Genomic DNA, 130,038 nt, shown 5'->3' with positions numbered 1-130,038 from the left:
TCCCGTCATAATGGGAAGAGACTTGTAAAGTTTTCTCGTATTCAAATTAAAAATTGCAGGTGAAGTCAACCTTGGTGGGACATGCCTGTATGCACTTGTAGCACTCACAGGGCAGAATCAGGAAAATGGCAGTCTCAAGTTCAGCTTGGCTATAAGATGAGTTTTATGGCATCTTGGAATGCATATCTAAACCTGTCTGAAAATAGATGAATGCAACATGTTAAATTGATTGCAATTACCCATTGCACCTAAAATATCTTTATAGTCTGACCAGTGAAAACTTGATGACTTTTATGTACTACTGGGACAAGATCGATCTCCAAATGTATTTAGATTCTAGCTTGTCTCAGTTCAGAACATCTACAAAGTCCTTTTGAGAGCTATGACTTTCCTGGTCTCAGGGAGTAGAAGGGGCCGTTACACCCTGTTATACCAGATGGGAGGGGATAGAAATTCTTACATCTATTTCTCCTAAAGCCCAAGGAACCTTAGCAGCCTAAAAGAGAACAGAGAACTTCAACCAGAAGTGCTTACTAACAGCTATTGGGGACAAGACTATTTTTCCAGAGATTAGACAGAGGTGGGAAGAGACGGTAGGGTCATAGGGGGAGGGAATGCTATGACTTCATATTAATCTGCAGCCCTGGTATGCACAGTTTAACCAAAGATAATTTTACTTTGCTATTTAGTCTTGGCCCCTAATCGTCAGGCTGGGTGTCCCTTCTTCCTGTGGGATAATATGTGACCTCGAGCACACTATATTTCTATGCATATTTTTTTGTAAACTCAGCAACATCTAATAAAAGGAAATGGAAATCAATGTCGATAAGGCATCTGTTGTTAGTCAGGTAACTTGTAAACAGTATATCATTAAGTCCTGGTAACCTGCTTTTGTGGTTTTGAATAAGTATGTTTATTGAATATATAGGAAGCAAAAAAGTAAAAGGATTAATTGCACGTAGTTGATAGACAGAAGCAGCAGATAGAGAGCAAAACCTTAAAACCTAAGTTTACAATGCCCAGCAGGGACAACTGGAGGAAGCTGACTAACAGAGCAACAGGTTGGAGAAATGGCTTAAGAACACTTCTTAAGTGTTCAGTCCTGAGGACCAGAGTTCAGATCCAGCACCCACATCTGGTGACACAAAAACATCTGTAAATTCAGTTCCAAGGGACCCTATGCTCTCTTCTGGCCTCCGGGGCACCTCCAAATACATGTGTGCATACACTCACACAAACACATATATGTACACACATAATAACACACACACGCACACACACACACATATGCACCAAAGTAACAACATATATAAAAGTAACAAAATTGGTAGTGTTTACAATCATGCAGCAGAAACTGATCAGGGGGCACTGAAGCAGTCAGCTGGAGTTCCTGATTATAATCTTCTCCTCCAGGAACTGGAGCCCTGGCTTCTCCTTCCTACTGCAGATACTTTTACCATGGTGTGAACGATAGTGATGTTGGTTGGAAGCAGTTTATCTTTTAGCTGTTGCTATTGATGCACTGGGATCAATAGTCTAGCATACTTGTTTCTGTTTTGTTTTTTGCTCTCCTTGTTATGGAGCTAGTGAGTCAGCCTGACTCAGGACAGGGAGTTTTGGGAGAAGAAAAGGGAGGGCCTTCTCACTCCCCAAGTCTGCTTTCAGAACACTTGAAATAGCACATGACAGTTTGCTGATGTAATTTATATTACATCTACATAAGGTTGTATACACACCCCCTCCAAAAGCTGTTAGTTCAATTTGAGCTGGTTAACAATCTAAGCTGGAATCAACTGGGGTCCTTCTGCTGTGCGCAGTTATCTGACACCTGACAGAGAGGCTCGGCTGCAGAAGACGGACTGGTTGCTAATGGCGATACCAGTGGATTTTCCTCCAAACAATATTTCATCTTCTAGTAGGTTACTGTGAACTTGTTCTCATGGAGATGACAGGATTCTGGAAGAAAGAAGGAAAACGACTCCTCAAACCATTTCCTGTCTATACACTAAACTAAATGCACTTTCATACTACAGCTTTGTGTGAGCCATGGGAGACAAGCCCAGTCTAGATTCAGACTTTGGGGTTCAGATCTTCTTTTTAAGTGGGAGCATCAGTACATCGCTAGTAGGTCAGCGAATGACTCGGCTCAGTGGGTAAAGTGTTAGCCGCTTGTGCGTTAACTCTGGCATTTGGATTGGTAGCACCCATGCAAAAAGCTGAATGGCATCCTAGTGCCGTGAAGGTGGAGTGTGTGTAAGAGAAAGCCTGTCACCCTTTAGAACGGAGGGGGGAATGGCTCAGGGTCCTACCTCTCCAGAGACCCCCTCTCAGAGGAGGAACTATTGACAGGAGAGGGCTTCTGGGGGAGGGAGAATCCATTTCTTTACGAGCATCAATGCAGGAGGTATTAGAAAAAACAGCAGCCATCTGGCTGCCTGCTCTAAGTTCCCCGCACTAAGTTCCCGCACTAATGGTGGCACCCGCAGTGCAAAGACTGCTGGCTCCCGGTTCTGGCACCGCGTTGACAGAATTTAGCATTACTGGCCAGCTACCTTGGCCCGGCCGGATGTCCTCATCTCAACAGGCTCTCTGGCGGGGGCCATGCTAGCCCCACTCCACGATTGTCTACCCCATAGTCAGCCGCCACAACACCCAACCACCAAGTAAATCAAAACTCTAGATGCTTAAAGATTAGCCAAACAGATTTATATATCAGCAGATACTCAATACACAAGATGCTCACACTATTAGAATGATTACCTTAATTACCTAACCTTGATATGAATAACTACCCGAGACGGCTAAAGACACGAGGGTAACATCCGAGGCCATCTTGCTTTCTCTCCTTTCCTTCTCTTCCTCTCCATCCTCCTCTCTCTCCCTCTCCCCCAAACTTTTCTGCTCCACCTCCCTTCTACTGCCCAATCACCAGCTTTAGCCTTTATTTTACAAATTAAGGTGGGCAGAAGGATGATATTTTCTAGTTCCATCCAGTTGCCTAAGAATTTCATAAATGCATTGTTTTTAATATCTGAGTAAATATTCCATTATGTAAATGTACCACATTTTCTGAATCCATTCCTCTGTTGAAGGACACCTGGGTTCTTTCCAGCTTCTGGTTATTTATTATAAATAAGGCTGCTATGAACATAGTGGAGCATATGTCCTTGTTATATGTCAGAACATCTTCTGGGTATATGCCCAGGAGTGGTATAGCTGGGTCCTCAGGTAATGCTATGTCCAATTTTCTGAGGAACCACCAGACTGATTTCCAGAGTGGTTCTACCAGTTTGCAATCCCACCAGCAATGGAGGAGTGTTCCTCTTTCTCCACATTCTCACCAGCATCTGCTATCGCCTGAGTTTTTTATCTTAGCCATTCTGACTGATGTGAGGTGGAATCTCAGGGTTGTTTTCATTTGCTTTGCATTTCCCTGATGACTGAGGATGTTGAGCATTTCTTAAGGTGTTTCTCAGCCATTCCAGTTTCCTCAGTTGAGAATTCTTTGTTTAGCTTTGTACCCCATTTTTTAACAGGAATATTTGTTTGTCTGGAGTCTAATTTCTTGAGTTCTTTGTATACATTGGATATTAGCCCTCTATCAGATGTAAGATTGGTAAAGATCTTTTCCCAATCTGTTGGTTGCCATTTTGTCCTATTGACAGTGTCCTTTGCCTTACAGAAGCTTTGCAATTTTATGAGATTTCATTTGTCAATTCTTGATCATAGAGCATAAGCCATTGGTGTTCTGTTCAGGAACATTTCCCCTGTGCCCAAGTATTCAAGGTTCTTCCCCACCTTCTCTTCTATTAGTTTCAGTGTATCTGGTTTTATGTGAAGGTCCTTTATCCACTTGGACTTAAGCTTTGTACAAGGGGATAAGAATGGATTAATTTGCATTCTTCTACATGCTGACCTCCAGTTGAACCAGCACCATTTATTGAAAATGCTGTTCTTTTCCACTGGACAGTTTTAGCTCCCTTGTCAAAGGTCAAGTGACCATTGGTGTGTGGGTTCATTTCTGGTTCTTCAATTCTATTCCATTGATCTTCCTGCCTGTCTCTGTACAAATATCATGCAGTTTTTATCACTATTGTTCTGTAGTACAGCTTGAGGTCAGGGATGGTGATTCCCCCAGAAGTTCTTTTACTGTTGAGAATAGTTCTCACTATCCTGGGTGTTTTTTTGTTATTCCAAATGAATCTGCAGGATGGAACTAGAAAATATCATCCTGCGTGAGGTAACCCAATCACAAAAGAATACACATGGTATTCACTCACTGATAAGTGGATACTAGCCCCAAAATTCACAATACCCAAGATACAATTCACAGACTACATGAAGCTCACAAAGAAGAAAGACCAAAGTGTGGATGCCTTGGTCCTACTTAGAAGAAGTAACAAAATACTCATGGGAGCAAATATGGAGACAAAGTGTGAGACAGAAACTGAAGGAGGGGCCGTCTGGAGACTGTTCCACTTGGGTATCCATCCTATGTGCAGTCATCAAAGGCAGATGCTGATGTGAATGCCAGGAAGTGCATGGTGACAGGAGCCTGATATAGCTGTCTCCTTAGAGGTCTGCCAGAGCCTGACATACACAAAGGCAGATGCTCACAGCTAACCATTGAACTGATCATGGGTTTCCCAATGGAGGAGTTAGAGAGAAGACTGAAGGAGCTGAAAGGGTTTTCAGCCCCACTGGGAGAGCAACAATACCAATCAACCAGAGCTCCCAGGGTCTAAACCACCAGCCTGGGAGCACACAGGGAAGGACCCACGGCTCCAGCTGTATATGTAGGGGAGGATGGCCCTGTTAGGCATAGGTGGGAGAGGAGGTCCTTGGTCCCATGAAGGCTGGATGTCCCAGTGTGGGGTAATTCGAGGGCAGGGAGGTGGCAGTGGGTGGGTGGGGGCACATCATCATAGAAGCAGGAGGAGGGGGTGCGATGGGGGTTTCTGGTTGTGGGGGGATGGGGAAAGGGGCTAACATCTGAAATGTAAATAAAATATCTAATAAAGAAGAAGGAAAAAAAAAGATGGGTAGAAGGTTCACAAGAAGTCACCTGTATACTGATTCACTCCTCATCTATAGCCCCTCCCAAGGAAGTGGAATTAGCATCAAAATACAAGACCTGGGCTATCCACAACAGAACATGGATCCTAGTAGGTCATTTCACCCTCCAGTGGACGGTCTTCCATCCATGAATATATAGGCAGCACAAATTGGACCCAATAGTGGAGGAATGGCTTGGAATTGAAGGGGTTTTCGGAAGTGGGGTTAGAGGAACATAGGCAGGCAGGTAAATTGAAGGATGGTGGCTTCTTGATCACAGAAGACACTGTGAGGGGAAATGGAAGCAAGGGTGGGTATCTAAGCAGGGCCAACTTGGGAGAGAGGAGGACTCAGTGGCCTTTATGAAACACACCATCGAGTTTTCATTGAGCATTGAGCAAATTCTCAGGCTTAGAGCTCTTCCCATCCTTTAAGAATGAAATATTGGACTCTAAGATTCAAACCAGGGGACAGGCTCCCACAGAAACACTCACGGACAGGGGACTCGATGCAATAACAAGAGGTTTATTGATTGATAACAAGTGCACTGGGGTTCCCTTGCACGCAGGCAAGAGGAACCCTGAGCTAAAGCTAAGAGCAGTTTTTATACAGTTTAAGAGGTGGACTAGGGAAACAGTGACTAAACACAATATGATTGGCAGAACAGTGTGACTTTTAAACTGATTGGTCTTTGGGGAATGGGGTGTCAAGGACCTACCTTGTATGTAAGTGGCAAGGGTTGGTCTGTCCTGTGGAATGTGTCTACATGCTCTGGGCCTTCCCCACCCGAAGGTGGGTTCCCTTCCCTGTGGTTGAGGAATCTTTTTTTTTTTTTATCTTTTTTTAAATATATATATATATTTTTTTATTAGATCTTTCATTTACACTTCAGATGCCATCCTCTTTCCCCATTCCCCCCCCCTTAGAAAACCCCTATCCCATGCCCCCTTTTCCTTTTTGCATTTATACATTTTTTAAAAAAATGTTAATCATAGGCTTTATAAGTTTGGTATTGTTCAATCAGAGGTGTAATCCACTACCCAACCTAGATATATCTACTATCTTTGACTGGTGGAGATTCATGAACATCTGCTTCCCTGTCTCCCCCCTCTATCTCTCTTTCATCACCTAGCTTCTCCTCTCCTTCTTCTTCTCCTCTTCTTACTCCTTTTCTTCCTCTCAGTACTCCTCCCACCTTAGCTCCTCCTACACATCACCCTTCTTGTTAAAAGGAAACTTTTCTCTCAAAATACAATTAGAGCATAATTATGCCTATTTGTACCAGTGAGGTACAAGATAGTACTAATACCCAGTACATCCTTTTGTTGACCTACCAGCACCTCTGTCATCTCTCCTAACTAAAACATTTAGTTCTGAACCTGACTTTAGGATGAATGTCAGCTGACGACCATACACTCAGATCTTTTCTCTCAAGGTAAATAGCTATAAGTTTTCAACCCCGTCAGAAATCCAGAATGACTGAGTTGACTATAATTGTGGGAAGCGCAAAGCATAGCTTCTAAAACTTAGCCAATTTATAGAGACCTCTGAACACCTGGACACTCGCTCTACTTCAAAACGTTGGAGCTGGCCCAGGATCATCTGACAGACCTTAGTGCTGCAGAATTATTAAGGGCTGATTACTCTGTCTAGGCAGATATAATCAGTCGACTATTCTGCAAGCGTGTTCTTTTCTGGACAGTAATTTGTCTGTAGAAGGAAAGTGGCAATTCTTGCCTAGTGGCTGTCTCACCGCAACTGGAGTAATTCCAAGGATGCTCAATTTCTTCTTAGAATTTAACATAGGAAGCTGTCCGGAGCAGACAGGTCTCTAATGAAAATGAACATTAATACTGAAATGTTTGTCATGTCAATTCTAAGGATTTCTGATGTTTTGAAAACCAGCTATCCATGTAAGGTAATCTGGACTGTTGCCTGTTAACTCCACTCAGCTATTTCTAAATAAAACATAGAGAACACCCTTATAATAAACTCCAAGTCATGAATTTGCTATAGTCCCTTAACTCACAGGCTGACCATCTCAAATCAGTTAAAAAAGTTGAAGAAGGACTGGGTCTAAGCTTTGTATTCCTAAGTGTGTTATACTGGTACAATGCCTATGAGAGTAACAATATTCATCTCACTCTTATATCACTAAGAAGCTCATGCCAATGAAAACCTTAAAATTTGTAAACAAAGTAAATTGGTGCCATTTAAGAATTTATATCTTCATCTTGATATTAATTATACAGATTTCTACTAATAGGTTATGGCTATGCAATAAACCCTAGCTAATCCTCTCTATTCCGACAAAACCACTACTTTTCCCTAGAGAGACAGCCCAACATTTACCACCTTAGTCCCCATGCCCAGGGAATAGGGCCACTGACTCATCATTAGCTTCTTCAAGCTGATTATGGGCGTTGAGATATTAGAAGAGGAGTGGGGGGGGGAGAGCAAATTGACAATCCTCTGATGCTGTGTCTTCGCTGCCTCCAGAAGGAATTCACGGACCTCAGAGGTTTGAGCAGGTCTGCCCAGCTTGCTTGTTGAGTAGATACACCAAGGCTGATCATTCTGCAATATACAATTCTCAAAACAAATTTTAGTATCAAGATAGTTTTTTTTTTTTTAGAAGAGGGCTGACATTTTATTAAGAATGTTGGTTCTAACCGCTTTTCTATTTTTCCCCTCTTTTATTGGATATAATATTTACATTTCAAATTTTATCCCCTTACCATATTTCCCCCACCACCCAGGAACCCCTTATCCCATCCCCCCTCCTCCTGCCTCTATGAAGGTGTTTACCCACCTACCTCCAGCCTCCCTCCCCACCCTCAGATCCCCCCCCCTCAGTGCTCAGCCTTCAGGGTACTAATTATCTTGTCTCCCACCTATGCCCAACAGGGCCATCCTCCCCTACATATACAGCTGGAGTCATGTGTCTCTCCCTATGTGCTCCTAGGCTGGTGGTTTAGACCCTGGGGAGCTCTGGCTGGTTGGTATTGTTGCTCTCCTCACGGGGCCACCAGCCCTTAAGGTTCCTTCTATTTACTCTCTAACTCCTCCATTGGGAACTTTGATCAGATTAATGGATAGCTGTGGGTATCTGTCTCTGGGTATGTCCGACTCTGAGAGACCTCTAAGGAGACAGCCTTGTCCGGCTGCTGTCAGCTTTCCCATCCTGACATCCCTATCAGCGTCTATTTTTGGTGACTGCCTATGGAATGAATACCCAGACGCAATGGTCTCCCTACAACCCCCCCTTCAGATTCTGTCCCACACTTTGTCTCCATATTTGCTCCCTTGGTTATTTAGTTACTCCTCCTAAGAAAGACCTAGGCATCCTCACTTGTTCTTTCTTCTTCATGAGCTTCGTGTCGTCTGGTAGTTGAATCTTTGTTGTTTCAAACTTTTGGGCTAATCTCCACTTATCAGTGAGTAAATACCATGTGTGTTCTTTTGTGATTGGGTTACCTCACTCAGGATGATATTTTCTAGATCCATCCATTTACTTAAGAATTTCTCGAATTCATTATTTTTAATAGCTGAGTAATATTCCATTGTGTAAATGTACCACATTTTTTGTATCCATTCCTCTGTTGAAGGGCATCTGGGTTCTTTCCAGCTTCTGGCTATTATAAATAGGGCTGCTATGAACATAGTGGAGCATATGTCTTTGTTATTTGTTGGGGCATTTTCTGGGTATATACCCAGAAGTGGTATAGCTGGGTCCTCAGGTAGTGCTATGTCCAGTTTTCTGAGGAACCACCAGACTGACTTCCAAAGTGGTTGTACCAGCTTGCAACCCCACCAACAATGCAGGAGTGTTCCTCTTTCTTCACATCCTCGCCAGCATCTACTATCACCTGAGTTTTTGATCTTAGCCATTCTGACTGGTGTGAGGTGGTATCTCAGTGTTGTTTTGATTTGCATTTCCCTGATGACTAAGGATGTTGAGCATTTCTTAAGGTGCTTCTCGGCCATTCAAGTTTCCTCAGTTGAGAATTCTTTGTTTAGCTCTGTACCCCATTTTTTAATGGGGTTATTTTGTTGTTTGGTGTCTAATTTCTTGAGTTCTTTGTAAATATTCGATATTAGCCCCCTATCAGATGTAGGATTGGTAATGATCTTTTCCCAATCTGTTGGTTGCCGTTTTGTCCTGTTGACAGTGTCCTTTGCCTTACAGAAGCTTTGCAATTTGATGAGGTCCCATTTGTCGATTCTTGATCTTAGAGCGTAAGCCATTGGTGTTCTGTTCAGGAACTTTTCCCCTGTGCCTAGGTATTCGAGGGTCTTCCCCAACTTCTCTTCTAATATTTTCAGTGTACCTGGCTTTATGTGAAGGTCCTTTATCCACTTGGAGTTGAGCTTTGTGCAAGGGGATAAGAATGGATTAATTTGTATTCTTCTACATGTTGACCTCCAGTTGAGCCAGCACCACTTGTTGAAAATGCTGTCCTTTTTCCACTGGATGAATTTAGCTCCCTTGTCGAATATCAAGTGACCATAGGTATGCGGGTTCATTTCTGGGTCTTCAATTCTGTTCCATTGATCGTCCTTTCTGTCTCTGTACCAATACCAAGCAGTTTTTATCACTACTGCTCTGTAGTACAGTTTGAGGTCCGGAATGGTGATTCCCCCAGAGGTTCTTTTATTGTTGAGAATAGTTCTCGCTATCCTAGGTTTTTTGTTATTCCAAATGAATTTGTAAATTGCTCTTTCTATCTCTATGAAGAATTGATTTGGAATTTTGATGGGTATTGCATTGAATCTATAGATTGCTTTTGGCAGGATAGCCATTTTTACTAAATTAATCCTGCCAATCCAGGAGCATGGGAGATCTTTCCATCTTCTGAGATCTTCTTCAATTTCTTTCTTCAGAGACTTGAAGTTCTTGTCATACAGATCTTTCACTTGCTTTGTTAGATTCACTCCAAGATAATTTATTTTATTAGTGGCTATTGTGAAGGGTGTCATTTCCCTGATTTCTTTCTCTGCCTGTTTATCCTTTGAGTAGAGGAAGGCTACTGATTTGTTTGAGTTGATTTTATATCCAGCCACATTGCTAAAGTTGTTTATCAGGTTTAGGAGTTCTCTGGTGGAAGTTTTAGGTTCACTTAAGTATACTATCATATCATCTGCAAATAGTGAAATTTTGACTTCTTCCTTTCCTATCTGTATCCCTTTGACTTCCTTTTGTTGTCTAATTGCTCTAGCTAAGACTTCCAGTACTATATTGAATAGGTAAGGTGAGAGTGGGCAGCCTTGCCTAGTCCCTGATCTTAGTGGGATTGCTTCAAGTTTCTCTCCATTTAGTTTGATGTTGGCTACTGGCTTGCTGTATATTGCTTTTACTATGTTTAGATATGGGCCTTGTATTCCTGATCTTTCCAAGACTTTTAACATGAAGGGATGTTGAATTTTGTCAAATGCTTTCTCAGCATCTAGTGAGATGACCATGTGGTTTTTCTCTTTGAGTTTATTTATGTAGTGGATTACATTGCTGGATTTCCGAATATTGAACCATCCCTGCATTCCTGGGAGAAAGCCTACTTGATCTTGATGGATAATTGTTTTGATGTGTTGTTGGATTCGGTTTGCGAGAATTTTATTGAGTATTTTTGCATCAATATTCATAAGAGAGATTGGTCTGTAGTTCTCTTTCTTTGTTGGGTCTTTCTGTGGTTTAGGTATGAGTGTAATGGTAGCTTCATAGAATGAATTGGGTAGTGTTCCTTCTGTTTCTATTCGATGGAATAACTTGAAGAGGATTGGTATTAGGTCTTCCTTGAAGGTCTGAAAGAATTCTGCACTGAAACCATCTGGCCCCGGACAGTTTTTGGTGGGAAGATTTTTAATGACTGTGTCTATTTCTTTAGGCGTTATGGGACTGTTTAGGTGGTTTATCTGCTCCTCGTTTAACTTTGGTACCTGGTATCTATCTAGAAAATTGTCCATTTCCTCCAGATTTTCCAATTTTGTTGAGTATAGGCCTTTGTAGTAGGATCTGATAATTTTTTTAATTTCCTCTGTTTCTGTTGTTATGTCTCCCTTTTCAGTTCTGATTTTATTAATTTGAATGCTGTCTCTGCGCCCTTTGGTTAGTCTGGCTAAGGGTTTGTCTATCTTGTTGATTTTCTCAAAGAACCAGCTCCTGGTTTTGTTGATATTTTGTATAGTTCTTTTTGTTTCGACTTGGTTGATTTCAGCCCTGAGTTTGATTATTTCCTGCCGTCTACTCCTCTTGGGTATACTAGCTTCTTTTTGTTCTAATGCTTTCAGGTTTGCTGTCAAGTTGTTGATATATGCTCTTTCCACTTTCTTTTTGTGAGCACTTAGAGCTATGATTTTTCCTCTTAGTACTGCTTTCAATGAGTCCCACATGTTTTGATATGATGTGTCCTCATTTTCATTTAAATCTAAAAAGTCTTTAATTTCTTTTTTAATTTCTTCCTTGACCAAGTTATCATTGAGTAGAGCATTGTTCAGTTGTCAAGTGTTTGTCGGTTTTCTGATGTTTTTGTCCATGTCAAAGACAAGTCTTAATCCATGGTGGTCTGATAAGGTACTGGGGATTATTTCAATCTTTTTGTATCTGTTGAGGCCTGTTTTGTGACCAATTATATGGTCTATTTTCGAGAAGGTACCATGAGGTGCTGAGAAGAAGGTATATTCTTTTGTTTTAGGATGAAATGTTCTATAGATGTCAGTTAAGTCCAATTGGTTCATAACTTCTGTTAGTTTCATTGTGTCTCGATTTAGTTTCTGTTTCCATGATCTGTCCATAGCTGAGAGTGGGGTGTTGAAATCTCCCATTATTATTGTGTAGGGTGCAATGTATGCTTTAAGTTTTAGTAAAGTGTCTTTTATGTATGTGGGTGCCCTTACATTTGGGGCATAGATGTTGAGAATTGCAAGTTCCTCTTGGTACATTTTTCCTTTCATGAATATGAAGTGTCCTTCTTTATCTTTTTTGATTACTTCTGGTTGAAAACTGATTTTATTTGATATTAGAATCGCTACTCCAGCTTGTTTCTTGGGACCATTTGCTTGGAAGATTGTTTTCCAACCTTTTACTCTGAGGTAGTGTCTGTCCTTTCCACAGAGGTGCGTTTCCTGAATGCAGCAAAATGTTGGGTCCTGTTTATGTATCCAGTCTGATAGTCTATGTCTTTTTACTGGAGAATTGAGTCCATTGATATTAAGAGATATTAAGGAAAAATGAGTGTTGTTTCCTGTTATTTTTGTTATTGGCATTGGAGATATGTTTGTGTAGCTACCTTCTTTTACGGTTTTTGGAAGATTACTTTCCTGCTTTTTCTAGGTTGTGGTTTCCCTCCTTGTGATGGAGTTTTCCACCAATTATCCTTTGAAGTGCTGGGTTTGTGTTGAGATACTGTGTAAATTTGGATTTGTCATGGAATATTTTGGTTTCTCCATCAATAATGATTGACAGTTTTGCTGGGTATAGTAGTCTGGGCTGACATTTATGTTCTTTTAGGGTCTGTATGATATCGGTCCAGGATCTTCTGGCTTTTATGGTCTCTGGTGAGAAGTCTGATGTAATTCTTATAGGTCTGCCTTTATATGTTACTTTGCCTTTTTCCCTTACTGCTTTTAGTATTTTTTCTTTGTTTTGTACATTTGATGTTTTGACTATTATGTGGCGGGAAGTATTTCTTTTCTGGTCTAAACTATTTGGAGTTCTGTAGGCTTCTTGTATATTTATGGACATCTCTTTCTTTAGGTTAGGAAAGTTTTCCTCTATAATTTTGTTGAGGATATTTACTGGTCCTTTAAGTTGAGAGTCTTCCCCCTCATCTATTCCTATTATCCTTAGGTTTGGCCTTCTCATTGTGTCTTGGATTTCTTGTACATTTTGGGTTAGTAGCTTTTTGTATTTTGCATTTTCTTTGACAGTTGTGTCAATGTTTTCCATGGTATCTTCTGCACATGAGATTCTCTCTTCCATCTCTTGTATTCTGTTGGTAATACTTGTGTCTATGACTCTTGATTGTTTTTTTAAGTTTTCTATCTCCAGGGTGTTCTCCCTTTGTGATTTCTTTATTGTTTCTACTTCCATTTTTAGATCCTGCATGGTTTTGTTTAATTCCTTCTCCTGTTTGGTTGCATTTTCTTGCAGTTCCTTAAGGGATTTTTGTGTTTCCTCTCTAAGGGTTTCTATCTGTTCTTTGAGAGTGTTATTTATGTCTTTCTTAAAGTCCTCTATCATCATCATGAGAAGTGATTTTAATTCTGAATCCTGCTTTTCTGGTGTGATGGGGTGTTCAGGGCTTGCTATGATGGGGGAACTGGGTTCTGATGTTGCCATGTAACTTTGATTTCTGTTGCTTACGTTCTTGCGTCTGCCTTTTGCCATCTGGTTAATTCTAGTGCTACCTGTACTTCTGTCTCTGATTGAAGCCTGTCTTTCCAGTTGTCTTGCTTGTGTTTGGTCTTCTAGGAGTCCAGATGTGTTTGTGATTTTTTCCAGCTGCCCTGATTACAGTGGTATCTCTAGGATCCCTCCGGATATGGTGCCTCCTATGTAGCAGTCCAGCTAGATGTCTGCTGTTCTGGGTGCAGTGTCTCCTCTTGGATATCTCAGGGTATGTTGTCTGACACTCTGAGTTCAGTTGTTCCTCTGTGGCTCTGGGTTGAGAGGACCTTCCAGTATGTCTCAGGCGGTGACCGGGGTCCACACAACTGCAGACCTGGTAGAGGTCTGGTCCGGGACTCAGACCCGGGAGATGGGCAGAAAAGGGGTGCTATCCGGCAGAGGCACGGGGGAAGGGGGGCGGGGAGGGGTATCTGCTGGGTTCTGAGCACTCAGGGCGCCCAGCTATGAGCTCAGGGTAGTATGTGGGTTTTCCTACCTAAAGCTGGTTGTGGGATCTGTGGATCCCCCTGAATATGTCTGGCGGAATCCGGGGTGCACTCACCCGCAGGCCTCAGACCAGAGGAGGGGCGAGCAGCAGAAGGAGCGTGCTAGCGCTGGCTATGGGTTTTATGGATCCCCCAGAATGTGTCTGGCGGATTCCTGGGTGCACTCACCCGCAGGCCTCAGACTGGAGGAGGGGTGAGCGGTGGAAGGGGCGTGCTAGCACTGGCTATGGGTTCTATGGATCCCCCAGAATGTGTCTGGGGGACTCCGGGGTGCACTCACCCACAGGCCTCAGACTGGAGGAGGGGCGAGCGGCGGAAGGGGCGTGCTAGCGCTGGCTATGGGTTCTGTGAATCCCCCAGAATGTGTCTGGGGGACTCCTGGGTGCACTCCGTGGTTGAGGAATCTTAATCAGCCTCTCTCTTCCTCCTCCGAAAGTGTCCTTTGACTAAGAAATGTGCTCCTCCCGGGATGTGTCCTGGGACAGTTAATTTTTAAGTTTAACTGAAACCTGAGATTCTTAAGTTTAAACTGAGACCTGAAATTTCTACAGAAACAGTTATTTTTACTTTCCTGCGGCTTGCTCTTCTATCTCTCCATATATTCAATCCATTGTTTAAGGAAACAAATTCAGAAAATCTCCAGGCAGCAACAAGCACCCTTGTTAGAAAGGGGTGATGACAGTTAGATCTGGAAAGGGAAAGAGTGCCAAGAAAATATGCTGAAAATACAGTGTGTGCCTGTAGAAACAAGGGGGCATGCTGGCTGTTCCTGGTTGTCAATTTAATTATATTTGGAATCGACTACAATCTAAAAGTAGAGGACATACCTGTGATCTACATCTTGAGGTTGGAAGACACAGGCTTCTGACCTGGATCTTGACATGGGATGACTTGCTTTTGATCCAGATCTTGAGTCATAGTGGCTATGAAAATCTTAGGCCTAAGCAAGGTATTACAAGCCTTTAATCCCAGGAGACTGAGTAAGCAGATCTCTGAGTTCACGGCCAGCCTGAGACAGAGCAAGTTCCAAATCCAGGCATGGTGGTTCACACCTTTAATCTGAGCTACACCTTCTGCTGGAGGCCTATTTTTATAAGGACATTGGAAGAAGGAAGACTCACTTTTCTTCACCTGCCTGCACTTTCCAGCACATCTGTTGGGACCTACTTCTTTAGGATTCCAGCTTATACAGAAGACCAGCTGAAACACCTAGCCTCGTGGGACTGAGCAACTATTAGATTCTTGGACTTCCCATTCACAGCTGCCCATTGTTGGGTTAGTTGGACTGCAGACTGTAAGTCACTCGGATAAATTTCCTTAATATATAGAGACATTCCATAAGTTCTGTGACTCTAGAGAGCCATGACTAATACAGAAGTTGGTGCCTGATTTGGTTCTAAAGGAACAGAAGCATAAAGATGAATCTTTATGTATCTGGAATAGGTTTTATAATTCACCAGCACCTTCTAATTTACCAGCTACTGAAAACTCTCCAGTCACTCCCTCTTCTGGGAGCCTGGAGACTATTGGAGACCTATGGTAAAAACTATATTTCAAACTTAAGAGATGCCAATGCCTTTGATCATTTTGATCCATCAATTATAAATTGCCATTCATAATTGGATGGATTAGGTGACCTGATATAAGAAACTTTGGGATGTGGATGTGTGGGAGGATCCTACTGAAACTGAGAACTTATGAATCCTCAGATTCTCAAGGGTTTACCTCACCTGAGGAAGTAATACCCTTAGCCCCACCCCTTGAGATATTGCCCTCTTCACTTAAGAAATTAATTCTTCATTGCCTGATGAACCAGCAGTAATTTTATCTAAAGAAAATGTCAGGCAGGACAATACTGATATTTTTTTTTTTCCAAGACAGGGTTTCTCTGTGTAGTCCTGGCTGTCCTGGAACTCACTCTGTGGACCAGGCTGGCCTCGAACTCAGAAATCCGCCTGCCTCTGCCTCCCAAGTGCTAGGATTAAAGGCGTGTGCCACCACCACCCGGCAATACTGATATTTCTTAAGGCCCACCAATAGTTGCCTCTAGACCCATAACCAGACTCAAGGCAAAGCAGTTCCCTGGAGGGGAGGTAGGAAGTGTGGTCCATGAGGAAGTGCTACAAAGGAGCTTAATGAGTTTGCTAAGTCATTCAAGCAGAAGTCTGGGGAATGTGTGTGGGAATGGATTTTAAGGGTGTGGGATAATGGTGGAGGGACTGATGGGGAAGGGGCTGCCCGTTGTGTATTTCCTTTTGTCCAGCTTTCTTCTTTTCATTATAGAACTGCACAAGAGTGATTTAACCGCAAGGTAATACTAGGCTGTCTTGAAATCTCCTATGCCAGAACCATCAGCCCAAACCTCTTGAATTAGCCTCAGGCATATTTTTAGAACAAAGGCAAAAAGCAACCATACTCTTTGCCGAAATATCACAAGAACAGTGTAGAAGCCACTTGCTCACATTTTTCCCCTCTGGAATTTGAGCTGGCTCGTGATTGGTCTCCGCACTGCCATCCTTGCTCATACTAGGAAGGCCCATGAAGCTCCACTTAGGGCATTCAGCCACTTTGGTTTTTAGTCCCCAAGTCCACAAGGAACAAAGTCCATAAACAGCAAGGTCCAGCAAGAAGCCAGGCCAGGACCGTCACACACCCTGCTTCTTGGTAGCAACTCTTGGTCACTGTTTTATTTCTGCAAAGAGATACCAGGCCCAGGCTCTTTCTCTTCCTCTCCACCTGTGGATCAGAATGTAGCTCGCAGCCACCACTCCAGCACCATGTATTTCACCAATGCTCTCCACAATAATGATAATCAACTAACCTCTGAAACTGTAAGCAACCCTCCCACCTCCCAGTCAAATGTTTTCTTTTATAAGAATTGCCTTGGTCATGGTATGTGCCTTTATTTGTTGTCCAAAACCAAGTGATCAGCCCTGAAAATTATAAACATACAAGAAATAGTAAAATAACTCATCTGTTTAATATACATAGAGACCATAAATCTGAGATGGAGAGAAGGAGGGGTTAGGGAAGGGTCTGGAGGAAGAAGACATGGTAAGAGTTGAAGAGAGGAAAGGAAGAAATGATGTAAATATATTTAAAGAAATTTTGAAAAAAAAATTAAAGAGAAAAACCATACAGCTCAGTATCATTCAAGAAAAAAAAATCTTAATTATTTTCATCACAAAAAGTCACACATTTAAGACTGTATGTAATTTCTGCCCTGGTCAATACCTTTACCTTGAATTGTTTTTTTTTTTTTTTTTTCTAGTACATTTTTGTTGTTGTTGTTGTTGGTATTTTAAGACAGGGTTTCTCTGTGTAGCCCTGGTTGTTTTGGAACTCACTCTGTAGACCAGGCTGGCCTTGAACTCAGAAATCCGCCTGCCTCTGCCTCCCAAGTGCTGGGATTAAAGGCGTGTGCCATCACTGCCCGGCTTTAGTACATTTTTGAAAGTTCAGACTGTCATGGCTATATCAGAAAAAAAAGGCTCTAGCTGAGCCTGAAATAGAGCCCTGACCCCACTCTTTTGAGCAAACCATGTGACCTAGCCTAATTGTCAAAAGTCATGGAGGCAGGTACTGTACATAGCAAGCTTTGGGTGTGTGTAAAATCTGCTTCTATACAGGGCTCATAACCTAAATTAGAGTCTTTTGAAAAATTGCTATCTTATTTCTATTACACACACACACCACAAACGTACGTGATTTTTAGGTATAAGAATATAAGGAATATGTTGAGTTTCACAAGAATCCCTCCCTGTCTTAAAATTAGCTGAAGCCAAGAACCTGTCATCCTGGGCTCCTCCAGCTGTGCGTTGGTGCCACCTACTGTCACTCAGGGGGCAGGACCCGAAGTCCTATCCAATCGGAGGCCCCGAGTTGGGACGTGTCCAATCAGACACACAGACGACGGGCGGAGGGCGGGCCTTGGCTGTCACCCGTCCTTTGTCTGGGAGCCGCCATCTTGGGCTCGGTGTTCCTGCCCGGGAGGCTCCTGCTCAGCTTTGGTGGCGCGGTGACGCTGTGGGTGCCGGACGATGGTGGGAGGACGCCAGCGTCCCCCAGAAGTGGACTTGGTGAGTGTGCATGTGGCGTCCGGAGGCGATGGCACGCGGGCGCTCGCGCTGGATCCCGGGCTGCGGGACTGCTCGAGCCCGGCGTCCCGTCCCTCCCGGTGCGGCGGCTGCAGCGGGCTCTGCACCGCTCTGGGAAGGCCGCTCGGTTCCTGCAGGTTGTTAGCTTGGGTTCTTTCTATTCCGTCCGTGAGGCTTTCCCACGAGTCTGAGTGTGGCCCGCCGGATGCTTACCCTTCCTGTGGGCCGGCTGGTTTCCTCTGATTTTTATAGACGTTTGGGAATCTCAAATCCAGAACCCTGAATGCCAGCCCCTCCCCTCCTCATTCTTTGTAAGCGCCTCCCTCCCCTCAAATTTACCTTTCTGCCCGTTTTCTCGGACACCAGCTTCCAGTTTCCGTTATGTTAACTGTTCCTCCTTGTACATTTCAAACATGCAGTATTGTATAAGGTAGTTAAAAAAAAAAATCCAGAATACTAAAGAAAAGTACTTTCTCATGTCATTTAACTCCTGAACGTTGTGCAAAAAAAGTCATTGAGTTTTACATGGACGCTCTGTGAATGTTTTTCAGCGTGCATTATTACCATAGCTCAACAAAATGTAATACTTGTTAACTATTTGCATACCTAGGTATCTGAGAATAACAATTTAGTTTTGTTTTAATGTTGGTTATGTTTACACATGTCCTCATGTTTAAGTTATTTATGTGCTCACCCTTGGGCCATCCTTAAGAACTGTTGATTTTTGTTTGAATCGAGTGAGTAGCATGACTTTAGTGTTCGGAGGACACTTTCCCTCACATAGTGTTCACCTTACAGTAATGCTCACTGAACCTAGGGGAAAACTAAAGTGTTCAGTATCTTATGCACAGCAGGACACATCTGGAATTCAGCTCCATCAAGAACAAACTAATTGCCAACTTGAGCAAATGATATTGTTTAGAAAATATAGGTAAGATTGAAGTGCCCCAACTTAGCAGTGGTTGTTTTATTTATATGTAAATATGTGTATCTGTCTGATTGTTTGCCGTTAGCATGCATGCAGTTACCTTGGAGGCCAGAAGAGGGCGTTGGATATCCTGCAGCTCCAGTTACAAGTTGTTTGTGAGCCATCTGGGAACTGAACTTGGGTCCCCTGAAGACCATCAAGTATTCTTAAATACTGAGCAGTTCTGGAGCCCTAATATTTTTATATTACCTAAGACTGACTTATAGATAAGTCAACAAAAAATAATGATTTAAAAGCCACGGGTCTGGCCGGGTGGTGGTGGCACACGCCTTTAATCCCAGCACTTGGGAGGCAGAGGCAGGCGGATTTCTGAGTTCGAGGCCAGCCTGGTCTACAGAGTGAGTTTCAGTGTGCTACATGTATTTGCTACATTGCAGGATCAATGTCAAGTGGTTGAAAACAACTTTGCTTAGAGAAAAGGAAAGAACAAATTCAGGATACTTAGCGTTACCTTTCTCCAGATCCCAACAAGAGGAAATGCTTTCTAGAATCATGTTTTCCGGTCACTTTCACAGTAAGATTTTCCAGGCACAGTGATTTGTATTTATCTACAAGAAATCATAAGTGACCTACAAGTACTAAAACCGAAGACAAGAACTGGCATCTTGGCTTCTTGCCTGCGGGAGCATTATACGTGGTTTCAGATTTCTCCTGAGATGAAAAATCAGAAATAGACTGCTGCTCCCTGACTCTTGGGTTCTGCTATTAGAATAAGTTTTTTTTATCTAGGACTGAGAAGGACAAGGTGCGTGTCACGAGTTGTGGTTAGTGGTGACCCCTGGTCTTTGTTGTCAGGTTGCACTGACTCTGAGTCCTAATTTTTTTTTTTTTTTAAAGGACTAAAGAGATGGCTCAGTCATTAAAGGTTACATGCCTTTACCACGGCATTTGTGTATTTTTAATTGATTCTCTAACAGTTTCATACACGGATACAGTGTGTCTTAATCAAGTTACCCCTGCTCCCCTTAGGCACCCCCGATAGGCCCTCCTCCTTTTTTGTTCCCTTTTTTCATGTGACCCAGAGTCTAATTAGTTAGGTCAGCTGTTGGGAGAAGTTCCTTGACTTGGAACAGAGGCAGAAACTTTATCTACAGGTAGAGGCTGAATGACAGCGTGATTTGAAATATCAGCAACTTGCCAGGATTTCTCCGTCCATAGCCAGGACAGTCCCACTGAAAGGAGCTGTTTCCTGAGTGCTGGACCTGGGGTATTTGACACATTGCTTGTGAGGCTGTGAATGGGAATGTGTATTGGTCTGGTGCCTGTACTGCAAAGGTCCTTGAGTGCATTCACCTTTCTTTCAGATCCCTGCTATCTGAGTGGAGGAGGCCATTGGAGGAAAAGAGTCACAATGCTCCATTTGATAGTCACGTGACCGTCTGAAGCTCATCTGCCTCTTCAACCATCAGGTAAGTGCACATACCAAAAAGAGCCCATCTGATCCTAGCCTAAATTACTGCCCAATTATACTGTATTTAAAAAAATTTTAAAGGGTCTTGTTATCTAGTGTAGATAATTATCATCCCCTATGATAGACAGGATTCCAAAATTTAGTGACACTTCGATAATATTGTCAAAACAGTAGGTACATTATAGGTTGTGATTTCCTCTAACTGAAAGATGAGTCACATAGAAAAAAATGGAGGACTGGTGTTCAACTCACAGTACCTGTTAGGCTGGCTTCATTCATTCACGGGTTGGTGACTCTGCTGTTACTTAGGGCCCCAAAGGCATCCCCTCCTGTACAATTGAAGGCAATGGGTTGAGAAATCAGGCAGATGAACAATAGGGGGCAGGTTTTCCCGGTTTTGCTAGGGCCTTTTACTCTGAAGCTCGCCATCTTGGGATGCGTCCCTAGGCTCAGTCTCCTCTACTCTGGAGGTCTAGGTGGCTGTGCTGTAGACTCTGTTGCCCTGTGACGTGCTGGTGCGGGGAGTTCCATAGGGAGGACGCTCGATGTCCTGGAAGCCAGAAATGGTGAGTGTGTGGGTCAGTGTTTTGAACCAGGGACTATAATTGGTGGGAATCATTTGTGGCTCTGGAGTCTACAGGCCAGAACCCTGTACTGGGTCACTGGGCCTCAGGTCCTCTCTTGCTGTGGGGTGGGTGATGGGCTGGTAATTGGGACCCAGGTGGCCTGCCTCATTCCTGCAAGGTGACTTCAACTCCTATTGGAGCTCTTTGAGCCTTTAGTTCCCTACCGACTGTAGGGCTGCAGGCTGGGCCGTCAGTGGGCACAGGGTACATTGTATTCTGTTCCCAAATGATTTTAAGTTTTTACAGAATCATGAGTTTAACATTTAACACAAATGATACAACTTTAAAAATATATCACGATTTCATACATATGCATAGCATACTTGGATCAACGCCCTATTGTCTGTTTTTCATCTTCCCTTCTCACTGAATATTCCTTCCCAAGAAGCCCTTCTCTTTCTTGTCTGTTTGTTTGTTTTTTAAGTTATTTTTTAATTTATATTTTAGTTTTTTTAATGGCCCACTACATTTAAGTAGGGTTGCTGCCATGAGTGTGGCTAGGGGGTTATTGACTGCAAGGTGGCAGTACCGCTAAGGAATAGCCAGCATTTACACACTGTCCATGTTCCTTAAGGATGGGTTGCACTGGGCCCTTCCTGTGTAGGTAGCCACTGCTAGTCTGTTTTCCCCAGGGTCCTTGGCCTGCCTGTAGTTTGCCTTTGGTCTTTGGCCTCTTTCTACGTTGTGTTACTTGAGCTGAGGCCACTGGCCATCTTCTGCTTCTATCTGTGTGCCTTGTCTGTCTCACTGCATTTTCAGCTTAAAGTCTCCTCTTTCCCCAGGATTCTGCCCCTCTGTTCAGAATAAAGTCTGCCTTTTGTTACCCCGATCTTCTTGTTCTTGGGTTTACCTGTAGACAGCTTCTGTTCCTCTGTCTGACACAAGAAGTTCCCATTTTCAATCAATTTTAATGTTCTTTCTTATTTGATAATCTTTTTCATTGTAGGATTTTTTTTTTTTTTTTTTTTTTTTTTTGGTTTTTTTTTTTTTTTTTTTTTTTTTTTTTTTTTTTTGGTTTTTTCGAGACAGGCTTTCTCTGTGTATCTCTGGCTGTCCTGGAACTCACTCTGTAGACCAGGCTGGCCTTGAACTCAGAAATCCGCCTGCCTCTGCCTCCCAAGTGCTGGGATTAAAGGCGTGCGCCACCACTGCCTGGCTTCATTGTAGGATTTAAAAAAAAAAATGTGTTAAACTTGGAACTTCCCACATCATAGCTCACTGCTGTGGGAGTGAGCCACCTTCCTAGTCCACGGGACTCACTGCTGTGGGAGTGAGCCACCTTCCTAGTCCACAGGACACACTGCTGTGGGAGTGAGCCACCTTCCTAGTCCACAGGACTCACTGCTGTGGGAGTGAGCCACCTTCCTAGTCCACAGGACACACTGCTGTGGGAGTGAGCCACCTTCCTAGTCCACGGGACTTTTTTCCTTTCTTTTTTTTTCTGCCTGAACTAGAGGTGGCAACTTTTAATTTATTTTAAAGTAGAAAAGATGGAAACATACTTACATTTTAGTACCGCATGTCCTCAAATGTCTGCTGGTTCCTTGCTCCTTTTTACTCATTATAAACTGGCTGCTTACACTGTCCGCTGGTAAATCTGCATGCTTCTTCTGCTAAACGCAGTGGCCAGTGTCTGAGATATACTGCTATCAGTTATGCTTTAAGTCCCTATGGTAAGCACAGGACGTGTCATGTAACACTTATGCTATTATCTTAAACAGTATAAATAAAACGTAGCTTAAGTTACACTGCTTAGTAGGGCTTAAGTGCTATTCTTATTTGTAGTATTTGTTGACTTTTAATTAGCATTTAAGACAATGTATAACAGCATCTTTACACTGCTTACTATTTCTGATGATTTTTGTTACGGTGACTAATTTTCCAATAAGCTTTTTATTTATTTATTTATTTATTTATTTATTTATTTTGGCTTATACTAATCTGTCATCAAGAGCATAGCACATTTACTTCTCTGACTAAGAGTACCAGAGAAAAACCATTATTTTTCTCTGTGTAGTACGTTCTCAAACCTGATGACAAAGGGAAGATGTGTACGAGTGGATGACACCCCTGACTTCTGCTTAGAAGACTGTAGATCACTTGCATTCCCAGGGCAGAGGGAGGCTCCAGGTTGGCTCGTGTGAATGCTGTGGTTCTTCAGTATTTGACTCTGATAAAGCTGTGGCAAACCAGAGCTGTGATAGTTGAGGAGTTGAACTTTTCCCTGTAACTTCTCTATTGAAGCCGATATCCAAATCCACATGCCAACTGTATGTGAAGACAGGGCTTATAGCAAGTAATTAGCAATAGACGAGGAAAAGTGTGGGATGTTAACACGATATGGTTGAACTTCCTCATCCAAAAGAGGAGGAAAAGCTGGGTGCTAGCACAGTGTGAGAGCATTCATCTACCGTGCCCAAAGCCACAATTTGAGCCTCAGAATTGAAGACATGAAAACAAGAGGAAGGGAGAATTAACTTGTTCTTCCATGGAAAGATACTCTGATTAGGCTGTCACCTGGATGTCAAGAAGGGAGACTATCAGGAACCGAACCACCTGCAACCTTGACTGTTTATTAATTGTGACAAAATTTCACTTTCACCCATTCTGTGTAAGTTTTTATTGCAACCCATGGTAACAAATACAGGGGGGAAGCATTGGATTTGGAAGAGTAGGAATAAAACCTGTACTACTGTTGCTATGTGTATGTTCATTTTTTAAGAATGTATTTATATTTTGAAGCATGTATGTGGAGATCAGAGGACCACTTTTGAGAGTTGGTTCTCCTTCCACTGTATGGGACCTAGGGATTGAACTCAGATCATCAGACTTCCTGATAGTCATCTTTACCCTCTGATGTATCTTGCCACTGTATAAGTTTATATATATATATATATATATATATATATAACAACATTGAAATCAACTGTTTAACATCTAGGAAGAAAATTTACTGTCCTAAGAAAAATTATTGATTCTATGTTGTAGACTTTATCCATTTATTTGCTGTATATTTGTGATATATATTTTATGTTCATTAATGTAATTTTTGTTAATATTTTGATAACCTTAATTTGTTTTATTCTCTGTTAAGTTGGTATATTTTTGTTGCTACAGTAGGTACCTTTAATTTGGTATTTTGTTACTGTCTGGACATATTATGTGTGAACATTTTCTGTGATGGCAGTTGCTCAACTGAAGTTACCTCTTCCCAGTTATGTCAAGTTGACAAGTAAGATTAGCCATCACAGGAAATCCATTAGGCCAACTGACTAAGGTAGAGGAAGAGAGCCAGTAAGTAGCATTTCTCTCTTGTCTCTGCTTTAGTTCCTGCCTACTGGTTCCTATTTGAGTTCTTGGCTTAGTACCCCTTGATGATAGACAATATCTAACCTGAAAGGTGTAATACATTTTTTTTCTCTTAAAATTGGTTTTGATCGGAAGCAAATTAAAAGTTTGCTGTGTTATTATTTATTTGCATCACTGGATGTTGAAACCAGGGCTTCATGCACTAGGAAAGCTCTCTGTCACTGAGCTACAGCCCCAGTCTTTCTGTCGTCTGTATAGTGTGTTTATTCAATCCTCCTATTGGGATTAATGTCCGGGGACTTGTCTTTGGATTTTAGGTATATGTTGTGAAGATGATAGTCTTTCTTGTTTCTGTTTCATTGGATTTGCGAATTTCCATTATAGAGCGCTAAATACTTCTGCAGTTGAGCATGTTAACTCTGCAGTTGTGTGAATGTTTCTTAGAAAGGCATCAAATTCTGTTTATCCAGATAACACACCAGTGAATAGGTGAAAGAAACTATTCTACTCAAGTCTTATTCAGTGAGCTTCAGTTAGGGTTACTTAGAGTGTTTAGTAACTCACAAGCAATTACACTGAAGGGAATGTCTCTAATTGTCTGTACATCTTTGAGAAGGTTTAGAGCCTATCTTCTTATAACTCTCAACTGTCTATAAATCAGAGGTCAGAGTTAATGATGTAGACGGACAGTGTTACCTTGGTCCGTGTTAATTTACATATTGCATACCACTTCATGACTCCTTTAGGCTCTCTGATTTAGGAAGTAGGTTATAGTTACTTTTATGTGGACCCTAGCAGTAGCAGTTATTTTTGTTTAGTAAGAAAATACAGAATTGGCTATAACTGCAATTATTTTTTAAAGCAGGTTTAATTTTTAAAAATTTTATGTCTATGGGTGTATGAATGTTTTGCTCTCGTCTATGTAACATGACTGTGTCCCTTGAACACAATTAGATCCTCTGAATAGGAGTTCTAGATGCTTGTGAACTACCGTCTGGGCACAGGGAATCAAATCTGGGTTCCTTGGAAGAACAGTCAGTGCTCTTAACTGATGAGCCATCTCTCCAGCCTTGGGCAATTTCTTATGTATATAATCGACTATTAACCAAGTCCTTGAAATTAAGCTGTTCAAATTACTTAAATACAAAATCACTGGATAATACATGATTTGAACATTTACTGGTGTTATTACTCATTACATGATCATAGTCAGACACAGTATTCTGTGTAGTTCTGTTAGCCTATCTTATGTCCTTTGTGCTGTTATAATTGGACTTCTGTTGCTTCATTTTCATGAGAACACATCCATGAAAACACATTTGATATTTCTTTCTTGTGTAAGTAGCAGATGCTTTCTGTTTTCCACATCACTGTCCTATTGTACATAGAACATTGGTTTTTGTCCACATCAACAATAGGTTTGTTCTTGTGTCTTTGGACTATATCAGGTGCTTTCCTGAGGAGCATTTGATTAATCCATTTATTCCTAGTAATAAGGATTGTTCAGAAACTTTAAGAAAAACTGGATAATTACATTTTCTTTAATTATTAAATTCATGTGTAGGTAACATAATACTTTCTCCCATGATACAGAGTGCAAATCAAGTTTTGTGTTATATAAGACAGGTATCCACATAGGATGAGCTCTCGGCTGAGGAGAAATGTGTCATTACAGGGGTTGGTGTCGTTTGAGGACGTAGCCGTGGACTTCACTTGGCAGGAATGGCAGGAGCTGGATGCTGCTCAGAGGACCCTGTACAGGGACGTGATGCTGGAGAACTACAGCAACCTGCTGTTCCTGGGTGAGTGGAGAGTAAACTGTCTATCAAAATGAACTGGCCTCATCATGGGAAGTCTCCTCAAAGGAAGATTCTTTCTTCTCTGTAAATTTCTTCTCTCTATAAATTTCTCATTTATAGGGCACTGCGAGACCAAACCTGAGCTGATCTTCAATTTGGAGCAAAGACTTGGGTCATGGATTGTAGAAGCTTCACACCAGAGCATACCAGGTACATCAGTGCATAGTAGTTAGGGATTAAGATGATGAATACTAATCAGATACAGTAACAAAATTTATCCCCATGTCCCAGTCCTAAAGATGGCTAATATCATGATTAAGACAGTTGTCTAATATACTCTCTGACTTAGTTAGGGTTTTACTGCTGTGAACAGGCACCATAACCAAGGCAACTCTTATTAGGACAACCTTTAATTGGAGCTGGCTTATTCAGATTCAGAGGTTCAGTCCATTATCATCAAGGTAGGAACATGGCAGCGTGCAGGTAGGCATGGCACTGGAGGAGCTGAGAGTTCTACATCTTCATCTGAAGGCTGCTAGTGGACGATTGTTTTCAATGCAGCTAGAAAGAGGGTCTTAAGTCCAAGTCGACAGTGACACACCTACTCCAACAAGGCCACACCTCCTAATAGTGCCACTCTTTGGGCCAAGCATATATAAACCATCACACTCTCCACAGAAGACACTGCTTTTTGTCATTGTTATTGAAATATATTATTTTTTTTGATTTACTATAAATCCATCCACTCTATAGATCTGAGAGAAGAACATACATTGTTTTATTTTAGAAAAAGTCTAATAAACTCAGTTGTATGGAAGTAGGTAGGCATTTATGTTATTTATGTAATTAAGCTGAGCTGAGTATTTTCCAAGTTTGCTACATAATATGCAGGTGACTATCTACCAAAGTCTTAGTCATGGGTACTAATAACAAATTTATTAATGAGTAACTTATGGCTAGTATTAAATTATAGGTATTGTTGCAGTTACAGGTGAAATTTGCGAGAATAGCATTGGAGTGTTCTAGAGTAAAGCAGTAGATTAAGAATGTTTTATGGTTCTCTGAATAAAAAGAGAGAGGGTAACAAAGGACAAACTGTCCCAAGTCTTTAGGGCAAGTAAAAAGAAGAAATCAAAACTATAATGGCGTGCATACACACACATAGAGAACTATAATGTACACGCATGCATGCTTGCACAGACTAGGTAGCCTGTACTTATCTTCCTTTGCAGAGAAAACCCAAAGCCATAAGTGCAAAGCTGAGTCTGGAGGATGTAGGCAGCCCTAGGGACAAATGGGTAGAGAAGAGACCCACAGTTGTCAGAAGGCTAAATCCAGTTGAGTGTTCCTTGTCTGAAAGTGACTTCTTCATGACAGACTAGCATTGGAGGAGAAACTGGTTAGGTTACTCCCTTACCTTGAAGTGCTATACCCAGAATTTAACATGAGAGAGAGGTACTTGAGGTGGTACTCATTCAGTTTTTGACTAAGCAGTACTGTGGACATGAGATCAAGAAATCATCACAAATCACAGAGGGTATAGATATGCTATCACCATTATTAATTTAACAAACTAGAAGACCTTTTAAGATAAAGATTTAATGTGTATCTTCCAATAAGAATCCTAAATTTAAATGTTCTTAAATTTAAAGCAGATGGCCAGATGGAATAAAAACTAAGATGTTGATTGCTGTGTGTAGCATCTCCTCTCACTGAACAAAGTACATATGAATTTAAAATATGAATAATATTTTTTGACACAAACATTGTAAAGGTACTCATCAGTAAGCCAACTTCAATCTAGATGGGAAAAAGAAATTTACTGAATATTCATAAAGGAGCCAATCCATTAAAATACAGTTATTCTAAACGCTTATTAATCATTGGATATTGGTGTTCTGAGTTCCATTTAAAAAAAAGGAAGACAAGTTCTGGATAGAGCACTAGCATTCTTGGAGTGAATAAAATATCAGAAAAAATATAACAAAGAAATCTGACCAAGGCGATATCCACTTTTATGAGTGAAATACGAGTAGCTAAACTAGTCTACTATCACCAACAGCTAACTCAGTAACAAGATTTAACAGGGTAACTTTGTAGTTAAACAATGAGACTGAAGAGACATCTATAGTATATACTGTCCCAGTGGCTGTGAAATACATCTAAGCTTTCTCTAAAACAAATCAAAATTGAGGTTATAAAGCTAGATCTAATAAATAAAAAAACATTGAAAATAATTTCTTTAATCTTTTAAAATCAAAACCAAAAATGCTAAAACCCAATAGCCAGAGAAATTAAAAAAACGAATGTGTTTGAATAGTTTTTAGTGATCAGTGGCTTGTAAAAATATAGGAGAGTTAAATTTCCAGAATGAAGTAAACTCAGCAAAGTAGAAGAAGAGTGTATGGAAGGAGGAAGAGAATCTACACGTCTGGGCTGAGAAAGGTAGATGTCAGCATTATCAGTGAACATTGTGTACACATACAAAAACAAGATAGTATTCAATTGTGGACATATATAAAAACACAATACATATTAGTTTATACCCTTAATATATGTTAAACTTAGAAGTCACATATGATATTGAGTTAGGAAAAGGAAAATTCATACCATCTTGGTAAGCAGTCTAAGAACTTAGTTTTCTCATTTTTGGTAAAATGTTTTAAAAGCAAATAGATGGGTAAAGCATAAAGATTAAATTAAGAATTTGTGTGTGATGTGTGTGTTATCCTAGAATAGTCCAGTTTGTGCATATTAATATGTCTCTCATTTTAGATTTCCAGAAAATGAATACCCCGAACAAGACCAGTCAAGAAACCAAAGCAAGATGTGCATGGCAAGCTGCCTTCAACAGTGATACATCAAAGGAGTTGGCTGGAATAGGGAATACTTGCAATGAGAGCACAAACCACATTTTAAATCAGACTATAAAGAATGAGAACTCACTAGGAATGAGTCCTAGAAAGTTGATTCTGTGGAAGGATGTGTATCTCTATAGTGATGCTGATGAGATAGAAGTTGGAGAAGAACCTGATGATCTTAATGGAACTGTAAAATCTGCCAAACGTCCAGAGCATGTTAGTCTGTACAAGTTTCAAAGTCTTGTGCCAGGGAAATCCTTTAACACAAAAGCGTTATTACTTACTCGTAAGTTCAGTGAATATGCAAAATCCTTAGGTGATACAGCATTTATTGGCAAAGAGATGGCTCAGATAAGGGTGAAATCTTTTGAATGTAATGTACCAGAGATAAAGTGTAACAAGCCTGACCATAATGAAAATGAACCAATGCATGTGGGAGAGAAACATTACAAATGTAGTGACTTTGAGAACCCGTTTATTGTTGAATCATACCTTCCAAAACAAAAAGGACAACATGAAAAGCTCTTTGTCCAGAAGGAATATGAGTTTTCTCAACAGTCAGAAGTGAGTCTTCATCAGAAAATCCGCAGAGGGAAAAAGACCTATGAATGTAAAATATGTGGCAAGTGCTTTTATTGGAAAACAAGCTTCAATAGACATCAGAGTACTCACACTGGTGAGAAGCCCTACGAATGTACGGAATGCAGTAAAGCTTTCTGCCAAAAGTCACACCTCACTCAGCATCAGAGAGTTCATACAGGTGAGAGACCATATATATGTTTTGAATGCAGGAAAGCTTTCTATCGTAAGTCAGAGCTTACTGACCATCAGAGAATTCACACAGGTGAGAAGCCATATGAATGTAAGGAATGTGGGAAAGCTTTTTGCCAAAAGCCCCAACTTACTCTCCATCAGAGAATTCATACAGGTGAGAAGCCCTATGAGTGTTCAGAATGTGGGAAAGCCTTCTCCACCAAGTCCTATTTAACTGTACATCAGAGAACTCACACAGGTGAGAAGCCTTACGAATGCACAGTATGTAGGAAGTCATTTATCTGTAAGTCAAGTTTCAGTCATCATTGGAGAACTCACACAGGTGAGAAACCCTACGAATGTAAGCAGTGTATGAAGACCTTCTACCGTAAGTCAGGCCTGACGCGACACCAGAGAACTCACACAGGTGACAAACGCTATGAATGTCAATTATGTCAGAAAGCTTTTTACTGCACTTCACATCTCATCGTACATCAGCGAACTCATACAGGTGAGAAACCTTATGAATGTAAGGAATGCAGGAAAGCTTTCTATGATAAGTCAAACCTTAAACGGCATCAGAAGATTCATACTATGAAGAAAGCCTCTGAATGCAAACAATCTAACAATTTTTTTCTAAGTAATACTTCTCAACATCAGACAATGTATTATGAATATGAAGAATGCAAGAAAGCTTTCCACCAGAGCACAAACCTTACTTAAACACCCAACACTCTTCGTACAGGTAAGGGAACGCTGTGATTAGAAAACATTTATCCAAAAGTCAGATCTTATGTACATTGGACCGCTTATACAAGGGATTCAACCAAATGAATAAACAGTGAAGGAAAACTTTGATTCTTGTTTGTTTATCAAAGAGCTCACAATTAACTGTGGCAAATAACTTAGCCAGGTACATTAACCCAATATAAGACAGATGTTTATGATGGAGGGTCACTTGCACTCAGTGGAATAGAGGAAGATACCATGACTTAGAAGAAAATAGGGCAAAGTTTTCTACTTGAGGTTCTCTTGATACACTACCAGAACCTAGTAGTGTGAAACTAGTGAAAGTGAGGAATGCCCCAAACTCTGAAAAGAATTTGGAAGTCATTGCTGGGTGTTTTGGGACATGCCTGTAATCTTAATACTTGGCAGTTTGAAGAAAGAAGATGAATTGTGGTCTAACCTTTGCTACAAAGCAATTTCAAACCCTACCTGGGTTACATGAGAACTTTTTTTAAAAATGACAATTAATTGAAAATACAAGAATCTGAGAGTCTAAACTTCACAAATGGTATAAACGGGACAAAGGACAATACAACTTGGGGTAAATGTTGCTATACCTCACTTCCATTTGAATCAGATATGCTATAGGAGCCCTATTCGTGTGAGTTTCCATTTGAATCAGATATGCTATAGGAGCCCTATTCGTGTGAGTTTCCATTTGAATCAGATATGCTATAGGAGCCCTATTCGTGTGAGTTTCCATTTGAATCAGATATGCTATAGGAGCCCTATTCGTGTGAGTTTCCATTTGAATCAGATATGCTATAGGAGCCCTATTCGTGTGAGTTTCCATTTGAATCAGATATGCTATAGGAGCCCTATTCGTGTGAGTTTCCATTTGAATCAGATATGCTATAGGAGCCCTATTCGTGTGAGTTTTGTAGAAACTTGTGGAACTTTGGCAATTGCATGACACTGAGCATCACTCTTAAAAGTAATCCCACTTGAATTCAGGCAGTTAGGGCTGTGAATGGAGCTCAGTGACAGTGTTTGGTGTAACCTGTCTTTCATATAAATTACATCTAATATTACCTTAAAGACTTTATTATATTTATCTGTGCATGTACTCTATAGCACGTCATATAGCAACTCAAAGTCAGAGGACAAACCCCAAAGTCAGTTTTGTACCTGGTGGGTTCTTAGTATCAAACTCAGGTTGTCAGGTTTGGCAGAAAACATCTTTACTCTCTGAGCCATCTCTCCCACTCCTGTATTTTATACTCAACAACTGTTGTAAATTAAAAGTGATTCTGGAGGTATCTTCAGCCAGTCCAGAATACTGGACATTTCTTTTTACCACTTTTAGTACAGTCTCCCTAACTTCAGTTTGGAGACAAGGTCTTGGTACAAATGCCCTGAAGTCCTGCTCATCTTGCCTTAGGCTTGTGAGTGCTTAGACTAAATGTATGTGCTACTGTGCCCAGCCATAAAATTTTAAGGCAGAAAAAAAAGTTTCTGGAGTTACTGGATGCTGTGTTCATATTCTACATACCCCATCACTGTGTTATAGAAAAATTGAGCAAATGAAGATTTGATTTTACAGCTCAGTGAAAGGATGACAAATCTGTCGACAAATGGTAATAGTGGTAATGTGAAATTTCAAAGCTTGCTGGATCAGATACGTGTATCTTGGTCATCACAAGCAGAAGTCAGGGAAGCTAAAGAAGATAATGAAAGAGGTGAAATAAAATATACTCTCATTTGGATTGTATTAAAATCCTAAAATGTAAAAACATTCTGATCATTATTACTTGGGCATTAATTGGAAATAATAAATGATCTAAAAATATTATTTCAAGTTGTATTCAGTTATATACAAACAAGCAGGATGGTCATTCCCAGGCAGCATAAATTGACCTTCAATCTGGGGCATTTGTGGTTGACATAAATTAAAGCTGACAGTTATACTGAAATCTAGTGGACAAGCTTGAACACAATTCATAATAGAAGTATGTATTTTATAGTTTTAGAAATCTGAAGGCACTCAGCTGGAATACAGAAAATTTGTTACATATGTAATGTAACAAATACATTGAGAAACTAAAGAGGTAGGGTACATGCCTTTTTATGTACATAGTATTCGTTGCAATTTCAGACTTACAGTATTAAATTACTGGTTGTATTTAACTTGGTATTGCTGTGGCCAGCTATCTAACAACCAATTTAAGGGTATAAATATTTATTTTGGGCTATAATTTCAAATAGACAATAGTTGAACCCCATACTATGGGTAGGTCATAGTTAGCAAAAGGGTCAGGAAACGCTTAACATTAAAATAAATAGGAAACAGCAAAGAAGTGGCTAAATACCAGGCTTACTCTTTAATTATATACAACAGCAAGATATTAAAAACAAATATGTCCCTTCTCTCCCCCCCCACCAAAAAAAAAAAGACAAGCAAAAGGTCTTCCTGAATTTTGTATCACCCCCCAAAGTATTGGCACCCTCCAAGAACCAAGCATCCAAGCCTTTGGGGAACATTTCAGATTCAAATTGATATATACAGTTTTACATTAAACAACTAACCCATTAATATTTTGTTAAATATATCATGTTTATATAGAGTTGTATGGGTGTTTTTATATCAACTATTCAAACTAAAATGACAAGCTATCCACTGCCCCAAAGTGGGTGACTGATAATGCATTTTAAGGGTTTAATCAACATAGAACTTGATGTTCTAATATGAATTCACGTTGAATTGCAGAAGCTCGGACACAGTTGTTCATAGTTGATGTCTGAATTAAAGTATTTTTGGTAAACAATTTTGGTTTTAATTTTTTCCCCTTTTAGTTAAATTATGTGGGGCTGTTGGCTGTGAGAGGCAGCTGGGTACCTGGTCGAGCAGGCTTCAAACCCCGGAGACCCTAAAGGGATGGTAGGAGTTTGGCAGTGCTCCTGGGCCCCCTGGTTCCTTTCACATAGCCACAGCCCTCTACAGCCCCTCCCAAAGAGAGGTTCGTGGCCATTGGTCATGTAGCACAGGTAGAGGGTGTGACTACAGGCCACAGAGCCTCAAGACCTCTCCATATTCATGCAGATACCTAAAGGACAGAGGGCATAGCTGATAAAGCATTTTTTCTAGACCCTCCTCCTTGCAAAAGGTATTTAACCTCAGGCCCACCCTAAGAATATGGGATATAGCTTCATCCATTTTCTGCCATGACAATAAAGATTTTAAGACCATGGACTACCTCTCTTCTTTGGGGCCCTGCCGTGGGGAACCATGAAGAAGGTCTTCAACTACCGAGCCACTGTTTAACCTCCCACTGAAGATCTCTGTTCCAGGCACAGAGATCCAGCCAACCCACAGGCCAAGAGAGCCACTGTAACCAAGAGCCTCCTTCCTGTGGGATGTTGCTGGAGCTTTCCCCCACTCCCCCCTTTGGCTGTGGGTCTGTCCAGCCTGTATGCCCCACCTTGGTCCTTCTGTTGCCTTTCAGCAGTGCCTGAGAGCCCAAGGGCCTGAGACTAGTGGGTCCCTGGCCACCTCCTGGCCCAGGGATCCCCAAGCCAAGAGCTCCAGCCCTTGTGGGGTCTCAGGAGGTCCACTCCTCCCAGAGTGTGTCCCGTGGCTTCCCACAGCCCAGCATTCACACAGCACAGCATGGAGTGAACTCAGTCGAATTCCTGCACCTCTGCTTCCCTGAGCCTCCCCCCTGGCCCCTTGGGGCAGCAGACATATGGGACCCACAAGTCAACCTCCAGTACCCATGTCCACGCTCAAGACACAGCCCAACAAAATTATAAAAATACCGCTTGCCTCCCTTACCTTTTCCCCCTCTGGGTTCTCCCTCCAATTCAATGCCCCACTCTTCACTCAAATTAATAGCGTCTTCATTTTAGTTACATGTATACCTACAAATACATAAATACAACTTACTGAGTTGATTTTTGTTGGTGTGTATGTAGAGTCAGGGCTGATCACTTTATAGTGGATAATCAATCTAACGGGTTCATTTCTGGGAGAGAGTAATTTTGATTCTCAGTCATGTTAGTCCCACAAAATGAGAGTAAAGAACACTGACTTTTTTTTTTTAAGTAGAATTAAGCAAACTTTATTAAGCTGTCAGGGCTATCTTCATAAGTTAGCATACCCCGAAACAGGAGAAAAAAATATTTTAAAATATAGCCACCAAATTACCAGACCAGGGGATTTTCAAGGGTTTTAAGTTATTGTAGGAACTTGGCAGAACATCTCAAAATGATTTAGTAGAGCATTTTATCAGGGTAGAGGCCAGAGTATAGAGTATGGAATATATCAAATTCCAGAAAATGTGTCAAGACACTGTCCAACTTAAGTTTTACAGAAAATAGGAATGATGTTCATTGTTCAGGTTTTATTTATTGTCTTATTTTCTATTGTGAAGAGATGCCATGATCAAGGCAATTTATAAAAGAAAGCATTTGTATTAGGGTTCTTTAACAGAACTTACAGAATGAATTGCTCTATATAGAGGGATTTTATTAGAATGACTTAGGCTATATACAGTCCAGCTAATCCAACAATTTCTGGCTGTGAATAGAAAGTCCCAAGAATCCAGTAGTTCCTCAGTCCAGGAGGCTACATGTCTTCCCTAGTCTTCAGTGTATACTGGAATCCCTAAGAAGTAGGTTCTAGTTCCTATGAAGGAATGGGCTTGTTAGCAAGGTGAGGGCAAGCAAAGATTAAAAGCTTCCTCTTTATATAGGTTTTCAGCAGAAGGTGTGGCCCAGATTAAAGGTGTGTCTTCCTGTCTCAAAAATTAGATTAAAAGATTATGCCTTCTATATTCTGAATTAGAAATAGATCTTTCTACTTCCTACTTCCATTTAAGAATAAAATTCCTCTCAGGTATGCATATCACTTTTGGATTTTAGTTAATTCTAGATGTGATTAAGTTGAAAACAAAGAATAGCTATTACAGCATTTAATTGGGCCTTGCTTACAGTTCCAGAGTCCATGATAATCACGGCAGAGAGCATAGGTAGGTAGGCATGGTTCTGAAGCAGTAGCTGAGAGTTTATAGCTTATCTTCAAGTTGAAGGCAGAGATAGAGAAAGACTGGTCCTGGCATAGACTTTTGAAACTTCAAAGTACCCTCCAGTGGCTCACTTCTTCCAATAAAGTCCAACTAGTCCTTTTCAAACAGTCCCACCAACTGGGGACCAAGAATTCAAACATATGAGTCTATGGGGGCAGGCATTCTCTTCCAAACCATCACATTTATGCAGATCCATCCATCCATCCACCCACCCACCCATCCATCCATCCATCCATCCATCCATCCATCCATCCTTCCTTCCTTCCTCCTTCCCTCCTTCCCTCCCTCCCTCCCTCCCTCCCTCCCTCCCTCCCTCCCTCCCTCCCTCCCTCCCTCCCTCCCTCCTCCTTCCTTCCTTCCTTCCTTCCTTCGTTTCTTTTCTTTCTTCCCTTTTAAATCTTTTTAAAAATTAATTGTGTTATTTATTTAGGTCCCAAATGTTGTCCCCCATCCTGGTCCCTACTCCCAGAGTTCTTTATCCAGCCCCACTTTACCTTTGAGAGGGTGCTCCCCACTCCTGGCATCCCCCTTTCCTGGATTCTACTGAGGGCAGAGAAAGCAATCCTCTGGTACATATGAGCTGAGGGCCTCGGATAAGCACATGCATGCTCTTTGGTTGCTGGCTTAGTCTTTGGAAGCTCCCAGAGGTCTGGATTAGTTGACACTGTGGGTCTCCCTATGGGGTTGACATTCTCTTCAGCTCCTTCAACACTTCCACTAACTCTTCTATAGAGGTTCCTGACCTCAGTACAATGTCTGGCTATAAGTATCTGCATCTGTCTCAACCAGCTGCTGATAGAGCCTCTCAGAGGACATCCATGCTGGGCTGCTGGCTGCAAGCACTGCATAGCATCAGCAATAGTGTCAGGGTTTGGTGCCGCACATGAGATGGATCCCAAGCTGGGCTGGTCATTGGATAGTATTTCCCCGAGTCTCTACTCCATTTTGGTCCCTGCATTTCTTTTAGGAACAATTCTGGGTCAAAATTTTTGAGGATGGGTTGCTAACCCCAACCCTTCACCGGAGGCCCTGTCTATCTACTGGCGGTGGTCTCTTCAGGTTCCATCTCCCCACTGTTGAGCATTTCACCTAAGATAATCCTCACTGAGTCTTGAGAGCCTCTCACATCCTAGGTCTCTGGAATTTTTCTAGAGGTTCCCCTCATCTCTCACCCCCAGCAGGTGCATATATCTATTCATTCTCCTTCCCCTCTGAACTTTTCTCTTGACTTCCCCATACCTGATTCCCGCCCACTTTCCCTTCCCCCTTCCTTCTCCAACCAAGATTCCTCCTTCCCTCTGCCACCTGTGATTATTTTGTTCATCATTCTAAGTGGGATTGAAGCATCTTCACTTGGGCCTTCCTTGTTAAAATTCTTATGGTCTGTGGGTTGTATCATGGGTACTCTATACTTTTTGGTTAATATCCACTTATCAGTAAGTACATCCACTTGCCTGCAAAATTCATGATGTGTCATTTTAAATAGCTGAATAGTATTTCATTATGTGAACGAGCCACATTTTCTGTATCCATTCTTTGGTTGAGGGACATCTAGGTTGCTTTCGGTTTCTGGCCATTATGAATAAGGCTGCTGATAAACATGTGTCCTTGTGGTATAGTGGAGCATCCTTTGGATATATGACCAGGAGTGATATAGTTGGGTCTTTATGTAGAACTATTTCCAATGTTCTGATAAACCTCCAGATTGATTTCCAGAGTGGTTGTACCAGTTTGCAATCACACCAGCAATGGAGGAGTGTTCCTCTTTCTTCACATCTTCACCAGCATCTGCTGTTGCTTGAGATTTTGATCTTAGCCATTTTGAATGGTATAATGTGGAATCTTAGAGTTGTTTTGATTTTCATTTCCCCGATAACTAAGGATTTTGAACATTTCCTAAAGTGCTTCTTGGCCATTTGAGATTCCTCTGTTGAAAATTCTGTTTAGCTGGGCAGTGGTGGTGCACGCCTTTAATCCCAGCACTTGGGAGGCAGAGGCAGGTGGATTTCTGAGTTTGAGGCCAGCCTGGTCTACCGAGTGAGTTCCAGGACAGCCAAGGCTATACAGAGAAACCCTGTCTCGAAAAACCAAAAAAAAAAAAAAAAAAGAAAAAAAGAAAAAAAAGAAAAGAAAAGAAAAGAAAAGAAAATTTTGTTTAGCTCTGTTCCCCGTTTTTAATTGGGTTATTTGGTTGTTTGGAGTCTAACTTCTTGAGTTCTTTATATATTTTGGATATTAGCCCTCTACTGGATGTAGAGTTAGTGAAGATCTTTTCCTAATCTGTAGTTGCTGTATTGTCCTATTGACAGTGTCCTTTGCCTTACAGAAGCTTTCAGGTGCATGAGGTCTCATTTATCAATTGTTGATCTTACAGCATGAGCTATTAGTGTTCTGTTTAGGAATTTTCCCCTGTGCCAATGATTTCAGGTTATTTCTCTTTCTCTTCTATTAAATTCAGTGTATCTGGTTTTATGTTGAGGTCCCTGATCCACTTGGACTTGAGCTTTGTACATGGTGATAAACATGGATCAATTTACATTATGCTATATGCAGACCATCAGTTAGATCAGGACCGTTTGTTGAAGATGCTTTCTTTTTTCCACTGTATGGTTTTGGCTTCTTTGTCAAAGATCAATTGTCCATAAGTGTGTGGATTTGTTTCTGAGTCTTTGATTTTGTAGCCATCTAGCAACCACAGATGAACTGGGTTCACCTGAAAGAGAGGCTGGAAATGAAAAAGAGATGGAGGGATGAAAGGAGCTAAGACCAAGTTCTCTGATCAAGGCTCAAAGTTTAATACGCAGCACTTGTATATACAGGGAAGACCCCCACTGAACCTATCCTTTGTTTCAACTGGTTTATGTCACAAGTCAAACTCAGTGGGCAGTCTATTCTTCTAAGTTCCTGTAGGAAGTTGTACATGCATCCAGGGTGGATGACTCCACCGAGGTCCTATTATAATAGGTCTATTGTGGTAAACAAGATCTTTCTGGCCTGCTCGAGGCTGGGGAAGGGCAAATTCCCACTTTTTAGTTTTTTAGAGATGAGCAGTGCCAGTAGCTTGATGGGGACACAAGATTTACTTGTTTTCCATAATCCCATCTAGAGTCGAGAGGCCAGGAAACCATGTCTGGCTTAGGTTGGTGTCTGTCTATATTGTTCCTTCTTACCCGTCAAAGAGGACAAACATAGAAGTATTGATATTTGCCTCTGTCTTAGGTTGATAGAAGCTCATGAACACTCTTACCCATCCTTGACTACTGGTCTTCTATAGCACACTCTTTCCTATACAGACGAAAGCCACATATGAATTCAGACTAAAGAACATATGAGCATGCACTCAATGTATTTCTTCATAGCAATGGATAACTGCCATGGTGAATAGTGATCCTGTATGAAGGCAACCAAACTGTTTAAGATACAAGGTCCAAAAGTTAAAAGCAACAAGATTATAATTAATGGTATAAGCAGTATAGACATTAAAATTTGTAAGTGGGAATGTCCCAGGCATCTAATCTCACTGCTAATTGGCAAGGATCAAACACAAAGTCTGGCCACCAGGTATATGGGGGGTGGCTTTGAGTACTGATAGAAAACACTTGCTCTTCAGTAAGAGTAGGGACAACCACAGCACAAGGTACAACCTTGGAACACAGCCTCTACGCTCTCAAAAACACTTCCCAGATTTCACCTCAGTGATGCTGGTCTCTTCTTAATCACAGCTAATTTCTTAGCTGCAGCAAACCAACATCAATAGTCCCAGTAATGTAAAGGTTTTGCTTTAGTAGTTCTGGTATCTTGTTAATCACAGCTGATTCTTCAGCTGCATCTATCCAAAACCACAGAATCTTCACAATCAAAATAGCAACTGCACTGATAAGAGTCTTTAATCTCCCTGAAATTTCATAAGCCAGGCCTTCATCTTCTGCACTGTTCTCAGCATTATCTTCCAAGCTCCTACAGAACATCCCACAGAGCTCTCAACATCCCAATGGCTCTTCTAGCTCAGAGTTCCAAAGTCCTTCCACAGTCCTCCCCTAAAACATGGTCAGGGGGCTGGAGAGATGGCTCAGTGGTTAAGAGCACTGACTGCTCTTCCAGAGGTCCTGAGTTCAATTCCCAGCAACCACATGGTGGCTCATAACCATCTGTAATGGGATCTAATGCCCTCTTCTGGTGTGTCTGAAGACAGCTACAATGTATTCATATACATAAAATAAGTAAACCTTAAAAAAATAAATAAAACATGGTCAGATTGTCACAGGAATGCCCAACTATGCTGGTATTAATTTGTCTTAGTCAGGGTTTCTATTCCTGTACAAACATCATGACCAAGAAGCAAGTTGGGGAGGAAAGGGTTTATTCAGCTTACATTTCCACATTGCTGTTCATCACCAAACGAAGTCAGGACTGGAACTCAAGCAGGTCAGGAAGCAGGAGCTGATGCAGAGGCCATGGAGGAATGTTACTGGCTTGCTTCCCCTGGCTTGCTCAGCTTGCTTTCTTATAGAACCCAAGACTACCAGCCTATGGATGGTACAACCCCCAAAGGGCCCTCCCCCCTTGATCACTAATTGAGAAAATGCCTTACAGCTGGATCTCATGGAAAGCTCCTTTCTCTGTGATAACTCCAGCCGGTGTCAAATTGACACAAAACCATCACCCTTGAAACACAGCCAGCAGGGTGTGGGTCTTCTCAAGTGCTAATGGTTGTTGTACAAGTAAGGCTTCTTTGTATAATAATGTGCATATTTTGCTTTATGTTCCTCCTTCAGGGAATGCTCTCTCTGCCAAAGTTATTGGAGAATGTCTGCCTGTCATGGTCAATGACTCCTTGATAATCAGAGACAGCACAATTCCAGGAATTGAGAATGTGTCTCTGATGCTGATTCCTTCAGGAAAGCCCTTAAGACTGTGGGGAAAAAAAACCTCACATGTGTTCAAGAATATATATGAATCTGTGTAAGAATTTCTCTTTACAGGATTTTTCAACTATGCAAAATATAAGGATGCAAATTGTTGGGAGCCATTTGCCTGTTTCTCTGAAGCAGAGAGAGAGAGAGAGAGAGAGAGAGAGAGAGAGAGAGAGAGAGAGAGAGAGAGAGAGAGAAAGTGAGAGAGAAAGTCAGGTTGGGTGTCTGTTGGCAGATTTTCTGGCCTGCTGAGGCGTGAAATGATAAGAGGTGCACTTGAAGCTCAAGGCAAGAGACTGAAGATTCTATTGACCTTGGTGGAAGGAACAGAAAGGATTTTGGATGAGAACTTATGTCCTATGTGTAATTTCAGTAATTGTTTCTGTTAGCTTGTGGCTTTGCTCCCCAAGGTATTATGAAGTATAAAAAGCTAAGAAAAATAAACTAGAGGCTGATGTGGTATTGACCTGCAGCTCTCCCGTATCTGTCTCTTGCATCTTTTTTTGACCTTTCCTGTAATCATCCTCACTCCCTCCTCAGAGGCTGTTTGACTCTGAGTCAGTGGGCCCAGAACACAATATGAATTGTATGAGGAGCTTCACAGACCTAAAAGAACAAGGAGTGCTGCACTAATGAGTCAGCTTGTCAGAAAGATATTAAGGAAGGAAATAAAGAAATTTATTGGAGTGAAGATATTGGGGCAAGATTCTACCTGGCTAAGTTTATCATTTGTGTTTACAAATTCAGGCAGATTTCTGAGTTCAAGACTGGTGTAGAACAGAGCAAATTCTAGTTGAAGAAAAGCTTAGGTCTAGGGGTGGTGTGACATACCTTTAAACCCAGCATTCAGGAGACAGAGCCATTATAGATCTCTGAGTTCAAGGTCTGTCTACAGAGCAAGTTCCAAGTCAGCCAAGCATAGACAGTGAAGGTGTCTTCACTACCTTTCTCACATAAAAATAACCTCGATGTCGACAATTGGCAACCACAAACACTGTACCTAGCAAACTGCATAGGACTTGCTATGTTAAAGGTGTTCTTCTGTCTCAAATGTGCTCTGTGTTTCAGTTTTTTTTCTTAAGAGTCAAGGGGCTAAGGTCATAAAATGCTGATTCATGAGATAGTCAAAAGAGAACCTGGAATAAATGATTGAAATGGTATGCAATTCCTAAGAAAGTAGCTTATGCAGATAAAAGACTGGGTTTTTGGTCTGCAAGAGCTGAGCTACCTAGAGAGCTATCGACTACAGAGCTGTCAGCTTGCAATCCTCACTGATGTTTTTGTTTTCCCACTGCTCTCATTCACCCTTTCCTCAGTACTCTCAACGTGAGGCTGGTCCTTGGCACTAGGAATGATAGTGAGGCAATCCAGAGGTGGGAACGCAAATACTGCATGTTCTTATATTTTTTTTCCGAGCTCCAAATCTTCAGATGTAAATATATAACACAGTAACCACAGAAACAAGGAAAGTGTAAAGGAACCATGGGATATGGGCTTGAAAGAGGAATGTCAGCATATAGGTGATATGCAGGAAAAAAATATCAAAAAATAGGGAAGGGGCTGTGATGGGCAAGAGAGGTCAATGTAGAAGGAGGGAGGCTGGACAACACCCAGGTTGTCTGATAAAGTATAAAGAAATCTTGTTTTATATTTACCTAAACTAATACAGAATTCACAACACACATGCATACACATACATACATATATAGATACGTATCTTTAAAAAGATGTCATGTTACCTGAACCAACAATGCTTTCTACCATAGACTAATAAAAACCCTCGTGCCAGACATGAAAGTACTTTCAAGTAGTTGGACAGGGTATTGTAAATGACTCCTCAAACGCTATAGGCTATTGGCGTTGCCCTTGGACGCCTTCCAGGCGTTGATGGTGATCCTCTTGCTGAAGACAGAGCATACTTAGGACAAAAGACTCTGATTATTTCAGTTGGATCTAACCTGAAAGCTTCCTTCCTGGAGTCTAGCTTCCATGGTACCAGGAAGTACTATACAAGCTGTCAAGGGATGGAAGCAATTATTCGTCCTATCCAGTTGTGATGCTTATGGGTCACAATGATGACCAGCACAGCAAGATATCCCTAAAGGTGAAACAGGGACATTTACAACTTGATGGCAACCAAGACCTAAGTGGACTTAAGGTCTGCTCAGCAGGAGGGAAGTCATACCTGGTACTAGAAGCCTAACTAACTACCCAGGGCTAGTGGGGTCATGGATCTCAGGAGAGAGTCTACGACTGATACTTTGTTAGACCAGCATAATTACACTATCAGGAAGATAATCACGTGTCAATTGGTTTAGAGTTCCAGACAGGAACTTGGTGAAACTATGGCTTAGGCCATAGAGGGGTGCTGCTTACTGGCTTGCTACCCATACCTTGCTCAATCTGTTTTTTTTATTTTGTAGATTTCAGAACCTCCAGCCCAGTGATAGCACATCTGTAATGGGCTAGGCCCTCCTCTTTCAATCATGAATTAAGAAAATGCCCTACAGGCTTGCCTATAGGATCTTATAGAGGCATTTTTTTTTCTTTCTTTTAAAAAATAATTTACATAAAATTTAATTTTGCATTGGGTCATCTTGGAAATACTTAAACATTACCACAATTATTAAAATTTTCTTTCCAATTAAATATTCCAGATTTTCTCTCTTGTCTTTCTCTGTCTCTGTCTCTGTCTCTGTCTCTGTCTCTGTCTCTGTCTCTCTCTCTCTCTCTCTCTCTCTCTCTCTCTCTCTCTCTGTCTCTCTCTCTTTTTCTCTCGGAAACAAGTTAACTTTATTTTTATAATTCTTTTCCTTTTATTGAAAATAGAATCTTTTTCTTCATACACTATATCCTGATTGCCGTTTATCCTCCATTTTCCCCAGTTCCTCCCGTCCTTCTGTTCTCTGGATTCATTCCTTTCAGCCTGTCATCAAACTTATAAAGCCATAAGTGGACTCTCGAGAGCAGATGTGAACCATTATTATTTCCATGATTGGGCGAAGGGGTTTGATGGTGTCTTGGTCACTGTTCTTTTGCTATGAAGAGACACTATGACCAAGAAAACTCTTATAGAAGAAGGCACTTAACTGGGGCTTGCTTACCATTTCAGAGGTCAGTCTATTGTCATCACGGCAGCATGTAGCTGGAGGAATAGTTCAGAGTTCTACATCCTGGTGTATTGACAGGAGAGAGAGAGAGAGAGAGAGAGAGAGAGAGAGAGAGAGAGAGAGAGAGAGAGAGACTTCTGAAACCTCAAAGTCCACTCCCAGTGACACATGTGCTCTAACAAGGCCACACATTTTATTCCTTTCACATAGTTATACTCCATAGTGACAAAGCATTCAAATATATGGGCCTCCGGTGGCCATTCTTATTTAAAACACCACACTAAGGGATGGGATGGGAAAGCAGGGCAGAGGAAGTGGGGGTGGGGGGGGAGATAGCACTAAGGATGTTTGGATCAGCTTATAAAATCTTAGTATTTCATAAGCTTTATATATACTAGTTAAAATGTGTATATGAGTTAGCTGCCATTACTGTACACAGAGTATAATACTCCTCTAAGAAGCCATAAGTTCCAGATAAAACGCCTCATGATAGTTTGGGATACCTTCCTTTGAGCTGTTGGTCAAGGCATCACAGAGATTCCACAAACAGTACAGACATCTTAATAATAAAGGCTATCTCCATTGCTCTTGGTTTCTGACAAGACTTTGATGCTAAAACCCTAATGCTTGTGTTGAGGAGTTAACTCATCAATTTATGACCACTGGATATTTTCCCACAGTACCCAGGTTTGATACTAGCACTCATTTATAAATCCAAAGGATTGATTGGCTTCTTCTGGCCTCTGAGGTTACCAGACATACAAAGGGTACACCAGCAAACATGTAGGCAAAACACCATTGTACATAAAACAAGCAAGCGAGCAACCAAGCAAGCAAGCAAACAAACCAATTGTCGAAGAAATGACATACTTTTGTCACAGGATATGGAGAAATCAAATGAGTATTGCTCAGGAAACTTGATTCCCTGCCGGTTAGCTTTTTTTTTTGTTTTTGGTTTTTGTGTTTTGTGTTTGTTTTTTTTGGTTTTTTTTCGAGACAGGGTTTCTCTGTGTAGTCCTGGCTGTCCTGGAACTCACTCTGTAGACCAGGCTGGCCTCGAACTCAGAAATCCGCCTGACTCTGCCTCCCAAGTGCGGGTTAGCTTTCATAGAACTGGAATTTGCAGTCTGATGGAGTAGAAAAGTCGTTAACAATCTTACCCATCTATGAACCATGAAAGCCACAATTATAATGAACCTAGACACAGCAAGGATGTTATGGGGTAACCACTTGATTTCTAATTGGATAAAAACCCTCTTAAAGGTTATATTGTATTAGTCAGGTTTCTCTCGAGTTAGAGAACTTACAGAACTCTCTATTAAGGGAACAGAATTCTCTATATATTTGTTGGGGTCTGGGAGTCACCACACAAGCCATGCATACACAAATCTCAGTTAAGCAAGAATAGTTTATTGAATGTACACCATAATACTGGATGTCCATGTCCATTAGAAGGAAAAATCCAACTGTGGCACCAGTCTGTCCTCAGGGGAGTCTTTTAAAATGAAATACAGAATTTAAAAGTTCAAAGGCAACAGTGAAGTGATACAACGTTTTGGTCTAACGAGACAAAATATTGTCATGTAAAGTTGATTAGTCCTGAGTGAGGCAAGAAGGGTGGTGAACAGGTAGTGATCAGGGGAATTTCAGAACATTGGTATAACAGGATACAAGTGATTCAACCATAACTTTTTGGCTTATTTGTGACATTTTTTTTAGTATCAGTGATGGATAATTACTTCTGGGAAGTGGAGTCTGAGAATCTGAACTTAATTTCACTTTATGAGCAAAATGGAGACCAAATACAAAATGGCTACGGTTATGTTGAAGGAGTGGGCCCCAACATATTGTGTCCGTAATTTAAGGGAAATTATTGGGATGATTTACAGTCTGCAGTCCAACTAACTCAACAATGGGTAACTGTGAATGGGAATCCAAAAATCCAATAGTTGCTCCGTCCCACGAGGCTAGGTGTTTCAGCTGGTCTTCTGTATAAGCTGAAATCCTGAAGAAGTAGGTTCCAACAGATGTGCTGGCAGGTAAGTGCAAGCAAGAGAAGAGTGAGTCTTTCTTCTTCCATTGCCCTTATGCAGGCTTCCAGCAAATGGCATGATGAATACCATTTGAAACACCAGATGAAAGGTATGTTCAGACCTAAGCTATTCTTTACTTGGAACTTGGTCTGTCCCAGGATGGCCTTGAACTCAGAGAAATGCTTGCCCGAGTCTCCTGGAATTAAGGGTGTGTACCACCTTGCCTGGGCCTAAACTTTTCGTCGCTACCATGCCTCAAGATTTGGATCACAGGTGACCCCTCCATTTCTGGATTGCAGTTCATTCCAGATGTAGTCAAGTTGACAACAGGAAATAGCCATCACAGTTAGATTTAACTTTGTAATTGTGGTTTTGAATACAGAAGGCATATGCTCTACCCAAGAAGTGAGATAGAAAATAGCTATTTTTTTTGAAGTAGTGTGTCGCTATGTAGCTCTGGCTGTCACAGGACTCATCATGTAGAGCAGGCTGGCCTGGAACTTACAGAGATTCACTTGCCTCTGCCTCCTCAGTACTGGGATTAAACGTATGCATCATGCTCAAATTAGTGAATAGTTACTTTTAATTTTTAATGAAACATGAAAAAAACATTTAATTTGTATCCCAGTTAACTGACACTAGTAAACACAGCCAAAGTATGTTAAACTTTGAAGCAGAAGAGTACATTATTACCTGTGCCTGCTAGTTTTACTTCTACCTGACACAGAATAGAATCATTTGGGAAGAAGAAGCTTAGTTGAGAAAATCCCCTCACCAGATTGGTTTGTAGACAAGCCTGATGCTTTATGTGCAAGGTGGACAACTCTCTGTTGGTACTTCCTCCCCTGCATCAATGGTTGTGAGTGTTGTAGGACAAGGGAAGCAGGATGAGGAATCCATTAAGAGCAAGTCAGTGGTCACGGACTCTGCATCAGTTTCCTGCCGCCAGGTTCCCACGCTACTTGAGTTTCTGTCCTGACTTTTCAGTGACTGTTACTGAAAGTATAATATGAAGGATCCTCTCCTTTCTTCCTCAAGTTGACTTGGTCATAGTGTTTTAGCACAGCAATAGAAGCCCTAACTAAGATACAATTCAAATACGTTTAAAACTTTCTGGAAACTTTTAAAAAATGTCATTGTAAAACCGTAAAGGTTTTAAAATTACCATTTCCTTGAAAAACCTCTTTTTAAAAAGAGGCATCCACACTTGAAAATATCATCCTGAGTGAGGTAACTCAGTCACAAAAGAACACACTTGGTATGCACTCACTGATGTTAGCCATCCCATATGCAGTCACCAAACCTGGATGCTATTGTGAATGCTGGGAAGTGCTTGCTGACAGGAGCCTGATATGGCTGCCTCCTGAGAGGCTCTGCCAGAGCCTGACAAATACAGAGGCAGAAGCTTGCAACTAACCATTAGACTGAGCACAGAGTCCCCGATGGAGGACTTGGAGAAGGGACTGAAGGAGCTGAGGGGGTTTGCAGTCCCATGGGGGGAGCAACAGTGTCAACCAGTCAGACCCCCGGAGCTCCCGGGGACTGGACCACCAACCAAAGAGTACACATGAAGGGTGCCATGGCTCCGGTCGCATATGTGGCAAAGGATAACTTTGTTGCCATCAGTGGAAGGAGAGGCCCTTGGGCCTGAGGGTGTTTGATGCCCTAGTTTAGGGGAATGCCAGGGCAGGAAGACAGGAATGGGTGGGAGGGTGGAGGAGCACCTTCATAGAGGCAGGAGGAGGGGAGATGGTATAGGAGGTTTCCAAAGGGGAGACCTAGAAAAGGGGAAACATTTTAAATGTAAATAAAGAAAATATCCAATAAAAAAAGAAAACGGAGGCATTTACAGGTAGAAAAGAATCCTAAAATCGCATACGCCTTAAATCAAATGTGCAACATATTAAAATTAAAAATATAAAATGGCATTGCCACAGATCTAACACCCAAAGTCGATCACATAAAAACAATTGCCATGAGAAAACATGACACAATTAGTTTAGATGAGGATTCCCACAAGGAAAAAAATTACCAAATGTAATGTTTGAGAAATAAAATCTGGAGAAACACACAAGTTTTTGTTTTATACCTTCACATTTTTGATATATATATATATATATATATATATATATATATATATATATATGAATTAGGAATCTTAATTGGAAACATAATCTCTGCATTTAAATTAAGATGCTGATCTGAAATTTATGAATTCATCATGACAAAAACTACCCCCCCCCCAGGATTAAGATAAAGACTATTTTGGAGAATGGGGAAACATGGATGAAATACTGAAATACAAACAGGCATGATACATTTGCACAGACAGTTTTAGAGGGCAAGTTGTCTTCTTTTTTTTTTTTTTTTTTTGACTGGGCCATGCCTAGTTTTAGGCTTTTTGGACCCTTTCATCTTTGACCTAGCACAGCATCCTCTGATGTAACACTTTGCATCATCCTAAGTGGCTGACACATGAAAGTTTCTGGGTACACTGTTCTGTGTGAGTTGTTTTCATCCCTAAGGTGTTGCTGTTTGTAAGTCCTAAATGAAATCATGGTGCCTGCAGCTGTAGAAGGTCTACAAGCATATTTTGCAGCAGTTTTTCTTGAATGCACTGCCACAGCTGGAAAACTTCAGGAAAGAAAGTGCACCATAATTCTCTAAAGGAGTAGAGGAGTGTGGTAAGAAAGAACTTAGGCGTTTGGATTCAGTTTGCGAGAATTTTATTGAGTATTTTTGCATTGGTATTCATAAGGGAGATTGGTCTGAAGTTCTCTTTGTTAATTCACTATATAAACAAACTCAAAGAAAAAAAACACGTGATCATCTCACTAGATGCTGAGAAAGCATTTGACAAAACTCAACATCCCCTCATGGTAAAAGTCTTGGAAAGATCAGAAATTCAAGGCCCATACCTAAACATAGTAAAAGCAATATACTGCAAGCCAGTAGCCAACATCAAACCAAATGGAGAGAAACTTGAAGCAAACCCACTAAAATTAGGGACTAGACAAGGCTGCCCACTCTCACCCTACTTGTTCAATATAGTACTGGAAGTCCTAGCCAGAGCAATTAGGCAACAAAAGGAAGTCAAAGGGATACAAATAGGAAAGAAAGAAGTCAAAATGTTACTATTTGCAGATGATATGATAGTATACTTAAGTGTCCTCAAAACTTCCACCAGAGAACTCCTAAACCTGATAAACAACTTCAGCAAAGTAGCTGGATATAAAATTAATTTAAATAAATCGGTAGCCTTCCTCTACTCAAAGGATAAACGGGCTGAGAAAGGAATTAGGGAAATGACACCCTTCACAATAGTCAGAAACAATATAAAATATATTGGTGTGACTCTAACCAAACAGGTAAAAGATCTTTATGACCAGAACTTCAAGTCTCTGAAGAAAGAAACTGAAGATCTCAGAAGATGAAAAGATCTCCCATGCTCATGGATTGGCAGGATTGACTGTTCCAAATCAGATTAAACAAATAATGGAACTGGGTCCACATTGGGCACCATCTGACCAAGCCAGCTCAGTCAGTCAACAAGTTCTCCAGCACAGGAATGAGGATTAAAAAGAAAAAAGATGATTAGACAACATTGTAGCACGACCCCAGCCAGTTCTGAGACTGGTTTATTTATTTCTAAGGCTGAGGCAGGTTTATTTTTTTCTCTATATTCTTTTGAACCATCTTAATTACACGAAAGTATTTAGGTCAGTTCTAGGTTTCGGAACCTGCAATACAATAGATGCAAATAGTCAAGAACAAACAATGCAATAATCAAAATCCTGTGATCACTCTCGTGATCACTGTTTCTAAGGGCTTGTCAGGATGACAAAAATATCTGAGCCTACTTCCCTGTCCTAGCGCACAGCCATATTCATGCCTGAGACCTACTTCTCTGTTCTAGCCTAAGACTTAGATTCCTGACTGAAATTACTTACATGTCATGGCCCAATGTCAAATTCCTGCCTAAAGCTTATTTGCTGGTCCTTGGCCAATGTCAGATTCCTGCCAAGTGGCCCCAAAAGCTCTCCACAATTAATATAATAAAATGGCCATCTTGCCAAAAGCAATTTACAGATTCAATGCAATCCCCATCAAAATTCCTACTCAATTCTTCATAAAGATAGAAAGAGCAATTTGCAAATTCATTTGGAATAACCCAGGATAGTGAGAACTATTCTCAACAATAAAAGAACTTCTGAGGGAATCACAGTCCCTGACCTCAAACTGTACTACAGGGCAATGGTAATAAAAACTGCATGGTATTGGTACAGAGACAGGCAGGAAGATCAATGGAATAAAATTGAAAGTGAACCCACACATCTATGGTCACTTAATCTTTGACAAAGGAGCTAAAACCATCCAGTGGAAAAAGGACAGAATTTTCAACAAATGGTGCTGGTTCAACTGGAGGTCAGCATGTAGAAGAATGCAAATTGATCCATACTTATCTCCTTGTACAAAGCTCAAGTCCAAGTGGATAAAGGACCTTCACATAAAACCAGATACACTGAAACTAATATAAGAGAAGGTGGGGAAGAGCCTCAAATATGTGGGAACAGGGGAAAAGTTCCTGAACAAAACACCAGTGGCTTATGCTCTGAGATCAAGAATTGACAAATGGGACCTCCTAAAACTGCAAAGCTTCTGTAAGGCAAAGGACACTGTCAATAGGACAAAATGGCAACCAACAGATTGGGAAAAGATCTTTACCAATCCTACATCTGATAGAGGGCTAATATCCAATATATACAAAGAACTCAAGAAATTATACCCCAGACAACCAAATAACCCTATTAAAAATGGGGTACAGAGCTAAACAAAGAAGTCTCAACTGAGGAAACTCGAATGGAGAGAAGCACCTAAAGAAATGTTCAACATCCTCAGTCATCAGGGAAATGCAAATCAAAACAACCCTGAGATTCCACCTCACACCAGTCAGAATGGCTAAGATCAAAAACTCAGGTGATAGTAGATGCTGGTGAGGATGTGGAGAAAGAGGAACACTCCTCCATTGTTGGTGGGATTGCAAGCTGATACAACCACTCTGGAAATTAGTCTGGTGGTTCCTCAGAAAATTGGACATAGCATCACCTGAGGACCCAGCTATACCACTCCTGGGCATATACCCAGAAGATGCTCCAACATATAACCAGGACATGTGCTCCATTATGTTCATAGCAGCCTTATTTATAATAAATAACCAGAAGCTGGAAAGAACCCAGATGTCCTTCAACAGAGGAATAGATACAAAAAATGTGGTACATTTACATAATGCAGTCTTACCCAACTATTAAAAACAATGAATTCATGAAATTCTTAGGCAAATGAATGGAAGTAGAAAATATCATCCTGAGTGAGGAAACCCAATCACAAAAGAACACACATGGTATGCAATTACTGATAAGTGGATATTAGCCCAAAAGCTCACAATACCCAAGATACAACTCACAGACCACATGAAGCTCATGAAGAAGAAAGACCAAAGTGTGGGTGCTTCGGTCCTTCTTAGAAGGAGTAGCAAAATACTCATGGGAGCAAATATGGAGACAAAGTGTGGGACAGAAACAGAAGGAAGGGCCATCCAGAGACCATTTCACCTGGGTATCCATCCTATGTGCAGTCACCAAAGGCAGACGCTGATGTGGATTCCAGGAAGTGCATGCTGACAGGAGCCTGATATAGCTGTCTCCTTAGAGATCTACCAGAGCCTAATATATACAGAGGTGGATGCTCACAGCTAACCATTGAATTGATCATGAGGTTCCCAATGGAGGAGTTAGAGAAAAGACTGAAGGAGCTGAAGGGGATTGTGGTCCCATGGGGGAGAGCAACAATACCAACTAACCAGCACTCTGAGGGCTAAACCACCAGCCTGGGAGCACACGGAGAGGGACTCATAGCTCCAGCTGTATATGTAAGAAAGGATGGCTTTGTCAGGCATAGGTGGGAGAGGAGGTCCTTGGTCCCATGAAGGCTGGATACCCCAGTGTGGGGTAATTCGAGGGCGGAGGGGGGAAAGGGGGTGGGTGGGTGAGGGCACATCCTCATAGAAGCAGAAGGAGCAGAGATGGGATAGGGGATTTCTGGGTTGGGGCGGGGAATGGGGAAAGGGGATAACATATGAAATGTAAATAAAATATCCAATAAAATTAATTTAAAAAGAAAGAACTTACACATATTAAAGGGATAAACTCACTCATCAGTGAAAGTAGAAGCACTTGCGCTCACAGGCACATGTGCCATGTTGCTGGACACTGTGAGATCTTTCACATTTTTGTTCACAGCTTGTAGGGCAGTTCTGCTGAGATGAGGTTGTCCTGGATTTTTCCTTCCTGTCTCCTGCAGACTTCCATTTGTCTGTGCTTCTTTAGTGACTCTCAGTGTGTAAGGATCATGCAGCCGGGTCTATGCCATGATGGAAATGTGCTGATTGCTGGGTTTGTTCCACTTTATAATTATTACCTGGACCTAGGAAGTAATTTGGAAGCAAGTGAACACCACTTAATCCAGTGTGTAAGCTTTAAAATATCTATTGTTTTTGTAATGCCGTATTCATCTGCATTCACAGCAATATAGATTTACACCAATATTCCTTGTAATTTTTGTTCTGATATTTCCTCTAGTGTTAGATCTCTTCTCCAGTGTGTTCACTCTTTCTCTTCTATCAAAGAGGAGAAGAGGATTTCTATTTTATTCTTTTTATTTTCCGTATTTCTTGCTCTGCATTTTACTGTAGCTGCTCAGGCTTGGTATTTTTCCAATGTTATTTCTGCAGAAGGGATATTTATTACATGTACTTAGAGGAATCCACAACATTAGTTGTGCATCTGTGCCAATGACTGCAGTAATTATAATTTTCATTATGTGCTGTGTGATCAACATTGTTTATTCTAGCCACTGCTGATTGGTGAGCAGAAGTATGAGAATTTGAGTTAGGTCCTCTTGTTTTTCTCATAACCATGTCTTTGATGTCTTTTTATCTAAATGTTTCTCTGCTCTCTTTTGGGTATATCAATGTTGCCTGGTTTAAAGGTTTGATTAAAATGTTTCCAGTATATGTTTTCTCTTTACTATAGGTATATTCTAATGGACACATTGATTGTGATGAGGGCCTTGGAGCTGTGTTTAAGTCAGCATCAAATCTGCAAGATTAGGGAGAGAAGGTTAGACAAATTGGTTGAGACTTTATGATCATAGAAAAATAAAATAATCATATGGGATTCTTTTTAAAAGAAGAAAGATTCATTTTATTTTCTCTAGACATTCATGTGATTGTAAAATCCACATGTTAAGAATGTTAAATAGAAGAATATAATTTTTTTGCAAAATAGAAATGCATATCCAAAGTCCAAGTGGAAATCAAAGGTTGGAAAACTACTGAGTATGTGCACGTGACTTGTTGGAGATAAGGTGGAATTTGGTCAATGTAATTCATTGTGTTGTTCAGAAATTTATTTTTGATGAATCATTTGAGTTTGACTAAGTCTTTAACTTATGAACAATGGATATAAGAGGCCACTGGCTACTGTGTATGTCTTGACAAACTTATTCTGATATGGACACAATGACTGTGATTACCCAAATCCAAATATTGACAATAGAAGAAATAGTAAGAGAAAAGTGTGTACATCTCAGTAATTATTTTAAAAACTTTCCTTTTACATTTTCATTCATGTATGTATGTATGTATGTATCCAGGCCAGCTGAAAAATCAAGTGAAACCCTTAGACCCTGTGGAGAGGACTGAGATGCGTGAGAAAATAAGGAGGCACAGCAAGTCAAGAAGTCTGATCAAGCTGGCAAAATTTTTATTATTCACACAGGTTATATACTCTGAAAACAGGATATGGGGAGGGGTAGGAAAGGAAAGAGGGCTTTGCAGGTGGAGGAAGCTAGCTGCAGCTGTGGGGTCTAACTATGTTATTCTCACAAAGCCTTTCTATTACCAGGGGTTCTAAAAACATCTATCTAGCATGATGTTGGCTAAATCTAGAGATCAGGAGGAAGGGTTACTAAGGTGGGCTGCTATGAAGCCTTGTTTGAAGTTCTGAGAACTGACAAATGAATCATGGGAGGTAAGCAGAAAGAAGAATAATAGATAGGAGAGCCAAGGGTGTTTGCCAAGAGTAAGGCCTTGTCATGGCTTCCCACATGTATGTGTATGTGTGGGCATTCATGTGACAGTGTGTGTGCACATGGTAGCAGGATGTGAAAGTATAGACTTCAGAAAAACCATTGATAAGTTGTTTTTTTCATTTAACATGTGGGTATTATGTGGAATGTAAGTTGTCATGTTTGATAGCATGTGACTTAATCTGTTGAACCAGGAATCTTTTTTCCCTCTTTAGTTTTTTGTTGTTGTTTGTTTTGGGGCTATGGGTTTTCAGTGTAGACCTGGCTGTCTGAAGCTGGCTGTGTAGACCATGCAACCCTTGACCTCATAGAGACCCTCCCACCTCTGCTTTTGGATGGCTGGGCTTAAGGGTGGCCACCAAACAATGACCCAGGAACCACTTTTTATTTTAATTACATCATGAAGTTAAGGCCCACACCATGAGCAAGAACCTGTACATGACACTACTAAAGTTGCCAATAACTCGAGGCTAGATAGGTCATAGGGCCTAAGAAAAACCTACTACAATTGTTCTAATGAGAGAGCAGAGCTGTAAATCAACTGTTAATGACATGTTCCTGTACCCTGATAAGAAACATTGTTTTGATTTCACATAAACACCATTTTATTGCCTAAGAAAGGTAAAACTAACACTTTTCTGGGTTTTGGCAGATAGAATATCACCTAGGTATGCATTGTTCAATTTATTCATGTAAAAACTATGATTAAGTACCTTTATTTCAGCTGAAATGCACTGTACAATGTCATGAAGAAACTTTCTGTCAAGATAGACGGAAAGAAAATGATACAAAGATCCTGAGTTAAATGAAAACAATTAGAAAACAGAAAACACTGAAACATCTCATAGGTGATGTTTCTATAAGAAGTATTGTTTTGATTTTCCCATAAACACTCTTCTACTGCCTAAGGAATGTAAATCTAACACTTTTCTGGTTATTAGCAGAGAGAGTAACTCTCGGGCATGCATATTTCATTGATTCATGTAGAATCTATGAGTAAGTACCTTTATGTCAGCTGAAATGTACTGTACAATGTAATGAAAAAACCTTCTGTCAAGATACATGAAAAGAAAATGATACATTGTTCCCCAGGTAAAAGAAAATTATTAGAAACCAGAAAACACTGAGTGTGTAGAAGGATATTTTTCCCACAAGTTGGGAGGAGCTAAGATGGGACGAGTAAGGAGAGGAAGAGGAGGAAAAAGGAGAGGAAGAGAAGGAAGAGGAGGGAGAGGCAGAAATGTAGCGCCATGGATGACCACACATGTGCTGAGAGTAGTCCTGGATAACAACTTATCTAGGTTAGTTAATGGGGAAACATCTATAATTATGTGGGCATATTGTTATTGGGCATTTGATTAACATTTAAGCATTAGAGTCTCATTTCCTACCAGGCCCGTGTGGACGGCGGGATGATCTGAGCACAGCCCAGCAGTGTGGAGAGACAGCATGGAAGATTGGCAGAGCCACATCCCACACTGGCATCTCATGGGTAGCAGGGCTGGTGTCTCTAGCTGCCTGAGTGGACTGCCCGAGCTGAGCAGTGGTGGTATACCACTGCCACTCCTGGCTGCAGGCCTAGGCTAGTTGGAACATGATGGCTGATTAAGAAAAGCCAGATTGAATGCAGCCATTTTAAAATAATTACCGAAACAAGTGGCGACCAACGTCTAGCACAAATTCACTAGAAATTTAAGTCTATTTCACCTAAGAGAGTAAAAGTTGTATTTAAAAAAAAAAAAAGAAAGTGAGTAAGCACTGAGATAAGTCAATGACTCCTAGCATGGGGACCCTGAACAAAAAACCTGCTTGTCCCCTGCTGTGGGAAAATGCAGGTTGCTTTTTAGAAAAAGAAGAAAGTAGTTGACTCTAGAGTAGAGAGTACAGAGTATAATTAAAATTGAGATGATTTGTTATTAAGGTAGATTTAGAAACAGTTTTGTCCAATTCACATGGGGAATCTTGCCTGCGGCTTGGAACAAAGATAGGTAGAGAAAATTTGTTTGTGGCTGTAGGCACAGAACCACAGACAGACAGGTATACATTTTAGCCATGAGAACTAAATAAATAAGCCTTTGTTGTGGAGCAGTTACTGATTTAAGTATAAAGTTAAACTATAGGGATTATTTGCTTTTAGGAAAGATTTATAAACAGATTTGTCCGAATCACGTGGGGATTATCGTCTGCGGTTTGGAACTTAGATAGGGAAAATTGTCACTGGCTCTAGAGTCAGTCACAGACAGAGTACAGTGTACAAGTGGAAGCTGCTCTGGAGTACAGAGCCAAACAGATAGATGGTATAAATAAAATACTGTTCTAGGCAGAGGGCCTAACAGAAAAATCATGTAAATCAGGTGTATTCAAATGATATAAAGTTATATTGCCTCACAGGAGACTCGGCTTCTGTCTAACGTGGGCCCCACAGGAATTCTGGGTTCATTTCCTGCTTGGCAAAATAGGGAAGGCCTAAAAAATAGGCACATACAGTATTTTAGTTATTAAATTGATTTCATTTTCAGGATGGCTGTGATTTTCAGTTTTGTGGTTATATTTTTCCTCTGGGAAAGAGGTCAAGATAAAGGTTTTTCTGGTTATTGGCTCAAAGAAAAGCTGTTTTGGGGAAAAGGTTTTGTCTGTGTGTTTTCAAAAGAGATGATTAAGATATTTCTACCTCCCAGAATTATATAAATTAGACATGACAGAGTCAGGCCACCAGAAGACTAGATTTCAGAATTCAAACAAAAAATGTTTTGATACTAAAATTTGTTTTGAGAATTATATATTACAGAATATACAGCCTTGGTGTATCTACTCATCAAGCAATCTGAGCAGACCTGCTTGAACCTCTGATGTCCTGGCATTTCAGCTGGATTCAGTGAAGACACAGCATCAGAGGCTTATCAATTTACCCTTCCCCTGCCCCTCTTCTAATATCTTAACACCCAAATTCACCTTGAAGAAGTTAATGAAGAGTCGGTGCCCCTATTCCCTGGGCTTGGGGACTGAGGTGGTTAATATTAGGCTGTCCTTCTAAGGAAAAGTAATAGTTTTACTGGAACAGGGAAGAATAGCTAAAATTGATTACATAGCCATAACTTTTTGATAGAAATCTGTATAATTGTTATTAAGCTGAAGTTGTAATTTCTTAAATGGTACAAAATTTATTTTGAGGTCAAATTTAAGGGTTTCATTGGTATATTTTCTTTTATTAAGTCAAAATTGGTGGGTACAAGGCTTAAACGGAGTCCTTTAATTTTTTTAACTAATCTGAGATGGTTAGCCTGTGAGTTAAGGACCTATAGCAAATTTATGGCTTTGAGTTTACTGTTAGGGTGTTTTCTAGATTTTAATTAGAAATAGCTCACAGGACTTAACAGACAACAGTCCAGATTGCTTTACATAGATAGTTGGTTTTCAAAAAATGTTGGAAGTCTATAGAATTGATGATACAAACATTCCTATATAAATGTTCCTTTTGATTAGAGACCTGTCTGCTCCTGACAGCTTCCCTGTCTTGGATTCTAAGAAGAAATTGAGCATCTTTGGAGTTACTCCAGTTGTGGTGAGACAGTCACTAGGCAATAATTGCCTCTTTTCCTCTACAGAAAAATTACTGTCCAGAAAAGGACACACTTTTGGAATAGTGGACTGATTATATCTGCCAAGACAGATTAATCAGCACTTAATAATTCTGCATTACTAGGTCTGTCAGATGATCCTGTTCTCTCAATGTAAATAACCTGGGTTGGCTATGAGACTACATGTAGTCTTTCAACCCTGTTAGAAATCCAAGAATGACCAACATTAACTGAAAATATATAGGAAGTCCAACACAGCTTCCAGAACTGAGACAAACTGTAGAGACAGCTGCCTACCTATCCAGCCCCAGTAAGTCAGGAAGGTGGAGCATCAGTCTGCAGCCTTCTGGCCCAGAATCATCTTTCAGACCTTTGAGAAACAGGAATTATTAAGGACTAGCCTATTTTGTCTTGTCAGAACTAAGCTGTCCTAACCTGAACATTGTGTCTTCTCAAGAACCATACAGGTCTGCAGGAGAGATAGGCAATTTCTGCCCAGTGGCCACCCAGCCTCAATGCACCACCTCACCAGGAGGCACAGATGCTTAGCTGCTTCTTTGAATCCATGAATGGGAAGCTCTTAGGAGCAGATTTGTCTCAAAGAGAAGTGAATAAATAACATTAAGTGTCACATCCTGAGGATTTCTGATGTTTTTTGAAAACCAACTATCTAAGTAATCTGGACTGTTGTCCATTAATTACCCTCAGCTATTCCTGATTAAAATATCTGAAACATTCTAACAAGAAACTCAAAACCATGAATTTGCTATTTTCCCCTTAACTCCCAGGCTCAAACATCTCAGATGAGTTTATAATAACAGCTACAGAAGGGCTGAGTCTAAACCTTGTACTTTTAAATTTGTTGAATCAATAGAAGAAATAATATCAGTGATACCTTGATTCTGCATCAAAATAAATTCTCCAACAAAAAAAGGAATTATGACTTCAACTTAGTAAATATTATAAACATTTCTACCAAATGAGATACGGCTACACAACCAATTCTAGCTATTTCCTCCCTCTTCCAATTATGACCACTTCTAAATTTCCCAGAAAGGCAACCTTAGAATAATCGCCTCCAGCCCCAAAGCCTAGGAACTGGGATGATAACTCTTCATAACTTCTTCAAGCAGAATATGGCTAGTGAGATATTTCTGAAGGAGGGTCAGGGAAGGTAGGGAAAATAGGGAGTTGGGTGGCCTTAAGAAAGCCACCCCAACAATTGATTTAGTTTCTGATGTCTGTGTCCTGACTGGATCTGGTTAAAAGTCTAAGACATCAGTAATTCAAGCAGGTCAGTTCAGCATGTCTGACAATGAGAGTCACCAAAGCTGTATATTCTGTAATATAGAAATCTCAAAATCTTAGTATCATCAAGATAACTTTTTTGTTTGGTTCTCTGGGATCCAGTTCTTGGGGGGGGGGGGGGGTCTCCCTCTATGAAATCTGATTCATATTACTCTGGGAGGTGTCTAGACTCTGATTACCGTTTCTAAAAATGCAAAGACAAAACCTTCCTCCCAAATCAGCATCTCTTTGAGCCAGTAACCAGAAAAACGTTTATAGTGACCTCTTTCCTAGAGGAATAGTATAACCACAAAACTCAAAATCACACTCATCTTGAAAGTTAAAACAATCCAAAACAAATGAAGTAAACTAAAATACTGTATGTGCCTATTATTAGGCCTTTTCTATTGTGCCAAGCAGGATAATAACCCAAAATTCCCGTGGATTCCACATTAGACAGAATTTGAGTATCCTGCAAGGCGTATTAGAGCAACATATCTTTATACCATCTTCAAAGTGCTTGATTCACATGTCTATCTATACCTGCGTATAAGCAGGCAGTTAGTCAAACCAGAATTTGAACCCAAAATTCTCATGGAGCCCACATTAGACAGATTTGAGCATCCTGTAAGACCCATTAGAACAATATATCTTTACACCATCTTTACAGCAATTAATTCAAACTTTCACTAATACCAGTCTATAAGAAGCAGGTAGTTTTTACTTGTTAAGCTCTGTCTAGAGCAGCCATCTTGTTATACCACCTATCTGTTTAGCTCTCTGCCTGGAGCCACAGACATTTATACTTAATAGCGGTTATAATATCTATCATTTGAGCTCTCTATCTGGAGCCAGAGACATTATTAATTAATACCTGAGCATAGCAGGTAATCATCACTGCTCGCTCTACTTGGAATCAGTGACTAATTTTCCCTATTCTAGTTCCAAACCACAGGCGAAATTCCCCACGTGAGTCAGGCAAAATCTGTATTTAAATCTTTCTTAAAAGCAAATAATTCCAATTTTATAAGTTCACGGTTCAATCAATCTGCCCCCAAGAAGTAGACAGCTTTCATTCTCCTCTGACTCAGAGCAGCCTGCAGTCCCCACAGCAGGGTCCCTCAGAACCTTCTTTGTTTGAAGATTCCTGCACTTGAGTCCATGTGACCCTTCTGAGAGTTAACCAGCTAATCACTTAAAAAATATAAAACTCTAACTCTCAGGCTAATACTCTTATATTTCTAGTGGATTCTTGCCCAACACCTTAGTTCATCACCTGTTGCAGGAGATATTAAAAATGAACTGCAAGTTTCAACACTATACCCAGCTACTTTCTGCCCGGCTAGCCCCAGTCTGCAGTTTTCATTTCTCTGGTTCTCCTGCCTCAGAGCCACCTGTACCTTCTCAGCTGTCCACCCCTGTGTTTGGCAGTCCCAAATCCCAGTAACCCAGTAAATCAAAACTCTATATGCTTATAATTAATGTCAGATTTATATATTAGTAAATTCTCAATTCACAAGATGTCCATACAATAAATTCAGGGCCAATTGATGATACAAGCTGCCTACCTAGACTCAACAAGTTACCCCAATTATTCTATCTCTATATGATATTATAGCTACTTGTGGCTGTTGAAAGCCACGCAGAATCTGAATTGTCCTGTTTATCTTCCATTTTTCTTTCCTCACCTGTGTCACATCTTGTCTCTCCAAATCTTAGCTCCATCTGCCTTTTCCCTTTCCAATCACAGGCTACTTGTTGTATTGATATTTAAAATAATTGGAGAGGGAAAATCCTGCTACACTTTAGTTTGTAGTTTTAATTATTTACCAAATTGACATTGAAAAAACTTCCTTCAATACGTATGTTACCGCTCCAAACTCCTATTTTTCTTCATTTTTCAGGTACTGAGAACTGAACATATAGACTTAAACATCATAAGTGGGTAAGCTCTCCCATCTACCACCAAGCTTCAGGTTTTCACCCATCACTCCAGCTCATGTGATGCTGTTTAGGAAAGTGTACACATTAAGCCTTTGGAAATAGACTCCACTAATATTGGATGGTAACAAGGTTCAGAAGACCCTTGGGAGGATTTCTAGGATCTTCTGTCCTCAAGGAGTTGATTAGAGACTTCCATTTGCATAAAAGCAAGAATGGCTGATTAGGGAAAAAACATACTCCCAAAAAAGGAGGAGGGCTGGAGGAAAGAGATGAGATGGAAAACCATTCTGCTATAAAGAACCCAGTCTCTTCCTTCTCATGACACCCATCATGGTTTATCTTAATGGGGTTCTTGGTGAAACCCATTGGATCCTCACACTTACTGGCAAGTACTTTGCCAACTGAGCCATTCCCCCAACTCTGTGTAGTCTTTTCTATACATCATCTCTTTGCTATAGACAGAGGAGAATTGAGACATTTTCTCTCCCTATATCTGGGCAAAACTATGAAGATACTGTTTCCTTTTCCAGGGTCAGTCTCAGTCTGTGGCAGCAGTGAGCAATGACCCTCCCTGAGTTTTCTTTACAGTAATGCAGAGTAACTTCAATGACAAGTGTCCCTGTGTGCATCAATACATTTGTCCATTGCTACCACTCTACAGCTCAGCTGGACACTGCTCAACTAAACTCCATGTATATTCTCCCTCTACAACCCAAGATAAAAGAGTGGATGCTCTCTGGAACATTCTAACTCCATTTCAGAGGCCCAGAGAATAACAATCACTGATATGAACAATGTATCTAAGGCTTAAGCTGGTGAGTCAAACCCTAGACACATGCTTTCAGCTTTCACCTCACAATCCAGGTTTTATTACTACGCCATAAAAGAAACAGGAGACACCAGAACTTGTGAAATGTTTAAATAACTTTAAACTTTTTAAAGTAAAAATTGCATAAACACAACCATAAGATAATGAATAGAAAAGTTAAATACAAAGTATCACATGTAAAATAGGTTATTTTATAACTGTGGGTATCAACCCTAAATACCAAATCTCCAACTTCCACAGTGGGAATGTTAATCTAATGAGGAAAAAAAAAATCTCAATTTCATCTTAATATATACCAAAAAATTTTAAGAATAAAAATTTAAATTGAATAGAACTTTTGAGGAAAAAAAAAAACCACAATTCAATAGATGGGATTTAGATGGGGTTTGTATTCAGTGAGACCTGAGATAAAAATGGACATTTGCCATTATAGTTACTTCAAATCAACTTCCAAAACTAAGGCAGGTCTGGGAAAGAATGAGTCTTTAAATGATCATGGTGCTTTTCTTAACAGTCCTGGAGTCCAGTCAGTAGTTTGGCCACAGTTCTACATCCTGTACAAGTCCAGTAGAGTACAGTGGTTCAGAACAGCACTGATCTGTGCAACTCATTTTCATTTCATATACTATTTCCAAGAATAAAACAAAACAAAAAACCACAACCACTACCCCCAGCTTTAACTGAAGAGCATCCAACTCCAGCACTGGAGATGCCAGTGAACAGCGTCTGCCTCTTCCTGCTCATGTCCCCCCTCATCTTCAGCAGGGAATGGTACTGGGATGGACATTCCTTTAGGAAACAGACAGTTCTAACAAAGGAAAATGATAATGGTCAAGGTTTGCAGTGAGTCAAGAAAAATAATCACTGTGGTGGGGTCAGAAAGACAAAAACAAAACAAAAACAGAAAAAAAAAACAAATAAAACAACAACAACAAAAAAAACAAAAACAGGACCAAAAACACAAACAAAAAAAGTAAGAAAGAGCAAAACCAAAACCACAAACAAAACAACAAACAACGAAAAATGAAGAACACAAACAAAAAACAAAAAAACAAAAACAAAACCACAAACATAAAAGCAACAAAAAACAAAACCATAAACACAAACAAAACAACTTAGAATAAAAACAAAACCAAATCAAAACTACAACAAAAAACAAAAAACAAAACCTAAACAATAAACAAACAAAAATACAAACAAAAACAGAAACAAAAAACAAAACAACAAAAAACAAAACCCCAAACCCAAACAAAAAGCAATAACTAAAAACAAAATAAACAAAAACCAAAACTCAAACTAGAAAACAAAAATCAAAAAACAAAACCAAAAACACAAAAACACAAAAACAAAAAAAGCAAACACAAATAAAAAAAAACACAACACAACAAAACAAAATAAAACAAAAAACAGCAATTCATGGACTAAATCCAGCATTAAAACAGAATTTCTTGAACTCGTGGTCTCCTGTGGGTTGGACAGCAGCAGTGTCTAAGCCTGCAGTACTTGCATGCATCCTAGAGGTGGCATTAGGGCAGCAGTCGGACATCCCAAGTTAGGACTATTTGAGGTATATTAGAAACATAGATAGAAAAGTGCAGGGACGACTGGTGACCACAGCAGTCAGGTGGGTGTTGGTACAGTAAGTGACTTACCATCCTCTTCCTGAAGATGGGCATGTGCTGCTGAGAGAAGGTGACAGGTTGGTCTCTAGCGATGTAATCTGCATATTTACAGGCGAACATCCCACAGTCACTCCCATTCAGTTGCTGAGGAATCTCCTCTGATGTCACGCTGTATTGCTTCCACTCCAAAGGGTCCAGCTTGATGTTCCTTCGTGTCTTGCTCTCATTTTGTAAATATTGGAAGATGGTCTCACAGATTGTCTTCCGTCTGTCCCATGGAATCGAGGTATACGATACTTCGTTTTCTCAAATCGGTCACCACCAGGCTGCAATGTACCCTTCGGTGAATAGACACCAAGTTCTTCGTCAAAGAGATTGATTCTTAGAGTCCATCTTTTCACAGAAGTGTAACCGCTCTGCTTTAGCTTGGGGTAAAAGAAAGTGCCAAACACATGAAGAGCTGGGTAGCCTTGGTTTTCATTTCTCTCAACCAGAAGGTTCATGTAGAAGTTGATGACCTCATTACTGAGCCACTGACGGTTCTTGAGGGTCTGGATATCTCCTCGGGTGATTTGCAATTTGAATCCCCTACTTAGGATTTCCTCTTGGGGTCCTGGACCCAGCGCACGCTTAATTTCCTTCTCCATGTCCTCTGTAACATGAAAATTTTGATCTACTTCTCTGCCCTTTTCGTGGTTTGTGAGAGGCTTTTTCTCTGCCGCAAGTACTGCCATCTTGTTGGGGAGTAACCTATTGCCTCCGCCACTATCCAGGATGCTTAGAGCTGGTGTTCCCGGTAAGTCAGGCTCCAAGCTGTTTCCCCTTCCTCCATGGTGTACACCACCTTTCTTTTGTGTAACGGATTTCTCCTCTGAACACCTCCCCTCTCTCTCTGGATCTCTCTTCCGTGATAACCTTCCGTGCTTTTTTTTGGGGGGGGGTGACTTTTTTCGTTTTCCTCCGTGAAGGAATAGGGGTGCTTGCGACCCTTGCGACCATCAGCAGGCTTCCTCCGGGGTTGCAGCCTGCTCTGGAGGACCTTTAGTGCACTCTAGGGGTTTTAGTTGTCTTGGACTCTCTTCCTGGGGTTTCTGTACCTGACCCTTGCCCGGCTGGTCTCTCTGAAGCTCTAGGTCTTGATGCTCCCAAGGGGTCTTCTTCCAAGCCTTGCCGGGTTCTTTAAATACCATCTCTGTTCCATCCCGGCATTTCCTTTTTGGACTTTGTCTCAAAGCTTCAGACTCTGTCTCTGTCCCACTTCCATCCTGGTTATTTTCGTTTTCGAGCTTTTCCTGAAGCTTCGGGCGTCATCTCCACCCGAGGCTGTTTAGATTGCCACATGGAGAACTTGCTTGGTAGTCAGATGTCAGCAGTTCTCCAGGGTCCATTCTGGGAAACTCTGAGGAGTTCTGAGATACTTCCTCAGAAGTATCCTTCTAGGGCGCTTTAACCAGCTACCCGAAACTTCAAAATCGGACTAATCGTCCTAGTTAATCACTATTACGACACCAGGTCTAAACCTAGCCGCTAACACCTCGGAAGCAACCTCACGAATGATGGCTAAACTCATGGGGTTGCCCCTAGCCTTCAAGGTTCCAAGCTGATTATGATGTCACCTGAAAGAACGCAAATCAAGGTTTCTGGATGGTGGAAGCCCTCCCCAACCCGAACTGGGTCCGGAGTGCTCCCTTGCCTGAGTGGGAAGTGTCAACGAATTGTTACGTATCTCAGTTCCCTTCGGCAGAGCACAGGGTTACCTAAATCATCTCAACATAGATCAGCTGGTCCTGACTAGTGCATTTGTCTTTTAGGAAACTGTCCCATCAGGGTCAATTATAGAAAACAGAATATGAGTGACCTTTAAAATATCTTCTCTCAATGTGCTTGCTAATTATAAAGAATAAATAGAATTTTACAGTTATAAAACCCAGTAGGTACTGTTGTGTGACAAAACTTTTTTCTTTCCTAGATAAGGACCCAGGGCAGACCAAAATGCACATACCTTCAAAGTCCTAGTTGTTGAACCAATAAGTTTTATTGGGGTTATTTATAGGCATATGGGTGAGGGGTTGCTTACAGGAGCAGAAATGACTCAATGACAGCTGAGTCACCAAAGCCCACCCAGCATGGATGACAGCTCAAAACGCTGGGACCCTGGAGAAACTGCACAGCCTGTAGATGGCTTGACAGGCTGGAGAATGTCCTTTCCAGGTGCTTCAGTTGGTCTTAACTTCTTCCAGACAGCTTGTATGAGGTTGGGTCTTTGGAGAGTCTTCTTGCTGGTCAGCTTACTTTCATCTGAGAGGGACTCTCAGTTTTTATTGCTCTCTGGCAGCCAAGGAGCCTAGTGAATCTGATCAGTTTCAGGGACCATTTTGAGCCGTTTTGAGTTGCATTCCCTCCTGGGGAGCTTCCCTTCAGGGGGAATGAAGGGTGGAATGGTTCAGTGTTTCAATATTGGAGGAAATTTGCAGAACTGGTACCAGTTCACCAAGGGTCAGTACATTGCCCTAAGAGAATAAATAAAATCTCACCATTGTCAGTAGGACACATCTTTCTATACATCACTACTTCAGTTACAATCCTAGCAATAACACAAGCCCTGAACTCCTCCCTAGAAACCAATAGGAAGAATTCAATTGTAGCTGCAGTTACAGAGGTGTGTGTTTTCAGTGTGTCCTGAGGTCTGGACTCCAGCCACGATTAAACAGCAAGCACTTTAACCACTGATCCATCTCTGGCTCCTTGAGCAGCTCTTTGACCTATTTTCAAACGTATAGAGATGCTTTTTCAAAAATATGAGAAAAAGACTTGAGACATATATTGTTTGTTTGTTTGTTTTTCCACTGAAAATATTAACAAATTGTGCAAGTATATGTATGTATACCAATGTTTTACTGTAAGGAAAAAAAATGTAATTTTTTTTCTGTAAAAGGTTTGAATTTCTTGTGATTGTAATTTCCCCAGGGGTCATTTTCTTTGTACCAAGCTTCTTTCTCTTCTTTCTAATTACACCTTGGAGGGATTTGTTTCCATACCAAGAAAAAAAAATCTCAAATTGCCACATTGCTCTTATATTGCAGACTAACACAGCGGAGCCACCTTTGTGACGGTGAACATTATATTTAGAGGATAAATTTATTGTGCTAGGCTTGTAAAAACAAAATTGCCAGTAGGAATTAACTCAGAGTCTCACACAGGCTTTACCAATGAGCTATTTTCCTAATGAATCCATGTTTCTTGGATGTTTTTTTCTAGAAAAAATGCCCTGTCTCTGCTGCTTTCTTTTGGGCGAAACATTGTAACTCCTTATTTACTCTCTAGTGGCTATATAAATGCTCCTTCTTTCCTCTGATTGCATTTGGAAGGCTGTATTTTCTAAGAGTTTTTCTATTTTCTCTAAATTTTCGAATAATTGGCATATGTGGCAGTAGCACTATTTTCCTAAAATTATTTCTTTAAAAAAAAAAGCACAGGGTTTTATTTCTAGGCCATTGGGCAGGGTTCTGCAGGCTCTCAGAGGGCAAGGAGCAGGCTCTCAGAGGTCGAGGCTTCCACTTTACTTGCCAGCGATGAGTGGGTTCCACAGCACCACGATGACTGAGTCCCCATGCAGTAACATCTTGGAGATGTAGCGGTCCTTGTTGACAGGCTTGGACTTCTTCTTGCCCTTGCCGCTCTTGATTAGTATTAAGTTAATTTAGTGTGACACTCCTTTCTTCATTTTGCTTTAATTTTGTTTTGTTTTCCTGGATGCAAGCCAGAGACACATACGCTAGGCAAGTTTTCCACAGTTGAATACAAAGATACTCTTGTATCCTTTCTGGGCTTTCCAGTCTTTCACTCAGCTTCAGGAAAAGCCTGACCACCCATGATCAGCCCACGTTCTTTCATAGTTCTTTCATAAGAGCCGACTGAGGCACCAAGGGAGGTGGAAGGTCTGCAGTGTGTATTCCAGGTCTGTCCGTTTTCTGGCCACTGTGATACAACACCAAAGAGAAACAAGGTATAGTTTGCGGGAATGCCATTTACTATGGGAGATATGGTAACAGCACCTGCTCAAGCCAGGGGCTTCTCCTCCTCATCCTTCCCTAAAAGCACCATATGTCAGCACAGGGCTGACCACAGCTTCTCTTCTCAGCCCCAACGTTCCTCTCAGTCATGTCCCCAACTCCCAACCCAAATAAAAATCTGCTGTCCCTCCCGAGTCTGGTCTAGGAAGGAAGGCGTCCTCTGAAGGGCAGACCCAGTCATCCAGGCAAGTTCTCCCACATCCCTGCTCAGGACCAGGAGCAAAGGGAGAGACTGCAGCAGGTACAGGTGGGGCTTCTGCATGAGGCCTCTCTGAACCCCACACCAGTTCATTCAGCACAGCAGAGCGGTTAATCTGAGTAAGACGCCCAGTGTGTTGTGGAATGAGCCAGTGCTCCCGACTCCTCAGTGTGATGCGATGGGACTTCTGGAATCCAAAAGAAACAGACAAAAGCTGTGAAGATGAGAGGGACGTGCTGGGTGGAATTGGGGGTGGCTATGATCAAGATATATACATGTATAAAACTGTCAAAAATAAAGTGTTTGTAGAGGGCAGACTACTGGTAATAAACGTGTAGGAACTGGATTTCTTGATCCTTGGATGAGAGAACTGGAGCCCCATATTGGGCACAGGACTTAAAGAACTACACACTCTTTTCATGTCATCCAACTCCTCCTATTTATATGTCCGCCAGCCTCAGGCACTAGTGCTTTCTCATGGAGGAAGCGCCCCCTGCAAGGATGGAATGAAGCAGAGGGCAGACAGAGTATCCTGGTGTCCAGGGAGTGTAGCTGCTGGCTGTGGCCTACTGGAGTGTCACATGAGCTTAGCAGTCATGCTGACTTCTGTTCATAAGCTGGTCCTGGGCAGCTTGCTGAGCAGGAAGCCATTTTATTCCTGTGCCAAGGGCTACATTTGAGCTCCTGAGATGCTAAGTAAGGGTTCACACCCTGCCTGCAGACCTGCCTGAACCCATTGCCCTTGCCTCAGACCCCTCTGCAAATACAGTGATTTCTGAGTCCATTTCATCATTAGGTAAGCAGGGCCCTGCTTTTAGAAGCACAGCTCTCAGAATCTGAACAAGGAGCCCCCTGCTGGAGGATCAATGAATGCATGACCAAAGATTTGCAGAGTCCGGGTAGTTTCTAATGCACTTGTTCTTGGAGAACACAGGGATGCTGGCTGGAACTTTATTTGCCTCCGAGGGCTTTCCAGTGGGGGCTTTAACTGACAGGCACTCTGAAGTGTTTGAGGAATGTTGGCCATATCCTGTACCCTTAGTCAGTAGCAGTGTAACGTGTCAGCAGAGGACATTTAGGGTGGCCTATTGCTGTTCCCATGGTTCAGTGAGCCTTACTAATGCGCACCTGCCCAGTGTGTGCCTCCCTGGAGTGCACTTGTTCCTCTGTGTACCTGCTCCAGGACACTCCAGCTGCTGGGAGCCGACCTTTAGCAGAAAGCGGCTAGAAAGCAGCTATCCACATGCTAGCCACGCCTCCAAGGCTTATGTCATATCCACGTGCCTACAAGGGGCATGGTAAAAGTGTATAAATACCCCAGATTTCCCTTCAATAAAAAAAGTAAGCTGCTGGTGTCTGTGATCTATTAACAAGTGCAGAATTCTGTCATTCCTCTACAAAGAAATATGCACAAAGGTCTTCATGTTTGTAGTAGCAGCCTTTACTAAAAATGAGTGAAATGACATGGGCTTATATAGCAAAACCATAATGCTCCAGCAGACTTTCAAGAGCTTTAAAGACAATAAAAAGTGTGGTCAATTCTGCCACTTGGGCTCTGGCCCCATAGAAAGGCCATTGTCCATTCTTAGTGAGTAGACAAAAAACAGAATGCAAAGCTTCATTGGCACCCAACCTCCTCTTTCACTCAGGGTCTCCTCTGGATCCCTGAGACACCTCCTTCCACTTCTTGCCTCTAGAACCCACAGTTCTCAACATGAAGCAATGTCCCCTCACCCTTCCAGCACGATTCTGCATGATCTTCACAAACTGACACCAATGCTTTGCCTCAGCAGCCCCCTCTGGGCGACCTTGATGACTTCGTGTCCCAATTTCCACAACCAACAGGTCACCTCCTCATTCTTCCTCAGTCTAATGGAAGCTCCAGGGCCTCTTGTCTCTGCTCCTTGGCATGTTCTCATTGTCTGAAGTGCTTCAGAAGTTAACTCTGGCAAAGCAAGTACACAAATGCATTACCAACCACAACAAATTAGCTGGGCTCTCAAGGCCTCACTTCCTTCTTTAAAATGAACAACCAGGCTTGCCTGAAGTCCTAGCTTCTTGAAAAGCTAAGGCGAGCTTCACAGAAACCCAGAAGTTTAAGACCAGCACAGGAAAGAAAGTGGGACTCCATCAGTGGCACTGTCAGGACCATGAAGACACACTATTCTGGATGATTTAATATGAGTTCTCATGGAGGGGGTGCAAAGGCAGGCATGTCTGAACTGTGGCACGGGAGGAGGTACCTATTAGTGATCTCTTAGGAAGTTAGCCACAGGTAGCCATCAGGAAATAGGAAGGACGTTAGTAGTCATGGAAGGCTATGGGCAGTCAGCGAGCCAGGAAGGCTACAGTCAGGTGTGTGGGGAGCAGGGAGGAACAGCAGAAGCTGATCCCTGTCCCACTGGCCCAGATGGCACCCCACCAGTGGAGAGGCAGCTAAGGCTGCTTTCTTCTAGGGCAACTCTTTGGACAGTAGGTCTCTAAGTAAGTAAAGCTCTTTAGGACCCTGAGGTCAGGTTAGAGGCGAGGCTTATGCTCAACAACACACTTTATAGACCAGGCTGGCCTCAAACCTGTAAAAGCCTGTATAGACCAGGCTGGCCTCAAACCTGTAAGAGCCTGCCTCTACTTCTCAAATGCTGGGATTAAAGTTGTACACCACTATGACGGGCTAAGATTCTCATCTTTTTGTTATGATTCTAGCTTTCTTAGGCGGTGGTGGTGGCAGAGAGAGGTGGATCACTGTACATTTGAGGCTAGCCCAGTCTACAGACCAAGTTCCTGGAAAGCCAAGGCTAAACAAAGAGGACCCCTTTCCAGAAATGAAATAACCAAAACAAAATATTTTGTCTTTTAGTAGCGAGAGACATGATTTGCTTAGTCCTACTGTCTGTAGAATTTTGATAAGGAAGGCCAGTTGGGTTTTATTGAAGAGTTTTAGACTGATTGTATTTCAGCTTTGATTGTGTGTCTTTCTCAAGATAAGTAGAACCATAAATGTGCTCCAGGAAATTATTTTACTATCAAGTGTTTGTGGACTGTTGTTTATGCTACACGGTTGGTTACAGACTGAGATGGTGGTGAAATTTCTCTCCAAGGCCGGCGCCTCCATCTTGATGAGGTCAGTCAGCAGCCAAGATGGCTGCCATCCATATGTCACCTTCCACGCTGCTTTCCAAAGTCGGCTCTTTTCAGCTTTTTGCGGAAAATCCGTGCTTATGATGTGTCTTTTCTTTTATTCAATTTTTTTGTTGTTTTTGTTTTGTTTGTTTGTTTGTTTGTTTTTTGAGACAGGGTTTCTCTGGCTGTCCTGGAACTCACTCTGTAGACCAGGCTGGCCTTGAACTCAGAAATCCACCTGCCTCTGCCTCCCAAGTCCTGGGATTAAATGTGTGAGAGAGGCTTGACTGGTTCTCTTTAGCCATCTTCTCAATGTGACTGGCTATCTATTCTATTTGTAACCACCTATGAAGGTGACTAATGCCCAACCCTATCCTGCAGAGTTACTGATTCTTTGATCAGTTATCAGTCCCCCCCCCCCATTCCTGATCTAACATGCTCTCAGACCCCAGGTGTGCCCCTGCTTGCCTCGCTAAACTGTGGACTGCATAAACTCAGTAACTCCAGCCAGCCGGAGCTGGAGATAGGCAGACAAGGTGGTGGTCGATGCTCAGAGATCACAGCTGACCTGTTCTCCATAGTCAGTTCAAGGGCAGGGCTGGGTTATTTAGAGAGATGGATCCTGTCTTGATAGAAAGAGAACAGCTATATAGAAACAAATAACAATCAAACTTGGGACAAACCAACACACACACACACACACACACACACACACACACACACACACACCCCGCGTTTGGATGCTCTCCCTCCCCCTGATTGTGCTTCCCTTCCTCTGATTGTGGCTGTTCCTTGACCTATTCGTTAGTCAGGTACTTTCACTTAGAGACCGATGTCGCCTGCTTCCAGGGCTCCCTCCTTCCCTCCCTCTCTCCCTCCCTCGCTCCCTGACCCACTTTCGGTTTCGGGTGCCTGAGGCGGTCGCCCCCGTTCGCTGTGTTCGCGCGGGACGACGGGGACCGTTTGTGTCACTCGGGAGAAGCAGTGGGTCCTCTGCTCCGTCGTGCGTGGGTGAGTGTCCCCCTGCGCTAGGGAGGACCCTAGTCGGAGGGAGGGATTGCGGCAGCGGCGGCCGCGAGCGATCTGTTCCGGCTCGCTTGGTCGATGAGACCGTTCTCTGGCAACACCTAGTGGTGACAAGTTTCTGCAGCCTTCTCGCTCCAGAAAGTTTCCACTCAAGTTCTGTAATTAAATAACTTCCTCCTCTGTGTCTGTGCTGGGGGCGTAGCTTAAACAGAAGGGGCGGGGCCCTGGGCGGACAGGGCGTGGTCTGGGTTCCTTGAGTGACCATTGAAGAGCCCGAGGGGGCGTGGTCAGGTCTGTGGGAGTGGTTTCAATGGGATGAGGGTGGGGTCTTACGATGTGGGCGGTGGAGTCTGAAATGTGGGCGTGGCAAGACAAGTGGTTGGGCGTTTTAAGTAGACTGAGTGCTGGGGGCGTGGCGCCGGGTTGACTGACAGCTGCATGTGCGGATTGTTTGACAGCCACAGTTTTTTGACAGAGAAGTGTTCTCATGCTGAGGGAGGGGCCGATGATGACTGGGGGCGTGGCCACGGGTTGACTGACAGCCGCGTTTTCACCCTCGTGAACCGCAGGTGGGGGGGGTGGTTGTGGCTGGCGGTTTTTCGTTCCTCATGAGGGCGTTTCCGGGGTCTTCCCCAGCCCTGTGACATCACCGGGACGGGAGGGGGCGGAGGGGTCACGGGGGTCATTCGGGGCACCGAGCTGTCAATCAGGACGGCAGAGCCCGCCCCCGAGCTTGAACTCGGTGGTGGGCGGAGCTTGGGCGCTGACTGACGTGAGGTAACAGTGACGTCTATGGTCGAGTGACAGGTGCAGATGGCGTAACCTTTGACCTCTTCCATCTTCCCATGGTGCCTGGGACCAAGGTTTGTGAGGGCGGGGCTGAGGGTGACTGACACGCGAGGGCAGGACTTCCGGTGCGCGGCCGGAAGAGGCGCGGCCTGGGCCAGAGCCGGAAAGCTGCGGGGACGCGGTGGTTCCTGTCGTGGCCGCGGGCTGCGCGTCTTCTACCCCGCGTCTTCTCCGCGACCCCGCCGGCGTCATGTGCGACCCCGGCGACGTCACCCGCGGCCCCGCCCCCAGCCTGGCGCTGGCCCCGCCCGCGCCGCTCCTGCGCGGCTTCCGCGTGATCCTGGCCAGCGCGTCGCCGCGGCGGAGGGAGATCTTCGGGCTCACGGTGAGGGAGCCGGGCCTCCGCGGGGTCACTTCCGGGTTACGGGGCGGGGCTTTCTGTGACTGAGGGGTGTGGGCGTGCCCTCGTGTGACCGAGTGTAGCCCAAGCTATCCCACGCCTGGCTGCACATAGCCCAGGCTATCCCCACTACCCCCTCCACGCCTGCATACACCTGGCCATACTCTGTGTCTCTTCACCTAGCCCAGGCTACCCCATGTCTTTCTCCACTTGTCACAGGCTGTCCCAGGTCTGCGGACCCTGGGTCTTTTCCCTTTGTAGCAAAGGCTATCCCTTGTGTCTCTCCTTGAAGCCCAGGCTGTCCCACCCTTCACTCCATAGGACAGCCTGGGCTACAGGGAGGGAGAAACGACAAAGCCTGGGGTAATGTGGATTGAGATGTCAGCCTGAGAGATGTGGGTAGCCTAGGCAATGAGCAGAGCAACCAAGAGGTGAGACAGCCTAGGCTACAGGGAGAAAGAAATGGGGCAGCCTTGGCTACACAGAGGAAAACACAGAACAAGTTGCCAGGGTGGTCCAGCAAGCGTCTCCCTGTAGCCCAGGCTTTCCTACGTCCCATACAAGTAGCCAAGACTATGCCAGGTCCTGCTTGTTCCCTCTATCCCTGACACATAACCCGAGGATTTCCCCCCTCTCCACGTAGCCCAGGCTGCCCAACAGCTTCCTCTGAGACTGTCTTGCTCCATCCCATGAGTAGGCCAGGCTGACCCATGCCCCTGTCACAGCACAGCCTGTACCATGTCCCATTTCCCCACCCCAGCACATAGCCTAGGCTACCTCGGATGTCTCTCCACACATCCCCAGCTGTCGTGCAAGCTTCTCCACGTAGCCCAGGCTGGCCCACATCAGCCTTGCACAGAACCCAGTATAGACAGTGCTGTCCCAAGTCACTCTAATCGTATCCCAGGCTGACCCAGGTTTCTCTCAAGATACCCCCCGGGCTGTCCTGCTAGCTTCCTTGTAGCCCAGGCTGCCCCATAGCATCCTCCATTAGCACAGGCTACCCTACGTCTCAACCAGCATGGCCCCAGCTGTCCCAGGTCTCTGTGCTTGTAGCCCAGGCTGTGACACTTCTCCAATCCCTGTAGCCCAGGCTGTCCCAGTTCTTCACACATGGCGATGGTTTGTGGGCCTCTCCTGCGGATGATTGACAGGCAGTGAGAGGCAGGACAGCCCAGGCCATCCTACACTTTAATCTACATAGCCCAGGATAACCCTCATTCATCTCCACCTACCCCAGGCTGTCCTACCCATCTGTCCACGTAGCCCAGGGTCTCCCATGTTTTCTTCGTGGAGTTCAGGCTGTCCCCGGAGTTTAATCCCAACTCAGCCCAGGCTATCCCACGTCTCCATCCATGTACCCCAGGCTTGTCCCACATAAGAAGTCAGGCTCACATTGTTTCTCTCTCCACATACCCCAGGCTTCCCCACTCCTCCCTCCCCATAGCCCAGGTTACCTTGCCAATATATTTACATGTATATAGACACGTAGCCCAGGCTGTCCCCAGTTTAATCTTTACTCAGCCCAGGCTATCCCACATAGCAAAGTCAGGCCCATGTCTCTTTTAATGTAGCCCAGGCTACCCAGCCTCCCTCTCCCTACCCCCCTTCTCTCTCTCTATCACACACACCCCACAGACAGCCCAGGCTGTCACAACCCATCAGGCACCGACCGGGCCCTGCCCCACTCCCCAGGGCGTGTCCTTCGAGGTCATCCCACCTGCCTTCGAGGAGTCACTCAGCAAGGCCGCGCTGCCCCGGGCCCAGGACTACGCGCGCGAGACAGCGAGGGGCAAAGCGCTGGAGGTGGCGGCCCGGGTCTTCCAGGTCTGGGGCGGGGCCAGGTTTAAAAATGATTGCATTCTTTTTATTTAACTGAATAACTACTATGGAGCTGATCAAGCAGAGAGAGGGCAGGGTCTTGGGGGTCATGGCTCTGTTGGGGGCGGTGCTTCAATGTGAGGGGTGGGGTCCAGGTTGATGGGCGGGGCTGCAGGAGGCGGGGCTTAAAATAATTATGTTTTTATTTAAATGAGCAATTATTATGAAGTTGACCAAGAAACGTGAGCAGGAAGAGGGGGGGTGGCAGGGTTAACACAGGAAGTGACATCATCCCTGGACCCACCCCCCAGGATGACCCCGAGACCCCATACGTCGTCATCGGCGCTGACACTGTCGTGGTGAGTCAACCCCTGCACGCAGTAGGCCTGACCCCAGCACGCAGTAGGCCAGGGCACGAAATAGGCCCGCAATCCCCCCGCCCCCCTACAGGCCGTGGACGGGCTGATCCTGGAGAAGCCGGCTGACCAGGAGGACGCAGTACGGATGCTACGCAGGTGGGCAGGGCCTACTGGGGGCGGGTTTGGGGCGGGGCCGACCCCTGACCCCCTCACTGACCTCGGCCCGTCCCCCAGGCTGAGTGGAAAGGAGCATGGCGTCATCACAGGTGTTGCCATTGTTGTCCGGCGCCATGGTGCAGGTGGGTGGGGATTCCGGATCATGAGAGGTCAGGGGTCGCGCACATGATGTCCTCCGGTGGGTGGGGTTAGAGGTCACGATGATTCCCAGTGACCCCACCCACCCCAGGCTGACCACACCCACAGGCCCTACCCAGGAAGTGCTCGCCTTCCACGAGGAGACGCGAGTGACGTTCTCCCCGCTGTCAGACGACCTCGTGCGCGAGTACGTGGAGACCGGCGAGCCCATGTGAGCCCCGGCCCCGCCCCTGACCATGGCCATGACCAAACCCACGACCACCCCCATAACCCCTGACCAGGATCCAGCCCAGCTACACCCATGACCTTTGACCCCAGTCCTGACCCTTGATCTGATCCTGCCCGTGACCCCATGACCACAACTGTGATACCCTGACCCTGCCCACGACTCCATGACCCCTGTCCATGACCTAACCCATGACCTTTGACCTCAGCCGTGACCCCCTGCCCTCCACACCCCGCCCCCAGGGACAAGGCCGGGGCATATGCGCTGCAGGCCCGGGGCGCAGTGCTGGCTGAGCGTGTGTGTGGTGACGTCCTCAACGTAGTCGGGTTCCCGCTCAACCGTGTGTGTCGCGAGCTTACGAGGCTGCTGCTGGGGCCGGGACAGGAAGTGACATCGGCGGGGATGGGAAGTGATGTCAACAGAAGAAGTGATATCACTGCAGGCAGGGGTGATGTTGGAGATAGGACATGACATCGCCGGAGAAGAGAGTGATCGCGTCGTGGACAGGAAGTGACATCACTGGATGGGAAGTGACATCGTAAGTGCAGAGCAGGAAGCATCGATGACACAGGAAATGCTGTCACAGGTGACCCCAGCCTGGGGTCAGGTCTCAGGAGCAGGCCTCAGGTGGACACGCCCCCTGCTGTGATGTCACTTCTTATTCCCGTTTCCCTGTTCCTTATGGACAGGGTCAGGCCTGGGTACCCGGGAGGGGTCGGGGATCAGGGGTCACAGCCTGTGTGACCTGCACGTGTCCCCGCCCCTGGGGTCACAGGTCAGAGATGCTCAATAAAGACAATAAAGGGTCGGGACACCCCGTGTATTAGTTAGGGTTCTCTCCATGTGACCCTGGCAAGTGAGCGGCAGTGACCGGAGCCCAGCGGATCCGCCGCAGACCGGCGCAGACCGGCCGTGAGCATCAGTCGGCAGAAAGTGAACACGAACGCGACAGCGCGAGCGCTGCTGGGGCTGTGGGTGTGACCCCCCCGCCCCCGTTTAGTCTTTAGGAGCCAGCGTTTGAGCACGAGGTGCACGTTCAGCAATTCCTTGTCCCGCCGGGTTGTAAGACATCACAGCTTTATGTTCAGTACCAAGTTCTGTACCAAGTGATGTCAGGGTGTTTCCAGTACAGGCCGGCCCTGGTCGGTCCTGACGACCTTAGGTGATCCCATGGTGTTGAAGGATTGGGAGCAACGATCAGTTACATTTCTAGAGGCTTCTGTGTGAAGAAGCAAAGAGGAAGCCTGAGCAAGTGTCACTACAGACGTGTGAATATCTCAGCTTTCCAGATCCTGCATAACGAGTGACATCCAGACTGGGCGCGAGGCCTCTCGGGCCGACGCCGAGATGGAGACTGGAGAGAGTGTGGGACAGTCGCTGTGCTAGATTGCCAGGACCCCAAGAAGATGCCATAACAAATCTGTATCAGATGTCCAGCCCGAGCTGCTGCTCTGGTTCGGGGGTCAGGGTCTAGCAAGAGAGAGAGTGGGGGCGAAGAATGGAGACAAGACAGAGGTTCTGATGGAGTCTCTTGTCTGCTTTATTGAAGGGACGTCCGTGGTCTTTATACACTAGAGTGGATATCACATGCACCGTGCGCCTTGCAGCCCGGGGCACTAAACAGCAAGAAGATATGTGGGAAAAGCAAGATGTTATCAGGGTGTGCTCAGCTGTTGTAATCAAGACTCTGGTTGGGGTATATGGCTCAAGATGGCTGCAAAGCTGATATCCGCCTTCCGTCAGCTCCCCACAGGTCCCATTTTTTAATTTTTTTTTTCAAAAGGGAAGGCTGGGAAAACTTACAGAAACTGTGCCTGCCTTAAGTTGGAACAAAGGACCCCAGCCTCCCTTTCCCGTCTTTGGATACTCAACAGCCATTGGTTGAGCTCCTGTCTTAGGATGGTGAGGCCTCCCTTTTTAGGGGCAAGGGTCTCTGTATGTTCACTTACCTGTCATTGACTATCCAGATTAGCGCATAAGTTAGGGGTTAATCCTCATTTGTCTTGATGACAGAGGTTTCAGAGTCCCCTACTTCCAGCCTGTAATAACGGACCTGTATGGGTTTCATTTGAATAGCATCTATCCGTTGTTGTACAAAAGCCATCAGTCAGTTGAACATCATGAACCCGGAGACAAGAGCCTTAACAATGCCTGAATGGTTGGTGCAAAAGCAACACTCTTAAGGGTACCCCACTAAGTCATAAGTTGGGGAACCAAGAGCCCAATAGAGCCACCCAGGAGGTACGGGTGGTGATGACTCCTTTCACATTGAAAACTTCCCAAGTCAGATTTGTTGGTTGATCTGTTCCAATTTGAAGGCCTTCATGTTTTCTGCAAAGAAAAAAAATACGCTCCTCAGGGGGTTTCTCCTCCCTGGATTTGTTATTGTTGTCTATTTGTTTAATCAGTCTCTCTGGCAGCCAGTGTGCAGCATCTGCACTTTGGGAACATATGCAGACAGAACCACTTCCCAAGATAAGCACTGGATCTGGCCCATTCCAGGTTCCAATTAATGGGTCTTTCCAGCGAACTGTTGTAAAAATTTTTTTGATACCAGGATGCCAGAATCTATCTGTAGCGGATTTTCCTTCAGACTTCGTTAGGGCTGCACATAATCAATCCCAACTAGGATATCATATCTCGGCCCCAGAGATTAATGGGGAGGCCTGAGATGACAGGGTTCTATATTTCCTGTATTTCCTTCTTTATTTTTCCACATCAGCACCTTAGAGCTTTGTTGTGGGTTTTGACTTTGTCCAATACCCCTTAAATTGTTTAAGGTTGGGGTCAGAGGCCAGGTGGCAGGCCAATCGATTTGTTTTAGGATAGTCACATCAGCTCCTGTGTCAACCAAGCCTTGGAATGCCTTTCCATCCAGCCATAGTGTCACCATAGGTTTTTATTTAACTATAGGCTGTACCCACTATGCATCAGAGGAACCAAAGCCTTGATCCCCTCTTTTAGGATTCTTATATTTGTGATTAGTAGGGTACAATGGAAGTAACAGTAGTTGAGCTATCCTCTTTCCTGTAGGAATGGTGACTATATTCTGAATTGCCGTGGACATTATTTTAATCTCACCCTGATAATCATTAGGTCTATTACTCCAGGAAAAATTTGTAGTTCCTGCATAGTAGTACTGCTTCTTCCCACTATCAGGCCAAACACATTTGGATAGAGTGGTCCAAACACTCCGGTGGGTAAGGCCTGAAGTCCCATTTCTGGGGTCAATACTGTGTGGGTAGCAGAACTGAGGTCCAGTCCTGTGATTCCTGGTGTTGCTCGACTAAGTTCTGAAAGGGATTGTTGTTTGCTGGTATGAAACATAAGCTTGTTTTGGCTTGTGTTGGTTCAGGGCCTGGAGCTGGGCCCTGTTCTCATTTCCCTGATTATGGGAAAGGGTGTTTCCTTGACTGTTATCTCTTTTGGACCTACATTCACTAGCCCAATGCCTTCCATGTTTGCAAAGTGGACAGAGCCCAGGTTGTTTTCTGGGCTGTCTCTGGCTTTACTCATTTTCTGCCTTGCAATCTTTGCAAAGTGTCTAGGCTTGCCACATTTAAAACATGCCTTTCTGTCTCTATTTGCCAAAAAATCTCTTACTGATTTTCCTTGCATGGCAGCTGCCATAGCTAAGCCCTGTTGGTAGGAGGGTCCTATGTCAGAACAGAGTCTGATATACCCTGTAAGGTCTGTCTTTTTCCTGTAAGGTCTAATGGCCACTTGGCAGGCAGGACTGGCATTTTCATATGCAAGTTGTTTCACATAATTTACACCTGCCTCTGCATTACCAAAAGTCCTCCTTGCTGTTGTCGTTAATCGATGAACAAAATCAGAAAATCGTTCATCAGGCCCTTGTCTGACTGCTGTCAAAGATGCACCAGGGTCTCCCTTTGCTGGGAGTTTATGCCAAGCCTTCAAGGCTGCATTTTGAATTTGAGCATATAAACCTGGATCATATTGTATTTGGTTATCACTAGAAGCAAATTGCCCTTCTCCTACTAAGGCATCAAAGGACGAACCATTGCCTGCCGGAATGTTTCTCCTAGCTGTTTCTTTACAATTCTCATGATACTCTGATTTCCAAATAAGATAGTCTCCACCACTAAGAACTGCTCTCACTAACGTATTCCAACCACTATGAGTCAGCCACTCCTCTGCAGCAGACTCTAAAATTGCAAGAATAAAGGGACAAGTGGCACTGTATTGTGACACTGCATCTTTTAATTGTTTAATAATTTGAAAATTAAACCCTGTGTGATGTCTCCAAGCAACCCCTTGAGCATCTCTGGTCTCTGATACAGGGAAAGCCTCAGCGTCTTCCTCCTCTGGGTGATCTGTGACTAAACAAAAGCTAGAGTCTGTGGACTCTGGGTTGAGGAACCTGAGAACCCGGGGGATTTTCCTTGCCCTCTCAAGACCTCTTCCCTGTCTTTAATTTTTGTAGCTGATTAATTAACTCCTGATATTCTTCTTCTAACTCTATTTGTTGTTTAAGAATAGAGATTTTGTCCTGTAACTCCTTTCTGGGATCTACAACCACCTTTTTATTTTGAACATGAAAGACAGCATTCAAACAACGAAACAAAAGCAGACAATTAACACACATGAGCAGCAAACAACAAAACAAAAACAGAGAGTTGAGTTCAGTCTGACTTATTTCTTGCCCCATTTTCATTATCATGACTTACCTTTCTCAAGGCAGCAGATTCCTGCAGCAATCACCTTTGTTTCACTTCTGAATTGTCAGTCTACCCTTCTTCCAGTAACATCCCTCACTGGGTCTCTCGTTCTCGCTGCCTCTTGTTGAGTGCCAAAATGTTCCAGCCCAAGCTGCTGCTCCAGTCCACGGGTCAGGGTCTAGCAAGAGAGAGAGAGAGTGGGGATGAAGGGGAAGAGACTCGAAGAATGGAGACGAGACAGCTCTTGTCTCCTTTATTGAAGGGAAATCTGGGGTATTTATACATTAGTCATGGATATTGTAAAGCTCAACCAAAAGGACCTCATGATCCGTGGAGAACTGCAGACTCAACCCAAATCACTCATGAGAAACATGGCTTGATGCAATAGCAAGAGGTTTACTCAAAACTAGCATGCTAGGGCCTCCTTCACTTCTAGCCCATGTAGGGGTAGAGGAAACCAGCAGCCCAGCAACGAGTTCTTACAGCTTATATAGGAAGAATCCACAAACCAGGTGGAGTTAGGGAAGAGGGGGAAGGAGGGAAGATGTGTTTGGTCTCAAACCCTTAAGATGGATGGCGAGTCACTTTATAATTGGCTATTTCAGACTAGCTACACTCTATCATGAGCTCCGGTTCAAAGTGAGTCAGGCTTATCTCAAGCCCATAGCGTCCTGGCACCATTTGTCTCAGGGCTGCTAGTTAGGGCCATCTATTCGAGTGGTCAGCTAATTTCCTGGTACTGAGGCACCACAGTGTTTGACTTACTGATTTTTATGTCTTTGCTTTTAAGAGTAGGGTTCAAGGGGTCAACTTAGATTTTTCTATTTTTAATTCCCCAATTTTTTTCCTTTTATGTAAGTTTCTAATCTTAGAACTGTTGTGGTGAATCTCTGACCCAAACACATCCAGTCAAGGAAAACACAACTCAATATTTATGATTATAAACTGCAAGCCTTGGATTGGGCAGATTTACCATTGTACTACTCTATTCCCCAGCTATGAGATCCCTTAAAACCTGCAGTTTTCTAAGCCATGTTTTCCTCCTCCTTGTCCTTCCACCAACGGGTCCAACGGCTCCTTAGAACCTTTATTTGTAGTATCACTAGATTCATCTGCAAGCCCCTGTGACATATAGACTGATATTGTTGTCTGAGTATCAATATTTGTACTGTGTTCACCCTTTCTGTGACAAAAGCTACTGATTGATTTAGGACGCAGGGTCCTAGAGTGAGTAATAGGAGGAGAACAAGGAGGGGCCCTATCAGGGAGGATACCAACGAACGTGGTAAACCATGGGGATTGGCTATGCCAGTTTTTAAGTCCTTAACATTTTTTTTTTTTTTTTTTTTTTTTTTTTTTGCCCAAACCACTTCCTCATGAGCAAGAGGGCAATAAAACATTTGTTAGGCTCAAGTTGCTAATTTTCTCTCTCAGGCAGGGAAGCCAATAAGGTCTTTTTTTTTTTTTTTTAAACTCAGGCTGACATTTGTTCTCAGGAAGAAGGAAGTCTTGGCTCCCCGCATCTCTTTTCTTTCTTTCTTTCTTTCTTTCTTTCTTTCTTTCTTTCTTTTTTTTTTTTTTTAAACAATTTTTAAAGGGACTGGTCTGAGAAAGCAGACATTTGCAAATCTCATTGATAAATAACCGGGCATTGACCAGAGGTGGGAAGATTGACCTGATCCTCCCATTATCATTAGAAATGGTGTCTTTTTGGGGAGGAGAGGGTTAAATATCTCGTGGGCTTTGTAGGATATCAAGGGTCCTAGACAACCTCTTAGGGACACAAGAAATTATCACCAACCTCTATGCAATCAGTTTTGCTTCACGGGGGACTCAGATGTGGACAATTTGGGTCCTCCCCCTGCAGTACCTCGTCACACACCCCTTGCAGGTACTCACACTGTATTCATGTCATGTAAACCAGCATTCTCCACAAAAACTGCTGGGCTCTAACTTATGCCTGCTAGTCTGAGGCCACTTAAATGTTATTAAAGAGTTTGTTATTAGGTGTAAAAAAGGTTTTCTATGAAAGCTATCTAAAGAAAAGGTACAAAGAAAACTTCTATTTTATTTGAGAAAAGGAAAAAAGTTCCATTTTATATTCTAAGTAAAAAAAGACAAAAAGTTCTGTTTTATTTCTCCATTATATTTGCCCTCTTATCCTTTTGTCCTCAGTTTTCATATATTTTTTAGTGTATGATCACATGTTACAAAGTTCATTACAAGTTTATACCAAAAATTAAATTGAGATAAAGGTTTATAATGTTAAATGTTTATATACATATTTGTTGAAAGTGATTGTGTGGCTAACCTTATCTATTACCTGTGTAGCTCCACAGGTTTACTCAGGGTTTAGAACTATAACTGGGTTATCAATGAAGACTTGTGTAGATGAGCCCGGACAATATTTTATTTTCTGTCCTAACACCTATGGTAAAATTTTAGTTCCTTTTTATTGATCTTTGGCAAATTGTTTTATAACCTCCTAGAATGTGCTCTGAGTGGAAAGAAGTCTGGTTATTATCTAAAAACAGGGCTGGAGTGATGGCTCAGTGGTTAAGAGCACTGATTGCTCTTCCAGAGGTTCTGAGTTCAATTCCCAGCAACCACATGGTGGCTCACAACCATCTGTAATGAGATCCAGTGCCCTCTTCTGGTGTGTGCCTGAACACAGCTGCAGTGTACTCATATAAATAAAAATAAATAAATCTTTAAAAAAACAATTAACTGATGTTATTTGAGAGACTGACAAAATTCTTATTACACTCAGAAAAAAAGGCCTAGTAATAGTCTTGTTATAAAAGAGCTTAATAATCATAGATATAATTTAAAAAATTTTTTTTGAAGATCATTGATTTTAAAAGTCATCTATCTGTCTATATAACATCACCACAAGACAGTGCATCTTCATGGATCTATGTTTAATAATAATAGCCTGAGACAACAATTTGATATTTTTAAAGAGTGTATAAGTTACAAAATTTGTTTTTAGTATTCTCAATTTTTTTTCATAATACTGTTACTACTTGAGGACTTATATCTAATCAATTATGGTAAGTAGATGTTACTCATTATCTATTTTAGAAAATTAAAATATGTATATGTGATTTGACACCTTTTTAGGCTTTCTAGTTACAATTACTTTAACAACAAACACAATTAAAATTTTAATTATTTATTGCCTATATTATCTTTTTATACTTGGTATTCCTTATATTAAAATAAACAAAACAGACTGTTACAGTCAGACATTTGAGATGTTCTGTTGACAATTTGGTATTACCCATGTTACTGAAATTCCTTGTAATTCTCAAAGACAAGGTATTGTAAAACAGATATTGTGAAACTTTAAAATAGTATCTTCATGACTCTCTGAGTGTGAGAGAAGTAGCTGCTGGTGCTTCTGCCCTGGTTTTACTAAGAACTCTAAAAAATTGACTTTTAAAAACAAAAGAGAGAGTTATACTCCCAGGAGTCTCCCACAAATACTCTCGCTCATGCCTTGTTCATTCTCAGTTTTCTAAATCTGGATGCTCATGGCAAACCTGCTGCTGATTGCCTTTGACATGCTAAGACCAATAAGAATTATGCCACAGTTATGTGAAAGGACCATCTTACCCTTAAATAAAATGGCCTGGACCCAGTACTCATATGGGGCCAAGGATTTATATGCCTGTTTGATACCAAAGAAAACACAGCTAAATGGCTGCCAAAAAGATTAATGAAATAAATAGATACCCCACAAAGTCAGGCCCAATTATAAATGAGATGAATAATAATTGACATCCAGGGAAGAGAAATCTCCCTGAGATTTCCCTTCTTTTTACTTTCCAGGTAAAAATGAATCAACTGTGGTGTTTGCTGTTGGAAGTTCTAATCTTGATGCTGGCCTTCGGACTTACACTATCCAGACCTTCAATGGGCCAGTGAGAAGGACATCAAACAGCTAGAGATTGACATCACTAATCTGAAGAAATCCCTGGTTTTGCTGTCTGAAGTGATCTTAAAAAATTGCAAAGGACTTTATTGGGCTTGATTTACTCTCTTGCAACAGAAAAGACTGTGTACAGCTCTAGACTATGTACAGTCCTTAAGAAGAATGTTGCTTTTACATAGACAGGACAGGGATGGTTAAAGAGAGCATGAAAAAGGTCAGAGAAGGTGTTGAGAAAAGACAGAGAGAGAGAGAGAGAGAGAGAGAGAGAGAGAGAGAGAGACTACAAGAATTGGTTTTCAACCTCTCCATGGTTGTCGACCCTACTTCCTACAATTTGGGGACCATTAATTGGGTTACTTCTGCTTATTTCTTTTGGTTTCTGGACACTGAATAGGCTTACTAATTTTTTGAAACAACAGATAGATGATTTGATAGCAAAACCTGTTCAGATACATTATCATAAGTTAGCTATGGAGGACTACGAGACTCAAGACAAGGTTGTTACTCTATCCAGGGTGTTCCCAAAACACATCTCCACTCAACCTAAAAAAGGGGACTCCCGCCCCTAGACCAAGCAGAGAGAAGCCACCCAGAACCCCCTCTGACTGGCGATCTAAATTCTTACTTAGGCTGCGAGGCTAAGCACTGCAAAGGAATATACAAATTAAAAATATCTTTCTGGGTTCCCTGAGGGACAAGCCTGACTGCATAGGGGTTGATGTGAAAAACATCCCCTCTCCAAGAAAAAGGCATTGGAATGGGTATGGCTCTCATGCTTCACTGAGCAATGACAGGAGGACCAGAGCCATTACAAGGTCCCGTTTAATTACTGGAGGTCAGGCCTTTGCAAGATTGGAATCGCACAGTCTTTTTATATTTGGAGAAGGTGGGAGATGTCAGGGGCAGCTTTGCTTATACACTGAAGGCCCAAGTCAGCCTGCTAACACAAAGTCTCGGGTCTCTGTGGAAAAACACTGGAACAGATAGCTATAAGATATTGTAAACAAGCAGTTTTGGTGAAAAGTTGCCAAGCCTAAGTCATCATAGACCTTGTAGATAGACCTTGGTGGATAGTACTGACTTAGATAAGGACAAGTGAATCATAGGTGAAGTCATAGTGACCTGTCCCCTGAACCTTCACCCAGCTGATACTGTGTTCTAGAAGATATCTTTACTCCCACTGAACACTTACATTCCTGCATCATCCCCTTCCCCACATCCTGCCTCTTTGTGTATATAACCCCTGTGTGAAAAAGTAAAAATTGTGATTTGATCAGACTATAGACAGATCGCCATTCTTTGGGTCAGCCTGTTTCCCCCACTTTCTCTTTCAGGTGATCTCCCCAGACCCCTGTTTAATGCCTCGCTGGACAGGATAGACAGTTAGGGCATTGCTTTACAATCATTCTAGCCTGCTCCTTAATGATCTTATGTCGGAGCCTTAAGGTGTGACTAAAGAGATAAAATTTATTATGATCTCGCCTAGCCAATGCAACAGGATCCAAAATTAAGGTTTCTCCTATTAAAGCTCTGTCAATATGATCATTGTCTGCAGCTAAAGGTCCAGGAAGACGAGAATGAGCTCTTATGTGACCAATATAAAAGGGATTTTTTTTCTGGTAAATGAGGTTTTGTAGTTCTGAAAACAGAGATCCGGCTGGTGTATTGAAATAAAATACACCACAAGTTTCCAACAAGGGGATAGACTGAGCCATGTATAGGCTATCAGTAAAAAGATTAAAAGCATCATTTACAGACTGAAACACATTCAGAACTGTAGGAGGAGCTAAGGTGGGAGGAGTAAAGAGAGGAAGAGGAGAAGGAAAAGGAGGAGCTAAAAGAGAGACAGAGATGGGAGAGAGGCGACCATGGAGGCTGATGTTCACATGTCTCCACCAGTCAAAGGTAGTTGGTATATCTAGGTTGGGTATTGGGTTCACTTCTGATTGTATGGGCATCTTGTTATTGATGATTACTAAATATATATGCCTTTGGATAATCTAAGTATTAGAGTCTCATTTGTACCAAGCCTGCATGGGATGGGGATGGTCTGGGCAATGCCCAGCCTTGCAGAGCCATCTCCCATTCTGGCGTCTCGTGGGTGGCAGGGCTGGTGTTTCTGGCTGGTCATTTCTAGCTGCTGCACTCACATGGCCATGTGGTTTAGCTAAGCAGAACAATTACAGCCTAGATAGTCAGCTTGACTGGTGGCCATTTTTACATAATTACTACAACAGAGAACTGCTGTCAGTTCTGCCAGCTGAGCAGAGTGTCCATGAGTCTCTATGACTACCTGTTGATTATTTATGAGATACACTGCTTGTCCATTAGAGAAGCCATCAGTAAAGATTAAAAGAGCATCATGTAAAAGCTGCAAGGAAGTCACGTTAGGAAATATAAACTTATGTACATTTAAAAATTGTATCAATCTATCTGGAGGATAATAATTGTCTATAATGCCATTAAATCCTATTTGAGCAAGCAACCAATCTGTACTATGTTGCTTTAACCAAGTATTCTGATCTGCATTAAAAGGCTGAATAATGATGTCTGGTTCTTTGCCAAAATAAGTCAGTGCCTGTAATCTTCCAAGTATAATCATATGGGCTACTGCCTCATAATGTTAGGATGTTACGTTTAGGGATTATCTTTGAATGTGTCCACATGAGAGCAGCCTTTTGCCATAACAATCTTGTAGGTGTATGAGTTGTATTAAAAATCAACAAATGTAGAGACAAGGAATAATCTATGTAAGTAACAAATTGTTTCTCAATGGCTCTTTTGACTTGTAAACAATCGTGGATTTAAAGATCGAGGGGAGGTAGGATGAGCACTCCCTTTGAGAATATCAAATAGAGGTTTCAATTCTCCTGCAGTAAGCTTCAAATAGGGGCAAATAAATTGATATCACCTAACAGCTTTTGAAAATCATCTAAAGTTTTTAAACTGTCCCTACGGATTATTATCTTCTGGCAACAAATGGCTTGATCTTTAAGCTTAAAGCCTAAATAATTATAAGGATCCTGAGTTTGTACCTTTTCAGGAGCTATTTGTAATCCTTCATCAGCTAATGCATGCTGTAAATCTCTATGACATAAAAGCAAGTCCTAAGGATCGTTTCCTCCTAGAAGAATATCATCTGTGTAATGTATGATGTACATCATTGGCCATTGCTGTCTTACAAGCTGAATGGCTTGTGCCACAAATTTTCGATACAATGTAGGTGTTGTAGTAATTATTTAAAAAATGGTCAGTGGTGAAGCCAACTGTCTAGGCTGCTGGGTCTTTGCCTAGCTCAACCACGTAGCCAGAGGCCACATGCATGCTATAGCTAGAAACAGCCAGCCAGAGACACCAGCCCTGCCACCTACAAGATGCCAGTGTGGGAGATGGCTCTGCCAATCTTCCATGCTGTCTCTGCAAGGCTGGGCAGTGCCTGGACCATCTTGTCAACCACACGGGCTCAGTACAGATGAGACTCTAATGCTTAGATTATCCAAAGGCTTATATATTTAGTAATTATCAATAACAAGATACCCTTACAATCAGAGGGGTAACCCAATACCCAACCTAGATATACCAACTACCTTTGACTGCTACAGACAAGTGAACATCAGCTTCCATGTCCCTCTCTCTCATTCTCCATCTCTCCCATAGCTCCTCCTCTTCCTTCTCCTCTTTCCTCCTCCCACCTTAGCTCCTCCTCTTCCTTCTCCTTTTCCTCTCCTTCCTCCTCCTCTTCCTCTCTTTACTACTCCCAACTAAGCTCCTTCTACATATCACCCATCCTGTTAAAATTAAAAAAACTTTTCTCTGAAAATACAATTAAAGCATAACTATACCAATTTATATCAGTAAGGTACAAGATAGACCTAATACCCAGTCCATCATTTTGTTGACTAAACAGAACCTCTGTCATCTCTCCTAACTGAAAGACTTAGTTCTGAACCTGGCCTTTTTCTTGGCTTTAGAATGAATGTCAGCTGAAAACCATCTTCTCAAATCTGTTCTCTCAAAGTAAATAGCCTGGGTTGGTTATGAGACTGTAAGTCTTCAACCCCATCAGAAATCCATAATGACTGAATTAACTGAAATTATGGAAAGCACAAAGCATAGCTTCTAAAACTTAGCCAATTTATAGAGACCTCTGAACACCTGAACAGTCCCTATACTTCAAAACATTGGAGCATGTGATCTTCAGCCTTCTGGCTCAGGATTATCTGAAAGACCTAGTAATGCAGAATTATTAAGGGCTGATTACTCTGTCTTGGCAGATATAATCAGATGACTATCCCGCAAGTGTGTCCTTTTTCTGGACAGTATTTTGTCTGTAGAGGAAAAGAGGCAATTCTTGCCTAGTGGCTGTCTCACCACAACTGGAGCAACTCCAAAGATGCTCAATTTCTTCTTAGAACCCAATGCAGGGAAGCTGTCAGGAGCAGACAGGTCTCTAATCAAAATGAACATTACTACAGAAATGTTTGTAATGTCAATTCTGTGGACTTCTGATGTTTTAAAAACCAACTATCTATATAAGGAAATCTGGACTGTTGTCTGTTAACTCCTCTCAGCCATTTCTAATTAAAATCTAGAAAACACCCTAACAGTAAACTCAGAGCCATGAATTTGCTATAGGCCCTTAACTCACAGGCTAACCATCTCAAATCAGTTAAAAAAGGTTAAAGAAGGACTGTGTCTAAGCCTTGTATTCCTAAATGTGTTATATGGACACAATGCCTATGAGAGTAACAATATTAACCTCACTTTTATATCAATAAGAAACTCGTACCAAAGAAAACCTTAAATCTGAAATCAAAGTAGTTTTTGTACCATTTAAGAAATTATAACTTCACTCCTGTGGGAGCAGCCAGGTAGAGAGGAGAGTGGCCTTCTCCTCTCCCCGTCATGGCTTGTGCCCATCCCCTCATATTGGTGTACTCTGAAAAGGGAGAGTCATCTGGCAAGAATGTCACATTGCCAGCTGTGTTCAAAGCTCCCATTCGACCAGATATTGTGAACTTTGTTCACACCAACTTGATGAAAAACATCCGACAACCCTATGCCGCCAGTGAATTAGCAGGTCATCAGACCAGTGCTGTGTCTTTGGGTACTGGCCCTGCTGTGGCTCGAATTCCCAGAGTTCGAGATGGCGGGACCTACCATTCAGGCCAGGTGCCTTTGGAAATATGTGTCGTGGGGGCCGCATGTTTGCATCGACCAAAACCTGACGGCGCTGGCACCACAGAGTGAATACGACCCAAAAACGATATGCCATCTGTTCCGCCCTGGCTGCCTTGGCCTTACCAGCTTTGGTGATGTCTAAAGGTCATCGTATTGAGGAGGTTCCTGAACTGCCTTTGGTTGTTGAAGATAAAGTGGAAGGTTACAAGAAGACCAAGGAGGCTGTTCAGCTGCTCAAGAAACTTAAAGCTTGGAATGACATCAAAAAGGTCTATGCCTCTCAGAGGATGAGGGCTGGTAAGGGCAAAATGAGAAACCGCAGGCAGATCCATTGTAGGGGACCCTGCATCATCTATAATGAAGATAATGGTATCATCAAGGCCTTCGGGAACATCCCTGGCATTACTCTGCTCCATGTAAACAAGCTGAACATTCTGAGGCTTGCTCCTGGTGGGCATGTGGGACGTTTCTGCGTTTGGACTGAAAGTGCTTTCCAGAAGTTGGACAAGCTGTATGGCACTTGGCGTAAGGCTGCTTCCCTCAAGAGTAACTATAACCTTCACATGCACAAGATGATGAACACAGACCTTAGCAGAATCTTGAAAAGCCCAGAGATCCAAAGAGCCCCCTGAGCACCACACAAGAAGATTCAGCGTAGAGTCTTGAAGAACCTGAGAATCATGTTGAAGCTGAATCCTTACGCAAAGACAATGTGCAGGAATACCATTCTTCACCAGGCCAGAAATAACAAACTTTGGGTGAAAAAACTGGAAGCCACAGCTGCTGCACTGGCAGCCAAACCCAAGAAGGTGGGAGCAGAGAAGAAGCCTGCAGCAGACAAGAAAGGAAAGAAGCCTGTGGACAGCAAGAAGCTGAAGAAGCCTGCAGGGAAAAAGGTGGCTACCAAGAAACCAGCAGAGAAGAAACCTACCACAGAAGAAAAGAAGCCTGCTGCATAAACTATTAAAATCTGCTAAATTCCAGAGAGCAAATAGAGACGGCCTATTTGAATAAGTAAAAGATACAGTGAGAAAAAAAGAAATTATAACTTCAGCTTAATAACAATTATACATATTTCTACCAATAGGTAATGGCTATGCAATAAATCTTAGCTATTCCTCCCTGTTCCAACAAAACCACTACTTTTCCCTAGAAAGACAGCCCAATATTAACCACCTCAGTCCCCAAGCCCATGGAATAGGGGCGCCGACTCTTCATTAACTTCTTCAAGCTGATTACAGGTGTTGAAATATTAGAAGAGGGATGGGGGAAAGGAGTAAATTGATAAGCCTCTAAGGCTGTGTCTTCACTGCATCCAGCTGGAATTCCAGGACATCAGAGGTTTGAGCAGCTCTGCTCAGCTTGCTTGATGAGTAGATACACCAAGGCTGTGTATTCTGCAATATAAAATTCTCAGAACAAATTTTAGTATCAAATTTTTTTTTGTTTGAATTCTGGAATCTAGTCTTCTGGAGGTCTGCCTCTGTCATGTCTAATCCATATAATTCTGAAAGGCAGAAATAACTTAATCATCTCTTCTGACAACACACAGACAAAATCTTTTTTCCTAAACAGAATGTCCTTGAGCCAGTAACCAGAAAAACCTTTATCTTGACCTCTTTCCCAGAGGAAAAATATAACCACAAAACTGAAAATCACACCCATCTTCCTTCCCTATTTTGCCAAGCAGGAAATGAACCCAGAATTCCTGTGGGGCCCAAGTTAGACAGAATCCAAGTCTCCTGTGAGGCTATATAACTTTATATCATTTGAATACACCTGATTTACACTCTCTTTCTGTTCAGCCTTTGCCTAGAACAGTTTTTTTTTATTTATACCATCTATCTGTTTGGCTCTGTGCTCCAGAGCAGCTTCCACTTGTACACTGTATTTTCTGCTCCAGAGCCAGTGACAATTTTCCCTAAGATCCAAACCGAGGGCGATAATCCCCATGTGATTCTGACAAATCTGTTTATAAATCTTTCCTAAAAGCAAATAATCTCTATATTTTAACTTTATACTTAAATCAGTAACTGCTCCAAAACGGAGGGTTATTTATTTGGCTCTGACTGCAGCAGCCTGCAATTTCTCTCAGCAGAGGACCTGTATGCCAGGTCTTCTTTGTTCAGGTTTTCAGCACTGGAGTCATGAGTGACTATTATCAGCGGCAATCGATCACTCACTTTTTTTTTTTTTTTTTTTTTAAAATACAACTTTTACTCTCAGGTGAATAGACTTAAATTTCTAGTGAATTCATGCTAGAAGTTGGTGCACCACTTTGTTGTATTAATTATATAAAAAGGTACTGGTAATACTGACTGTCTAGGCTGTGGCAGCTCTGCTTAGCTCACCCATGTAGCCAGAAGCCACATGCACACTGGAGCTAGAAACGGCCAGCCAGAGACACCAGCCCTGCCACCCAGGAGATGCCAGTGTGGGAGATGGCTATGCCAATCTTCCATGCTGTCTTTGCAAGGCGGCAGTGCCAGGACCGTCCCACAAAAAAGGGCTCAGTACAGATGAGACTCTGATGGTTAGATTATCCAAAGGCTCATATATTCAGTAATGATCATTAACAAGATGCCCATACAATCAGAGGTGTAACCCAATACCTGCCCTAGATATACCAACTACCTTTGACTGCTACAGACAAGTGAACATCAGCTTTTATGTCCCTCTCTCTCATTCTCCATCTCTCCCTTACCTCCTCCTCTCCTTCCTTCCTCCTCCTCTTCTTCTCTTTACTCCTCCCACCTCAGATCCTCCTACAGAGCTCCAAAAATTCTATCAGCTGCTTTCAGCAGCCTTTCCACAAATTCCTGAAATGGTTAATCAGGGCCTTGTTTAATACCAGATAAATTCCCACTAAGATCCCCTTTAGTAGGTAATTGATTCCAAGAACAGTGAGCAGCCATTGCTATCTGTGCATACACTCCTGCAGGCAGTTCAACCTGATTAGCATTACCTTCATATTGACCTTCTCCTAGAAGCATGTTAAGATCCCCATCTGTATTGCCTGCCTGAGCATTCATCATGGCAGTTCTCTTACTGGTATCACGCCATTCTGAGCTCCAAAGTAAGTAATCTCCTTCTGACAAAGTAGCCTTACATATAGTTTTCCAATTTTGAGGCATTAAATTTGCTTCTACCACAGTATCCAATAAAGCTTGTGTGAAGGGGCAGTAGGCCCATACTGTGCCACAGGTGTTTTTAACGCTTTTATCACTTTGAACTCCAATGCCTGATATTGTTTGACTCTTTTGTTCTGCTGGCCAATTACATCAACTACAGGAAAAGCTAACACGTTAGATGCATCTTGCCCATCCCTGGAAGCCTGATTCACAGCTCTTTTAATGGCAATTGGTGCATCTCAAAATCATTGCTCAGTTTTGCACCCGACAGACACTTTAATTCCTGTAGCTCGTTAGTCAATTTCTGCAGCTTAATTTCCATCTCTAATTTATATACCTTCATGTCCATCGGGGCAGCATCTGCTGCATCAAAGACTACAGGTGGAGCATAAGGTGCATAGGGAGGCCAATCCTCATTGTGATTTTGGCTGCCCTTTCTTTTACCTCAGCTCCCTCCTCTGGGTCTAATTCATCGTCAGAATCTCCAGTTTCTTTTATCTGAGCTGTAAAAGGTCTGTACGTCTCTGATTTAGAGTTGAGAGGGCCTTTTTCTGTAACAGCGCTCTCTCATAGGCGTTCTTGAATCTCTTCAAGTTGTGCCTGGGCAACAGCTAATGCCTGCAAGGTCTCTTTGTTTTATTATCACCCCGGGAATCCCCCAGGACTGATTCCTGTCCACTGTCAATCAATCATTCTCCAGCCCTGAACCCACTGTCAATCACGTGGCCCCGCCCCCAGCCTTCAGTCCCCATTTATCCGCCATTCCCTCAAGCGGGTGACAACAGAAAGGCCCTGCCTCCTGCCCATCCATCATTTTCCAACCCCGCCCACACTGTCCAGGCCCCGCCCCAGCTGTCAATCACGCAGCCCCGACCCCCACTGTCAATCACATAATTCAGAGTAAATTGAAATTCAGCGCCAGAAATTGAATCTGAGGTGCAGGGCGGGGCAGCGGCGGGGGGGGGGCACACAGCGTCCTCAGGGTCCCCCGGCCCCGCCCCTTCCCCTCGCCGCGGGGTGGGGTGGGCCGCTGAGACCTTCGGGATTAGACAGACAGAAACCGATCCACCCCATTCCCCTGCCTCAGGTCCCCATCGAGGCCATCCTCCTCCCTCAGCTCCACCATCGCTGTCATCCCCCTGCCTCACACTGTGCACTCGCGGTCATCCACCTGCCTCAGCTCCATCCCTGCCGTCACAGCCATTCCTCTGCCTCAGCTGCATCATGACCATCCCCCTGCTTTAGCTCCACGGCCATTCCCCTGCCTCAGCTAGGAAACTGACAGGTGGGGTGAGTGACAGGAGCCAGGCCCCGCCCAACGACAGTGACTAACAGGAGCAGGGTTCACGCGATTCTTTATTCCATCTTCGGGATTCGAACTCGCTTGTCCCAATGCAGGGGGCGGGGTACGGTGACGCCCACGTGCTATAGGCATGAGCAGCACAAAATTCTCTAAGGATCATGCACTGGGCGTGTCTTCTCTGCCACAATGAGCGTGCACAATGGTGTCAGACTAACACACTGCGCGTGGGAGAACGCCTCTGAAGCCCACACACACTGCACATGCGCTAAAACCCTCCGGGTGACACACGGCGCCCGTGCCAACCTCCCGCGGATTTCGCGGGACTCTGGGTGCCCGTCCGCCGGGTTTCGAGATCCGCCTCCAGACCAGAACGGCGCATGCGTCCCCTGCTTTCTGGTTCTGAGCCCCAAATGCTCAGGACCGGAATCCGGTGGACGACGCTGTTTGATGACGGGAGGCGATCTTGTCGCCCTGGTGACGCCTAAGCACGCCACCCGAATCCCACGTCTCCCGCGCTGTTTTTATAGTTATTGTCTCATTTCGTGACGTAATTTCCGCGCGCCCCGTCCACCAGCGTGGACTCCGGGGTTTGGAATTTAAGTAATTGTCACGGGGACAGGGGGCGGGGCCTGGCTCCTGTCATTCACCCTGCCTGTCAGTCACGCGGACAGGAGACGTGGCCCGAACCCTGTCAGTCTCATTGCTCGGCCGTTTCGCGGCCGCCCGTCTATGTTGCGTTCGCGGCCCGTGACGTAATCACGTAATCACGTAATCACGGCGCACACACTCCCATCAAGCAGTCGGCTGGTCTGCTTTAACTGTCGGATCCGCTGCCCTCTTTGGGTCGCAGCCCGCGACGTCATCGCTGCGCGCCCACGTGTTGTGGTAGCGGCCTTCTGACGCCATCGACCCGCGCCCGTTCCGTCCGCGTGGCCGGGGCGTCTGTTTTGCGTCTGCCGCGGGCGCGTCCGCCAGTCCGTCCGTCCGTCCGCAAGCCCGTCCCAGGCCTCACCCCCGCGGCCATGCCCCCCGGGAATCCGATGCAGCCGCGGCTGCAGATGAAGGTGGACGAGCTCTGCCGGCCCTGGGGCAGCGACCCCGACACGCAGCGCTCGCTCAGCGACGACCTCACACCCGACCCCGCGACCCCCACGCCAGGACCGCGGACGAAGACAGGACACAGAGCGGTGAGTGCCTGTGGAATTCCCGGGTGGGCAAGCATTGTGGCGTCACAGCGGGCAAACCTTCTGGTGTCACGGGGAAGCCCTGCGGTTGGGGGGGGGGGCGGATAACGGGAATAAGGGGCTGGGCCGCGAGTCGGAGTCACGTCGGGGTCACATCCGGGTTACCGGAGAGTGTCGTCGGGGTCACGCCAGCGCAGACTTCACGGTGAGGTCAAAGGTCGAGGTTTACAGGAGATGTTGGGAACAGTTCTCAAGCATAGGTCATGGTTCGCGTGGGAGGTCAGTGGTCACCGCCTTTGGGCGAGTTGAACTGGAAACACTGCTCACTTCATCCTGAGACTCTGGCCACGCCCTTGCTGCGGGGCGGGGTAAGAGTGACAGGAGGGGCGTTTGTCTTGCTTGGGTGGCAGTTTTGTTCCTGGGTTACTGTTGATGTCTGGATTTACAGAGAAAGTTGCCTGAGTGTTGCCTCCTTTACTGGCCTGTTTGGTGGGTAAGCTCAGGAGGGAATGCTTGCTAATGTTAGAATCAGGGAGAAGAGGTGGGCAGGAAGAGATGATCTTAGCAATCCACAAGGAGACATAGTCAGGACAGAGGTAAAGCTGCCTCTGGTGTTAGTACAGTGATCATTGCTCTGGGATAACAGACAGTGTGGTTGATCTATAGAAAGCTTACCTGGGTCCTGGCTGGTAAAGCGTGTGGTTGAACAGGGACTGTCTGCCCAAGTGGGGCTGAGACACAGTGATGAGGCAGGAAAGGAAGGGCAGGTGGGGACTGTCTATCTTATCTATATAAGAGGCATGCACAGGGGGAGAGGCAACTTCCACTGGTATTCTGTCTCAAAGTAAGTGCAACTGATATTAGGATCTGCAGTAACAGGTAGTGAGGCAGGTCTTTGGACAAAGTACCTTTTCTATTGCCATGCATGGCTTGTGCTTGAACAAGAGTATCTTTCAATAAGGACCTCAGGCACAAAGATTGAGTTTGTAAAGCCCAGTCAATTCTGGTTTTGAGAGTGCACAAAGTCCACTTGAGCAGACATCTTATGACAAGCCCCCCTTGTCAACATCCAGTCAAGGTAGGACTGCAGGGTTAAGCTTCAAATAGATAACTAATACACCTTACAGAGAAAAAGTTAGTCTACCCATTATGGTTGTCAGATGATTTTGCCCCCTTGATTGGTTCCTGCAGATTATGCCAGATATGCAGTTTTAAAAATATTAAGTTGCTGACCTGTATGTTAATGCCCCAGTCTTGCTGTAACTGCAATAAATACCCAGCACCTCTAGACTTGGTCTCTCAGTTTTGATCTCATGTGAGGCTGACTGGTAAGAATCCTTATTACAGAGCTCATAATAAAGACCTCCATGTGTTTGCATTGTAATAGGCTCATTGTTGGTCTTTGGGGTCTCTGTGACTTGGACATAACATCTTAGTGCATTGACTGGAACCCCAAGACCCTCAGGACTCCCAACTAAAGGATTGAAAGGCCGGTGTTTAAGATGCGCCATTGTTGGTTTTGTGTCAGTGGCTTGTCTGTCAGATTTGTGTCTGTGTGCCTTGGTTTTCAAATTTTTCTTGAGTATATGTGAAGGGAGATGACTAAATTGAACGTGGAACCCTGCTACAGTAGATACGCTGGAGAGTCGTAGCCCCAAAGTGCTTTGAAGATGTTCCAGAGCCTGGTATAGTGGATGGTGTGCCTCTGACCATAATTTCTGGGCAGGTTAGAGCAGACTTGGAACCCTGCTACAGGACTCACAGCTGCCATCCTGTCTTCAGTTTCTCCTCTGTCCAAGTGGAGGAATCTGCTGAGTAGCCTTTACCGCCCCTGTGGCTGTCTGTTATGTGTGTGACCCTTTATTATTCTGTGACTGAGAGATGAAATGAGACTGTTTCCATTCCAATTGATTTAGTTACTTACCCCTCACCTAGGGTTAAATCCTTACCAATAAAACTAAGACCCATTGCATCCAGGGCACAATCACTTTTTTCCTACCGGGTTTTACCAGGTGGAAAGAACAAAGACCTCATCCCCCCCCCCCACTTTGTACTTCATCCATTCCAACAGAGTTAGCATATCTTCCTTGGACCAGAGATCCTATCCTTTGGGGAGGCCATTTCCAGGTCTGTGGGGCAATCTGCTTCTCTATCCACCTTCCAGCTGTTTTAGCCACATCTTTGGTAGCACTCCCTTGGGAACCCAGGGTTAAAGATGCTCACCCCAGGGCAGCACAGCCTCTGAACTCCCCATTCCAGTGTATCCTTCCCTGCTCTGAGCCAGGTGCCCTCCCAATTTTGTCCTGGCTCAGCCACAACTCCAAGTCCCTCATGGGGTGGCATGGCCTCCTGTTATTGATATGGTTAGCTCATTGGTTTTGGGTTGTTACAACTTCCTCATTTATTATTGTGTCTGTGTGATAGTTGTCTTAAGTTCTCAACATTTCAGAGCTACAGTCATCTGAAGGAACCTCAATTGAGGGCATGCCCTCATCATTATGGCTGGTTACTATGTCTGTGAGAGATAGTGTTAATGACTGATTAGGAAGGCTCTTCCACCGAGGGTGGCAAATCCCTAAGCAAGTGGTCCTGGGCTGGATGAGAGAGGTACCTGAGCATGAGACAGTAACCAAGCAAGAGAGCAAGCCAGGAGACAGTGTTTATCCATGCTTTTTGCTTTCAGTTTCTAATCTAAGCTCCCAAAATGATGGACTGTGATCTGACAGAACCATGTTCAACAACCACTTATTACCTAAAATGCTTTTGCTCAGAGGATTCAATCACAGCAGCAGAGTAGCAAGTTAGAACAACAACAACAAAATGGTATCTAAGTGTGATTATGCTGCTGGACAGAATCTATGTTCTCTTTTGAAGGAATGTGGAAAATATCAGAAATTGAGATGGCAAAAGTCATAGAAAGCTGTACATGGATCTTAACTGGTTGTTCTTTTAATATATGGAAGCTTGGGGTATTGACAGTAGTGCAGCCAAAGGTGTTTGAGGTCATGCTAGTTCAGTGGAAAATAGACTCTGTGAAAACTTTAGAGGTCATGTGTGTGGTATTTTGGCCAGAAATCTTCCTTACTTGGCTTATGTCCTGAGATATTAAGTAGGGCAAAATTTAAAAATAATATGCTGGTTTGTATATTTTTATTTATATGTATTGTTCTCTTTTCCCATTTATTTATATAGTCAATTATATCTCAGTTACTACCCCATCCCCATTCATCTTCTGTTGCTTCTCTATTCAACCAGCAGACAGGAATGATGCAACTCAGAGTTCTTCTCAACGCGGTTTATTCAGGAACCCTTTACAATCTTCTCTCTGGAAGCCCCCGATCCCCTTAACGGCAGTCCTTTCATCCCCATGCCTGTCCCATGCAGAACCTGCCACGTGGGCATGCCTCATTGGTGCACATCAAATGGCCCAATTATGCATGGCCGTGAGTCTGCCCAGTAGTTCTGCGGACGTGGCTCTGTCGGAAAGGAGGGCAGCGCGCAATCCGCCAAGAAACGGTGCTTGAAACTCTGCAGGCGCCATTTTAGCTGGCTGTGCCGCCGCACCCGCTCCTCACAATCTTCCACAGTACCTCATCCCTGACTCCTTTTTTCTCCCCAGGGAGGGTGGGGGCCACTTGAGTATCCCCCAGTCGTGGCATGTCAAGTCTCTGCATGGTTAAGCACATCCTCTCCTACTGAGGTCAGACAGGCCAGACAAGTATGGGGAACTTTGTGGACAGATAGGCAACACCTTAAGGGACGTTCCCCACTCCAGTTGTTGGGGAACCCATGTGAAGACTGAGTTGCACATGTAGTACATATGTGCTGGGGACCTCTGTCCATCCTGTGTATACTCTTTGGTGGGTGACTCACTCTCTGAGAGTCTTAGGATCCAGATTAGTTAACTCTGATGGTTTTATGTACTTCCTGTTCCTTCAGAGGCCATCACTCATTTCCCCAAGACTTCCACAAGACTCCCTGAGCCTTCTCCATTGTTAGGCTGTGGGTCTCTGCCTCTGTTTCAGTCAGGTGCTGGATGGAGACTCTCAGAGGACAATTATGCTAAACTACTGTCTGCAAGTATAACAAAGTATCTTCACTAATGTCAGGGACTAGTCCTTCCCTTTGGGATGGGTCTCAGGTTGGACAGGGTATATTTTGGTCATTCCTTCAGTCTCTACTCCATCTTTGTGCCTGCATTTCTTGTAAACAAGACCAATTTTAGGTGGCATGGTTTTTTGTTTGGTTGGTGTCTTTAACTCTCCACTGGGGGCCCTGCCTTGCTGCAGGATATGGCATCTTCAGGGTTCATATCTCACTGCTATGCATCTCAGCTAAAATCACCTCCATAGACTCCTTGGTGCCCTACAATTTGTGGTCTCTGGCACATTCTAAAGATGCCTCCACCCTTCAACCCATGCCAGCTGCAGATTTCAATTCAAAATTCTGTCCCTCTGGCCCTCTCTTGTCTCTCACCACACCTGTTCCTGACTCTCCTTTTCCCTTTCTTATCTGTTCTCCCATCCAGTTCTCTCTGTTCCATCTGCTTCCTATGACTGTTTTATTCCCACTTGTGAGTGAGAGTCAACCATGCTCATTTGGGCCTTCCTTCTTGGTTACTTTCTTTGGGTTAATGGAGTGTAGTATGGGTTTCCTGCATTTTATGATTATTATTCACTTGTAAGTGAGTACATACATGCATGTGCTTTGAGGTCTGGATTACCTCACTTGGGATGATAGTTTCTAGTTGTATCTATTTGCCTGCAAGATTCATGATGTTTTTGTATTTAATAGCTAAATAATGTTTCATTTTCTAAATGAACCACATTTTCTATATTCATATTTTGGTTGAGGGACATCTGGATTCTTCCAGTTTCAAGCTGTTATAAATAAGATGGCTATGAACTTTGTGAAGTCCCTACTCTAGGTCCCCTGCCCACACAGAGTCCCTCCCTGCAATATCCTCTGTTTCTCCTTTGAGAAGGTGTGGGCCCCTGGGTATCTCCACACCATGGTGCATCAAGTCTCTGCTGGGTTAAATGCATCCTCTCCCACTGAGGCCAGACATGGCAGCCCAGTTAATGAAACAGATTCCAAAAATAGGCAGCAGCTTTAGGGACAGCCTCTGCTACAGTTGTTGGAGGACCCTCATGAAGACTGAGCTACACATCTGCTATATATGTTCCAGGGGCCTTAGTCTAAACTGTGTGTGCTATTGGTTTATGGATCAGTCTCTGAGTGTCCCCAAGGGTCCAGGTGAGTTGAGACTGTTGGTCTTCCTGTGGAGGAGTTCCTATCCTCTTCAGGGCCATCAATCCTTCCCCCAACTCTTCCATAACAGTCCCCAAGGACCATTCAATGTTTGACGGTGGTTCTCTGCATCTGTTTCAAGTCAGCTGCTGGGTGGAGCCTCTTAATGGACAATTATGCAAGGCTCCAGTGTGGGAGCATAACAGAGTATCCCTAATAATGTCATGGGTTGGTGCTTGTCCATAAGGTGGTCTCCAGTTGGGCAAGTTTTTACTGGACCTTCCCTCATTCTCTGCTCCAGCTTTACCCCTGCATTTCTTTTAGACAGGACATATTTTATTCTGTGTGTCTACTGTGTTGTGGTTGAAACTAATTCTTGAGCTTTCTTCTCGTACATTCCCCATTTGGTCTCAGTCCCTAATTTACATAAGATACCGTATAAACATTTGCTATTCAATGCTAAGCTAGTTTGCAAGGCTGGTAGTTTTATATTTTTAACTTTATATAGTTTGTTTTTTGTTTCAAGACAAAATTTCTCTGTGAAGCCCTTCCAATGCTGATAGTAGATACAGAAACCACAGAAGCCACCTGACATGTTATAGTACAGTAAGCACATGCTTCTGTGCTGCTCTTCATCCACATCTTTAATTTTAAAATTCAGCCAAATATATAGGTTATGTTCTATTTCTTAGGCTGGCATATGTTCATCATATCAGTACCACCTGAGGCTTCAGAGTCATTGAATTTCAGGTGTATGGCGTTCTGCCTTACTCTGTGTTTGTTTTGGAATTTTTGAATAAATAAGTATTATGGCTGTGTGCATGAATATGAATATCATGTGTGCCTCATCTTTACTGTTGTCAGAAGATGGCCTTAGTACTCTTGATCTCAAAGTAATGAGTACTTGTTGATCCCCATGTAAATACTAAATGGTGGACTACCGTTATATTGAAGACCAGCAAGAGCTTTCCACTTCTGAGCTATCTTTCCTGCTCTATGTTCCTTATTTCTGGTCAACATATACATTACTAATATTTTCCTCTGTTCATTTTTAACTGTTTAAACATGCATTCCCTTCTAGTAAACTTTAATTAGTGTTGCTGTTTAAACTGGTTCACTTCATGTTTTTGCAAAATAAATACAGAACTGCAGTGAATGTACAATTCTTTGTAGGAACTTCAGTAAAGAACTGTGAGTTCTCTCTATTATTTTTGTTTCCTTGGTTGATTTTTGCTGGGGAGTGAGGATCTTAAAATGTAATTTTTGCTGTCCTGCAACACATCACATAGACCATGCCAGCATCCAGCTCAGTGCCATACACCTATCTGTACCTCTGTGATTAAAGACATGAGCAAATACACGCAGCTTGCCCATCATTTTTGTAGTTAGTAATTGTTCATACAGTTTTTCAGATGTTTGTTCAGTACTGTTGATCTGTTTCCCTCTGCATATCCCTCTCCGTTGTCATTTGTGTTGCAAGGCTAGATCCTATTTAAAGGGATCAAAAGCAACACAGGTGAAACTTATAATTGAATTTTCTTCTAAAAATGATACAATGATTAGATTATAACTTCCGTTTTAGGAAATAAATGGAGGAAGCACCAGAATTATATTATTATATTGTCTAGGAAGTATATGTTTATTTACAGTGATGTCATGATCATGCTTTGGGTAGTACATATGTATGTGATATTTTAGGATGCAGTGACTTATGATGATGTGCATGTGAACTTCACTGCAGAAGAGTGGAATTTGCTGGATCCTTCCCAGAAGAATCTCTACAAAGATGTGATGCTGGAGACCTACTGGAACCTCAAGGCTATAGGTAAGACTGTGAAATTTCTTTTGCTTTTGATAATAAAGGAACAAGTGATTCTTGGTTATTGATGATCCTCTGTTATTTCAATTGAAAACTAATGCGGGAGATATTTTAAAATGGCGGCACCCAATCTGGCTTGTTCTTTTTTTGTTTGTTTGTTTGTTTGTTTTTCGAGACAGGGTTTCTCTGTGTAGTCCTGGCTGTCCTGGAACTCACTCTGTAGACCAGGCTGGCCTCGAACTCAGAAATCCACCTGCCTCTGCCTCCCAAGTGCTGGGATTAAAGGCATGCGGCACCACTGCCCTGCATCTGGCTTGTTCTTAATCAGCCGCCATCTTTCCGACTAGCCTAGACCTGAGAATACAGTGCTGTCTCTTGGCTCAGGTCGCTCGGCTCATACTGGCTTCCCAGGCAGCCAGAGACACTGGCCCTGGCACCCACAACATGGCAGTGTGGGAGATGGCTTTGCTATTCCACGCTATCTCCACAAAGCTGGGCTGAGCCCAGACCGTCCTGCCATCCATGTGGTACCCAGTTGAAATGAGACTCTAATGGTTAAAGATTATCCAATAGCTTTATATATTTGGTAATGCTCAAATATTGAGATGCTCACACAATTGGAAGTGTTAACCAATTAACTAACTTAGATATAAGTTGTTACCCAGGACTGCTCTCAGTACATGTGTGGTCGGTCATCCATGGCCTCTACATCTCTGTTCCCTAGCTCCTCCTCTCCTTACTCCTCCTCCTCCTCTTCCAACTCCTCCCACCTTAGCTCCTCCCAACTTGTGGGGAAAGTATGCTGCTACAGAAAACAAATAAGATTCAGCTTAATAAATCAGGTTCAGTGCTATCAAAATTTACAATAACTTGAATTTTGCCTAATTTCCAATACTATATCATTCATTTTCTGGTACTGTGTTTTAGGTTACAGTTGGGAAGATCATCATATTGAAGAACAACATCAAAGTTCTGGAAGGCATGAAAGGTAATTTTCATGTGCAAGCTGATAGAAATATGCCTGTGAGGAAATTTTAATATGCTCTGGAAGCTCAAAAGGAAAGCAAGTGTGTAAAATATCAGTCCTTTAAGTGTAGCCATGATAATAATATTCTCACAAAACCATGTACCTCACTGTCAGTTTTCTGGTTTGTGTTTGCAAGGCATTCTTCTAAGAAAGCTGACAAGGAAACAGTGCCTTAAGAGATGTTATTATTTGATTTGTATATCCATTAGTGGTATGCTGTGGAACTACCCCTCTCATAATATAGTCTCATAATATTTAGATGTTTTACATTGAATAGTGATAAATATGTATCCAAAACCTTCTAATAAGCAAATAGTCCATAGCAAAATTGGTAGTACTCATATTCTTTTAGTGACATTGCTAAGTTTATGGAGTGGTCAGTTTATGAGATTCAAGAATGTTGTCATGTAGAAACCTTAATCCATATACAGCAAGTCTACAAGGAACTAAAAGTCAAATGTTGTGAAATCGATGTGCAAATGTTCATTATTTTCTTCTTTTCATTGGTATATCAAGTGTCAGAATGAATAAAACCATGTGAGCATAGGGATATTTAAAGGAGCCACATACCTTTTTCTATTCTAGGACAATAAGAAAAAAATGTAGTATTCTCCTTTTGGGAGGCTCTATGAATATGATAGATGTTTGCAATTAATTCATTTTCTGACTTTACTGGAAACAACCCAGAAGTCACAATGCAGAAAATCCCTATGGGTACTAGAAATATTGAAGTTCTTCTGTTTTTCCTGGCTCCCAGTGCAACTGTATTGTGATTGCCACTACAGAAAAGTTATAAATGTAACCAGTGTTATACAGCTCTGCCTCATTCCATTTTACTTCACATACGTGAAATCCATCATATACAAATCTCATATAGAAAAAGGATGTTAGAAATACTGGCCACATAATAAATGTTGTTCCCATCACAGGAATTTTCAAACAGGGAAAACAACCCATAGTGGGGAAGAACACCATGAACATATGAAGTAATAAGACCTTAAGATCTGATTTTTTTTAATATTAAACCAAACTATAAAATTGATTCATATGGATAAAATGACTGATCAGGGTAATGAATGTGGTTAAGCTTTCACGTGTGCCAATTATCGTTACAGGCATGTAAGAAGTCACAATGGGGAAAAACCATATGAATGTAATCAATGTGGTAAAGCCTATTCAGAAGAGAGAACTCTAGAATATCATAAAAGAATACATACTAGAGAGAAGCCTTATGAATGTAATCAATGTAGTAAAGCCTTTGCAAGACCCAGTGTTCTCCAAAGACATAAAAGAACATATACTAGAGAGAAACTTTATGACTGTAATCAATGTGGTAAAGCCTTTTTACATCAGAGTGGTCTCCAATGTCGTAAGAGAACACATACTGGAGAGAAACCTTATGAATGTAATCAGTGTGGTAAAGCCTATTCATGGCGGAGTAGTCTCCAACATCATAAGAGAACACATACTGGAGAGAAACCTTATAAATGTAATCAATGTAGTAAAGCCTTTTCATTCCGGAGTGGTCTCCAACGTCATAAGAGAACACATACTGGAGAGAAACCTTATGAATGTAATCAGTGTGGTAAAGCCTTTTCATGCCAGAGTGGTCTCCGATATCATAAGAGAACACATACTGGAGAGAAACCTTATGCATGTAATCAATGTGGTAAAGCCTTTTCATGCCGGAGTGATCTACAATGTCATAAGAGAACACATACTGGAGAGAAACCTTATGCATGTAATCAATGTGGTAAAGCCTTTGCAAGTTCCAGCCATCTCCAACGTCATAAAAGAACGCATACTGGAGAGAAACCCTATGAATGTAATCAATGTGGTAAAGCCTTTTCAAGACCCAGCCATCTCCAACATCATAAAATAATGCATAGCAGAGAAAAACCCTATGAATGTAATCAATGTGGTAAAGCTTTTCCAAGACCCAGTGTTCTCCAGAGACATAAAAGAGCACATACTAGAGAGAAACTTCATGAACATAATCAATGTGGTAAAGCCTTTTCATATCAGAGTGGTCTCCAATGTCATAAGAGAACACATAACGGAGAGGAACATTATGAATGTAATTGATGTGGTAAAGCCTTTTTATATCAGAGTGGTCTCCAGTATCATCTAAGAATACATACTGGAGAGAAACCTTATGAATGTAATCAATGTGGTAAAGCCTTTCCAAGACCCAGTGTTCTCCAAAGACATAAAAGAACACATACTAGAGAGAAACTTTATGAATGTAATCAATGTGGTAAAGCCTTTTTATATCAGAGTGGTCTCCAACGTCATAAGAGAACACATACTGGAGAGAAACCTTATGAATGTAATCAGTGTGGTAAAGCCTTTGCAAGACCCAGTGGTCTCCAAAAACATAAGAGAACGCATACTTGAGGGAAACATTGTGAATGTAATAATGTGGTAAAGCCTTTGCAAGATCCAGTTATTTCCAATATCAAAATAAAAAAAAAAAAAAAAAACCATACCAGTGAGAAACCTCATGACTTTTAATCAATGTGGTATAGCTTTTGGATAGCACGATCATCTACAAAGACATATAAGAGCACGTATTGGAGAGAAACTTTTATGAATGTAATCAATGTGGTAAAAGCTTTATTCACAAAGTTCTTCTCTCCAAAAAACATAAATGAACTGATATTTGAGAAAAACTTAATGAATGTAATCAATATGCTAAAGGCTTTGCATGTCCAACTAATCTCAAAAACATAAGTGATCCCATACTGGAAAGAAACTTCATGAATGTAATCAATGTGGTAAAGACTTTTCACAACTTTATAGCCTCCAGTTTTATAAAAGAACATGTGCAGGAGAGAAACCTTACGAATGTAATCAGTGTTGTAAAATATTTGCAAGTCACAATCATCTGTAGTGATGTAAGAGATCACATAAAAGAGAGAAACCACATGAATATTATCAATGTGGTAAAGCCTTTGTATGTCATAGTTCTCTATACATACAGATAAGAAATCACACTGGAGAGAACTCTTATTAATGTAATTACTGTGGTAAAACCTTGGCAATTCACTTTTATTTGTGACTACATAATAGAACACATTCAAGATAATAACTCCGTGTAATCAAGGTATTAAGCCCTTGCATGTCACAGTCATCACCCAATACATAAAAGAACACATGTTGTAGAGAAACTGCATGAATGTCATGAATGAAGTAAAGCCTTTCCAGGACACAGTCATCTCTGAATACACAAAAGAAAATGTGCAGGAGAGAAACCTTATGAATGTAGTCAATGTGATAAAGCTTTTGCATGTCACAGTCATCTCCAAATATATTAATGAACACAGAGAGAAGCCCTATGATTGTAATTAATGTGGTAAAGCCTTTTCATGTCACTGTACACTCCAAACACTTAAAAGAACACATGCTTTAGAGAAACCTTACGAATGTAATGAATGTAGAAAAGCCTGTGCATATCACTGTAGTCTCCAAAGACATAAAATGACACATACTGGGCAGAAACCTTTTGATTGTACTAAAGTTGGGAAATCATTTACGTGCGACAGTTGTTTGTGAATACAGAAAAGAAAACATATGAGAGAGAAACCTTCTGAAAGTAATCAATATGTTAAAGCCTGTGCATGTCCTAATCATTTTTTAAAGCATGAAAGAACTCATAGTCGAAATAAACTGGTGATTTAAATATGCATGACCCTAAGAAGTGGCGATATTAAGAAATGTGCCTTGTGGGAGTAGATGTTACCTTTTTGAAGGGATTGAATTACTATGGTGGTGTTCTTTGGAGCTCAGGTCAGTACAAAACAGACCCTCCTACCACTTGGCTGGAAGACAGTCTCTTCCTGAATCCCTTCACATGAGGATGCTGAACTCTCAGCTCCTTCTCCACCATCATGGCTGCCGGCATGCTGACATTCTTCCTGCTATGATGGCAATGGACTAAACATTTGAAAGTGTAAGCCAGCCCCAATTAAATATTTGCCTTTAACACAGTTGCCTTGGTTATAGAGTCTCTTATTAGCAATGGAAATTCTAAGACAGAAGTTGGTACTCTAGACTTAAGGATTGCTATGATAGGCCTGACCATGTTTTTTTGTTTTGTTTTATGGAGCAATGTGGAATTTTAGACTTTGGATTTGTACATGCATTAAGTGGAACTTAATGGGCCATCCTAGTAGGAATATGAAACACATATGTACTGAGGGTGATTTGAACTTTGTGTATAGTTTTTGTGATGTTTTACAGAAGAATGTTACTGCCTTTTCCCCTTGTCTGTAGAGTGTGCTTAAAGATAAGGTAAAGAGGTTGATGTTCATTGCATTGACAAAGGAAGTCACAGTGAAGCCAGCAAAGCCTTTGACCTGTGTTTAGTCTCATGATGATTGTTTTGAGCAAGCATAGTAATCTTAGAAAGGAAAAATTATAAAATGTTATGTCAAAAGAGAAAATCTATCCAGGAAGTTGAATGAAGCTAAATCCTGTGATCAATGATATTAAATGGTATTAAAGGAATGGTGACATTAGTGCAAGATTCCATCTACCTAAACTTATGGATGTGAAGTTGTATGAAGGAGAACTATATTGTGTTAGGCATTATTATTACCTAGTTGTTGTTTTCATGTGGACACAAGAGTTACCAGTATGTGTGAAATTAACAATTAATGGATTGTGATTACTATTCCAGGTTATCATTTTAAGATCTGAAATAAAATACTTAAGTACAGGCATGGAGGTATATTCTTTAAATCCCAGATAAACATCAAGCAGATTGTGATTCAAGTCTTTCTGGTACAGAACACGTTTTAAGTAAGGAAAAGTTTACGTATGGGCAAAGTGTTACATACCTATTGTGCCGCGCTACAACCCTGACCAGCAGGAGAATAACGACAGCACGACCGGTTTCTTCTAACAGCGGTTTACTCAGGAATTCTTAATAGCACATGGAGAAAATGGTGGAAGCCCCCAAGACACCCAGGTTTGCGGCTTATATCCACTACTGGGAGCCAACAGGAGACTGCCACGCTTCACCCAGCCATAGGCCCAGCACTGCACACGCAAGATCATCCCATGCACAAGCACGCCTCAATGCCAAATAAGGAGTCGTTTTTCTCAAAGCACTTAGGAGCTCAGCACCATCTTTAGGTGTGGCTCGGGCAGCCCCCAACAACCTATTACTCAGCATTCAGGAGACAGTGATGCAGATCTGAGTTCAAGGTTAATCTACAGAGCAAGATCAAACACAGCTAAACTTAGGCAGTGAAGTTGTTGAAAAATAGAAAGCTGGTGATGATATAATAGAAGGGGGAATGGTTAGGCCCCAGCAAACAGGGGAACTCAGGAACTTTGTCCATGTTGCTCTGCTTTTAGAGGAAAGAATAGAAAGGACGACTGAGACAATTGATGCTGGTTAGTTATAGTTAAAAAATTAGTGGGGACGAAGAAGAAACCAGCATCACTGAGGTGACATCTTCTGGTGTTTTCTGAGAGGAGAAAGAAGTTGCATTCCAGAGGTAGCCAAAGTTGTCCCTTGTGGTGCAGCTTGAATAGGTCCTGTGTCACCCAGGTGACACTGGTTTTAAGGCATGTATGTTTCATGCAGTGCAGCTAAGGCTTGGCCCCATGAAGGGAGCATGAGAGGAACGCACTGAAGACTGTTTGTCACAGAAGAACCCAATATATTGAATATGTCAGTCCCATGGGATGAGCAGAAAGAACAGCAGCAGCAGTTGAGTGGAGTCAAGCAGAACCTAGTGTACTATAGAGGGAAGAGCTGGAGAGAGACCCAGCTTCTTTTGAGGAGTGCAGAAGATCATCTGTGGATCCCAGATACTGGAACAAGAAGCTGTAATTTTGAAGTTACTTTGGAGACCCCAAGAGTTTTATGATCCAGAGCTGTGGGATACCTTCTCAGGAAAACTGTTTTAGGGAATAAAACCAGCCAAAGAGAAAGAATTGTGTTGCAGTGAGCAGTGCAGGAAGGAGTTGGAGATCTGAAGAACGCTTTGACATCAGACATGGAGATGCAGAATTTGGAGATTGCTTTGCTGGCTTTTGGTCTTCTTTTGTCCCAGTATTTCCTCACAGTGGCATTTAGGAATGGTGAAGTATATCCTGTGAATTTGGATTGATATGATGTGCTATTTGTTTTTGAAAGTATAGGGATTACAGTTACATGATTGGAATGATCTCAGAAGAGACTTTGAACTTTGGATTTTAACATTTATGAGACTTCTATAGATGAGGACTTTTTAATTTGAACCTCACATATTTTGTATTATGCTATTTTTAAATATGGTCCCCATACAATCATGTGTTTGCACAATCATATGGGGGCCAGGCAGTGGAATGTGGTAGTATAAATATGCTTGGCTCAGGGAGTGGGAGGAAGTTATTATGAGATGTGGCCTTGGAGGAAGTTCATCACTGAAGGCTTTGAAGTTCCACATGGTGCAGAATGGGCCCTCCTACTAGCTCCCTGGCAGACAGTCTCTTCCTGGCTGCCTTTGGATCAAGATGCAGAACTCTCAGCTTCTTCGCCACATCATGTTTTCTTTCATGCCTGCCTTGCTTCCTGCTATGACAAAAAAGGTCTAAATCTCTGAAACTGTAAGCCAGTCCCAATAAAACTGTTGCTTTTATAGGAGTTGCCTTGGACATGATTTCTCTTCATAACAATGGAAATACAAAGACAGAAGCCCTGTGAGTGGAGTTAATACAGTCAAGGCTTTGCACAATTCTCTAGTCTTCATTATCATGAAAGAATACGTGCTAGAGTTTAATCATGCCCCCCTGTGACTCAGGACACTTCTCCTGAGTCTTAAACTTGCCCCCAGTGACTCTGAACAGCGTTGTAAACACGCACCCTGTGTCACAGAACATGCCCCCCCTGAGTCTTAAGCACACCCCCTGTGACACAGGAAACACCCTCTGAGTCTTAAACATGCCCTCTGTGACTCTGGACATGCCCCCTGATTCTTAAGCTTGACCCCCTGTGTCTCAGGACACACCTCCTGAGTCTTAAACACGCCCTCTGTGACTCAGGACATACCCACAGAGTCCTAATGGATATGTTTAGTATAATGAAGCCTTTGCACACCTCTGTAATCTTTATCATTATGAAACTATGCATACTGGACAGTGGTTACATACTGTGCTAAAGCCTTTATGTCATGGGGTCCACTGAAATCCAACACAACTCAAACACAGTACAAGGCAAATGATAAGAATTCATTTTAATCAAGTCACTACTGATAAATCAGTGCCACAAAATTACACTCAGAAGCTTAGCTGCAATACCCAGCCTCAGCCCCACTCTGAGCCAGAAAGTTATATAGCTTCCAAAAGTAAAAACCACAAAGTCCTGTGCCAAGTTACAGCTATATTTTTCTCCCAATCACGTAGGTTGTATGGTCTACATTGCCACAGCCATTTGTTCTTTTGTGGTTAGGAACATGCATTATATTTTGAGAAATAAAACATGAATAACAGAAATCATTGTTAGGAACAGTTGCTATGTTTTAGGTAACAAAACATGAATGATGAAAGCTGGTCAGATATTGTTAAGTACACAGGTCCCCTATAACCTGGGACTTAAACTTAGTTTCAGTTCATGATTAAGTCGAGGTTGGTAACAAAATGGCAGTCCTTAGGGCAAGTTTCTTTTGCTTCTTCCCAGCATTTAGATATCACAGTCATCTTCGAATACATAGCAGAACACATTTTGAAGACATATCTTACAAATGTAATCAATGAGATAAAACCTTTTCACAACACAGTTATTGATGAACATAAAAGAATACATCCTGGAGAAATGCTATGAATAAGCAATGTGGTAAAGCCTTTGCATGTGGCAGTCATCCTAGAAACCATGAGGAAAAGTCATAATGTGAGAAACCCCATAAACGTGGTCAATGTGTTAAAGTCTTGTACTTTCTGATATCTTTATAGAAGACTAAACTCTTTAGTAAGTAATCAATCTATTAAAGACTTTGCATATTACAATAGTCTTTGAGCACCTTCAATAATATCAAAAGTAGTCTGTGACTACAAATAATTTGTATGATCTTACCCAACACACATTGAGTTACTCAAGGTTATTCATTATGTAGAAAAAAATTTGACAAGCATCAACCACCAGTTCAAACTTTCCAATGTCTCTCTATTTTGTTTACACTGGTAAACTCATTTGTACATACAAAGGCCACTGGTTTTTCTTTTTCTTTTTTAGTTAATTGTGTATCCAACAACTTTGCTGAAAGTTTTTACCAGCTCTGGGAATTGCCTTTGGGAAGTTTTAGTTCACTTCTGCTTACTATCGTATCATCTGCACATAAAGATAATTTTACTTTCTCCTTAAATTTACAATCTAATGTTAACTTATTTAACATTAAATTGTAAATTGCAATATAGTACTTGGAATATAGGACTAGTTAACATTAAACTGTAAATTGCCATACAGGGCTAGTTAGTATTAAATTGTAAATTATAATAAAGGACTAGTTAACATTAAATTGTAATTTCAATATAGGACTAGTTAACATTAAAATTTTAGATAGTATTTTGGATATGGAGAGAATGGATCACCTTCTCTTCTTTGTGAATTAGTGGAATTAATTAGAATTTCCATAATTTAATGTTGGCTATAGGTCTTCAGGAAAGTGACATTATTATGTTTAGGTATGTCCCTTGTATCCTTAATCACTCCAAGAACTTTATCATACAGTGGGGTTAAATATTGTCAGAGAATTTTTCATCATCTAAGAGATTACAACTTTTTTTCTTACACTTTAATCACATTATGTTGAACCATCCCTGCACCTCTTGAATGCAGCCTACCTCATTGATCATGGTGAATGGTCTTTTGATGTGGTTTCTATTTTATTTTATTTTTTCTGTTTTATTAAATATTTTTACATATTTGGTTTTAAGGAAAAATTGGTCTATAATTCTCTTTTGTTACTGAGTCTTTATATTGACTGGATATTTGAGTAACCATGGGTTCACAAAACAAATTGGCTAAAGTTTCTTCTTTTTCTATATTGTTGAATACTTTGAGGAGTATTCTCATGAACTCTTCTTTGAAAGTCTGGTAGGATTCTACCCTAAAATTCATGACCCTGGGCTCTTTTTGGTGGCAGACTTGTAATGACTTCTCTTTTTCTAGATGTTTAGGCAGTTTGAGTTGTTTCCCTTAGTTTGATGTAACTTTGGTAAGAGGAATCTATTGAGGAAATTTTCTATTATTTTTAGTAATTCCAGTTCAATGGAGTTGAGGCTTTTTAAAACTATGTCATTACCATTCTTTAGATTTCTTCATTGTCTGTTATCTTGTCCCCATTTTCATTTTAGATTTCATTAATTTGGATGTTCTCCATCTTTTCATAAGGGTTTGACTATCTTGTCTAATAAAAGGCTCAAAGGACCAATTCCATGTTTCATTAATTCTTTGCATTCTTCTCTTTCTATATTGTTGATTTCAGCCCCCAACTTGATAATTAACTGATGTCTAATCCTTTTTTTTCATTGCTCACTTGTTTCTGTTCTAGAATTAAAAGCATGCTGTTGAATTGCCAGTATGAGAGCTCTCCAAAATTTTCATGTAGGGATTTTGTGCTATGAACCTTCATCTTAGAACCAGTTTCATTTTCTTTGTATTCTGTAAAATTTTACATGTTTCATATTCATTTATATTGAATTCTAGAAAGTCTCTAATTTTTTCTCTATGTTTGTCCTAAGGTATTTATCATTCATGGTGAAGTGTTCAGCTCCCATGAGTTTGTAAGCTTTGTGTTCTTTATGGTTTTGTTGACATCCAGCTGTAATCCATGGTGGTCTGATAAGATACATGGTGTTATTTCAATTTTCTTGTATGTATTGCAGTTGACAGTGTGTCTGAATATGTGTTCAGTTTACAAGTAAGTTTCATAAGTTGCTGAGCAGAAGGCATATTCTCCTATATTTCGGTAGAATGTTCTCTAAGTATCACCTGGATTCATGTTCAAGTTGTCAGTTAGCTGGAATATTTCTCTTTTTTTGAGGGGGGGTCTGGAGAATTTGTCCACTGGTGAGAATGGGGTATTAAAATCTTGGAATATAAGTGTATACATGTTATTATGTGATTTTTGGTTTAAAACACTTTCTTTAACGAAGGTTGGTGACCATGTGTTTAAGGCATAGATGTTAAAACTTGAAATGTCATCTTTGGTGATTATTTTTTTTCTTTAAGGAATTTGTAGTGTCTTTATCTTATTCTTTTGATTCATTGTTTAATATCTCTTTTTTTTTACTGGATATTTTATTTATTTACATTTCAGATGTCATCCCCCTTCCCCATTTCCCCTTCCTAGAACCCCCGTCCCATCCCCCTCCTCCTTTTTGCTTTTATATCATTTTTATTACATGAATGTATTAAGGTCAGTTCTAGGTTGAGGATATAGCAATACAATAGATGCAAATAGTCACGGAACAAGCAAGACAATGAGCACAAATAGTCAAAAAACAAGCAAGGCATTAAACACAATTCTGTGAACACTTCCGTGATCATTGTTTCTAAGAACTTAATCAGGACGACCAAAATATCCAAACCAACTTCCCTGTCCTAGCCCAAAGTCATTTTCATGTCTGAAGCCTACTTCCTTGTTCTAGCCTAAAATTTAGATTCCTGTCTGAAATTACTTCTTTGTTCTAATGTTTACATTCCTACCTAAAATAACTTTTTTGTTCTAGCCTAATGTCCAATTCCTGCCTGAAGCCTACTTCCTTGTCATTGGCCAATGTCATATTTTTGCCAAGCAGCCCGTTTCCTTGTTCTTGGTCAATGTCAGATTCTTGACAGCTAACCATCTCAAAGGTTTTTTTTTTAATTTTTTAATTTTTTTATTAGATATTTTACACTTCAGATGCCATCCCCTTTCCCCATCCCCCCCTTAGAAAACCCCTATCCCATGCCCCCTTTTCTTTTTGCATTTATACATTTTTTTAAAAATAATGTTAATCATAAGCGTTATAAGTTTGGAATTGTTCAATCAGAGGTGTAACCCACTGACCAACCTAGATATAACAACTATCTTTGACTGGTGGAGATACATGAATATCTGCCTCCCTGTCTCCCCCCTCTTTCTCTCTTTCATCACCTAGCTTCTCCTCTCCTTCGTCTTCTCCTCTTCTTACTCCTTTTTTTCCTCTCAGTACTCCTCCTACCTTAGCTCCTCCTACACATCACCCTTCCTGTTAAAATGAAACTTTTTTCTCTCAAAATACAATTAGAGTATAATTATGCCAATTTGTACCAGTGAGGTACAAGATAGTCCTAATACCCCGTCCATCCTTTTGTTGACTAACCAGCACCTCTGTCATCTATCCTAACTAAAACATTTAGTTCTGAACCTGGCTTTAGGATGAATGTCAGCTGACGACCATCCACTCAAATCTTTTCTCTTACGGTAAATAGCTGTAAGTTTTCAACCCCGTCAGAAATCCAGAATGACTGAGTTAACTATAATTGTGGGAAGAACAAAGCATAGCTTCTAAAACTTAGCCAATTTGTAGAGACCTCTGAACACCTGAAAAGCCCCTATACTACCGACCGTTGGAGCATCAAATCCTCAGCCTTCTGGCCCAGAATCATCTGACAGACCTTAGTGATGCAGGATTATTAAGGACTGATTACTCTGTCTAGGCAGATATAATCAGTTGACTATTCTGCATGTGTGTCCTTTTCTGGACAGTAATTTGTCTGTAGATGGAGAGAGGCAATTCTTGCCTAGTGGCTGTTACCACACAACAGGAGTAACTCCAAGGATGCTCAATTTCTTCTTAGAATCCACGACAGGAAGCTGTCAGGAGCAGATAGGTCTCTAATCAATATGAACATTAATATATAAATATATGTAGCATCAGTTCTATGGACTTCTGATGTTTTGAAAACCAACTATCCATGTAAGGTAACCTAACATTTATTCCTAAATGTGTTATACAGGCACAATGCCCATGAGCATATCAATATTCATCTCATTTTTATATTAATAAGAGGCTCGTACCAATGAAAACCTTAAATTTGAGGTCAAAGTAAATTTTGTACCATTTAAGAAATTATAACTTCATTTTGATAATAATTATACAGATTTCTACCAATAGGTTATGGCTATGCAATAAGTCCTAGCTAATCCCCCCTGTTCCAACAAAACCACTACTTGTCCCTAGAAAGACAGACCATTATTAACCACATTAGTCCCCAAGCTCAGGGAATAGGGGCGCTGACTCTTCTTTAACTTCTTCAAGCTGATTAAGGGCATTGAGATTTTAGAAGAGGGGTGGGGGGGAGAGTAAGTTGATAAGCCTCTGATGCTGTGTCTTCACTGAATCCAGATGGAATTCCAGGACATCAGAAGTTTGGGCAGGTCTGCTCAGTATGCTTGATGAGTAGATACACCAAGGCTGTGTATTCTGCAATATACAATTCTCAGAACAAGTTTTAGTATCAAGAAAAAAAAATTCCCACCCCCAGGGGGCTAACATTTTTTTTAAAGATGTTGGTTCTGAAGACTTTTTTTCCCCCGCTTCTTAAAATTGGTTGTAGTATTCTTGTTTCAGATTTTATCCCCTTAGCCTACTTCCTCCCACCACCCAGAAACCTCCTATCCCATCCCCCTCCTCATGCTTCTATGAGGCAGTGACCGCACCTACCCCCCCTCACTATCCCCTCCCCACCCTCACATCCCCCCCCCCACTGTGTGTTCATTCTTTTTTTATGGGACCAAGAAACTCCTCTCCTACCTATGTCCAACAAGGCCATCCTCCCCTACATATACCTCTGGAGTCTTGGGTCCCTCCCTATGTGTTCCCAGGCTGGTGGTTTAGACCCTGGGGGGCTCTGGTTGTTTGGTATTGTTGCTTTCCACCTGGCGTCAATAACCCTTTCTGCTCCTTCAGTCCTCTCACTAAGTTCTCCATTGGGAAACCCCTGATCATATCAGTGGTTAATTGTGAACATTGTCCTCTGAGTGTGTTAGTCTTTGGCTGACCTCTAAGGAGACAGCTATATCATGTTCCTCACATTATGCACTTCCAGCCATCCATAACAGTGTTTAGATTAGGTGGCTGTACATGGGGTGAATACCCGATGGCCCCTCCTTCAGTTTCTGTTCCATGTTTTGTTTCCGTATTTGCTCCCTTGAGCATTTTTGTTTCTCCTTCTAAGTAGAACTGAGGCATCCCCTCTTGGTCTTTCTTCTTCATGAGCTTCATGTGGTCTGTGAGTTGAGTCTTTGCTAATCCAAGCTTTTGGGCTAACATCCGTGGATATGTTTGTGTAACTATCTTCTTTTGGGGTTTTTGGAAGATTACTTTCTTGCTTTTTCTAGGTTGTAGTTTCCCTCTTTGTGTTGGAGTTTTCCACCAATTATTCTTTGAAGTGCTGGATTTGTGTTGAGATACTGTGTAAATTTGGATTTGTCATGGAATATTTTGGTTTCTCCATCAATAATGATTGAGAGTTTTGCTGGGTATAGTAGTCTGGGCTGGCATTTGTGTTCTCTTAGGGTCTGTATGATATCAGTCCAGGATCTTCTGGCTTTTATGGTCTCTGGCGAGAAGTCTGGTGTAATTCTTATAGGTCTGCCTTTATATGTTACTTTGCCTTTTTCCCTTACTGCTTTGAGTATTTTTTCTTTGTTTTGTACATTTGATGTTTTGACTATTATGTGGCGGGAAGTATTTCTTTTCTGGTCTAAACTATTTGGAGTTCTGTAGGCTTCTTGTATATTTATGGACATCTCTTTCTTTAGGTTAGGAAAGTTTTCCTCTATAATTTTGTTGAGGATATTTACTGGTCTTTTAAGTTGGGAGTCTTCCCCCTCATCTATTCCTATTATCCTTAGGTTTGGCCTTCTCATTGTGTCTTGGATTTCTTGCATATTTTGGGTTAGTAGCTTCTTGTATTTTGCATTTTCTTTGACAGTTGTGTCAATGTTTTCCATGGTATCTTCTGCACATGAGATTCTCTCTTCCATCTCTTGTATTCTGTTGGTGATACTAGTGTCTATGACTCCTGATCTTTTTTTTTTTTTAGATTTTCTATCTCCAGGGTAGTCTCCCTTTGTGATTTCTTCATTGTTTCTACTTCCATTTTTAGATCCTGCATGGTTTTGTTTAATTCCTTTTCCCGTTTGGTTACATTTTCTTGCAATTCCTTAAGGGATTTTTGTATTTCCTCTTTAAGGGTTTCTATCTACCAGTGCTCTCCTTAAGTTCTTTGAGAGTGTTATTTATGTCTTTCTTAAAGCCCTCTATCATCATCATGAGAAGTGATTTTAATTCTGATTCCTGCTTTTCTGGTGTGATGGGGTGTTCATGGCTTGCTCTGATGGGGGAGCTGGGTTCTGATGATGCCATGTAACTTTGGTTTCTGTTGCTTACGTTCTTGCTCTTGCCTTTTGCCATCTGGTTAACTCTAGTGCTGCCTGTACTTGCTGTCTCTGACTAAAGCCTGTCTTTCCAGTTATCTAGCTTGTGTCTGATCTTCCAGGGGTCCAGATGTCTCTGTGATCTTTTCCAGCTGCACTGATTACAGTGGTACCTCTAGGATGCCTCAGGATATGGTGCCTCCAAGGTAGTAGTCCAGCTAGGTGTCTGCTGTTCTGGGTGCAGTGTCTCCTCTATAATATCTCAGGATATGTTGTCTGAAGCTCTGAGTTCATTTGTTCCTCTGTGGCTCTGGGTTGAGTGGACCTTCCAGTATGTCTCAGGTGGAATCCGGGGTCCACACAACAGAAGACCTGGCAGAGGTCTGATCCAGGCCTCAGATCTGAGAACTAGTTTCTAAGACACTGTCCAAGTTAGAGCGCCTGGGATCCCTGCTTCCTCTGGGTTCTTGGAGGTTGGGGACAGAGCTGCCACCCAAGATCTGCTCAGTACTCTGGCCCAGACCAGAAGGAACCAGTGTTCTGGGCTGGGAGTGACTTCCTGGGTCCTTTTGGTTCTCAGTTACTCCCTGTTTAGGGTGGGCCCTGCTGTCTGCTTACCTAAGATACTGCCTGAGTTCCAGCGCCTGGGCTCCCTGCTTCCTCTGGGTTCTTGGAGGTTGGGGGCAGAGCTGCCACCCAAGATCTGCTCAGTGCTCTGGCCCAGACCTGAAGGGACCAGTGTTCTGGGCTGGGAGTGACTTCCTGGGTCCTTTTGGTTCCCAGTTACTCCCTGTTTAGGGTAGGCCCTGCTGTCTGCTTAACTAAGATACTGCCTGAGTTAGAGCGCTTGGGATCCCTGCTTCCTCTGGGTTCTTGGAGGTTGGGGACAGAGCTGCCACCCAAGATCTGCTCAGTGCTCTGGCCCAGACTGGAAGGAACCTACTAGTAAGTTTCATGAGGTGCTAAGCAGAAGGTATATCCTCTTGTATTTCGATAGAATGTCATCCAGATTCAACTGGATTCATGTTCATGCTATCAGTTAGCTGGAGTATTTCTCTGTTTAAATTTGGTCTGGAGAATTTATCCATTAATGAGAATAGAATATTGAAATTTGCAAGTATAATGTATGAAGGTTATCATGTGATTTTTGCTTTAAAACTCTTACAAAGGTTTGTGACCATGTGTTTAAGGCATAGATGTTAAAAATTGAAATGTCATCTTTGGTAATTTTTTTCCCTTTGAGAAATATGTAATATCTTTCTCCAATTCTTTTGTTTTTTCTAAATCTATTTTAAAATGTCTACACCAGCTTGCTTCTTTGGTCCATTTGCTTGTAATATCTTTTAACAACCCTTTACACTGTGTTGCAGCCTGAGCTGCCCCATGTTAGGCGCCAAAAATGTTGAGAACAGTGCTGCCTCACATTTGGGGGCCAAAATGTCCCAGACCTCTTTGTCAATGTTGGAACTTGCACTTTCCCAAGCTGCTTCAGTCCGTGGGTCTGGGTTCAGCAAGAGAGAGAGTGAGGACAGATGTGAAGAATGGAGACCAGAGTGTGAGTCAATCCCGTTTATTCTTCAGTTTCTCTTCCTAGTACAAGTCCCCAGTCTTGAGTTCCTAGTCCCTAGTTCCTTGTCCCTAGTGCCTCCAAGTTCTTTCTCCAAGTCACTTCTTCCAAGTGCTAAGTGCCTAATGTCTAATAACTAACTAACTCCAAGTTGTACTGTTCCTAATGCCTAATAACTAACTCTCTGTTCTAAGTTGTACTGTCTTGAGTGTCTAATACTCTCATGTCTTCTACCTCATGTCAAGTAATCTGTTCTCCCTCCAAGTTGTACTCTCTAGAGCCAAGTGTCTTCTACCTAATGTCAAGTAATCTGTTCTTTCTCTGCCTGCCTCTCTCATTTTATATGTCTCACTTCTAAGCCATGCCTCTAAGTCATGCCCTTAAGTCATACCCTTAGGTCTTGTCTCTAAATCTGATCTCTAAGTCACACACTTAAGTCTCGGCTCTAAATCACACCTTTAAGTCTCACACACCCAAGGGAAGATCCTGGGTATTTAAAGCAAGATGTTATCAGAGTGTGCTCAGCTGTTGTAGGCTAATGTAATGAAGACTCTTGTCAGGGTATATGGCTCAAGATGGCTGCAAGGATGATAACCACCTTCTGTCAGCTCCCTACAACACTGAAGTGATTCTTATTCTTGATGTTGAGCTACATTTCTTTCTTTCTTTTCACAATTTTTATCATTTTTAATAATTTATTCATTTATTTTATGTATATGAGTAGACTGTTGCTCTCTTCAGACACACAAGAAGAGGGTATTAGACCCCATTACAAATGGTTGTGAACCACCATGTGTTTACTGAGAATAGAACTCAGGACCTGTGGAATACCAGTCAGTGCTCTTAACCACTGAGCCATCTCTCCAGCCCAAGCTATATTTCTTATACGCAATAGAAGGATAAGTTTGTGTTAGCATCCAATATGTTACCCTGTTTCTTTTTGTACTCATCTGAGGTCATTGATATTGAGAGAGTCAATGAATGGTGATTGTTATCTCTGGTATTTTATTGTTGTTGTTGTTGTTACTGCTGCTGCTGCTGGTGGTGGTGGTGGTGTTGGGGCGTGTGTGTGTGCTTTCCCTTCTTTTGCAGATAATACAAGATTATTTACTACCAGTGTTTTCATGTCTATCATTAATCTCCTTGGGTTGGATTCTTTCTTGTACACTTTGTGTATATCTGTTTGTATAAATAGATTACTTTAGAGTTAGGGTCAGGGGCTGGTGCTGGGGTGGGGTTGGGGTTAGGGTTAGGGGGTTAGGGTTAGCATTAAGGTTAGGGTTAGGAGGTTAGGGTTAGGGTGTTAGGGTTAGGGTGTTAGGGTTAGGGTTTTAGGGTTAGAGGTTAGGGTTGTTAGGGTTAGGGTTAGAGGTTCAGGATTAGGGTTCAGAGTTAGGGTTCAGGTTTAGGGTTCAGGGTTAGGGTTTTTAGGGTTAGGGGTTAGGGTCAGGAGTTAGGGTGTAGGGGTAGGGGTAGGATTAGTGGTAGGGTTAGGTAGGGTAGGGGTTGGTAGGGGTAGGGGTAGGTGTAGGTTTAGGGCTTGGGTTAAGGACAGGGAGAGGGATAGGACTGAGTTAGGGTTAGAGCTAGGGTTTTACATTAGGGTTAGGTTTTAGGTTAGGGCTATGGATAGGTATAGGTTTGGATTAGGGTTAGAGCTAGGGCTACAGCTAAACTAGGGCTAGGATTAGGGTTAGGGTTGGTTAGGGCTTGGGCTATGTTCTCTTAAAAACATGTTTAATGCCTATTTTAAGCTAACTGTATCTGGGTAAACTAAAGAAAACAAACTTGTGATAATTATCACAGAGAGTAGCACAGAGGCATGAACATTTTACTGTCTTTTGTATAGCATCTCTTTTGAAGTTATTCTCTTTCAGCTATAACAAATTGTCCTGTGTTCTGTGAAATGTTTCTGTGAAAATACAGGAAGGTAATGATGTACTGTGTTCTCCTATAAAAATAAAGCATTTCAAAAGCAAAGCTACTGAATGCATTTAGCAAATGACGGGCTGTTTGTTTTGTTTGTTTCTTTGAAAAAAATTCATGTTGTCTTCTTTTTTAAAATTGGATATTTTATTTATTTACATTTCAAATGTTATTCTGTTTCCTGGTTTCCTCTGAAAACTCTGATCCCATCCACCCTTACCCTGCTTCCATGAAGGTGCTCCCCCACCCGTCTACCCACATCTGCCTCACTGCACTAGCATTTCTCTACATTGGAACATCAAGCCTTCACAGGACAGAGGGCTTCTGGTCCCATTGATGCCAGATAATGCCCCTTCAGCTCCTTCAATCCTTCCACTAACTCCTCCATTGGGGACCCTGGGCTCAGTCCGATGGTTGTCTGTGGGCATCCAAATCTCCATTGGTCAGGATCTGGCAGAACCTCTCAGGAGACAGTTATATCAGGCTCCTATCAACAAGCACTTCTTGGCATCTGCAATCGTGTCTGGGTTTGGTGTCTGCATGTGGGATGGATCCCCAGGTGGGGCAGTCTTTGAATGGCCTTTCCATCAGTCTATGCTCTACTTTGTCCCTGTATTTCCTTTAGACAGGAGTAATTCTGGGTTAAAATTTTGGAGATGGGTGTTTAACCCCATCCCTTAATGGAGGGTGATGCCTAACATCTGGATATGGTCTTGACTGGCTCTCCCTCCCCTTTGTGGGGTATGTCAGCTAATGTCATCCCTGTCAGGTCCTGGGAGGCTCTTGCTTTCCTAGCATCTGGGACTTTCTGGTTGCTACCCCCAATTCGCCACCCCTCCCATTGCTACACACATCTGTTCAATTTCCTGACCCTCTGTAGATCTCTTCCCATACCTGATTCTTCCTCTCTTCCCCCCTCTTCTCTTCCTACCAAGTATCTTTCACCATCTACTTCCCTTGATTATTTTGTTCCCCCTTCTAAGTAGGACTCTTTGGTCTTCCTTCTTCTTGAACTTCATGTAATCCATTGGTTGTATCATGGATATTCCATGCTCTTTGCCTAATATCTATGTATCAGTGAGTAAATACCATGTATGTTCTTTTGTGACTGAGTTACCTCACTCAGAATATTTTCTAAACCATGTATTTGCCTACAAATTTCATAAAGTCATTGTTTTTACTAGCTAAGTAGTATTCCCTTGTATAAATGTACATTTTCTGTATCCATTCCTCTGTTGAGGGATATCTGGGTTGTTTCCAGCTTCTGGGTATTGTAAATATGGCTGCTATGAATATAGTGGAGCATGTGTCCTTACTACATGTTGGAGGAGCATCTGAGTATATGCCATGGAGTGGTATTGCTGGGTCCTCAGGTAGTACTATATCCAATTGTCTGAGGAACTGCCAGAATGAGTTCCAGAGTGGTGTTGTACCACCTTGCAATCCTACCAACAATGGAAGAGGGTTCCTCTTTCTCCACATTCTTGCCAGCATCTTCTGTCACACGAATTTTTACTCTTAGCCATTCTGATTGTGTAAGGTGGAATTTTAGGGTTGTTTTCATTTACATTTTTCTGATGATTAAGGATGTTGAGGATTTCTTTAGGTGATTCATGGCCATTCGAGTTTCCTCAGTTGAGAATTCCTTGTTTAGCTATTTTCCCCTTTTTAAATAAGGTTACTTGGTTTTCTGTAGTCTAACTTATTAAGTTCTCTGTATATATTGGATATTAGCTCTCTATCAAATTTAGAATTGGTAAAGATCTTTTCCCAATCTATTGGTTGCCATTTTGTCCTATAGACAGTGCCCTTTGCTTTACAGTAGATCTGCAATTTTATGAGGTCCCATTTGTCAATTCTTGATCTTACAGCATAAGCCATTGGCGTTCTGTTCAGGAACTTTTTCTCTGTACCCATGTGTTTAAGGCTTTCCCCACTTTCTCTTCTAGTAGATTCAGTATATCTGGTTTTATGTGGAGTTTCTTAATCCACTTGGACTTGAGCTTTATACAGAGAAATAAGAATAAACCAGTTTGCATTCTTCTACATGTTGACTGCCAGTTGAACCAGCACCATTTGTTGAAAATGCTGTCTTTTTTCCACTGATCTTTGTCAAAGATCAAGTGACCATAGGTGTGTGTGTTTATTTCTGGGTCTTCAGTTATATTCCATTGATCTTCCTGCCTGTTACTGTACCAATACCATGCAGATTTTATCACTATTGCTCTGTAGTACAGCTTGAGGTCAGGGATAATGATTTCCCCTTGATGTTCTTTTATTGATGAAAATTCACTATCCTGGGGTTTTTGTTATTTCAAATGAATTTGAGAATTGATCTTTCTAACTCTATGAAGAATTGAATTGAAATTTTGATGGGAATTTCATTGAATCTGTACATTGCTTTCAGCAAGATGGCCATTTTTACTATATTAATCCTGCCAATCCGTGATCACTGGAGAGCTTTCCATCTTCTGATGCCTTCTTTGATTTCCTTTTTAGAGATGTGAAGTTCTTGTCATACAGATCTTTCTCTTGTTGGTTAGAATCACACCAAGATATTTTATGTTCTTTTTGACTGTTTTGAAGGGTGTTGTTTCCATAATTTCTTTCTCAGCCCATTTATCCTTTGAATACAGGAAGGCTACTGATTTGTTTGAATTAATTTTATATTCAGCCACTTTGGTGAAGTTGTTTATGAACTGTAGGAGTTCTCTGGTGAAATTTTGGGGTCACTTAAGTATACTATCATATCATCTGTAAATAGTGATATTTTGACTTCTTCCTTTCTAATTTGTATCACTTTGACCTCCTTTTGTTGTCTAATTGCTCTGGCTATAACTTCAAGTACTATATTGAATAGATAGGGAGTGAGTGGGCAACCTGTTTACTTCCTGATTTTAGTGGGATTACTTCAAGTTTCTTTACATTTAGTTTTATGTTGGCTACTGGTTTGTTGTATATTGCTTTTACTATGTTTAGGTATGGGCCTAGAATACTTGCTCTTTCCAATACTTTTAACATGAAGGTGTGTTGTATTTTGTCAAATGCTTTTTCAGCATCTAATGAGATGATCATGTGATTTATTTCTTTGAGTTTGTTTATATGGAAGATTATGTTAATGGATTATATGTTGAACCAACCTTGCATCCGTGGGATGAAGACTACTTGAACATAGTGAATGATGGTCTTGAGGTGTTCTTGGATTCAGTTTGTTAGAATTTTATTGAGTATTTTTGTATCAACATTCATAAGGGAAATTGGTCTGAAGTTCTCTTTCTTTGTTATGTCTTTGTGTGGTTTAGGTATCAGAGTAATTGTGACTTCATAAGATGAATGTTGTGATAAATCTCTGACCCAAACACGTCCGGTCAAGGAAAACACAACTCAATATTTATGATTATAAACTGAAAGCCTTGGATTGGGCAGATTTACCATTGTACTACTCTATTCCCCAGCTATGAGATCCCTTAAAACCTGCGGGTTTCTAAGCCAAGTTCTTCTCCTCCTCCTTGTCCTTCCACCAACGGCTCCAACGGCTCCAACAGCTCCTCTCACTCTCCATTCTTTCCCTGGCCTCTCCCCGGCAACTCCTCTTCTCCTTCCTCCTCTTCAGACTCCTCCCCTTTTTCTCCACCTCCCCGTCTACTGCCCAATCACTGGTTTTAGCCTTTATTTTACAAATTTAATTGGACAGAAGGTTCACAAGATTCACTCCTCCTCTGCAGCCCCTCCCAGGAGTGGAAATACCATGAAAACAAAAGGTTGGGGCTGTCCACAACACTTCCCCTTTTTTGTCCAATTGATGAATTAGTGTTTCTTCTGTTTCTATTTTATGGAATAGTTTGGGGAGTGTTGGTATTAAGTTTTCTTTGAAAGTCTGTTAGAATTCTGCACTAAAACCATCTGGCCCTGAACTTTTTTTTTGGTTGGGGTGTTTTTAATGACTTCTTCTATTTCTTTTATAGGATATTGGCCTGTTCAGATTGTTTACTTGCTCTTGATTTAACTTTGGTATGTGTTATCTGTCTAGAAAATCATCCATTTCATCTAGATTTTTCAGTTTTGTTAAGTATAGGCTGTTGTAGTAGGATCAGGTGATTTTTTTTTTAATTTCCTTTGTTTCTGTTGTTTTCTCCATTTTTATTTATGATTTTGTTAATTTCAATACTTTCTCTCTCTGTCTCTCTCTGTCTAAGGCTAGGGGTTTATCTATCTTGTTGATTTTCTCAAAGAACCAGTTTTGTTGATTCTTTGTATGGTTTTCTTTCTTTCTATTTGGTAGATTTTTGCCTTGACTGTTTCCTACTGTCTACTCCTCTTGGGTTCTTTTTGTTCTAGTGCTTTCAGATGTGAAATTAAGTTGGTAGTGTAGGATCTTTTTAATTTTTTATGAGGGCCCTCAGTGCTATGAATTTTCCTCTTATCACTGCTTTCATTGTGTCCCATAAGCTTGGGTATACTTTGTCATCATTTTCATTGAATTTCAGGACTCTTTAATTTCTTTCTTTATTTCTTCCCTGACCAAGTTATTGTTGACAAGAGTTGTTCAGTTTCCATGGGTATATGGGGTTTTTTGTTGTTTTTGTTGTTATTGAAATCTAGACTTAGTCTGGGGTGATCTGATAGGATGCATGGGATTGTTTCAACCTTCTTGTATCTGTTGAGGCTTGTTTTGTGACTGGTCATATTGTCAATTTGGGAGAAGGTACCATGAGGTGCTGAAAAAAAGGTATGTTCTTTTGTTTTAGGGTGAACTGTTTTATATATGTTAAATGCATTTGGTTTCTAACCTCTATTAGTTTTACTTTCTCTCTGTTTAGTTTTTGTTTCAATGACTTGTCCATTGGTGAGAGTGGGGTATTGAAATCTCCCACTATTATTGTGTGGGATTGATGTGTGTTTTGGACTTTAGTAAAGGTTTTTTGTTTTGTTTTTTTGAATGTGGGTGCCCTTGCATTTGGGGCATAGATATCAAGAATTGAGATTTTTTCTCTTGGTAGATTTTTCCATTGATGAATATGAAGTATCCTTCTTCATCTTCCTTGATAGCTTTTGATTGAAAGTCTATTTTATTGGCTATTAGAATGGCAAGTCCTGCTAGGGACCATTCGCTTGGAAGACTTTTTTCCAGCCTTTTACTCTTTGTCATCGAGGTGTGTTTCTTGTATGCAGCAAAATGCTGGATCCTGTTTGCATATCTAATCTGTTAAGCTTATGTCTTTTTATTGGCAAATTGAGTCTATTGATATTGAGAGATATTATAGATGATTGTTAGTTCCTGTTATGTTTGTCGTTATAGGTGGCATTATGTGTATGTGATTCCTTTTGGTTTTGTTGTTGATTAATTTTTTGGTTTTTTTTTTTGTGTGTGTGTGTGTGTATGTGTGTGTGTGTGTGTGTCGATACCCTTGTTTTGGAGTTTTCTTTCTAGAATCCTCTGTAGGAGTGGATTGGTAGATACATATTGTTTAAATTTGATTTTGTCATGGAATAGCTTGGTTTCTCCATCTGTGGTAATTGAAAGTTTTGCTGAGTATATCAGCCTATGCTAGCATTTTTTTTTTTTTTCGCTTAGGGTCTGTATCACATCTGCCCAAGATTTTCTGGCTTTTAGACTCTCTGTTGAGAAATCTAGTGTAATTCTGATAGGTCTGCTTTTGTATGTTACTTGACCTTTTTTCTTTACATCTTTTAATATCCTTTCTGTGTTTCATGCACTTGGTTTTTGATTAATATGTGACAGGAGAAATTTCTTTTCTGGTCTAATCTGTTTGGTGTTCTGTAGGCTTCCTGTATGTTTATAGGCTTCTCTTTCTTTAGGTTAGGGAAGTTTTCTTCTATAATTTTGTTGAAGATATTTGCTGGTCTTTTGAGTTGGGAATCTTCGCTCTCTTCTATTCCTATCATTTTTAGGTTTGGTCTTTCATTGTGTCCTGGATTTCCTGGACATTTTGGGTTAGAAGTTTTTTATGTTTTGAATTTTCTGTGACTGTTGTGTCAATATCTTCTAATTGTACTAAAAACCCATTTTTTCACTTTTCTTGTTATTTACTATGGATATACAGCATATAACTCATTGTATAAAATAATCAATTTCATTATGACTTTTCAGATGCTTGTATCATATACATTAACTTTCATTTTTTAAAAGATTTATTTATTTTATATATGTGAGTATACTGTTGCTCTCTTCAAACACACCAGAAGAGGGCATCTGATCCAATTACAGATGGTTGTGATTGCTGGGAATTGAACTCAGGACCTCTGGAAGAGCAGTCAGTGCTCTTAAATGACAAGCCATCCCTTCTGTCCCTACATTGGTCTTATTAGGTCATTTATTATCCTCTCTCATCTACATTCTTCCAAGTATTCTCCTTTCTGCTTTCACATGTGAGTATGTTTTTGGTTTTCATTGTTAATTTTTATTTGGCACACAAAAGACTGGGTTTCATCATGATCTTTGCATTTATGTCTACCATTGTTCTTAGCTACTATGCAGACAGTCACCTGCTCTTGCCCTTTACCTTTTTTTTCAACAGTACACTTCCTCCCCTCCAACAACCATCTTCCTGTTTTAATGCCACTTACATATCTTTTTTTTTTGAGGTTCTTTTTATGGAGCTTTGGATGTCTTTGAACTCACAGCAATTCTCTTGTCTCAGTATTTAGAGTGCTGGGATTATAGTGACATACCATCATGCCTAGCTTCATGCATATCTTTAAATCTAGGTCCACAAATGAGAGGAAATGTGTGCTATTTGTAGAGTTTTTATCTCTTCCATTGCCCTCTCCTGGTACACCCTGCTCCCTAACAGTCCCACTTCTCCAGTCATTCTATCGATAGCTTTATGTGCCTCTATCATCTATCTACTAACTATCCATCCATCACTTATCTATCCATCACCAATCATCCATGATCTATCAAATACTTATCAATAATCTATCATTTTATCTATCTGTCATTTATTAATTATTTATCAGCTGTCTATTGTCTACCAACTATCATTTAGTAGTATTTATCTATCAACCATCTATCATCCATTTAATATATATACATACATATTGAATATATATACATATATATCATCTATTATCAACCTACCTATCATCAATCACATTTGTTTATCTACATATCATCTACCTACCCATCATCTATTTATCATTAATTTATCATTTATTTATCTACTTATCACTGACTCATTAGCTATATATCTACCTAGTTATCTAATTATTAATTTGTATCTGTCACTTATTTCTGTCATTTGTCTATCTACTATCTAGCTGTATCTACTTATCACCTATGACCTATTTATTATATCTATAAATGGTCTATCTATATCATCTATCCAGCTGTCTTTCTATCCATTATCTATTGACCTTCCATTCATCCTTTCATATCTATCTATCTATCTATCTATCTAGCCATCTGTCTATCTTCCTACCTACCTGTAACGGTGTGTTTAGCTACACTTCCAGCCACCCACCCAGGAACTCTTTGAATCCTTGAAATGAAACGCATACCCACACCCACATCTTATCTTAATTTTGATATACTGAGTTTAGCTTAATGGCCGGACAGTTCTAATCCTCTGCTGTTAGTCCATTCTCCCCTCCAACTTTCCAGAGCCAACTTGTTAAATCAATATTTCATCTCTGCTACCCCAGACCCAATCAGGGGGAATGACCTCCAAGGATACTTACCCGAATTCTTCAAGGCTAGTTGGCTTTCTTTCTTGTAGTTCTTTGTCTCATACCTTTGTCCCTGGTAATTCTCCTCTTCCTAAGTTCCTAGCCCGAGCTAATCTAAAGGTCCCACCTCAGTCTAACTGTACAGCCATTGGCAATTCTTTATTGCCAATCAAATCCAGCTGGAGGTAGAGACACTCAGCTCCCTGTCTGGGAATGTGGCTTAGCTGAATTGAATTGAGACACCTTTAGAACCAATTTCTAACACCTGCCCGCCTACCTAGATTATACATATGAGACAAAATATGCTATTTGTATTTCTGAGTCAGGTTTATTTCACTTAACACTCAAAACTGCTTAGACTTTCAGATAGCAGCTGAGTGGCAGGAATCAACAGCTGGAGCCAGGCTACTGTCCAAAGGCTGAGCCTCAGAGGGGGATCTAATGCTCTCCTTCACTACTGAGGGGTGTGTGGGGGGAGGTGGTGGAAAAGCCAGCCCTTCTCAATCCTTTCCCTTCCCACTCTTTGACTAACCCCCCTTTCTGTCTATAACAATTGATTTTTTTCTAATATAGGGATCTCTGAGCATGAGAGAAAATGCTCTCTTTGAGATCTTTAGGGGTTTGCCAGCTTTGACCAGTATCTTGGTGCCTTGGCTCTCAGAGATGGAATTTAGGACTTTCTACAAGAAAGAAGAATTTTTTGAGAGTTTCATAAGGGTTTTATCCATGACAACTGTTGGGTTCAGAGCTCACTCTCTGGCCTGTGTTTTATATTTTTAATAGGGGCTGACATGGTTGGGTAAACTTGTCAGTATAACTAAGTAATTGAGATGATTAAAAAAAAATAGAGCACTCACCCCTGAAAGGAATCAAGACTTCTCAGTTCCACCCAACAAAATCCTTGTCCCAAAGAAGATAGAACAAACCTTTTGTGGCTCCTCTCCAGTCCCTTATAGGCTCTGGGAGGCCAAGCCTATGACATCTCCCCATCTCATTGGCTGGGTCTGGCTCACAATACTCTTCCTCATAGCAGCACGGATTTGAAAGCACTTAGCATATCTCAATGACAGGTCCCATACCACAGGTTAACTGTCTTCAAGGTTTGCTCTTACAAGTGTGGCCCTAACCACTTAAACACCAGAATAAGCTGCACGAAGTGACCTACTTGGAGAACTCTGTCTACTCGAGATGCACTACCTACCCTTGCAATCATCTTGAGACACTCTCAAGGTGATCTTTCTTGCTCAATTGTCCTGTCTTTACACAAAATATAATTGTATTGAAAGGAGAGTTTGACAGTCTTTTACAGGGCTGGCAAGATGAGGGCGCTTACTATCAACCCTAATGATTTAAGTTTGATTCATGAAACCCACATGGTGGTAGAAAATGGACTTCCAAATCCTGCCCTCTGACCTCTCTACACATAAACACTGAGGTATGCAGTGCCCCCACCAAACAAATAAGTGTAAGAGGACATGAAGTGTGATTGCATGCAAATAGATTATACTTTATAATGCTGCTGCTTTTTCTAACCTTTTCTCATGTACCAT

General features: G+C 42.0%; 3 protein-coding genes, 1 long non-coding RNA gene and 2 pseudogenes across 12 annotated transcripts; 4 read left to right on the top strand and 2 right to left on the bottom strand.

The window, feature by feature from the left end:
* Positions 1–17,874: 17,874 nt before the first annotated feature.
* Positions 17,875–40,997, top strand: LOC143437993 (zinc finger protein 39-like). Of its 5 annotated transcripts, XM_076923395.1 has the most exons (7): positions 17,875–18,023; positions 20,334–20,438; positions 20,911–21,006; positions 26,051–26,177; positions 26,295–26,384; positions 28,950–30,533; positions 40,377–40,997. In XM_076923395.1, the coding sequence occupies exons 3-6, from the start codon at positions 20,986–20,988 to the stop codon at positions 30,509–30,511; spliced, it is 1,800 nt and encodes a 599-aa protein (XP_076779510.1). In that variant the 5' UTR covers positions 17,875–18,023; positions 20,334–20,438; positions 20,911–20,985; the 3' UTR covers positions 30,512–30,533; positions 40,377–40,997. The 5 variants fall into 5 exon arrangements, with proteins under 5 accessions (XP_076779510.1, XP_076779513.1, XP_076779511.1 ...); XM_076923398.1 differs by lacking the exon at positions 20,911–21,006; XM_076923396.1 differs by lacking the exon at positions 40,377–40,997 and having other exon boundaries at positions 20,917–21,006; positions 28,950–33,011.
* Positions 40,998–62,969: 21,972 nt separating this feature from the next.
* Positions 62,970–64,502, bottom strand: LOC143438255 (sentrin-specific protease 2 pseudogene; annotated as a pseudogene).
* Positions 64,503–68,756: 4,254 nt separating this feature from the next.
* Positions 68,757–71,496, bottom strand: LOC143438008 (uncharacterized). Of its 2 annotated transcripts, XR_013107112.1 has the most exons (3): positions 71,354–71,494; positions 70,926–71,083; positions 68,757–69,282 (listed from the first exon to the last, which is right to left on the bottom strand). It is a non-coding gene; the product is annotated as an uncharacterized LOC143438008 (long non-coding RNA). The 2 variants fall into 2 exon arrangements; XR_013107113.1 differs by lacking the exon at positions 70,926–71,083 and having other exon boundaries at positions 71,354–71,496.
* LOC143438007 (putative bifunctional dTTP/UTP pyrophosphatase/methyltransferase protein) lies at positions 71,339–77,771 on the top strand. Of its 4 annotated transcripts, none has more exons than XM_076923424.1 (8): positions 71,339–71,468; positions 72,291–72,657; positions 74,311–74,499; positions 74,805–74,852; positions 74,944–75,008; positions 75,087–75,151; positions 75,276–75,378; positions 75,636–77,771. In XM_076923424.1, the coding sequence occupies exons 2-8, from the start codon at positions 72,523–72,525 to the stop codon at positions 75,862–75,864; spliced, it is 834 nt and encodes a 277-aa protein (XP_076779539.1). In that variant the 5' UTR covers positions 71,339–71,468; positions 72,291–72,522; the 3' UTR covers positions 75,865–77,771. The 4 variants fall into 4 exon arrangements, with proteins under 4 accessions (XP_076779539.1, XP_076779540.1, XP_076779542.1 ...); XM_076923425.1 differs by having other exon boundaries at positions 71,355–71,468; positions 72,347–72,657; XM_076923427.1 differs by lacking the exon at positions 71,339–71,468 and having other exon boundaries at positions 74,368–74,499.
* Positions 77,772–88,889: 11,118 nt separating this feature from the next.
* LOC143438001 (large ribosomal subunit protein uL4 pseudogene) lies at positions 88,890–90,221 on the top strand (annotated as a pseudogene).
* Positions 90,222–94,004: 3,783 nt separating this feature from the next.
* Positions 94,005–105,368, top strand: LOC143438254 (uncharacterized). The gene is made up of 6 exons (XM_076923948.1): positions 94,005–94,101; positions 94,247–94,379; positions 94,478–94,814; positions 101,760–101,886; positions 102,808–102,868; positions 104,023–105,368. The coding sequence occupies exons 1-6, from the start codon at positions 94,005–94,007 to the stop codon at positions 104,990–104,992; spliced, it is 1,725 nt and encodes a 574-aa protein (XP_076780063.1). The 3' UTR covers positions 104,993–105,368.
* Positions 105,369–130,038: the final 24,670 nt, after the last annotated feature.

The sequence above is a fragment of the Arvicanthis niloticus genome, chromosome 24 (assembly GCF_011762505.2).
Source record: "Arvicanthis niloticus isolate mArvNil1 chromosome 24, mArvNil1.pat.X, whole genome shotgun sequence".
NCBI lineage: Eukaryota > Metazoa > Chordata > Mammalia > Rodentia > Muridae > Arvicanthis > Arvicanthis niloticus.
Note: the sequence above shows the minus strand (reverse complement) of the source record. Positions and strands in the feature narration are given on the sequence as shown.

Excerpts from the sequence above, each read along its gene's own strand:
- LOC143437993 (XM_076923395.1), top strand. The coding sequence starts at position 20,986 with ATGTCCTGGAAGCCAGAAATG. Across the intron at positions 26,178-26,294 it reads CAGCAACCTGCTGTTCCTGG|GGCACTGCGAGACCAAACCT; the intron begins GTGAGTGGAGAG and ends TCTCATTTATAG. Across the intron at positions 26,385-28,949 it reads TTCACACCAGAGCATACCAG|ATTTCCAGAAAATGAATACC; the intron begins GTACATCAGTGC and ends CTCTCATTTTAG.
- LOC143438007 (XM_076923424.1), top strand. The coding sequence starts at position 72,523 with ATGTGCGACCCCGGCGACGTCACCCGCGGCCCCGCCCCCAGCCTGGCG. Across the intron at positions 75,009-75,086 it reads GCAGTACGGATGCTACGCAG|GCTGAGTGGAAAGGAGCATG; the intron begins GTGGGCAGGGCC and ends CCCGTCCCCCAG. Across the intron at positions 75,152-75,275 it reads TGTCCGGCGCCATGGTGCAG|GCCCTACCCAGGAAGTGCTC; the intron begins GTGGGTGGGGAT and ends CCACACCCACAG.
- LOC143438254 (XM_076923948.1), top strand. The coding sequence starts at position 94,005 with ATGCGTCCCCTGCTTTCTGGTTCTGAGCCCCAAATGCTCAGGACCGGA. Across the intron at positions 94,380-94,477 it reads TTGCGTTCGCGGCCCGTGAC|CCCGCGACGTCATCGCTGCG; the intron begins GTAATCACGTAA and ends TTTGGGTCGCAG. Across the intron at positions 102,869-104,022 it reads AGTTCTGGAAGGCATGAAAG|GCATGTAAGAAGTCACAATG; the intron begins GTAATTTTCATG and ends TTATCGTTACAG.